The following is a 144179-nucleotide window of genomic DNA, read 5'->3' as shown; positions in this document are numbered from 1 at the left end:
ATGTGTACAATGTGATTGTTGCATTAAAAATGACTGAGTGAGTAGAGCAATTAATCTGTATCAAATTTTGAATTCAGCTTGAATATTTCTGCACGGAAATTATTCAGATGATTCACAAGGCTTTTGGGGATAATGTGATTAATGCAATGCATATAAAAATGTGGCACAAACATTTCAAAGATGGTAGAGAATCTGCTGAAAATGATCTACCCTTTCTGGAAGAAAAGATCTTCCAATAGCTACATTCTGGAAGGCCTTCGACAAACACATCTGAGAATGTTGAACATGTACAGGCTGCAATCAACAAAGATTGGTGACTGACAGTGTAAGAACCAGAAGCTGATCTGGGGATTCCAAAAACTACTCTGACTTCTGGCTTTTCCCCAAACTAAAAACATTGCCTTTGAAAGGGAAGAGGTTTCAGACCATCGATGAGATTCAGGAAAACATGATGTGACAATGATACAGGGTGCAGCCAGGGGGGCCCCAAAAAAAAGATTTGAAATGGTGTCCAGAATTCAAAGTGTATAGGAATATTGGAGAGACACATAAGATGTCCTCACACCTCCCCCAGGGGGAAGAAACGAATAGAGCAGGGCCATTGAGAGCTGTTTTGCATAGCAATAGTTTTGCAGCTAACCTCTGGAATGGTTATTTAATGTATCTATAACCTTTAACTGGTTTCATAGATATGTTAAATAGCAGTGGCTAAGTTTGGAGGGAAGGAGAAGGGAGTGGCTGGGACTGAGAATGTAACGAGGGGCTGCGCTCCTGAGTGAGGTGCCTGCAAGAGAGCTTGGAAAAGACTGGCTCCAAGACATAAAGGGCCCCTGCTTGGCCAGATGAAGAGAGAGCCAGGCGGTTTCAGCAGAGTGAGGACCCCCTCTTGGTGAGGTGAAAGAGGGAGCCACGTGGTTTTGGCAGGGTGCGGACCCCCTCTTTCCCAGGTGAAAAGGAAAAACCATGCAGCTTTGCCAGAATGGAGATCCCTGCAGCCAGGTGAAGAAGAAGGCCACATGGTTTTGGTGGAGTGCGGACTCCTGCAGCTTTGGTAGAAGAGGCCCACGCGGCTTTGGGGTGCCCCCTTTGGCTGCGGGGCCTGAAAAGCAAGAGAGACTTTGACTGGAACTGGGTACAAAGGACTCTTGCCAGTGGACCGTGAGAGGGTACCACAGTACTTTGGATTAACTCGAGATCCTGCACAGTGACACAGCTGACGGTGCCAGCAGCCTGCAATACAGACGTGTGCTCTTTTCCAGATTTACGGTACCTGGAGTTGGGACAGTGGGAGAAGGGAACGCTGTGTGGGTGTAGGTGTATACCCTAAAGGACTTTGATATTTTAGTGGCGGCATTAGGCCTGAATAGCATTAGATAAACATTTTGTTTCCTTTTCACAAATCTCTGGCATTGAGAGATGTCTTTCCAATTGGTGGCGGACAGAAGAGCCCAGTAGATATTAGTATTTTGGTTTTTTGGGGGGGAGGGGCCCCTGTTGTATAGCAGTTTTGGGCATCCCTAGGTGGGCCAAATATTGTATTGCCCCTCCCTCGGACCTCTTGTTCGGTAACAACAACTGATGGTGATTCCAAAAATGGATTTTGCAGTCTTTTGAAAGGTGAAAAGATGCTGGGAGAACTGTGTGAGGTCCCAAGGTGCCTACTTTGAAGGGAACTAAGGCATCATTATCCTATATATAATGTTTCTTGTATCTTCATCAATAAATGTCTCTGTTTTTAATACTACATGGAGATATTAATGTAATGTACATTGATGTACACTATGTACATCATAATGTAATACAAACCTCATCATATATAAATATATAATTTTCATTATTTAATTCAAAATATTTAACAACTTCTATTATGCCTTATTTTTTTGTCTTTTTAAAAGTAAACTTCTTAACTTTGCCAAACAGGGCTTTTTTAGGTTATCTTTTATTAATTTTTAGATTAATTGCATTGCTGTCAGAAAACATAGTCTATGTCATTAAAAATATATAAATTTTGCTTTATGTCCCAATATCTAATTACTTTAACAATATTTGATGTGTACTTGAAAAAATATATTCTATAGTTGTCGGATAGAGTTTTCTACATATATCTATGAGGTTAGCTTTGGTGTTTAAATATTCTACTTCTTTACAAAAAGTTTTTTTCTTGTAACATCAGTTTCTTTTAGTTGTGAATTTTTGTTGTATATATTTTGAGGCCATTTTATTAGATGCATGTAAATATAAAGTTGTTATACTTTATGGTTTAGCTTTCATCATTACAAAGTTACTTTATCTCTAGCTATGCTTTTTATCTAATAGTCTGTTGTGACTGATATTTATATACATACCTGAGCTTCCTTTTGCAGGAAGTTTTTAATCATTTTAAAAAATCTTTTTGTATTTTAAAATTTTAGAGATATATCTTTTAAACACCATACAACTCTATGCTTTTTGAAAGTCAGTCTTTTATCTAGAAATGTTTTGTCTATTTTTACATAATATAATACCTAGAGATTTTAGTTTTAAACTCAGCATTTTATTTTGTGCTTCATGTTTATTACACCTACTCTATGTTCATTTTTTACTTTTCATTCTAAATTATGGATTAATAATTTTTTAGCATTGTATTTCCTTTCATGCCATAAGCTTAAATGTTAAATACATAGTTTTCATGTTTATTTTTTTGTTTTAACTTGGAAATTTAGAATTTAAAACGTGTGCATCTAAAATTAATCAATATGTTTACTTTTCTCTAGGACAACTCAAGTAATGTAGTACATGTTTTGTGCCCTCATAGATTATATGCTTTTTGTAGTTGTTTTTGCTGCCATATGTTTAAAGCTTCCTGTTAAAAAGTAACTCCACTGGACATTATTACTACTTATCCATACACTATCCTCACTAAATACATTGCTGCTATAATTGTTATTTTGACATCTGAAACTTTTACATTGTAGTCAATGAAAAATAAGAAAAATAAACAATTTTATTCTACCTTTATTTATTCTTAACACTCTTCCTTTCTTTATGTAGGTCTGGGTTTCTGACAGATACAAATTTATTTATTTATTGAAGAATTTGTTTTTAATATTTCTTACAAGGCAGGTCTACTGGTGATACATTTGCTCAAGTTGCTTTGTACTGAAAAATTATTTCTCCTTTACTTTTGAAGGATAATTATTGTGGATACAGAATTCTAGAGTGGTTGTTTTTTTCTTTCAATACTTTGAATATTTTACTGCAATCTTGCATGCATGATTTTTGAGAAGTATGATATAACTTTTATCTTTCTGTAATTATAACTTTTATGGGTTTCTCTTCCCTTCCTTTATCCCCTGTAACTTCTTTCAAGATTTTCTCTATCCTTTATTTTCTGCAGTGTAAATATGATATGTCTAGCTATAGATTTTCGTAGCGTTTATCATGTTTGGTGATCTCTGATGCTTCCCAGATATGTAATATGGTGTCTATCATTAATTTTGAGAAATTCTCAGTTATTATTGCTTCAAATATTGCTTCTTTTCCTTTCCCCCTACTCTCCTTCTGGTATTCCCATTAGGTTTATGTTATACTTTTTGTAACAGTCCCACACTTCTTAGATATTGTTATACCGTTTAAGTTTTTTTCTCTTTGTCTTTCAGTTTGGACATTTGTATTGATATCTTTTTTTTTTTCAATCTATAGGGTCTGGTAGAAGTAACGCCTACTTGAGTGTGGTTGGTAGGGTAATAATATGGGTGTAGTAGTTTATAATTTTAATTTGAACATTTCACCTAAAATGCCATATGGTGTGCTTGAGTGTGATATTGTTATGTTACAGAATTACATGCTTATGATTTTGTAATAAAAAGGTGCATTATTTATGCCAGGCCCTGTATTTGGTTCTTTCCCCAGCTATGTGTAGTTTATTGATGACCTTATGAAAGGCATTCTTTATGACAGGCCTGGGTAGGTGTAGCAGGAATGGAAAATCACCAGGTGGGAAAACTGTGCCATGGGCAACTGTAGCCTGGGAAACTGCCTGCTGACCCTACCCAGGACAAACAGATGCCTGGCTAAGACTGGGGTCTGGGGTCCGCCTATCCAGCATAACAGGATGCAGCTTTAACTTGAGCCTGACAAGATGTATCAAGAACAATGGTCAGCAGAAATGGCGCACAGCAACCAGCTCTAGCCAATCAGACTCTGGCACCCCAAGCAGTTACCCTTCAAGGGTTTTTGTGCCTAAAAACTCTGCCCTAAGAACAACGGAGCAAGTCCTAACCTCCCTTGGTTGGTTCCACTTTTCCCTCTTATTCTCTGCTAATAAACCCTGCTCCTTAGCTCATGTCTGTCTGGTTTCTTGAGTGACTCCAACCTAAACTTTCTTTCTGTTGTAGTGTTTCTGATTTCTACCATTTGCTTTTGACTCTTTCTTAGTTCCTATCTGTCTGCTTACATTACCCATATATTCTTGCATGTTGATTATTTTTTCCGTGAGAGCATTTAACAATCATATTTATTAAAATTTCTGGTGTGATAATTCCAGCATCTTTGCCATATCTGAGTCTGATTCTGATGCTTCCTTTTTACCTTCAAACTGTGCTTTTGTCTTGTAGCATGCCTTGTAATTTTTTGTTGAAAGCTGCTCCGGCCCGCGGAGCAATCAACTGGGGCTCGACCACCTACCTAGAACAAATGAGTTGGGGGACAAGAGGCGCGAAGAATGGCAGCAAGACAAAAGATTCTGATCAAGCCGCAAACTTTATTTTTCCGAACTGGGTATATATATAGGGGGGGAGGGAGAGGAAGGAGATTAGGTTGCTTGCTATTGGCTAGCTCGAGACAAAGAAGGGCCCGCTTATTGATTACTTGGGTGCAACTGGTACTCGTGGACACCTCATGTGCCTGTAGCCGATTGGCTTGTGGAGCGCATGCACACCTCATTTACCTGTAGCCGATTGGCTTTGTGGAGCGCACAGGTTCCTGTAATCAATGCAATGTTTTTAGCTAGAAGCCAGGTGTAAGGTTCCCAACAGAAAGCCATACACGGTCTGAGGTAACTCCACCTTTAATGTGAAGTTTTGTGTTTATCTGGATGGGGGTTAGGCTGTGCTTTACCGTTTGATGTAACTGAAAATGTCAAGGCTAAAATATACTCTGGTATCTTTGTTTTTGTTCCCCTCATGGTTTTTGGTTTTCCTATATACTTCTTAAGTAAAATCTGAGAGATGCAGTTTTTAAAAGGTTTTTTTACTTTCATTTTCTTGTCATTATAAAGCAGAACTCATTGATCTGGTGGGAACGTATGGGGGGCGAGGAGAAGTGATTTATAGTTTTATGATTAAATGTTAGTCTTTGGTGAGCTTATACTCCTAGACTGTGAACTTCACTAAAGCTTCTCAGTATTTTTTGTCTTTTTTCTCCCTTTAAGTGAGATAGGAGGGTTAGACTGCATTGGAGTTGGGTTTTCCTTTCCCTCAGGTCAGAAAAGCTCTGATAAAAATCAGTCAGGCCTTGTTAAGAATAACAACACTGGTGTATTTTAAGATGGGCTATTTTTCCTTCTTCTGGTAGTGCAAGGAAATTTTTTTTCTCCAGTATTCACCATGGGAACTTGGTACAGCTCGGAAGTAAAGCTTGCAAAATTATTTGGAGTGCACCTTGAAATGCCAAGCCTCCTGGAGTTTGTAACTCTGGGATGTCCACACCCAACCTCCAGCAATTCATTCACTGTAGTTTGGGTTTTCCTAACCCTGGTACTGGTTCCTGTGCAGGTCTTTTCTTCTTTAATTTGTGATTTTAAAAAATATATGCTTATGTATCTCTCCGATCCTTGGGGGCAGAGCTGGTTTGAGCCTGCTTCTTCAGGTACCTGGTGCAGCTTTGTCATCATGTGGCATCTCAGATTCACGCAGTCCAACTTCGCCCCAGCCATTGTGAGGGCAGGTAGCTTCACACGGGTGTGACCACCTCTCCCAGTCTTGCCTCTAGGTTGTGTGTCACTGTTAAAGAGCAGGAACCAGGGGGACAATTTTTGGCCCACCAGGGACACCAAAAACTATTTACAGAATGTGCACACACAGGGCCAAGGGGCCCAATATACTATTACCGAAAGGACCCCCACTAGGTAGGTTTGCATTGTCTGCTGCCAGAGGAAAGACGTCTCTCAACGCCAGAAATTTGTGAAAAGGAAAGGAAATGTTTATTTAAAGCTATGCAAACTTAAAGTAGTGATGTAATGTCTTCATTAAAATACCAAAGTCCTTTTGGATACCCACAGATGCCCAGAGTGCGTCCTTCTCTCCCTGCCCTCATTTGGGGTACTGTAACTCAGGAAAAGGAGCAGGAGTCCATGATTCAGGTTGCTGGCACCATCAGCTGTGTCGCTGTCCAGGCAGGATCTCTAAGTAATCCAAAACCATGTGGCATCTTCTCATGCCCTACTGGCAAGAGTTTTTTTACCTTTCTTCCAGGCAAAGACTCTCCTATTTCCCAGGACATGTGGCCAAAGGGAGCACCCCAAAGCCACGTGGTCCTCTTCTACCAAAGCTGCAGGAGTCCCCACTCTGGCCAAAACCTCATGGTTCATCTCTCCACCAGGGCTATGGGGTTCCTCACTCTGCCAGGAGAGTGTGGCTCTCTCTGCACTTCCACAGCACTGTGGTCCTCTCCCTTCGGGGCTGCCTAGTTGGGGTTTAAATCCCCATGCCAATCTTCTTTTGAAGCCCCATTTCCGACTCCTCTTAAAATCAGCTACACTTGCCAGCACTCCCATACCCTTCCAGCTTTACTGGGCTGCCATAGTGAGTCTGTGGCCCTATGGCGTGGAGCCAATCATCTCCAAGCTCTCACGCAGGTGCTGTCATTTGGGGGATATGAACCAAGTTACAACTCGGGGGAAGTCCCTTTCCATCCCCCTGGCTCAGAGCTATTTAACATATCTATGAAACCAGTTAAAGGTTATACATATGTTAAATGAGCATGCCAGAGGTTAGCTGCAAAATTGTTGCTATGCAAAACAGCTCTCAATGCCCCCCCCATTTGTCCCTTCCCCTAACTCATACCTGTTGGGGGGGTGGGGAAGGGCTGAGGACATCTTATATGTCTTTCTCAAATTTTCTAGACACCTAGAGTTCTGGACCCCATTCCAAATCCCTATTGGGGGCCTCCCTCTTGGCTTCACCCTGTTACATCACCGTGGTGGGGATCCTTGAGAAGTCTACTGATATCCACATCCACAACTTAGAAGTGAGTGGGAATAATGCTCATGGAACAATCTTTGACCATGGGAAAACAGGAGCTTGTGATAAATGCTTTTCACTTTCTTCCTTGAAGTGGACATTTCACAAGTATATTTCACAACAGCTCCGCAGAGGGTCTCATGGATATTGATGTCCAATTGCCCACATGAGTCCACCAGCTTAATAACACACCCTTGTACTGGGTTTTTTTCCCTTTCCATTTTTATCCTCCCTGTACTGTTCCCTGGGATAGTTCTTAAAATACATTACCTGTGATTTCCATCTCAGGTTCTACTAAGACATGTACCAACTATATCATCTGGCAAAGCTAAAGAAAACCTTTGTCAGAATCAAAAAAAGTTTCATGAAACAAAGCTTAGTCTCTCTTTACTATACCCACCTAAGAGTCTTGGTCCATGGCTGGGAAAAACAGCCTGGAGCATCTCTAAACACAATGCCTGGCTCCTGGGTAGATACTAGCTCTGTAATACTCTTTCAACCGCAGGCCAGGTTTTTGATGACTGGCTCGTGTAAACAAGAGGCAGAAATGCCTGGGGGTGACATTATACTGGCATTATAAACAGCTCATATGGGTATCACGAAGAAACAAAGTAGAAAGCCCATGACATATCATTTAGTCAAATGAATTGATTACCGTATTTTAGGACTGTTCTTTGGAAGGAATTAAGAGGAGTCAGAAGAACAGAGGCAGAATCCTCATAAGCTTTTTTATCTAAAAATATGTAGCAAGAGCTTAGAGATGAAAAGATCTTTAAAGATGCTTGAAAGGCCAGATGCTATCGGATTGGCATGAAAACAAACAGCCCGGAAAAGAGGAGTACTAGGCTGTGAGTAAAATGTAGTTCTAAAATGCTGACTCAGCTTTTCTCCCTGAATCCTTGTTTCTAGTGACTTAATATATTCGAGCCATAATTTTCTCATTTGGGATATGAGGATAGTAATAATTTTCACCTGATGATATATCATAAGAGTCAAATGATATAATGTCTATAAATAAAAATTAACATAAAACAAATGTTTAATAGGGGCAGACTATATACCAGGGCAGCCCTGGGCATGGAAGATGATTGGGACAAAGTCCTTGCCTTTGAGAAACTCCCAAAGTGTGAAGACAGAGATAGGCACACGTGACTAGATAGCAGACAGTGCCATTGATGGAGGACAGAAAAATCTGGGGGACCCAGAAGAGAAGTAGTCAGTTTTTCTGGGTGTGAGAAATGAGGGGTTGACATCTAAGCGAGAAGGCTATTAGGTTCCTTAGTGCATAGTAAGAAAGAGAGTATGAGGGGAAAGCTAAAGGCATTCCAAAAAGATAAAAGAGCAGAACTAAGAAGTTACAAACAGAATGAAGAGAATAATAAGTTTGTTTTGGGACTTGTTAAATTTGAAATTCCAATGGAGCCTCCACAGTGTTATTCAGGAAGTGGTCTGAATTAGTAGTTAGAGACTCAAGTGAGGACATAAGGATTTTGAAGCGATTTGAATGTACATAATTGTTGCCATGAGACTGGGAAACCTGCTTAGAAAAGGCAAGTGTATTGAGCGAAGCAATAATTGGCTCAAGAAAAGAAACCTGTGGAATACCAATTATTTAATGGATGGGGAAAGGAACATGAAACAGAATGTGAAATCAGAAGTTTTCACTGAGACAACAAGAGAAAATAGATATAAAGCTTACAAAGTGAGGTACCAGATTACCAGGCGGAAATGTGAAAGTAGGTGTCTCAGAACATTTTGCTAGTTCTCATGTTAACAAGGAAAATGTAAAAGCATCTATTTGGATTGACAGGAGAATTTACGATGAAGATTTCTTTGGAAAAAATCTGTTCTAAGATTCCTGTGATTTCTCACTCAAGTCTGTTCAGAGGAGCTGCAAAGGAGATCACTTGGAGAGGTTGGTGTGCAAACCTTGTGTTTAGATTTGAAGGGACAAATAACTGCACTTAGCATGTTCCCAAGGTACACCCTGCTGTGAGGGAGAGGTCATCTCTGCTGGCCTGTGATAGCAGTACAGTGAGAGACAATGGCATCTCTTTCTAGTGGTGTGTCTAAGGTGCTTAATTCTAGAGAAGAATGTGAACCTCATGATATGATGTTAGTTTGGTGTAATTGTAAAAGTGATCTTGATCAAGAAAACCCTATTTCAGAGGAGTTCCAGTCAGGACTTTAGTAGTGAAGCCTCCAACCCCCCCCCCCCCCCCCCCCGCCAATTTGCTTCTGAGAGAAAGAGCCAACTTTATATTCTTGTCAAACATGGAGACAACAGAACCATTCTAAAGCAGTGCCAGTGAAGGTAGAACTTTCTCATTCCTCTTCCTTCCCTTTTCCATTTTGCCCCCCAATTCAACCATAGCAGGTTTAAAAACAGCAACTAGGAGGAGGTAAGAAAGAAGGAGAGAAAGGTGAACCTCACCTCCTTTCTTAAAGGTAGCTTAACAGCTTTCAATAATGCCCTCTGAGTTATGAGAAGAGAAAATGAGTTGTTATACTTTTGAATTAAGATCAAAATGCCAATTTTTATACTGAACTAAAAATTTCTAATTTCTAAATTGAGCCTTTTGACTTAAGTCATTCTTTGGTTTTATGTATTTCCCAAGTATAATTTCCCAATTTTTATTTTTATTTTATTATTATTATTTTATTGTTGAATTATCATTTTTACTGAGAGGTATGAAAAGATACCTCTCAGTAAAAAGTATAAATGGACAGTGATATACCAATATAAATTTGAAGTTTGAATATATCCCACAGGTTGTGCTTTTTCCTTTGGTTTGTATAAAGATCAGCGAAAGAAAGAACTAAAAACCAGAAAAGAAGTGAATAAATTTAGAGTTGTAGAAATTAAGGGAGAATATAAAAAATAGGGTTGGTGCAGGTGACAATTATTGTTATTATTTTTATAATTTCATTTATTTATTTTTAGAGAGAGGGGAAGGGAAAGATAGAAAGAGGGAACAAAACATCAATGTTTGGTTGCCTCTTGCACAACCTCAACCTGCAATCCAGGCATGAGCCCTGACTGGAAATAGAACCAGTGATCCTCTGGTTCACAGGCTGCACTCAATCCACTGGGCCACACTAGTCAGGGAAGGAGACAATTATTTTTATCCTAACAATGAGGACAAGCTGAATGAACCATAAAATCATAATTTTTTGACTCAACAGTTCTGAGGACTGAAAGAATCCTAAATAAACTAAACACAAAAAGAGGTGAAACCTTTCTAAGTGAGAATAGTCTCACAGCTGGTTTAATTGCTGGAGACATAAGGGAAAGGGAAGTGAACCCACTGTAAAAGAGTTTAATGAGAAGCCAACCTTACTCCGAATGAGCATTTCATGGTTGCATATGGACTGATATGACAGTTCAAAATTTTGAGGAGTGATTCTTCATACACTTAATAACTATTTTCCATGGACCTCCTCCACACCACCCACCACACCTGGGCAGAGTGCTGAAAGTGGGGGGTAGGCTAGAAGAACTGAGAGAGATTTCTCTCTGGTTCCACAGGTCTTTCTAAGAGCAGTACAGCAGTTCAGCAGGTAGAAGTGGTGACAGAAATGTCTTTAAGTCCCTCCAGACTTTTACCAAGTTCAGTTTAGTGGCCCAGTAAAGGCTAGGAACAGGCCTTCAGAAGAGTTCTTTCAAGATACAGAGAGTCAGCATCAGAACTGGGAAGCAAAGAATACTCCCTGGGATCCCCAAATCCAACAGACTAAATGAGAGCGATACACCACAATTTGGAATGATAGTGCTTAGAGAGTCCTCAAGATTATTACAAGTATACTGATTCCAAGAACTGCTGAAAGAAAATACCTGATGCCACCTTCAAAATATTTGGAACAATTGAAAAGGTAAATATAACTAATGTTGGAAAAAAGTCAAGATCCATCTCAAGTGGAGACTAGATTTACTGTGTCCACAATTTTTAGCAGCATGGCATAAGAAGAAATATGTTTTTAGAAGGCGGTTAAATATTATTTACTTCAGCCTTTACTGTTGTTTTATATATGATGCCCTTTATACAATTAAAATGATAAAACACAAGGTCAAGCAAGAAAATGTCAGCTATGAAGGAGTCATTAAGAGACCCACAGATGGTTCGTATGTTGAAATTAGCAGGTAAGGACTTTAAATTAACCATCATAAGTGCATTAAATATTTTAGCAAAAAAAAAACTACATCGAAATATTAGAAATGAAAAATATTTTAACAGATAAAGAATTTATTTAATGGCTTGAAAGCAATCTGGGTACAGCAGAAGAAATATCCATGAATTGAAATATATGGCAATATAACTATGGCAATATACTTAACTAAAATTAAAAATAATAATAGAAAAAAATAAGCAAAGTGTCTGAGACCAATGGGATAATATTAAAAGGTAAAGAACATATATAATTGGAATCTCAGAAGGAGAGGAGGGGGAGGAAGGATAGAAGAAATATTTGAATATTTAATGCTCTAGAAGTTTTCAAAATTGTTGAAGGACGTTAGCTCAAAGATCATAAAGCTCAGCAAACCCCGAGTAGGATAAATCAACAAAAATAACACTTAAATGCATCATGATCAAACTTACCAATGCTAAGTATAGAAATAAAGTATTAAATCAGTCAGATTAAAAAAAGACACATGTACTGTGGAGTAACAATAAGAAGGATGACTCACATCCAAATAATGGAGAAGATGATGGTACATCTTTAAGTGCTAAAAGAAAGAAAAACATTCTGAACCTCAAATTCTATATCCACTAAGATTATCCCTCCTTTTTTCAGATAAGAGAAGGAATAATTGTTCTTCAGCAGATCTGAACTACAAATATAATAAAAAATATTTTCTGATACGAGATGGAAGCCTGGTTTTTCAGGAAGGAATGCAGAGTGCCACAAAAGGCAAAACCATAGATAAATATAAAAGATCTTTATATTTCCTTCAAACTTTTCTCATAGACTATTGACTGTCAACACAAAACTTTGAGTAATATAGTCTGAGTGTGAAGATTTAACTAGTTGTCTGGTGTGTCCTGTGGGACAAGGGACAGAAATTCAGTTGGCCTGATATGCTCTAACAGGGTCAAGGCTAATGAGGAAATTTGTGTGGGTGACTGTGGCCAAGGAAAGGACATGAAGTTATTAAATGCAGGGAGATAAAGCAAATAAACAAAGAAGCTGAGGATGGGGGAGCCATTTTCTTATTGTTAAGATGGGCATTACAAACATGGAAAGAGGGGAGGCATAATAAATCCTGGGGTGTTGGGTTAGAAGAGGAGGCATTGATGTGAATGCATGGCATTCTATCTATCTATCTATCTACCTACCTATCGATATATATGTATATGTTTGTATATAATATATACAGAAACAGAAATAAGCAGAAATATTTGTGTATATACACATATATATATTTTCTAGCTTTGTTATTGAGAAGACCTAGAATCAATGACATGTCAGGAGAAATGAACACAACTAGATTTTGCTTTCTAAATACCATTATCTATGAAAAGAAATCAGGACTTATTAAAGAAATAACACATTCTTGAACCAGGTCAGGGAAAGTACAACATGAGACTACATCATATTCCTGTGTCAGAAAGTAAAAGTGCTCAAAGAATGTCAGAAGATTTGACAGACATATATGAGAGTCTGCTTGGGTGAACTCCTATTAGCTAAATCAGGCAATTTGAGCATTAAAATGAATACTGATAGTAACAGGTTATGATCCATTGAATAAAATAAGAATTTGTGTTTTCAAGTTAACATACATATAAATGAGTGGAAGGGAAAGCTCTGCCTTATGGTAGGATGCCAATTAATGAAACTGGAAGTAAAATAAGCTTAGAAAAAAACCACCATTTCAGTACCATCATCATATTAAATAGTTCAGGCAAGAATCATCAACAGACATTAAAACTATCAGGTAAAATTTGAATAGGAGCAAGATATTTACATACTGTCAGGGCATCTTCCCATAAATTACTTATTAATTAATAAGTACAAAATACTTAGTAATTAACTTTAGAGTGGAATCACATGGCATACTTTATTTTAATCAAAAGATGAAAGTTAACATCACCAGTAGTAGACATACCCACTTTTTATGCTTCCTGATATGTTTCATTGAGAAGAATATCGCATTAATTTTATGGCATTTCTGAAGAAACAAAACAAAACAGAACAACCATAATCTGGATACGATTATGAGATAATGTCAAACAGACCCAAACAGATGGTTATTCTACAAAGTAGCTTTACTGCGTATAACAATGATTTTATTTTTAAAGAAGCAGTCAAATGAACTGCCAGCTTCCATCCCGGTTCGGTCTACAAGTGGGAAGCTCCCACAGTGCAAGACACATCAGGGAGGACTTAGCCAGGAAGGCAAGGCTTAGGGAAGGCCCCTCTTCTCTCTACACATTTTAACATCCTTACGACCCTTATGAAGATTAAAACTAACATTGTCACTTTAGTATAAATTTCTTTAGTCAGATAATTAAATTGCTTTCTTTTGAACACATGTCTGAATCACAAACTAAGAGAGTCATTCTTTTCCTTTCTAATTATTTTTGGGGGGGATGGTGGTTATGTGGAGCACGTGGCGTTTAGGGGAAAGAAGGTACCTACTCAGAGAATGAGGATAGATGAAGGGCAGCTGAGGGGCAGCCGCAAGACACTGCCCCCTACCATGGTGAGAAGAATGGGAGAAGTTGAAGAATAGGGGGAAAGAAAGCCCAACAAAATTTCTGGCTTCTTGCAATTTTTTTAGTGGACTTAGCTATCTGCATGTCTGCCCTTGAAAATCACCCAAATGGCCATTGTCCTATGGGAAGAAAGCTACTGCCAATCCTTTGAACAGGGGTAATGCCCGGTCAAGATGGTTTCCAAGGGAATAAGTGGGGAGGCTGCAGCGGTGACTCATTTGATCACATTCTCATCCAGAGGCATTAGATAGATGTGGCTGCAAAGTCATCTGGGTCCAGTAGGATTTCACAAAAAGCCAACGATTCCACTGTACTATTGCCTCAGAAGCCTGTCTCCCTCTGCTATCTGATCACCCTGAGGCCAGACCCTAAAAGAAATACTGCCTCAAAGTGAGACCTGGGGCACTGGAACCTCAGATAAGCGACAAGCAAAGCAAAGCAAAAAACCTTGTTCTATTAGTCAGTTAATGATTCCGATAAGTGGCCAGGAAGAAAGAAGAGGTTGTCTTCCTGACACGAAGCCTAGCAGAGAGAAAAACATGTTTAGAAGGCTTCACTGAGTCCACATAGCTTTTAATCCTATTGTCTTCCTGGATTTGGGAGGGAGGAGCTGTGTTAGAATGGTGGTGGGCAGTTGTCTACAGATCCAAACTTGTTCAGTGGAACCCCAAAGGGCAGAATACAGAGCAATAGTTGTAGGTTTCACTTTTAACAATGCAGTTTACTAAATGAGGGTATCCTAAATGCCATAGCACTAAAGAGATACACATTGGGATGCTGAGGGCTGGAGAATAAACTTAAGCATCATTTGGAGATGCCTTATGGTGACCAACCTATCTCAGTTTTTCTGGGACTTTGCTGATTTTAAGCTCCATGTCTCAAATGCCTCTTCAGTCTCAGGCAAAGGTAGATGTCTGCTCACCCACCCTGTGAATCAGCCTCAGTAATATTTTCGAACCCTAAGATCCTTTTGTTCTGATGCTTGTATCTGTTAAGTCCAGGGTTGCCTCTGTGAATCCTGAGCTTGTTGTGATAGAAAGCCATTCTGGTGGCACTAGCTTGGTCCAGAGGGCAGGGTGTTGGACTGGGAATTGGTGGTTCTACCAATAAACAACTATGTGACCTTGGGGAAAATCTCTCCTCTCTGAGTCCTTCCCGCTCCTCCTAATGAAAGAACTCAGATGGATATTTTATAATATTCCTCCTAACTACTGTACCATGGCATTTTCCTATGAATTTAAAGTGTCTTATGTGAGTCTGAGAAGATGCTGTTGGGTATTAAGTCTCTGCTTCTCTGTGTGTATGTGGAAAAGGAGTGGGCGTAGAAAGGGAAGTGGATAAAACATGTAGGGAGAATGAAACATAGAATGTAGAAAAAACAACCAAAATAATTTGGAGAAATTCTGAGCTTTTAGTCCAAGGAGGTCAGAGTACATTCTATATCTATCTGCTTACCACTACAGGATTCCTTTTAGGTGCATAAGGAGGAAGATTCCTTCTTTCCCCACCTGAAGCCCAGAGATGAAAAGAAGTTCTTCCAAAGTTACACAGTAAATTAGTGGCAGATGTAAGATGCAGAGTTGACGACTCCTAGACTGTGCTGTTTTCCCATCAGGCTGTGCTGCTTATGAAGTGCCCCAGTGAGAATGACTGCTGTTTTCTCCTTTCATTTTGAACCACAGAGGAGAGCACTGTGTCTGATCAAAGAAAATACAATAGATAAGGATTCATTTTCAGGCTTCTCCTCTTCTCCCAACTCACTGTCCAACCCTTGGCATTGTTGACAATTTCAGAAAAGGGTCCAATACAGCAAAGGGAAGTCAAGGCTATATCTTAAAAATTAATTGTTCAAGTAGTAGGTCATTTCAGAGAAACAAACTGTGAAAGTATGTTGTACTCTAGAAGAATTTTCATAAAGTTTAATATGCTATGCCACATTCTTTTTCCACTGGGGCTAGTTTTCTTTTTTAAAGTAAATAAAAAAGTGTTTGGAATCCAGGGGTGCGTGTAAAGGCTACCACACACAAAGCAAAGCATGTTAGGTAGGACTTTGAGAGCAGCAGATGCTGCTGGTTCACTGCTAGAGGAGACCCCATTACTGAGGCATGTCCCATCAAAGCATAGCCTGGCTGGCATCCGTGTGAGCGAGTGCAGGAGAAGTCATTAGTCTTGGTGCTTTTTTACTGTTATTCACACTGGGATAATGAGATTATTGGAATATTTTTTTTCCTAATGAGAATGAGACGGAATACCTTGGTCTCTAAATGATTTAGTCACAGAGGAAACACATTACTCTTCCCTTGATTGCTGTCAAATGCTGGAAAATTGGAATATTATACTGATATTTATCATGATGGGCAATATTTTTCCTGCCTTCTCAGTGTCAAATGAGATAGGAAAAGTATTTGTCTGAAAAGCAGACTCTTTTACAAGGTTTGTAAGAAAGGAAGACAGATGAAGATGCAGGATAAGGAACAGGGGGTGGAGTTTCAAGAACAATAATTGGATGATGGTTTTTTGCTAGTCCCCTCCCCCCCCATCTGTAAAACTATCCCTTGTCTTAACTTCTTTTAGACTTCTCTTTCAGTCGGCTCACCAGTGCTTGGGGCTAATTAGACATTGTTTAGATTCAGAATAGAAGGTTAATTTCAAGAGAAAATGGGTGTTTGTGTTGGTTTGGAGGTTATAAATGGAAGCTAGTTAATTTGTGTTTCTTGAAAAGAAACAACATCCTAGAGAGGGAGAATTCCTTGCAGTGGGAAAGGAGATTTTTGCACTATTACTCTCCAGGACCTTTCACCTGAGACTTGTCAGTGCAAAGTTTATGCAGCCAGTAGAGAATAATTGGGTGACCTGGTACATTGAGATTTCACCCAGGTCCCAGGTGGATTTTGTAGGCAAGTTGGACAAAGGAATCAGGAGGTTTAACTCCTGGTCCTGCTACGCTCCCAAACATCCTCCAAGAAGATTTGGAACTTTTGGAAAACAAACAAATGAAATTTTAACAAGTGAAGCAATCCCTGTCATTATTATGTGCTGGCTGTCGGAGGGAGAGGTCACCATATTTCTACATTACAATCAGGAAATTCTAGTGTTTGCAGTGCAACAGGTGGAAGAAACAGCATTAGCTGACATTGGCCTTGCAATGTACAGATACAATCATTTCAGATTTATTCAGGGATCCTGTTATAAATGGGAAATCCAGGTTGTGGTCTCGGTTCCAGTAGTTGGGGTGAGGGCCTAGTCAACTGCATTTTTAGCTGGCTCTCAAGAGACTTTGTTGCAGACATGGACAGAAACTATGGCTCTTACAGGAAAAGGAGAAGAAGCTCTTAATGCTTCATGGAGTTGAGAAGGGCCCAGAAATAAATATGGAAGACAGTGCAGGAATGAATGAGATGCCTGATAGTGAATGAATCACATGGGCAAACTTTATACCTAGAAATTTCTGGAAGCAGTTTTATATTTCATCATCAACTCATCTGTCATTTTGTACTATAATTTCCTCTGAGATTAAGGATTGTATCTTCTTACCAAGAATCCCTGGAAAGAAAACATTTCTTAGTGCCAGGAAAGAGTTCATTCATTTAGTTAGATGAGGCTCAAATTACAACTCTTCTCTGAAATTCCTCACCCCAGCCACAAATCTTTTCTTCTCAAAACTAACCTATACCTCTGGGGCAAACTTAGTAATATCTGACTAGTAGTATTGGTATTTGTGTTTATAATTTAGCCCCCAACTGAACGACAGCATGCAATTTAAGACTGTAAACCATATATCTTATTTATCTCTCCATTTCATCCCTGAGGATTTCTAGAGAGCCTTGCTTGTAATTGGTGCCATATCCATTTGTACTGAATTAATTAGGTGGACAAAAAGTGCCCCGGAGGGAGAGACCTCCTACTGCAGTAAATGGTCCTTCCTCTACTGCACCCTGTCATAGTCCTTCTTTCTGTCACTTGTGACTTCTTTCTTTTTCTACTCTGATGTTCCCTCCCCACCCACATCATACCAGATTCCCAGATAATGGCTTATCTTTTTCTTTTATTTGCTCCTCCTTTTCTTTATGCCCTTTTTCTTGCTCAGGATCACCAGTAGTAACATTACTTAGCCCATTACTCGGTCAGTGTTGGTGCTGACCCCTATTACTGCTGAGGACCATAGCGAGGTATGGGGTTCTAGCATCATTTTGCATCGGAATGCAAGTGGATTTGGGGGGAAGTGAGTGATTGTGTATTCTAAGCACACTTTGTTGCAAGGCAGCTTGCATCTCACCCCTAGTAAAACCACTTATTTATGACATATCAATGTATCGACAAGGTCAGACAGCAAGGATGTCTTGAGGTAAGATGTATATTCCAAAGGAGTGAGAACTAATTGTGCCAGCGGTTGTTTATTTATTGGTTATGACATAATTACTCTCTTTGGGGTCATGCATTTGCCTATAGGTTGCTACAAGGCTGTGCTCTTGGGATCAGGTCAGGGCAGAGTGTTGTCACTGAGACTCAAACCTCCGAAGCAATCAGGCAGAACCTCCTGGAGAAGGTGGTGGTCTTGCTCCCAAAGGATGCTGACCGGTGCATGGTCTGGCCTGCTCTGGAGGCCTTTTTGGTCTTCTTGGAGTAGTGCCAACATCTTGTGGTTCTCTTCACAAAGGTAAATGGGTATAGCAGATGAGTAGGAGTGTGGTGCTGGAAAACCAGCACCGGCACGCATGGCAAGCATTCAGAGATGTGTAACAAGTATTGCCCATTGAATATCCCCTTTACTTTGTAAGAACCTGAACTCCACAGTTGTACAGCTAGTGATGAAATCCTGAAGGATAGTGCAGGGTTATTTTTAAAGCAAACTGATCTGACCTCTGTATATCCAGCCACTGAGAATAGATTCAAGGCTCTGTTCCTGACTGGGAAGCAGTCATTTCCTGGCAGCGTGGTTGAGATCATCCTGGATCCCTTCAGAGACCCATTCCTGTCTTCAGGACCAGGGAAGATGAAACACTTGGGACTCGTCTCCCACAGCCTCCCTGTGGGCTTGAACATGGAGATGTATAGGTCTGTGATTTTTCCAGCTGAAGCATACTCACAAAGGTCAGCATAAAACCAGAAACCCAGTGGGCCCCACTGGCCACAGCAACCCGCTAGCTGGAACCTGGGCTGCACCATCCTGTGCCCTGCAGCACACCCAGGCTGGGGGTTGGGGTGAGTTTAGTTCGGACTTTCCTGTTACATGGCTGGAGGTTCTCTCTGGGAGAGTGAAAGAGCTGATGTGGGAAAATGGCTGAGTGTGGGAGAAATGGGTTTCCATTAAAGTGATTTGCCCAATTTTTTTTCTTTTTATACATTTTTTAAAGCAGATTTATTGCTAATAAAAGTGCTGGCTGGACAAATCTCTCTCATGCTGTGCACTTGCTTTTTCTTTTCTTGAGTGTTTTAAAATCTCTCTAGGTGTTTTGTCTCTCTGACATTGACTGGAAGAGCAACCTAGGCAGTCTGGATTCCCAGTTTATTTCTGTGAAGGCCTTGCTGTTTGCTGGCCACCCTGCCTGGCCAGCTCCAGCCCTGCAGGCCCCACACGGCGGGTGTGCAGCACCAGATGGAGAGAGGAAAGGCAGACCCAGCAAGAATCCTCTCTAAGAGGAGCCAGCGAACAGCCTGGGAGGAAAAAGATGGTGCTGGACCATTTGGACAAGAGCCCAGCTTTGAGTTACTCCCCCCATTTGGGCAAAATGAAATCACAAATGAGAACAGTAGGGAGCCAAGAACCAGCTGGAGACAAAAGGGTGTTAGCTTTGGGGTGGGGGCTGTGAAACAAGGAAGGCTCTGATGAGATGTTCAAAAGTCTGGCCTGCCATGGATAGCTGCCACCCCAGCTCCAGGCCAGGAATGTTGTGACAAGTTCAGCGAGCCTGCCCAGCTGCCTCAGCCCAGGACCTGGGGAAAATGAGAAGATAGGAAAGACCTTGCGGAACTCCTCCTGCCTCCCCATCTTTTAACCTTCCCTGTCCACCCATGGTGGCTTAGGTGTCAATCCATGATTCCTTCCTTTAGGCACCAACAGCAGGAGGAGGAGGGGGAGGAACGAGAAGAAGGTAAGGAAGAGGAAGAGAAGATTTTTAGATCCAGTGAGTTTCGGAGTAGGAGCTGCTGCTCACCATCTTCACCTCAGGGACACTGTTTCTCCATCAGCAGCTGAAATGGTCTTTCGGGAGGGGTTGGCCTCTCCAAGTTTCAAGAATGTCAAATAGAAATAGAAATTGATGTCCCCGTCCTGCCGTGCATGCCACTCGTGCTGTCCCACTCTTGATTAGCAAATCATCCCTGCTTGCATTCTGACTGAACTTTTCATTCTGAAAGATCACTGCACACTCCAAGCCAGAGAGCTTCTTCCTGCTGCTTATACCGCACAACTCAGAAGATGAAAGACTTCTTTCTCCTCCAGCCCTGCTCAGGAACAAGAGTAACACAAATTGCCATTTAGTCATTCCTTGCATTAACTGGTGATCTGACTTTTTGATCTGACTTGAGGCTTTTGAGGCATTTTCCTACCTGGATAAAGAGAGATAAGTCTAAAAAAAAAGTCCTAGTGAGTGGAGGAGGCAGAAAATTAATTATATTAAGCATATTATATACTACACATGCATTTTCTATATAAAAAATAAATATATAAATACATATACTCACATGTATATAATGTCATATATACACATATGTATATATTATATGTATATGCATATATCTGATTTTAAATGAGATATGTATACATCGTTAAAAGTATTTGCATAATGCTTTATATTTAAAGCTCCATTCATATCTATTATTATATTTCATGTGCTGCACATGACAACCTTGTAAGCTATCTTATAATGTTAGAATGCCCATTTTATAGAGGAAATTCAAGTTCAGAGTGTAGCAGGAAACCTGCTTAGACAAGCCCAGACAAGCCAGAATGACACAGTCCCTTTGCTGAGACACTAAGATAAGGAAGGGTGAGCAACTAAGTAACTAAGAAATAAGAAAAAAAGAACATTGTATAACCCCATCGGCAGCCCTCAGCAGCCCTGTTTTCTTGCTTCTGCAAACCTGCTTCTGCCATGTAGGCTTAGTAAAATCACTTCTGTGTGCCATACTATATAAACAAGCTCCTGCCCCAGCTCGGGGCCCAGAATTTGGAGACTATCCTCTGGGTCCGTGCGTGTAAATAAAATTCCACTCTGTACACCCAAAAGCGGCTGAGTTGTTTTCTGTAACAAGAGAACTTGTGACTTGTGTAAGGTCACACAGCTATTGAGTGGCATAACTGGCATTCTAACCTAGCTTCCCTTTTTAATGTAAAATTTGATGTTCTCTTCATTCTGTGCTGCTGCCTTTCACACATGAGGTAGAATCGCGAGTGTAGAGACATGTGCTCACGAAAGTGTTTCCTTCATTTTTACCTACCAGAGACCACTTCATCTAATGCAGTCCCTAAAATAGTTACTTAAGATAGAAATTATTGTTCTTCAGCACATAAGTGGTAGGACTAGGATTTAAAGCTAGATCTTGATGACTGTATAGCCACGCTCTTTTCATTACTCCAGAGAATGGGCAGGGTAACATTTAGCAGGTCAGTGGGAAGGCATAAACGTTACCATAGGACAGCCCTGGGTCCGAACTCCAGATCTGTCATTTATTACCACTGGAAACTTGGGCAAGATCCTTGGTCGTTGTGAATCTCAGTTTTCTCAGCTATGATAATGGGATTAACACCATTTATCCTACTATGTGGCAGAAAAATTAAATGAGAAGTTAGGTCTCTAGCACAGTATCTGACACATGGTAGGTTCTCAATACATGATGCCTATAAACATTCCTTCTGTGTTGTGTCTATATTGCTGAACTGGGTGTGATTCCTAGCCCTCACTTAGACCAAATAACCCACATAGATCAAGAAGTGTTGATAGATCCAAGTGAGAACAGGACATTGAGATCTAGAAGAGGACTTTTGAGGGTAAAAACTAAGACTTTAGGGAAAGAAGAGGAATGGGAGGGCATAGAGTTTCTGACGATTGCCATTTTTCCTTCTCCCTTTTCTACTTTATCTGACTTTCTGCTCACGTGGGTGGGGACAACAGAAGAGCAAGCACACAGAAGCCTCCAGTACTGCTCTGCCTTTTAATCACCATCTGGAGGTGGTACCGGTCATGCCTTCCCTGGTACCCACCCTTCCCCCACCATGCAAGCTGGTTCTTTGGTTTTACTCTCCTAAATGAAACAAAAGAGCTGAGTGGTTTACAATGTATGCATTAGGGCGGGGAAGATTCCAATATGAAACCTTTTTCTTTCCTCATCCAGCATGATCTCAATCCTGCTTTTCTGCTCAGGGACACAGTTGTCATAACCTGTTAGCTATGACAGAGACAGGTGAAAGATAATGCTTAGTTTACAGAGTAAGGGCGGCACCCTGCTCTCTTCTTTGTACATGCTGTATCCCTGGGAAGCTTCAAATTAATGAAGATCTGTCTCATTTCTTACTTTGTATTTTAAATTAACATTTGCCCTTTTTTTGTCTTAAGATACTATATCAAATTTCTTCCTTCAGTTCTTCTCTCCTCTGACACCTACAGACACTACATTTCTAGGCCCTTAGTACTGTTTTGTTTTGTTTTCTTCCTGTGATGAATGTGACGTTTTAATAATTCTAACACCCGGGGTGGAAAAATGAAAAAGGAAACAGCATGATAAAATACTTCTGGGGCCATTTTGGAATTAGTGATATTTTTCAAGAGTGATCAATTGCATTACTTAACTGGAGAGCTCAGATTATAAAGAGAAATATAATTAGTGGCAAGTGTGGTGAGAAATATAAAGACAGATAGGCGGGCCAGGGAAAGGGAGCTCATCAATTTTTCCATGTTCCATCAGGAGGACAGTTGTTTTACTGCAAGGCTCCATCCAGGTGATTGGAAAGCAAAGACAAACACAGTCTGAAAATTGCTTGTGCTCAAAAGAAAATGTGTCAGCTGAGAGTCAGTGGGTCTGCTTCTGGTCTCTCATTGATTACCAAGCAATTCACTTATCCTACCTGAGTCTCAGTTTCCTCCTCTGTTAAAGAGGATTAATAATGCTGCTCCTTCCTGCCTCCCTTAGAGCTGTTGTGGGGCTTAAATAAACCCTATGGATGTGGACTTGCTTTGAAAATTAAAAGCCCCTATGCATGCAAAGAAGGATTAGGAATATTATCACTGTTTGAGCTGGATCTTGCAGAATAAGTAGGATTTAACTTTCTGGAAATAGATATGAGGGATATCAATTAAAAGATACAGAACAGGCAAGGCATTAAACACATACATTAGTTTGGCTGTAGCACAGACTAGTGTAACAGAAGAGGGAAAATTATATTCAAAATGTGGGCTGGAGGAAAATACATAAAGGCTTAGGAGTTCGAGATTTTTTCCCCCCAAAGCAGAGGCAACTTGCCACTGACTAGTTCTGGTGGGAAATAATATGATCCAGGCAGTTTTGCAGAAAAAGAAATCTGAGAGAATAGGGTAGAAGGCATCTTTCCAGAAGTTATGAAATGAAATTAGGGGTGCTTACTCCTAGCCTTGGGAATGAGAAAAGCCTGGTGGGAAAATTACTGGGGCAGAAATTGTAAAACTGGTTGAACTGCCCAGGGAAGAGCTGCAGATAAGGATAAAAACATGGAGAAATCAAAGATTACTTCAAGGGTTGGAGTGTGAGCTCTTGGGAGGATGGCCACACCCTTGACAGACATCTAGAATGCAGGTTGATGGGCATGTTGGAGTGTGGATGAAGAGTATAAAAAAATGTGAAAGCTACTGCCAATGCCGGTTTTAAGGTGCTAATGAAAACTTCAGCTAAAATTAAATGGTGAAAACTGTTGGGTAGCGCCAGGAGTAGGGTATTGGAAACAGGAAGAGTACTGGCATTTCAGAAGTCATCGATGTTTTGGGTTATTGTATACTAGAGGTGTGGGTCATTTCGAACAACCTGACATAAACATTATCAGTGTTTTCAAGTGAGATGTTTTAAACCAATATTTATAGCAAATTATGACCTCAAGAAAACTAAATGTAATCCATTTTTAAATCTCATTTTTACCTTTTGAATCCTTCAATCTAATTAGGCTCACATCAGTATATTATTACAGAGAGTAATCATTCCTTTCTTCTAATAACATTCATGGATAATTTTATTTCTCATTTCCAGCCTCCTACTCCTGCAGTGTAATTAGTGTCTTTGGCACCTCGTGATGCTCAGAATGAGTTGCAGCTGCTAATTGCTAATTGAAAAATTAGAAACTCAGTTAGAAAAAGGATCTAATTAAAATGAAATTAGATAAAATTCCTTCAAACCAGTCCCCCCCACCCTCCCGCTACCCCCACCCCCCATTTGTTTTTCTTTTTTTCCCCCTTTGGCCTTCTTTTTCCACCACAGAATCATTAGCACTTGCAAAATATGTGTAATTGCTAAAAGATAAATACCTTTCCATAGCAGGCTACACAATAATCTCTTGGAGCGAGTTAGGGACAGGTTTATAAAAATTGAGTTCAACTTTAGAACTTGGACCTTCTCCTTATTCCCATTCTATTTATGAGTTTCATCTTACTAATAACACTTTCAGGCTCTCTCGTTCAGGAGGGCAAGTATATGGTCAATCTCATGTGCTCTTCTTCTGTATTTGGAAGGGTCATTGCCAGCCTTATGAGTGGGTTACAGAGATTTACTCACTTCTTGCTGCAAATCCACCCCACCTTCTTCTTTACTGCATTGTTTCACTCCACAAACAATTATCTAGTAAATGCTCAGCCCTGTAGGGGACACGGTGTAATTCAGATCCTTTCTGCCTCCAAAGAACTCACAATCTGTTGAGAAGTCTAGACAGATAGGCATAACCACAGAATAAGAGAATATGTAATCAAATGCAAAATAAGTATTTCAGACTCTATGTGATATTTAGTTCAACCCTTCAAATATTTTTGAGTATCTTTTAACTACATGCCAGCCATTGTGACTGTACGTACAAAATATATACCACATAGTTTCTATCCTCAAGGAGTTCACATTTGGATATATGTGGATAAGTGATTCATAGTATCATGTGATAAAAGCAATAATAGCAAATTCACAGGTTGTTGAATTAATGAAGAAATGTGAGTGATGAATTTTTGTGGGCCAGCCAGAGAAGACAGGAGGGAACACTTAATACAGTAGAAATGACACCGCCATAGAATTTGAAGGATGAGTAGGAGTGTACCATGAGGACAAGCACTTTAGACAAAGAAACCTGTTCCCAAAGCAGACACATACAACAATACGGTCACTTGTGGCATTTCTGAAGCCTAAAATGAGGGGTGCACAGCATGAGATAAGCCTGGGGAAGTGAGTAGAAGTTGTATTACAAAGAATCTTGTGTGCTTTTGAAATTTAAAGAATATTGAATATTTGGTTGAAAGTTTCTCAGACATTATAGAATTAAAATGATAGAAGGATCAATAAAAGTCTTCAAAAGGAGATTTAGTGGAGTGAGAGAACCATTCTAGATTAGAAAACAAGACAGGAAAGACTTTGAATATTCCAGTTTGATTATAACAGAAGGAGTAGATTAAGAATATACAGATAAATATAAAGTTCATCTAGCTTATAGTTAAAAATTAGGTAAGAAAGTTTATTCTAAAAATATAAACTAAACACTTTTTTAAAGAAAAGTTGAAATTTTGTCAATGACAGATGACATACAATAATTTGTTTCAGATATACAGTATAGGGATTACATGTTTATACAACTTACTAAGTGATTGAAACATAATACAGAGCAGGGGTCTCCTGATAATAAGGGAACAGCCTACAATCCTGCCTTCAGGTAGGATGGGGAGCAGGGAACAGGGAAAAGTGCAGCGTTTGACACATTACTTAATAAACATAGATTAACAGCTATGCCTTCCTGAAAGGAAGATCTCGGAAGCTGCAGAACTGTATATGTAACTGTGAGAATGTGCAGTCACTCATGACCTGGTCAGGGCAGACGCTTATACAGCGCCTGTGTGAGAGCAGCAGGGAATGGATGCCACCTGGATGCCTGTGTGTCACTGGGAATTCTCACCCTGACTAAAGATGGCAGCCAAAATAGGGCCAAAGGCGCTGGGGAGCTGACAAAAATGGTAGACAGTAACATGCCACAGGAAGACTCAGATGTTAGATCATGCAGGAAGTTCTGAGCTGAGTATTTAAAATTAGAGTGGGAGGTCCGAAGGTCAGTGAGTCTGCCTGGAGGTCTGCCTGGAGAAGACAGTGGCAGAACTGGCAGTGCTGCGGGGACCTGGCTGGCCAAGCAGGCAGAGATGTGAGAAGTTCTTGGACCTGAACTTTGATTGGGAATGCTGAGCTACAGACTTCTGCTTTTCTGAAAGATGGTACCTCTGAGTGGCAATTCTGAAACTGTCCTGGTTTGGCAGAGGGAGGCAGGACTGTTGTTTTGGGGTGTTTTTAAAGTGAGCAGCACTTAATGGCAGAAATCTACCATTATTCTAAACCTGTATTATCTTTAAATAAACAACCCCTTTCTTTTTCCACCAAATTCTTCTCTTGGGAGTCATGTTTCTTGGTGGTGGGCAGTTGAACTCCGCAGCTGTTCCAGAACACCACTGGTTAGTTCTGTAACATGATAACTGGATAAGTCAAGTACCCATCTGACATCATACACACTATTTAAAATATTACTGACTATATTCTGTATACTGTGCATCCCTGTGACTATTATTATAGCTGGCAATTTTTACTTGTTGATCCCTTCAGCTTTTTCATCCATTGTCCCCCCAACAACTCCTATTCCATCTAGCAACCATAAATTTGTTCTCTATGTCTGTGAGTTTTTTCCTGTTTTGTTTTTTCATTTATTTATTTTTAGATTTCATGTTTAAGTGAAATCATATGGTATTTGTCTTTCTCTGTCTTATTTTTCTTAGCATAATACCCTCTAGGTCCTTCTATGTTGCCACAAATGACAAGATTTTATTCTTTTTTATGGCTGAGTAATATTCTATTGTATATATGTACCACAGACTTTTTATCCCATATATCCAAAGATGGACATTTAGGTTGCTTCTGTATCCTGGTTACTGTCAATAATGCTGTAATAAACATAGGGGTAAATATAGCTTTTTGAATTATTCTTTTGGATTTCTTCAGATAAATACCCAGAAATGGAATTTCTGGGTCATATGGTAGTTCTATTTTTAAGTTTTTGAGGAACCTCCATACTGTTTTCCATAGTGATTTCACTAATCTTCATTTCTATCAACAGGGTTCTCTTTTCACCAACACTTGTTCATTGTTTTATTGATGATAACCATTCTGACAGGGTGAGGTGATATTTCATTGTGGTCTAAATTTGCCTTTCCCTAATGATTAGTGATGACAAGCATCTTTTCATGCCTTTTGGCCATCTGTATGTCCTCTTTGCAGAAATGTCTATTCAGGTTCTCTGGCCCCCAAATAGGCACGTTCATTGCATGCTTTTTTTTGGTAGATATAAAATGATTTTTAAAAATGCAGATACTAAGACTCAGAAAACTTAAAGAATTTATCCAATGTCACAGCTAATTTATGACTTACAAAGATTTCAACCCAAGTGGGTCTAACTCCTGAACCTTTTCTAGAGCTCCACACTTCACTAAGCCTACCCCCTCAGGCTCTGAACCCAGTTGGGTATTCATTGTGCCATTGTGTGCTCTCTACACATTTTGAAAAAGGAAACAGGGAATGGTTCCTGGCAGTTTTTGGGTTGCCAGCCTTTCTTTGTTCAGTAAAAGAGGCAATCACTACCAACCGATCATCAAGTTGGCACTTCAGGGAAGCCATTCCATATTCTAAGAATTTTCTGTTAATAAAAAATCAAGGAGATAAATAAGAAGGATTGGAGGATTAATGGGCCAAGGGAATATGTTCACGCATATACTAGGGAAGGGGATAGCCAAGAATGACTTACATCAGGAATTTGTTCACCAGTAATTTAATGTGTCTAGAAAACTTTTGCATGAATAGCCTATTTTCTGCTTTAGGTATGACTGTTCAAACAATTCTTAAAACATAGATATAATATTCTGCTCCTCATAACTTCTGACCCCAAAAGATAATGGAATGTCAATTTAAGCCTCGATTTTAAGAACTCCTATGTAGCTAACTTACATTTTTATGCTGTAATCCAGTTTATTTCCTCTAGTTGACCACAACAAAAATCGATGTTTTTAATCAATCTACATCTTCTATAATAATCAGAGGGCTGTAGTTTGGCTATACTAAACATGCTGAACAGAGCTAAAGTAAATGGGTGGGACAGATATAAAGTTGTGTTGGTATATGAGTTTTGGTTCAGATTACCTGGACCCAAATCCTGACTCTTCCACCTAATTTTGTAAATTAATAAAAATCTCCATAATGATGGTGATGATGATGATGATCTTAAAATGATCATATTTATAGGGTTTGGGGACAATCATATGAGATAATACCTTAGGTATTCAGCATGTGTTTGACACATAGTGTATTTTAAAAATGCTGAAACAAGAGAGTAGGAAGAAAAAAATGTGCTTATGGCTTGATATGAAATGGATGTCTGGGTAGCACAAATTCTTTACCTGATTTGCTAATTGTCATGTTTAGTGATCTAAGCTACATTGGTCAAATGCTATCTTGGTGGAGTGAGATGTTCTGAAGCATACTGAGATAGAAGATGACAAACTGACAAATTTTTTGGAAGGTGACTGAACAAGTAAGAGAAAAAGATTGTGAACAGGTCAAGAGAATAAGCTTAACTTTAATTTTTAGAGTTGATACCAGTGGTGGCTACTCCAGCTGCATCAGTTGCAGATGCTGGTGTTCTACTATTTATTTATCCTTGTTGACTTTCTGGTTCTCCCTCGTTGTAGACTGCTCTGCCTGGTTCTAGGAATTGTATCTCGATCCTCTGTGGCTAAGGGTGAGAGATGACCTTTGGAATGCCAGTTGCAGGAGACAAAGCTTGTCTCTGGTAGCAAACACTGCCCCAGTTTCCTCTCCCTGCTCCCAAAGCTTGGTTGGAAGTCAATGACAGGTAAGACCCCTCACAGCGGGGGGCAACCTAAGCCAGACACGATTACTTGGGAGGCCATCATGGAAGGACTCGGGGGGCTGCAACAAAGAGCAATGGACTCTCGCCCCCTGGCTTTGACAAAGCCCAAGTCCCCATGTTCTCTGGGAGAAGCGCTTCCTGGCTCTAATCCCCTTAAGCCTGAATACCTGTTGGGGAGGGGTGCAGCTCCTTGCCTTGCTAGAGTGTGTCCTAGGGAAAAATCTGGCATCACAAAGACTTGCTGATAAATCTGTGAATTCTGCTCTGCTAAGAGTGCTTTCATTCATATGTTAAGGGTTCGAGCAGGAAATTCTAAAACTCTGTTCCTGACAGACTCTGACTCATACTAAGCCCTCAGATTTCTTTGAAATGTTACCTACTGTTTGATCCTTGTTGCCCTGTATTCCTGTGTATTACAACCTAATAAAAGCCCCTGGAGGAGGGAGCTCAATGCCTTTTTCCCCTGAGAAATTGGCCACTGCTCATGGCCTTTTTCCTTGGGGAAAAGTGGCCATTTCTCCTCCCTAAGCAGATTACATCAGGTCTCAGTCACGATTACTCTCATCAGTGGTGGCTCAGGGGACCTGCGAGGAAAGTCACCCCCACACTCCCTTCTAAGGGTACTCTGGGGTTCTTTTGTGAAATCTCTGGGAAGCCTTATTCATCCTCCTATAATTTACTTTGAAGGAGGAGCTTGATGACTGGATAAAAAGTAAATAAAACCTTGGGAAAGAGAAATGAAATTACTATTTCATGAAAAAAGATAAGGGAGGATTTTTATATATGCCAATTTACCATGAGAGGCATATTTTATTTTATTTTTTAAATTTAAGTTATACTTTATTCTTTATGCTATTACAGTTGTCCCAATTATTCCACCTTTGTTCCTCTTCACCCAGACTCTCCCCTCACCCCACCCCTCTTTCAGGAAATCCCCACACCTTTGTCCATGGGTCATGCACATACATTCTTTAGCTACTACATTTCCTATGCTGTATTTTACATCCCCATGACTATTCTTAACAACCAATTTGTACTTCTTTTTTAAAATTATTTTAATTGTTATTCTATTACAGTAGTCCTAACTTTCCCCCTTTGCTCTCCTCTGCTGATCCTATCCCCGGCTTTCACATAATTCCCACACTGTTGTCCATGTCCATGTATCATTCATACATGTTCTTTGACTAGTCCCTTCCCCTTCTTTCCACCATTATCCCCTTCTTCATTCTCTAGTCACCGTCAGTCTGTTCCATGTTTCCATGCCTATGGTTCTGTTTTGTTTATTTGATTCCTCTTAGGAAGAGGAATAGGTGAGATCATATGATAGTTGTCATTCACTGCCTGGCTTGTTTCATTTAGCATAATATTCTCCAGTTCCATGTATGCTGTTGTGAAGGGAAGGAGTTCCTTCTTTCTTTCTGCTGCATAGTATTCCATTGTGTAAATGTACCACAGTTTTAAAATTCATTTATTACTTAAGCTGTTTCCAACACTTGACTATTGTAAATAGCACTGCTATGCACACTAGGGTGCATAAGTTCTTTTGAATTAGTGATTTGGGATTCTTAGGGTATATTTCCAACAACAGAATTGCTGGATCAAAAAACAGCTCCACTTTTAGTTTTTTGAGGAAATTCCATACTGTTTTCCAGAGTGTCTGTACCATTCTGCATTCCCACTAACAGTGTGTTAGGGTTCTGTTTTCTCCACATCCTTACTAGCACTTGTTTGTTGATTTACTAATGATGGCAATTCTGACAGGTGTGAAGTGGTATAACATTTTGGCTTTATTTTGCATTTTTCTGATGGCTAGTGATGTTGAGCATCTTTTCATATATCTATGGGCCATCTATATATCCTCCTTGGAGAAGTGTCTATTCAGGTCCTTTGTCCATTTTTTAAATTGGAGTGTGTGTCTTCCTGGTATTGAGTAGTATGAATTCTTTATATATTTTGGATATCAAAGTCTTGTCTGTGTATCATTGACAAATGTTTTTCAATATGGTTAGCTGCCTTTGCATTTTGATGATGGTTTTTAATTTGATATAGTCCCATTTGTTTATTTTTCCATCATTTCCCTTGCTCTAGGAAATATATCAGCAAAAAATATTGCTATGTGGGATATCTGAAATTTTTCTGTCTATGTTTTCCTCTAATTCTTTCTGGTATCACAACTTATATTTAAGTCTTTCATCGATTTTGAGTTTATTTTGGTGTATGGTGTAAGTTGGTGGACTAGTTTCATTTTTTGCATGTACTAGTTCAGTTTTCCCAACACCATTATTGAGGAGGCAATTTTTACTTCATTGTATGCTTATGCCCCTCTGTCAAATATTAATTGACCATAGAGATGGGTTCATTTTTGGATTCTCTATTCTGTTCTATTGATCTATGTGTCTTTTTTTATGCTAGTACCAGATTATTTTGATTACAGTGGCTTTGTAGTATAGTTTGATATCAGGTATTGTGACATTTGTACTTCTTAATCCCTTTACCTTTTTCAGAAGTTCCCCCCAACTCCCTTCCCATCTGGCAGCCCTCAAAATGGGTCTGTATTTTTTATTCTGTTTCTGTTCTGATTATTCTTTTGTTTTAATTTTTAGATTCAACTTTGATAGATATGTATCTATTGGTATTTTATTGTTCATGTTTTTTATCTCCTTCTTTTTCCTAAAGAAAATCTTTCATCATTTTATATAATACTGGTAGGTGATGATGAACTCCTTTAGCTTTTTCTGGTGTGGGAAGCTCTTTATCTGTCCTCTTATTGTAAATGATCACTTTGTTAGGTAGGGTAATATTGGTTGTAAGTCCTTGCTTTTTATCACTTTGGGTATTTCTTGCCATTCCCTTAAAGCCTGCAAAGTTTCTGTTGAGAAATCAGCTGACATTCTAATGGGAGCTTCCTTGAAGATAACTAACTGATTTTCTCTTTCCATTTTTGTGATTCTCTCTTTATCTTTAAGCTTTGGCATTTCAATTACAGTGTGTCTTGATGTGGGCCTCTTTGGGTTTATCTTGTTTGGGATTTTCTGTGCTTCCTGGGTTTGTATGTCTATTTCCTTCACCAAATTAGGGAAATTTTCATCATGATATTTTCAAAGAGGTTTTTAATTTCTTGGTCTTTCTTTTTTCCTTCTGGCACCCCCATAATGCAAATGCTGGTATGCTTTTAGTTGTTTCAGACGCATCTTACAGTATCCTCATTTTTTTGGATTTTTTTTCTATTCTGATTGGGTGTTTTCACTTCCTTATATTCTAAATTACTGATTTGATTCTCAGCTTCATCCACTGTACTGTTGGTTCCCCATAAATTGTTCTTTTTTTCAATTAGTGTCTCCTTCATTTCTGACTGGTTCTTTCTTATGGGTCCCATGTTCTTTTTCATGCTGTTGAAGTTCTCTCTGAGTTCATCTATTCTTTCCCTTGATTCATTGAGCATCCTTATAACCAGTGTTTTGAACTCTGCATCTAGTAGCTTGCTTGTCTCCATTTTGTTTAGTTCTTGTTCTGGAATTTTGTTTTGTTCTTTCAGTTCTTTCATTTGGGACATGTGTCTTTATCTCCCCATTTTTCCAGCCTCCCTCTGTTCATTTCTATGTATCAGGTAGAGCTGCTATGTCTCCCTGGCCTGGCAGAGTGGTCTATTATAGTAGAGGAGGTGTCCTATAGGTTCCAGTGGCACAACCTCCCCAACCACCCAAGCTGGATACTTGAGGTGGGCTCACCATGTGGGCTGCATACACCCTTCTCTTGCAGTTGATCCTTGATTGCTGTTGACAGGTCAATGGGAGTGATTTACCTAGGATAATTAGCTGCAGGGACTGGCTATAACCACTGACTACCAATCTCTGACCACTGTGAAGGATCAGCTATACAGGGACCCACTCCACAGAGCAGTACTTACTTCAGTAGGGCTCTGGTGCCTGCTGAGACTGCCCCTTGATTGTGTTTCTTGTGGAGGTGGTTGGGTGGTGCTCCCACATGGTCTATAACTGTCCACTGAGTGCACAGGCTCTGAGGAGTGCTATATGTTAAAAACAAGCTCCTGAAGTTGTTCAAGGGGAGCATTTATATATTATAAATTATAACACCTTGAAATTCAGTAGTGATCAGCTCAGGTTTCTGAAACAGATTGGGTAACTTGCCTCGTTGCTCAACTATGCATGTACATCAACTCTTTCCCTTCTCCTCTTACACAAAACATCTCTGCACATCAACACAAAAATAATTCAGTGTAACACTCCAGGGGGAGAAACATTTTTCTCACTTTGACCTAAACTCTCTCGCTTCAAATAGGCATCTGGGGAATTGCCACTTTCTCAGTTTCCATGCTTAAGAGGGAAAAATGAAAAATTGCACATCCAGAAAGACAGTGTGTGAGGCACATTCATATGAAAATCATGATTTTATGGGACAGGTCAGTTCTTCTGGGTTTCAGATCACTTCCACCTCAACATATTTTGTGAACTGTAGCCAGGATGGCAAAGTTATTGCTATTCTGCATCATAGTAAAGGGATTTTCCAAGGAAGGTGCCTTTGAAGGATTCAAGGTGAAAGTCACTGTCAGTTGGCAGAGCTGGCTGTTTGCAGAGAAGGAATTCACTGGGGGATATAAGAAGTGCGGGGGCTTTAAGTCCTTGATATGGCTAAGCTTTCCATCTCAGAGAAACAGTCCTGCTAATTACCTGTCATGTCAGCTTGGCTCTCCATGGAAGCAGATGATTTCCTTCTCTAGGTTTTTCAAATTCATTTATAGTTGTAAAAAAAAAAATAAACCCTTCCCAGTCTGTCTTTTAAAAAATATTTGTATTGTATTTTTCCCATTATGCTTTAGTCCCCTTATATCTTCCCCCTATATCAACAATCATCACGCTGTTGTCCATGTCCATGAGTCCTTTTTCTTTTTTGCTCAATTCCTCCACCCCCTCCCACCCCATCTTTCAGCAATTCTAGGAGCAAGAGTAAAGGTGATAACCACTGACATAATTTTCTTCAAGGACTTCTGAGTATGTTAATATTCTTTCAGGAAGGCAAATGCTCTAACTCAGCACCACAATATCTTTAAAATAGATGTTGTTTTGAGATTTCCAGCCACCTGGACAGAAAATGATAATACTACTACTAAGGGAAAACTGACTCAAGGGGAATAATCTAGTGTATTATGAGACCTGGATAAATGTTGCACATAATATTTGGACGGTCTGGCCCAAGGGACATCAAAGTCAAATATGCTGATAATCTAGATTCTATTATGTGCAAACAACTTGAATTATTTTATGTGGAGTAGGAGTTAAGAGAGAAATCATGGTAAAAGGAAACACAGAAGCAGTTCACCAGGGGAGACCATTTATTGGCTTCCAGGAGGCCTAAAATCATCACAGTCTAGATACTAACCTTCAACTCTAGAGGTTCAGAGACTCAATTTTATCAGTTTTCTAGAGTTCCTCAATGAGGCTGATATTTACCATCTATAATAATATCAGTGTGTTGAATACAATTGTGCCTATCATTGTGCGTCCTTCACAATGTGAAGGGATGGCAGAGTCCAGTGCCAAGGAGAGAGCGAGCCCCTGAGAAGATTTCTGGACACTACTTATGCTTGTAGCTTCAGCACCCAGCCTAGTGCATGCTCCCTAAATACATTTTGTTAGATGGCTCAACGACTGAGTGATCAGCTGGCTGGTTTGGTAGATGAGGCAGAGAATAATCGGGGGTAGATGGATGGAGAGATAAACTGAGAGAAGAGAAAATGAGCAAGGGCAAGGAAGGTAGCAACGGACCTAACTAACATTTATTGGACAATACTAGGTACCCAGCACTGTGCTAAGTTCTTTTACATGCTTTGATCACTAAACCCTCACACTACTCCAGGAGGATGGAAAGGTTGTATTTTCCATTTTATACATGAGTACACTGAGCTGTAGCAGAAGGTAACCTGTACAAACACACCCAAAGAGTGAGAGAGTAAAAATAGATCCACAAGAGATTAAGTCGTAAAAGAATTTTTATTAAGGCATGAAGAAAACTAGAACTAAAGAGACACTACACTCACATCTCCAGCAAAGATAGTCTCTCTGGACAAGACACATGGAAGCCATCTGTAATTACAAATGTTCTTGTAGAGATTAGCTTCAGAATGAAGAAGCCTGTATGTAATTTAAATGGTTAATTTTGTCTAGTGCCTTAATAGTCCATTATGGGGCATAACTGCCAGGTGGGTTAAACCCTCACTTAACTCTTCAGGGTACCTTTTTCCCTGTACAGCACTCAGACACATGGCTCTGCTTCTCTATGTTCTATGCTTCCACTGTGCACCTTTTAAATTGACACTACCCTGAAATCAAAGATCTTTTAAGAACATTCTATTTTATTATTTTTTGATTTTTTATTGTTAATGCTGTTACAGACATCCTGTTTTTCCCCTTTAAGACCATTTTAGATATTTCTACTTTGATACACTTTGTGTGGAATGTATAGTTATCAATGGCTATCTTATTGTTCTGTGTTGTGGGCCGCTCTGCCTGGTTTTAGGAATTGTAACTCTACCCCCTGTGGCTATGCAAGTGGAATAGAATGTGAGGTTGCATTCTATTTCGGGACCTCTGGAATGCAAGCCACAGGAGACAAGGCTTGTCTCTGGTAGCAAACGCTGCCTCAGTTTCCTCTCCCTGCCCCCAAAGCTTGGTTGGAAGTCCTTGTCCAGTAAGACCCCTCAGAGGAGGGGCAACCTAGGCCAGACATGACCACTTGGGAGGCCATCATGGAAGGACTCGGGGGGACTGCAACAAAGAGCAATGGACTCTCGTCCCCTCCCCCCTGCTTTGACATAGCCCGAGTCCTTGTGTTCTCTGGGAGATGCGCTTCCTGGCTCTAATCTCCTTAAGCCTGAATACCTAATGGGGAAGGGTGCAGCTCCTTACCTTGCTAGAGCGTGTCCAGGGGAAAAATCTGGCATCACAAAGACTTCCTGACAAACCTGTGAAATCTGCTCTGCTTAGAGTGCTTTCATTCATATGTTAAGGTTTTGAGCAGGAAACTCTAAAACTCTCTGCCTGAGAGACTGACTCAGACTATCTGATGTTTGATCCTTGCTGCCCTGTATACCTGTGTATTACAACCCAATAAAAGCCCTTGGAGGAAGGGGCGCAATGCCTTTTCCTCCTGAGAAACTGACCACTGCTCAAGGCCTTTCCTCTGGGAAACTGGCTACCTCTCTTTCCCAAGCAGATCACATCATGTCTCAGTCATGTTTACTCTCATCTGTGGCACATGGGGGACTTGCGAGGAAAGTCGCCCCCACAGTTCTGTTTCAAGGGTGCAACTCAGTGTCTGTAAAGTTAACACTAGGTAGGTAGCTGGGCATGGGGAAAGGAAGTGACTTGCTCAGCTGCATGGGCTAAGTCTCTTAATCCCAGCAGTGCTTTCTCACTATATTATACCCTCTGGTTGAGTGAATTAATATAATTTCACAGAATTTTATATCCATCAAATTAAAGTTATTTTTAATGAGAAGTGTCATGGTTTCTTACATGCTCCATGAGTTAAATGGAATGTGGGATTTCTCAACTCTAACTGCTTTATGCCTGTTTTCTTTGATATTCCAGAGCCAGGGATCCACCTCCAGGCTGTGGGCTCTTAGGATTGGCCTGCCGAGTCTGAGTGGGTCTCGTCTTTTGACTTAAATACTTCAGAAACTTAACTGTAGATCATATAAATGACTCCTCCTGCAAAATAAGCAGATACCATGTGAACATATTTCTTAAATCCACATACCTCTCTAATATGTCTATTTTGACAACAGAATGTCAAGATTACTAGACACCTGTCAATCTCACAGTTGACTGAGAACTCTTCCTAATGTAGCGAGACTATACCACATATCCTTCCTAACCTTACAGGACTTTGAAGGTCTATTAATGTCACCAAAAGTTTCGGGAAGTCTGAGAGCTTCTCCTGAGATTTTTTTCTGCAGCGAGGAAGCTAGATGAAACTATGACTACCATAGTGGATAACTAATATGTCTCTTTCTACAAAAACAAAGAACTATTTACAAGGACATTTTTCCCTTAGGGAGGAACAGAGGCCATTTGTTCCATGATAGGTATTAACAAAAGAAGCCATTCTCCTCCTGTCCCCTTCTTCATCACCATACACATATACATGCACCCTCCAGTGGAAAGTCTGCAAACTAATTAAGGATAGGCCTTGCCATCATTTTTTCCATGTTTTTTCCTATATCTGGGTAATGTGTCTTGTAAGTTCTCCAAGCACTTCATTATCTGCTTATTTTCTGTTTGAGTTGGCCAACAATTTCACTGGCAGAGCTGAAAATTACTTTTAATAGTTTCTTCTAACTCATTTTAACCACCTCTTTTTTCTTAATCCCTTCATGGTAGATTTAGCATTCTCCTAAACTAATCTCCGTGGTAGCAAATTAAGGTCAATATATATTAAATATGTCACCAGAGTTTATTATGAGAATCTTTCTATTTATTAGTTTTATTTGAAATTAAGTGGAATAATCAATGGGATGTATTCAAAGCTTTGAAGATCCTAGTCTAAATTTTCCTAGTCAAGAACAGGGCAGGAGTCATTGCATCAAGATGCTACACCTTCAGATATTTCTCAGTTGGCATAGTCTGAGTAGTTTGCTTTATAGTGAATAAACTCTTCTCAAATTGTCTATGGGTTCTGGACAAGTCTGCTCCTAACTTTTACCAGATCCCAGAAAAAAATTACTAAATGGAGACACACATACCATATGTCTATGCATTTAAATGTTCTAAATGCAGCTAAAATCTGTGAAACAAAATATGTTCTAAATGCCTACATTGACAATTATAACCCAAAGACCAGGTTTACATTTAGAGTTTTTAGATGCCTCAGAGTTCTGATCTTGAACATAGTAGCATGGGGGCGTGGGAAGGCTTGGTCCCCGGTCTCTTCTCATCCTTGTTCTTCCACTCCTGGCTTTGACTTGCACTGCAAGGGCCCTTGTATGCATTCATTGAACATCCCAGTCTACTCATCCAAGCTCTGCCAGTCTTCACCACCAAACTTCTCCTACCCCTTACACTGAAGTGTGGGTAAACAAAAGACCTGGGGAAAAGGCTTACCTAGGTTCTAGAAGTTAACTCAAAGCTGACAAGGTAGAGAACTGGGAGGTGGGGCTAAGTACTCTAAGTGTTGTCTAGATAGATGTGGTTTGGGGTACACATGCTGAGTTGACATGTCCCCTTGGGCCCACAGAATTCTTACTCCATGGAGTGGGGAGTAGTTGAAGGAGTGGAACAAAGAGAGGACCTCTAAAGTGTGGTGTTCCAGGTAGAGGTTCCTCTTATGGGGTCATCTGGTAGCATTGTTTTTAGAAACTCAGTGGAATTTGGAGAAGTTAATGCAAGAACAGAGCTGACACAAAATTATTACTTTAAGGATATCTTCATCTTATATTTGTTAAGTAGTTTCCATTATAATAAGCAATAGCCATTTTTAGTAAATGAGCATTATGCACTTTCAAGAATTCTCCAAAATCATACACACCGTTGCTATTTAGCTGGATGAAATAATCCACCAAGTCTATAGCATCTCCTCCTTTTCTATACCCATTTGAACCAGCCCACATCACTAACAACACATGTATATGCCTTGTTAGTGCACACGAGCACATACTGAATGTCAGAGGCACACTTTAACCTAAATTAAGCTTTGCAAGTATAACTCATACAGGATGCTTTTTTGAGATAGAAATGCCCTGAGAAATGCTTATATCGCCCCCAACCCCCTTTCCATTTAGAGAGGGGTAGAGCTAAGATCAAGAGAAGGGAAGTGATATTCCAGTATTTTGTTTGCTGACCCTCATTTCTTTAGAGCTCACTGTGGTTGTGAAAACAGAAATATTAGGGACACTGATAGAGTCAATTCTGGAGAAGGAGCAGTATTCAGATGTCCCTTGACCAGTGGCTAGTTGGCCTAATTGATCCACTAAAAAGTCAACTCTTATTTTTCCCCTGTTTTAGAAAAATTTTGTTTTTGGCAGAGATTAGCTAATCATAAGGACTGGAAATGTTTTCACTTAACTCTAGAAGGATGACTTGCTATTGTGTTTCTAAAAGCTAAACCATCCTTACTCCCAAAAGAGGATAAATACATATTTTTAAAGAATTATAGAAGTAAAATTTATATACAATAAACTTCACCAATTTGACAGTACAACTTGATGAGGTTTGATGTTATTATAGTCATAACTATTGTACTATCATAATCATGACATAGATCATTTCATACACTAAATTTCTCTCTTTCCTTTTGCAGTCAGTACCTGCATTTACCCCCAGAACCAACCATCATGTGATCAAGTCTTAGCCACTATTGTTTTGAATTTTCTAGAACTTTATGTAATTGAAATCATATAGTATTTAGACTTTTGTATCTATTTTCTTGCACTTCTGAGATTCTTCTATGTTGTCAGGTACAATAGGACTCTATTTAAAAAGTTGTTGTATAGTATTTAATTATATGGATCCACCACATTTGTTTATTCATTCACCAGTTTCATAGACATTTGTATTGTTTTCATTTTTTTGAATGAGAAAGGAAAAAAAAAGAGAATTCCCTGGCATTTGAAATCTGGCCTGGGACCCACAACTTGGTTATGTTATTCTCCTATAGGATATAGAGAATCTCACAAAATAAAAATTGTGGACAAGATTACTACTCTGAGACCATGACAAAAAATGCAAAGCAGGTCCATTTCATAACTCTGTCTATGTACAGATGAAAACAAACTTAACTGCTTTTCAAAAAATACTAAACATGTGGATGAAACAAATGACTATTACTTCTTGACTCATTACAGCTATCCCTGTAGATTTAGTATTCAGCTAAATAATCCTGAAATTGCCTTCACTTCCTGACAACCACAATCTAGAATCAACCCCTACTTTCTTCAACTGCCTTCCAAATCATCCAACCAGAGTCAAAATCCTATAACAATTTCTTTCCAATGCTCTTTTACTGAGGTACCCCAAAGTTTCCCTTGATATGTGTTCTCCCTAACATCAATGAGTAAAAAGCCCTACTTGTTCAAGCCATTGTGACCCAAAAAATTCAGGAAGAAGGAAAGCTCCCAAATTTGTTTTATGAGGCCAGTATTAGCCTAATTCCAAAGCCAGGTAAAGACACAACAAAGAAAGAAAATTGCAGGCCAATATGAACATATATGTTAAAATCCTCAATAAAATATTGGCAATCAAAGTCCAACAATACATTAAAAAGATCATACACCATGATCAAGTGGGATTTATTCTGGGGATGTATTCTGGGTACAATATTTGCAAATTAATAAATATAATACACCACATAAACAAAATGAAGGACAAAAATCATGACAATATCAATAGATGATGAAAAAGCATTTGATAAAATCCAGCACCCATTTATAATAAAAACACTCAGCAAAGTGAGAATAGAGAGAGCATACCTCAACATAATAAAAGCCATGTATGAGAAACCTACTGCCAATGTCATACTCAATGGGCAAAAACTAAAACCTTTTTCCTTAAGATCAGGAATAAGACAAAGGTGTTTGCTTTTACCACTCTTAGTCAGTACAGTACTGGAAGTTCTAGCCACAGCAGTCAGACAAAAAAAAAAAAATAAAGACATCCAGATTGGGAAGGAGGAAGTAAAACTGTCATTGTTTGCAGATGACATGATAGTGTACATAGAAATCCCTATGATGCCCACCAAAAAAATTAACTTAATAAGTGAATCTGGCAAAATAGGGGGGTACTTGTCAATATTCAGAAATTGATGGCATTTCTGTACACAAACAATGAACTATCAGAAAGAGAAACTAAGAAAAAATCCTATTTACTATAGCAACAAGAAAAATAAAATACCTAGAAATAAATTTAACTGAGGAGGTAAAAGACCTGTACTCAGAAACCTATAGAACACTGAAGAAAGAAATTAACAAAGACATACATAAATGGAGGCATATACTGTGTTCATGGATAGATTTAACATTATTAAAATACCCATACTACCCAAGCATTCAAAACAATTTCTATTACAACACCAATGGCATATTTCACATATCTAGAATGAACATTTCAAAAGTTTATATGGAACCAAAAAAGACTCCGAATAGCCTCAGCAATCTTGAGAAAGAAGAACAAAGTTAGAGACATCACAATACCTGATATCAAACTACATTACAAGGCAACTGTAATGAAAACAGTCTCATGCTGGCATAAGAACAGATACATAGGTCAATGGAATAGAATAAAGAGCCAAGAAATAAATCCATGTTTCTATGGTCAATTAATATTTTTCAACATACAATGAAATAACAGTAGCCTCTTCAATAAATGGTGTTTGGAGAACTGAACTGGAAAAGATGAAACTAGACCCAATCTAGAATCAAGATATACCATACACTAGAATAAACTCAAAATGGATAAAATACTTGAACAAAAGTCATGGTACTATAAAAGTCCTAGTGGAAAACATAAGCAATAAAATCTCAGATATCCCATATAGCAATATTTTTGCCAGTGTACCTCTTAGGACAAGGGAAATAATGGAAAGAATAAACAAATGGGACTGCATCTATTAAAAAGCTTCTGTGTGGCTGAAGAAAACATCATCATAATGAAAAGGGGACCAACCATACAGGAGAACATATTTGTCAATGATACATTAGACAAGGGTTTAATCTCCAAAATATATAAAGAACTCATACTACCCCACACTAGGAAAACAAATAATCCAATTAAAAATGGGCAAAGGACCTGAAGAGACACTTCTCCAAGGAGGACATGCAGTGGGCCCATAGATATATGCAAAGATGCTCAACATCACTAGCCATCAAAAATGCAAATTAAAACCACAATGAGATATCACCTCACACCTGTCAGAATGGGCATCATTAATAAATCAGCAAACAAGTGCTGGTGAGGATGTGGAGGAAAGGTAACTCTAGTGCACTGTTGGTAGGAATGCAGAGTGGTGCAGCCACTCTGGAAAACAGTATGGAATTTCCTCAAAAAACTAAAAATGAAAATGCCGCTTGACTCATCAATTTCACTGCTAGAAATATAGCCTAAGAATCCTGAATCACCAATTCAAAAAACTTATGCATCCCTATGTTCATAACAGCACTATTTACAATAGTCAAATGTTGGAAACAGACTAAGTGCCTGTCAGTAGATGAATAGATTTAAAAATTTCCACAATGGAATACTACACAGCAGAAAGAAAGAAGGAATTCCTACTTTTTGCAACAGCATGGTTGGAGCTGGAGATTATTATTCCAAGTGACTTACTCCAGTTGGTGAAAGTCAAATGCTGTATGATTTCATTTATAAGAGGAATCTAATGAAGAAAAACTAACAAGCAAAACAGAACCAGAGACATGGAAACATGGAACAGACTGACAGCTGCCAGAAGGCAGGGAATGGGGTGAAATGGTGGAAAGAAGGGGAAGAGATGAACCAAAAATATGTATGAATGACCCATGGATATAGACAATGGTGTGGGGAATGACTGTGGGAAGGGGGAGTGGGCTGGGTGGGGGAGGGAAAAAGGAGAAAAATTGAGACAATGGTAACAGAATAGACAATAATGAATAAAAATGGAAAAAATTGTTGAAAGAATAAATATGTGCAAAAATTATAGAGCAAAAGTTTGAAGAGTAAACTAAAATTTTTGATAATACCTATTTTATTGATTTTTTTGTTTTGTACATTTTATGTCCTTAGATTTCTTTGCTTAATCTAAGGTGATAAAATATTTTCTTTTTTTTTTCTAGAAGTCTTCAAAACCTGTATATACTTTACATCTACAGTATATTATATTTCACAGTAACCACGTTTTAACTGCTCAGTAGCTCCAGGTGGCTAGTTGTAACCATACATATGGAACAGTTCAAGATGTGAGGTATATCAATCTTATTGATCTTTTCAAAGAGTCAGCTTCCAATTCTTTGATCTTATCTACTGCTGTGTTGTTTTCCACTTTACTTATTTCTGCTTTCATTGCTTTTATTTTTTTACTTTTTTCTGCTACTTTGGGTTTAATACTTTCTTTTTGCTTTCTTATTTAAGGTAGAAATTTCATATGAGAAATTTTTTCTCTTCTGTAGAGCTTTATCCACAAATTCTGATATATTTCACTTTCATTTACATACATTTCGAAGTGTATTTTGATCTTCCTTTTGATTTCTAGTTTTACCATTTGTTATTTAAAAATGTATTTTTGTTTCCAAATATTTTTGGATTTTGTAGATAGTTTTTTATTATTCATTTCCATTTTTATTCTGCTGTAGTCAGAGAACATATAATTTTAATTTTCTTAAATATGTCTATGTTTTATGGCTCAAAATATGACTTATTTGGTGAGCATTTCATGTATACATGAAATAAAAGAAGATATTCTACTGTTATATAGTAAACTATTCTACAAATGCCAATTAGGTCATGTTCATGTTCAAATGTTATATATCCTCATCTTCCCATGTCTGTAACTAGGTATTCTATCAATTACTAAATGAGGAATGTTGAAATTCCCAACAATAATTTTGAATTTGCCCATTTTTTCAATTCTATCCATTTTTGCTTTATGTGTTTTGAAGCTTTTATGTGCATACACATTTAGAAAAACTATGCCTTTATGACAAATCGATGTTATCACTATGACCTATCTTTCCTTATTTTTAGTAATACTTCTGGTTCTGAATCTACTCTGAGCTAACATAGCAATTCAAACTTTCCTTTATTAATGTTTGCACAGTATATCTTTTTTATCCCTTTACTTTAAACCTATGTTTCTCTATATAAGGTAGGTTTTTTATATACAGCACATAGTTGGATCTTGTTCTTTCATCCGTTCTTAAAATATCTACCTTTTAACTGAAATGTTTAAAACATTGTCAATATAGCTGCCTTTAAATCTACTATCTTGCTATTTCTTTTATATTTAACATCTGTTCTTTATTCTATTTCTCCCTTTTCATGTCTTCTCTTAGATTAATTGAATTTTTAAAAATAATTTTACTTTATGTACACCATGGATTCATTGTTGAAAATTCTGTGTTTTATTTTCTTTTTTAGTGGTTTCTCTGGAATTGCAATATTACCTCGAAGTAATAACAAATTAATTCATATGTTGTGTAAGAATATTACAATGCTAGAGTTCCCCTCTCTTTTTGCTGTTTTTTTTAAAATTCAATCTTCATCTAAGGACATGTTCATTGATTGGAGAGAGAGAGAGATTGATGTGAGAGAAACATATCCATCAGTTGCCTTTCGTATGTGTGCCAACCAGGAACCAAACCTGAGACCTTCTGGTGCACGGAATAATGCTGCAATCAACTGAGCCACCACGCCAAAGCTTTTATGCTGTTTTGTCATTTATTTTGTAATGTCTAATTTTTTACTCTAGTTCTTTGAATATTTTCTCTTTATCACTGTTTTCTAGTAATTCCATTTTGTTGTACCTTGAATTTATTCACTTTTCTGCTTCCATTTCTTCAAACTTTTTATATCTATGTGTTTCTATAATTCTTTAAATTTAGAAAACTTTTTAGCATTTCAAGTATTTTTTCATCCCTCCCATTATCCATTTATAATTACTATCATATGTACTGATATTATCTCACAAACATTGATGTTCTCTTTACTTCTTTTAAAGTTTTTCTTTTTCTTTTTGTGCTTTATTTTAGTGGATAGATTATATTGCTTTATGTCCAAGTTTACTAATCTTTTCTTCTGCTCTAATATGTTGTTAATTACATTGACTTTTTTAATTTTAGATATTGTATTTCTTATCTCTAGAAGTTCACTTAAAATTTAAAAACATTTTCTATTTCTTTCTTCATTATGCTCATATTGTCCTTTTTAATACATGAAACATATTCATGACAATTATTTTAACATCATTTAAAAATAATTTTATCATGTCAATTCTGGGTCTGTTATAATTAATTGAGTTTTTCCTGGCTATGATTCATATTTGCCTATTTGTTTTCCTGTTTTTAATTGAATGCAGACATTGTAAATTTTATTTTGGGAGATGTTGAATTTTGTTATATTATTTAAGGGGACATTTCCCCTTGAATATTTCAAGATGACATTTCAAGGTGGTATTTCAAGGTGAAAATCCTACAGTGTGCTTAGATGTCATGACAGATGAAGCTAGAATGTCCCCAGTTACACAATGTAACCCTGTGGCATAGATATGAACTACCAACCTGGTGGCTCATTCATAAAGAACTACTTAGAAAGGTACTGAGATTATTGAAGATGCATGGCATATTCTAAAAAGGGGACTTAAGTGTCATATCTTGTACTGTTTAAACAATATGTAGATGGTACCAAATTATTGTTGAATGAATTAAGTTATAAATCTACTCTACTTTGAATGGATAAAGAACACTTAGGTAAAGCATTTTTTTAAATGCTTCTATCTTATTTGGTCTCTGTCTTTTCCCCCTTTATAATATTGCCTCTTCTCCTTTCTCCCTTTGCACTTAAACTGGAGTTGGGCAAATTCAGGAAAAACAGACCCTTTATTGTTGAATTAAGTACAGTGTTTCATTTTTTTAGCATCCTATCTCCTGGCAAAGTTTCTCATTGCTCATTTGCTTCATATGGCTGCAAATATAGATGAAATGAGATCCTCTACCTGGGTTTATTATATTCAGTTTTTGTGCCATCATAAGTGCTTAAGATTTGATTGCATATCATTTTTCTATACTCTTCATAACTGATTCCTCGCTTAAGCATATCCCAAACTCTAAAATTACTTTAAAAACTTCCCCTCTTATTTCGAGACATAAGTAAATGTCTGTGCCATCAGTGGTGTTGGGGGACAGCTAAATGAAGAAAATAGTCATACTAAGGGGTAATTTATTTCCCCCTCTTCATAAGATTTTGTTTGTAAAGAAAGAGTTTGCTAACTAGCCCCAAAGAATTAAATTGTAAATGTCTGTGCCCTTGGCAAGTAAGGATTGGGGAAAGGCCATCTCTTTCATGAGTGTTCAGAGTTAGGAAAATGCAGTGGGAAATACTTTCTGGTGTATTTGGCTTATCGGTTTAAGGACTGAATAAATCTGTATTAGGGTCAGGCTTAATTTCTACAACTCCTAGAAGTCAAAATGACCAGGTCTAACATCACCTTTGTTGAAAACCATAAGAAGTCTAATACTTCAAAAACATTTATAACAACTAAGTTTAGAGTACTGCAGTGAGAAATGTTTTGTTTTAAAGAGGGGCCAGTGAAGTGCTGGGCTCTGAGTCAATGTAATTGATGAGACAGGATGCAAAATTGAACCCTTATTCCTAGACTTTTTTTTTTTGGTCCTAGACTTCTCCTTGTTTAGCTTATCAGCCATGCAGCGAACACTCCCTCTTGTTTGCAGCTGGATGAGGACTTGGTGCTGGTGGAGCTGAGTTGCCAAATGCAGTGAGGTCCTGAAATGTTTCTGACTTCTCAGTGAGTAGTCACCCTTTCTTCCTCATGCGAAGTGGATAACCACAGGCAGAGCTCGGCTTGGTCCTCCTTTTTCAGCTGCTTACTTTTGGGACATCTTGCTCACAAATAATTTTCGCAGTGTTTCAGCAGGCTGTGCAGCCAAGCAGAAATACCACACTCTTTGTGAAAACCTGAGGTCAGCACAATTTCTTCCCAGGGAAATTGTAACCTTTTGTGCTGAGATTGGGATGTCTGAGTTAGAGAAGGGGCAAGAAAAAAATACAGTTTCTGGTGTCCCCTAACCCCTTATAAAACTCAGAGGTGTCCAACCTGCAGCTCTTGGGCCACATGCAGCCTAGGATGACTATGAATGCAGCCCAACACAAAATCATAAATTTATTCCAAACCACATTTTTGCTCATCAGTTTTCATTAGTGTTTCTGTATTTAATGTGTAGCCCAAGACAACTCTTCTTCCCCTGTGGCCCAGAGACACCAAAAGGTTGGGCAGCCCTGCATCTCTTTTCAGAGCACCAGAGCTAAGATTCCAAATTTGTTTGTCATGGAAGGGCAACATCCCATCTCTGGGGGCTGCTGAGAGAACTCGAGATACTTTGCAAGGCAGTGTCAGGGAAATTTACATCTAAGAGACATATGCTTTTAGGTTTCCTGACATCTTATATACTCTTCCCTTTGTGACTTTGTATGAGCTCATTCTTCTGTTTCAAATGGCTTGTCTTCTCTCCATCTTTAAAGAGTGAATTCTTAAGAAAAATCATTTCTGAACTTCAGATTTTACATATACCTCTTTTCCCCCACCAGTTCTAGTTAGTTGAACATCTTTGCTCTCGCAGCCTCCAGTGTTTGCCTCCAACCTACAGAACACATAGGATTGTATCAAAGATTTCTATTTGCGTGTCTGTGTTTCCCGTTCCCCTGTGAGAGCAAGGAATACATTTTATTCATCACTGTCTGGAGGGCTGAGGGTCTGGTTTCAAAGCTTTTGTCGGAGACATCTGGAGTCAAACCTATTCTGTTCTTTCCTGCCTTGATGAACTTTATTTCCTGCTTTTCAAAATGAAGATAACGCCTTGAAGGTTAATAGAATTTTGATGTATATATATTTCTTATCTTGTTATAGCTTATTTTTTATTTAAGGAATGAATGTTCCTGAAACATCAAGACTCTCTTTGAAGAAGAGAAGATGTCCCAATAGCTACATAGGTTGAGGGGAGATGTAAGAGAGAAGAAGGCGTAGACATAGAGCAGCCAGTCTCTTGGTGCTACGAATACAGGAGCTGGTGGTGGGCTGTTAGGGACTGATTCTAAATAATTATGTGGCAGGCCTGTCATGGTGCAGGTGGGCCGGGCAGCTGCCTTTTTGTGAGCCCCAGTCTTCTCCACGGATGCTTCCACCCCTCCGCCCACTCCCCATCGCAAGGTCCAAAGTTATTGCCTGAAATTACTAAGCTTTGCGGACAGGTGTTGTTTCAGGATAAGTTTTTAGGAGAAAGAACCTTTCTGTCTTTGTTCAGATCCAAGCTTAGCCCTATTACCCAGGCTTTGCCTTTTACTTAGAGGACTTAGAATGTTTACCTTAGTTCCAATCGATTTCCACTTGTGCAGAAACACGTTAATCATATAGGCCTATTTGATGTCTTGCCTATCTGAAGAAAAAAAACTCTGAAGACTTTTAGTCCATAAGCACATCCGAGAAAGTATCAATTTATATGGCAAAAATTTTAGGTGCAAGATGAGGTAGTGTCTGTCAATATTATTTCTTTAGATACACATTGAATAAAAAGTCCTTGAAGATTTCTGACATGTTAGTAGATATTTTTTTCATATGCACTGTTTTTCTTCATTTTCACAACATTGTGAGGTAGGTATTATTATTGCCATTTTGTAGAAATGAAGTCCCAGAGGTAAAGTGACTCAGTAGAGGCACATAGGAAGTAAATAGGGGAAACAGAATTTGAACCCAAATGTGTCTGACTGTCAAGTTTGACTTCTCCGCCTTAACTTCAACTTTCTTCCCAATGTTAAAACATACTTTGCCACAAAGAATTAAAAATGCTGAACTCCAGTATAATTTAAATTTTGTAAGTTTGGGGATCCATGTACTCACTCGTGAACCAACAAAAGCCGTGCTCCTTCCTCCTGGGAAAATATGTATGTGCATATCAAATATTATATCTAATTTCTAAGATTAAGAGAGCCCTTAATCCAATCCGTGGGGCTCAATTTGAAAAATCCCTGATCTGTTCCAAATCATCACTGTAGTTATTAAAAAGCCGACACCCAGAGAAAGGGAAATAAAACATTTGGTCAGTCAGCTGGGACTAGAACCAGGGAGTTTCAAATCTTAGACCAGTTTTATTTTATTAATTGGTGGGGGTCTCTCACACTCAACTAACTGTACACCGAGAAAAAACACACTCAGGAAAAGAGGGAAAGTCAAGGTGAGGAAAGGTGACTGCTTTAACTGTATGATCCCCAATTTATGGCCCACGTTACTGCTGGCTCTGTGGGCACTGGCCCCGGTTGTGGAGGCAGAGTGTGCTGGTGATTTTCACCCCCTCGGATGTTTAGTGGTTCAAGAAGCCTCAATTCACAAGGCACTTTGTCTACTAGAGAGCAGCTTATACACAGAGAGAATCTGTGACATCAATATTTTAGCCTTGCCTCACACCCTATAGATCAATGGCTTGTTCTTATCTGACAGCATCCACTGACATATTTCCCAGGGATGGAGAAAGAAGAAAAGAAATTGCAGGAAGGATTTGCAGCTAGCTGGCATATTGTGTTTTTATTGGGAGGCTTTGTGGTCCCCACTTTGCCTGGGTCCTCCAAATCCAGGCCATCAAGAGTCTTGGCATGCAAGGGGAGGTCCGAGTAGGGTTCTGTCAGTAAGCTTCCACTGTTTCACAGTAGGTGGCTCATTACCATATTGGAATATCTTCCAGGGCTCTGACTCTTATGCTGATAATTCTGCATTTTTATGAGAGACTGAGCAGAGGAAAACCATGCCATGTGTACATGTAGGTCCATATATACAGACTTGCCTGGGGTACTCCTTAGGGTGGACTACATATACTGTTAGGTTCAGAATGCACAAAGGGAAAAAAATGCATAAAGGTACACTATAGGTTGATTAATTGCACAAAAGCATTTCTCAGGTAAAATAAACTCTTACAATATTTTATTGAGTATGTGTCTGGGACTGTGTTAGGTAATGAAGATGCAATATGAGTAAGTGTCAATGTAATCAACTGGATATTATTCAGCCTCCGTAAAGAAGGACATCCCACCATTTGTACCAATGTAGATGGGCCTTGAGTATGCTATGCTTAGGGAGGTAATACAAATAAAGACAAGGACGGTATGATATCGCATATGTGGAGTCTAAAAAAAAAGACAAATTTGTAAAAAGAGAAGGTAAATTGTGGTTACCACAGGATGAGGTAGGTGTGGGGGACAAGACAGTTGTATAAAAGTTCAAACTTGTAAGGAGTAGTAAATCCTAAAGATTTAATGAACAATACAGTGAATGTACATAAAAATATTGTATTATAGACATCAACTTACTAAGAGACTGGGAATTAATAATTCCAACCACTTAAAAAGAAAGGATAAGTAAGGAAAGTAATACAGGTACCAATTATCACTGTAATTTCAATCATGTTACAATATATAAATGCATGAAATTAACATTTTACATCTTAAATGTGCACAGCGTTATATGTCAAGTATATTTCAATTGAAAAATAAAAATCATTCACCTATTTATTCATACACTCAGGGAAAAAACTTTTATTCTAGACTTTCTACAGAATCACAAAAGAAATAAATGTAAATCAAATGAAATGATTAGATAGGGAAACCTAGAGGAATTGGCCATTTAGTTGGGTTTTGAAATGGAGTGGGGGCACTCTGGAAAACTGGAGTTCGAGGCAAGATGCCTGAAGCATTTATTTAGTTCAGAGGGTATATGATGCATGTGCCCTGGCCTGGATGCATTAACTAGCATGGTGGCTTTACTTCAATATTGTTGGAGTAAAGGGTGTGTGTGAGGGAAGAGTGGAGGTGGGGAGGGAAGAGGCTGGAGAATTATTCAAGGAGCATATCACAAAGAATTTTATGTGCTAGGCTAGAGAGTTTGAACTTTATCTTGAAAACTAAAGGGAGCTATTGAAAGATTTTAATAGGGGTGAGTGGAAGGATCAGATTTATGTTTTAGACGGATTACTTTGTCTACAGGGAGGGGAATATGTTGGAAAGGCACCAGACTTTAGGCTGAAAGATGAGTTAGGAGGCTATTGCTGTAATCCAGATGGTGTCCAGAATAAAGCAGTACCAGTTGTTAAAAAGAGAAAAGCATATATTTTTAACAAGATATTTAAGATGTAGTCTATAAAAGACTTGGACTATTAGAATGTAGCGATGAAATTAGAGAAGGAATAGTGAATCCTGCTTTGGGCAATTCTTTTTATGGTGGCGTCAGTCACCAAAATAACGAATATAATCATAACAGTACATGGCAGGATGTTAACTAAGGCAAAGTAACTAATACAGTACTTTTTGAGGTACTTTGAGTGTGCAGTTGGACGAATGTTCAAGTGGAGATACCAAAACTTTAAAAGCTACAAGATATAAGAAAAAAATCTTGAATCTAAGAATCTCATCAAAGAACAGAGTCTAAAGCAACTTTTGCTTGTTGATGAACTGGTAGATAAATATAGGGAATAAGAAGGGAAATGGAGATGATGCTGGTACTTCTCCACTGGGACTGCCCACCTGAGCATTGTATCAGGTGACATGGAAGAGTTTGTGTGTACGATAAGAGGCTGCTACAACTGATCTCTTATTTATAAAATTGATCCACTTTCTAAAAACCACTGTATGTTCTGAAATGCCATTTTGTATAACACACTCTGAGAAGGAAATAACAGGAAACAATTACAGAACAGTAAAATGTGGCATGTAACCTGGAATGAAATAGTGAGTTATGGATGATGTGAAGTACCCAGTCCACTGGAAGGGCTTGGGCAGAGTGGCTGGAAGATCAGAGTTGGAAAAAATGTCAAAACTGAAAGAGCCCTGGAAATCATGTGGTTTAAACATTTTGTCCTTTTCCAAACTCAACTCCATTTTACAAGTGAGGAGACTAAGGCTCAGGGAGGAGAAGTCACTTACTTGAGGTCATAGAGTGAATGACTGACAGAGCCGTATAAAACAATTAAAAATGGCATAAGCAGCCAAGAGGTGGTTGAGCAAAGTCAAGAATGATATAGTAATAGTAGCAATTGTTATTATATATGCATTGTTCTCTTTTAATACACGTGGCACCTCTGTGAGGTAAGTTGCATGTTGTAATGGACTTTTATTTATTTATTTTTACATTTAAAAATATTTTATTCATTTATTTCTAGGGAGAGGGGGAAAGAAAGGGGAAAGAGAGGGAGAAAAACATCAACATGGGGTTGCTTCTTGCACGCCCCCCACTGGGGACCCAGCCTGGAACCCAGGCTTGCGCCATGACTGGGAATTGAACCCGAGACCCCCATGGTTCACAGATCAGCATTCAATCCACTGAGCCACACCAGTAAGGGCTATTTTATTTATTTTTACTTTGGTTATTTAGAATTGAATCCCCTTCTTTTGTTTGAAGAATCTGTTGCTTTTAGTGGTGGACAGTGACTTTCACTGTAGAAGTTGGAAATAGCAGGTGAAGAAACAAAATAAATATTTCCAAAGATAATACAATAGACTCTGGAACCAGAAAACAAGGTTTAATTTCAGCTCTGCTTGTATGGGCGTATCTTGGAGATATCACAGGTTTGGTGCAATAAAGCAAGTGCAGCCACTTACTTGAGGATGAAAATTAGTTGTAATTTTTTTGCAGGTGAAGGGTTTTACCTTCAATTTGTAAAACATGTAATATCTGTGAAGTGCAATAAAGCAAAGTACAATAAAATGAGGTATGTCTGTATTAGCCAAGTTACTCACCTCTACAATTTACTTACCTTTACAAATTACTCACCTCTACTGTACCTCAGCTTCCTAACCAGTGAAAATGGGGATGACACACAGATTTCACAGAAGTATTGTGAAGATTAAGTGAATTAATTCACTTAATACAGAAGAGTGCCTGGCACATAGCTATCATTATTATAGTTTTTTTTCCCAGCCTCCCTTGCAGCTAGGACATAGGACCATGATCTACATTCCACCAATCAGATGCATTCACTTCACAGCTGACAAAAAAGCAGAAGTTAACCCCGAAAACCATTTTTAGGTAGTTTAAGTGGCTGTAACATCAGCAACTCTGTTTCTAGAGACATTGGAGGCAGCAGTGGATTACTTGTGCTTCCCATGAACTACCCAATATCCTTCCAACAAATTTCTTTTTTCTTTAAATTATCAGCTGGTGCCAGTTTCTTCCATCTAAGAATGCTGACTCATTAAAGGAGCCTTTTTATTTGGGGGACTTTAGCATAAAGAGATTTATTCATGGTCAAGTAGCTACTATATAATGAAGCCAGGATGCTAATCCAGGTTTTTCTCATTCTAGTCCTTGCCCTTAAGTGTGATGTTATTTACCTCAGAGACTCATTGACTCCTAGTGAGGAACTCCTAGTCAATTATGAGGAAGTCATGTAGTCCACCCTTCAGTGCAGAAGTGTCCCCTGTAATGTCTTATCTGTTGGTCATTTAGCTTCTGAACCCTACCTTGATAGGAGAATTACTACCCTTCAATTTTGTCAATTTCCAGGCATACTTTCGGTTGTAATTGTTTACACACAAAAATGCACACAGACACCAAGAATAACTGGTGAATCAAAAAACGTAGCTGTTGGCCCTGGCTGGGCTGCTCAAGGTTTGAAGCACTATCCTGTATAATAAAATGTTGTGGGTTCAATCCCCAGTCAGGGTATGTACAGGAGGCAAGTAAACAATGTTTCTCTCTCACACTGATGCTTCTCTCTCTTGCCTCTCTTTCTCACTGTCTAAATCAATAAATACATCCTTGAGTGAGGTTTTAAAAAATGTAGCTTTTGGTATGTGGTGTTCTATTCCTTTCCTATGACTACTGGGACCAGAAGTTTGAAATCAAGGTGTTGGCAGGGTTGATTCTTTCTAAGCTCTGTGGAGAATCTGTCCAGTCCTCTCTCCCAGCTCCTGGTGCCTGCTGGCAATCCTTGGCATTCTGTGTCTTGTAGCTGCATCGCTTTGATTTCTGCCTCCACTGCACATGGATTCCCTCTTCCATCTCTTTCTATTCTGTGTCTGTGTGTCCAAATCTCCTTCACTCTTTTTTTGGAAAGATGCCAGCCACCAGATTAGGGCCCAGTTAAATCTAGTATGACCTCATTTAACTTGATTAAAACAGCAAAACCTCTGTTTTCAAATAAGGTCATATTCACAGGTACGGGAAATAGAATGTGAACATATCATTTTGGGTGACATAATTCAACCCACAACTGTGGTAAATAGAATTAAAATATAAAAATATTTCCATTAAAACATGCCAGAGTTCAGCCACAAGACAGAAGACACTGCTGGCTAATGTGAGGAAGAGGCAGCTACGCCAGTGAAAGGTCAAGGGGCTTGCAGGCAGGTCTGTCTGGTCGAGATGGGCCCTGTTCCTCCCAAGGTGAATGGCAGGGGGTCTTAGAACAGGCCCAGCACTGAAGGACACCAGACACCCATAGGTTAAAACATAACATTTATCTCTCTGGCGTCTCTCTGGCGTATCCCTGAGAAAAAGAGGGGTCTTTTTCTCAGGGATAACTACCACTAAAGAATTTTCTGTAGACCTGTATAAAATTTTTGATTTTTTTTCTTTATTCATATATATATATATTATTAATATTATTAATATTAATTTTTTTTTTAAATATATATTATATATTTTATATAAAATATATATAAAAATATATAAAAATATATAAAAATATAATATATATATAAAAACATATATAAAAATATATATATATATATTTAAATATGGGCTCATGCTATATTATATATATTTATTTGTGTTGTTTTCCATCTTGTTGCTTTCTTTTCATTGGTATCTCATGTCAGCATATACAGGTCTACCTTATTCTTCATTCCGCTTTCGATCTGCAATTGGTTTCCCATTTTTCACCAATATAAGCAAACTTTGGCTAACAAATTTATACAGAAAAAGCTTGCTCACATGCACAAGTATTTCTTTAGAACAGGTCTTGGCAGAATAGGTGGTGCTACCATATCAAAAGGTATGCATTTAACATTTTTATTATATACTAATGTTTTTTAGAAATTACTTTATCAATTCATTCTTTCACTAACAACCCATTTTTGTGTGCTCTTACTTACACTAATATGTTTTATTTTTGCTAATCTGGTAGGAAAAAATGATCTTTTGGTGGGGGGACCTGTCCCTTATTGGTAATATTGAACAACTTTCATATCTTTATTAGCTGTTTAATTTCTCCTGTGAATTTTCTCATATTCTTTACATTTTAATTAGCCTATTTAGTTTTTCTTATTAATGTACAGCATGATTTATATATTTTGAATATTTTAATTCTTTGTTTTATATAATCATTGCAAATATTTCCTCTCAGTCTTTTCTGGTGTTTTATTGTTATTTATGTTTTTTTGTGCTCTGAAGTTTTAAGGTTTTATGTACTAACATCCAAGAATTTTTTTCATGTTTGATCTTAGACATCTTACACATTTATAGTTTTAATGTTTATATTTTTTACATTAAATTTTTGATTTAAATGGGGTTTTTTTTGTGCCTGGTGTGAGAGTTGAGATTTATGTTTTCCAATGAATAGCCACTGATTCAACACTATTATTTCACAGTTTATATAAAAGGTTGAATTCTGCTTAGTACTTGATTTTGAAAATAAAGTTTTATTGGAACACAGATACAGTCATTTGTTTAGTTTTGTCTATGGCTAATTTCATACTTCAGTGCCAGAGCTGAGTAGTTGCAACTGAGAACTTATGTCCCACAAAGCCTATAATATCTACAATCTTATCCTTTACAGAAAGAACAAGATTAAAAAAAATAAATTCAGTTAATTTTCAGCTTTATTGAGGTATCATAATTTACAAATACATCTGTAGTAGATTTAAAGTGTACATCTTGATGAATATATATACCTATATACAGGATTCGGCCATCTAGTTAATTAGCACATCTATCACCACACATATTTATTTATTTTTTCTTAATCCCAAAGTTTCTACTGATTTGGAATACCTTCTTTAATATGCTGAATGTCTGTGCAATGATTCTGAGTTCCCTTCTGCTCCACTGAGCTGTGTATCTACTCCTGAGTCAATGTCTTACTATATAGAATTATAGATTTATAGTTTATTTTCATACCTGCTATGGCAACTATCCCCTTACTTTTTTCAAAATTGTTATTGCTCTTTTGCATGTATTATTTTATATGTAAGCTTTAGAATCACCTTGCCAAACTCTAAAACAAGGAAACAGACAAAAACTCTCATTTTGATTACAATTTCAGTGAATTTGTAGGTTTGGAGAAAATTGATGTCTACAATAGTAATGCTATTCATTTAGAAACAGTATTCCTTACTATTTATTTTAGATTTCTTTTACTTCCTTCAGGAACATTTCATAGTTTTCTTATATAGGTCCTGCACATTTCTTGTCAGATTGGCTCACATGCATTTAATGAATTTTTATTGCTATTGCATATTGGATATTTGCTATTTTGCCATCCATACTCTTCTCTATTTTGGAAGAATCCTATCAACCCCTTACTATAGAAGAAAAAGCAGAGGAGGTATTTTATCTCCCCATCTCTGGCAGTGAGAGAATGGACATACAACTTGAGCTTGAATGAAATGCTACTACCAGGAACTTGAAAACTTAAAGGAACCATATAAGGGTCAGTTAGGGACATTTCTGGTGTAGCAACTACTTGGAGGCTAGAATTTAGTTCAGTGGCATGGTGGTGAGTACATGGAGACGGAGCAGTCCTGCAGTATGGCAGCAAGTGTCCAGTGGTAGTGGCGCCCAGTGGTAGTAGCATTAGTGGCAGCTTGCTGGGCAAATTGTTTGCTATGATCTTGATGTTGCAATACCTATCTTGGCTTTTTCTTGAACTTGTCCTCCCAATCAATTCATTGAGCTACCTGATACCTTCCCATTAAACTCTGTTTCTGCCTAAGATAGCCAGAATTAGTTTCTGTTGTTTACAACCAATAACCCTGGCAAGGGATCCTCTTACCTTTGAAGTTTATAACTAATCATTGTTGATGCATATGCATACCAGTGATTTTTGTGATGGTCTTATAAGTCAAGATAAAATCAATTATTTGACCTTCTGTCACTCACATCTAAGGACTTTGAAGCTGTCATAATTCTAAGAGCTCCTAGCCATTAAATACCTACTGTGTGACAGATACACATGCCATTTATTGCATTTAATCCTTGCAATTATCTTTCAGGGCTGGCATCTTTATTTCCACTTTTACAAACAAAGAAATGGGTTTTACAGAGATTAAGTAACAGGCTCATACTGATATATTTAATTTGAAGTGAAGCCAGACTTTGACCTTGTTTTTTTCTATTAGTAGGCCTCTGATCTCTTCAATTCATCAAGCTGACTTTCTAAATAAGTTGCATCTTTTGAATATTAACTTCTCAGATATGCATATACAATATTCATCACTTTTTTCTCTAAAGACACAGACTCAGTCCCAAGCCTTCACTTTAGATACTTAAGCTTTGTTCACATCATCCTCTTTGCCTTCTACTGTCCGTATTTTTCCTCCATTGTCTCAAATACATCACCCCCTTCACCTTTCTGCATTTTGCATATTGGACTCTCCACAATGACTTCTCTGAGTCCTCTGGTCCATAATGTTTTTTCTTTCCCTTCTCTGAACTTTGGCAATGGAGCTCAGTGTCACTCACCTGGAGCTTAAACAGCTTTTCATTCTTATTGTCTCATCACCCATACAAAACTGTTCTGATTCTAGAGGGCACACATTTGCCCTGTGCATGTTTGAGGTCCCCTATGGGGACATGCAGCCATGTTCATTGGCATGCCTGTGGTAAGTCTAAAAGCATCAAAACCCAGCAAGACTCTGGATCTTAGAAAACAATTGACTCTTAGACAAGAGAGTCCAGCCTGAAGGTTCTCTGTCTACAGAGGATATTCTTCTGTGGAGGTGGTTTTCTGATTCGGTCTTTAAATTATTTGGATTTGGGGAATGTTCTCACAAATGCCCAGGGCATGGATTGTGACCACTGACCACCTCCACCACCAGGAGACCAGTACGGGAGGGCTTTGGGCAGAGTTGCAGCTCATGGTTGTACAGGGCACTGGAAGTGGGGGCTCTGGGATTCAGCCTGCTGTCACCTCCCAAACCATTGAGGGGAAGAGGTACTTTTATCTAATTTGCACAAAGGCTCCCTACAGCCTCTCAGAGGCCCTTGGTGTGGGTTTTGCCTAAAGCAGAAAGTACTGTTAGTAGATAGCCCCAAGCACTTTCCTGCTTTGAAATCGAGATATTTACATCCTGGTGCTTTTTCATTCTATAGAAATTTTAACAAATAGAATGAGGCCGTATCCTCAAATTAGTTTAGTTTTACACTGACCTAAAGACAAGAGGGGATAGATGTGCTGAAGAACTGCAGATTTCAGTAAATTCCTCACCTTCACTATGATTTGAGATGGTTTTGAAATTCATTATTGAGAGTATGTAGTAGTTCAGGGGTTGGAGTTCACATATAAGGTCTACTTCAGACTGGACCTATAAAGGATCAATACCCTCAATGTACTTGACTCTTTTCCATTTGTACTCCTATGGTCTTCTCCATGGTACACACATAACACGCACACATGTGCACACAGGTACATGCACATGCACACTTACTTGATCTATCTAAGCTCAGTCACATTCCCTAACCCCCTGTGCTTGTCAAACTCACTGCCACACCACAAACTTTTAAAATAAACACCCAAGCCCTCTATCTATTCTGCCCATGGTGAGGAAAAATACAATCTCCTCTTTTTGAGTTTTAAAAATGGATAGCAATTAGAAAAATAAAACCAGATGCCACAAAAGAGCCCAGAGGCATTTTGCAGAACTGTATATCTGAGCATAATTTTATATACTGTTTATCCACAGAATGATGGCTCATTTTTCAGAGTGTATAAAGACCAGTTTCTTTATTTCCATTCTTATCTCTCTAGGGTGGATACCAAATCTTGATGTTCAGGTTTCTGGCCTGTGGTAGGTTTCAGTTACTACAACTTTGGGTTATAATGGAGTCCTCGGTTTCCCTCTTCAAACCTATGTCTAGGTCCAGCTGCCCTGCCAAGCCACTCAGATCATCTTCTTTGTCTTTGCAGGGTGGGGTTAGAAGTTTGGGAATTGACCACATACATATAGGGCCCTGAGTCTGCTCTTCCTTAGAGTGTCCCCTCTCCCTTGACCAGGGAGAGGGTCCCATCCTATCTAATTTTATAAATAACTCTCATGGTATACAAACCTTTTACACTGACTTAACAGTCACTACATTTTTCTTTCTAGAGGTCCCTTTGGATTTAGTTTACAAGCTTTAACTTTGTCTCCGAGAAAAGGTTTAATTTTCCAAAGCATATTCATCAGTATTATTAAGGCTGGTTTGATCTCCTAAGCTAATATACTGATCTAGTGTCTGAAAGATTTGGTGGCTACATTTTCTAAATGCAAAATTGGAATACACAGTCTGACAAGGCGATATAATATTTGAAATTGGACTGAACTAGAAAATTCAGGACATGTAGCTGTCATGCATAATGGCCGAGTGGCCTAGATAACACATATTATTTTCCCTGAAGCCTGTCTGCATCATGACAGCTTCATCTGATGGTTTGAGATAGCCTGTCTCTTCCTGTTTGGGGTTACCCCATTAGGAAATCCCTATTTCCTCTCAGAGGAATAAACCCTGCTTTTAGCTTATTTGCAGCACAGGGATGACTGACAAGCTGTGGACTCAGCTCTGCCCACGTCTACAGGTCAACTTGGCAATACATGGTAGGAAGGGGATATACGCCAGAACCTCTTGTACCAGCCTAGCCACACTGAAACTCTGACTACGGTAGGCTGGCAACTTCTCTTCCAGCCTGTTTGCATGAGCTAACATTCATGGAGTGGGGACAGAGACTCTATTTTTGGAATAAAACAAAAGAATTTTGCCTCTTGGAAAAGACAGGAGTGAGTGAGAACAAAAGGTGTGTGCAAGCTTACTTTTTAGACTGAAATGATGAGCTGAAATCGATATTCTGGACAGAATGCTACTGAACTGATTTTCTGAGGAATCCTTGTGAACTTCTAGGCATGAGTTTTGTTGCGTAGAACCAAGGTGCTAAAGGACCAGATAGAATTTAGGAGAGAGCCTCTCTTTATTTCTGGAGTTCAGGCATCTCTAGGATTTACAGATTGGGAAATGCCAGCAAAGCACACCTACTGTGGAGTGGATGTGACCCCTAAGTTCGTAAGTTGAAGCTTTAACATCCCTGTGACTGTACCGGAGGTAAGGTCTTTAAGGAAATAATTAAAGCTAACTGAGGTCATAAGGGTGCAGCTCTGGTCTGATAGAGCTGCTGTCCTCATGCAAGAGGAAGAGAAACCAGAGAGCATGCTCTTTCTCTCTCTGCTCTGTGAAGACAGTGAGAAGGTGGCCACACACAAGCCAAGAAGAGAACTCTCACCAGGAATGGTACCCTGTCAGAACCTTGATCTCAGACTTCCCAGTCTCCCGAACGTGAAGAAAATAAATGTCTCTTGTTTAAGCCACCCAGTCTGTTATTCTGTTACAGCAACCCAGGCAAACTAAGACAGCACCCTTATCACAGACAGGCAACAGAGGCATGGCAGGGGAGAGTACAGAGGTTCAGTAGGAATGCTCTGGAGCCAGACTGAGTGGATTTGTATCCTGCCCTGCCACTCACTCACTAGCTCTGCAACACTGCAAGTTATTTGACCTCTTTGTGTTGCAGACCGCTCTGCCTGGTTTTAGGAACTGTATCTCAATCCCTTGTGGCTAAGGGTCAGGGAGGACCTTTGGAGTGCCAGCCACAGGAGACAAAGCTTGTCTCTGGTAGTAAATGCTGCCTCAGTTTCCTCTCACTGCCCCCAAAGCTTGGTCGTAAGTCAATGATGGGTAAGAAGTCTCACAGTAAGACCCCTCACAGCAGGGGACAACCTAAGCCAGACTTGATCACTTGGGAGGCCTTCATGAAAGGACTCGGGGCTGCAACAAAGAGCAATGGACTCTCGCCCCCCAGCTTTGACAAAGCCTGAGTCCCCACGTCGTCTGGGAGAAGCGCTTCCTGGCTCTAATCCTCTTGAGCCTGAATCCCTGTTGGGGAGAGGTGCAGCTCCTTGCCTTGCTAGAGCGTGTCCTGGGGGAAAATCTAGCCTCACAAAGACTTCCTGATAAACCTGTGAAATCTGCTCTGCTAAGAGTGCTTTCATTCATATGTTAAGGGTTCGAGTAGGAAAACCTAAAACTCTGTTCCTGACAGACTCTGAAGCCCTCATATTTCTTTGAAATGTTATCTACTGTTTGATCCTTGCTGCCCTGTATTCCTGCAAATAAAAACCCAATAAAAGGCCCTGGAGCAGGGTGCTCCGGGCCTTTTTCCCTTGAGAAACTGGCCACTGCCCACTTCTCCTCCCCAAGCAGATCCCATCATATCTCTCTCATATTCACACTCGATCGTGGCACCCGGGGGGACTTGCGAGAAAGTTGCTCCCACATCTTTGTGCCTTGATTTTTCTCATCTGGTAAATGGGTCTAATATTTGAAAAGGAAGTGAGCAAATACATGCAAAGTGCCTAGAAGATAGTGCCTAGCATGTAGAAAGTTCTCAGAAAGTGTGTGTTACTATTGGATTGCTGTGGTTTTATTGTTGCTATGTGAAATTCAGGGTAGGATACCATCAATGAAATAATTTTTGAGCTCATTATATATCTTGCTGAAGCTCCCACAAACAATCTGCATAAGCTTTTACAGGGGCCATTGAGGATCTGTAGTCAATCAGTGGATAAAAGTTTCTGCAAATTTGGACATAAATATTAATGTAATCTCATTTATATCCACAGGCTGTTGAAGCCTGTGTGCTATCAGTATAACATATAATTAGTTTTATAATGTGCCATGCAGCGGAGCCATGCTAGCTCCTCCCTGAAGTTCATGCTTTCCTCCTCTTTCTGGACAGACAGAATGTGATGCCAGCCTCTCCTGCAGGTAGGTACATCTGGGTGACAGAGGTCTAGCCTGGAGAATGTGACATGAAAATGATGTGTGCCACACCCAAGCTTGGTCATGACAACTTCCCATGAGGTAAGAAGAATAAGAATACCTGTAAAGACTAACATCCAAATCTTTAAAATAGCAGAGCCTCCATTTGTCTGAGTCCTTAAATAATTGCAACTGTCCACCCAGCCAGCAACAAATAAGCTTGTGTTGTGTTTGTGCCACACATTTCTGAAGGGTTATTTGCTACCGCAGTTAGCCTAATATACTTCAAATATTGTAAGCTTGTCTATAAGCATAAAACACCTCTTTCACAATTTCTCAAAAGGGTTATTTTCTCATAGCATTATAGATTAAGCTGTTATAGTGAATAAGCAGGACCCGTAGGATTTTTATCAGAAAGCACTTTTATATTTATTTTCCACTATTTCTTTATGCTTGCTCAGAGGTAAAAGTTCCTCCTTTTCCATGGACACAAACTAGAAGGAAACCTCACAATTTTTTTCTGGTAGCTTCTAAGAAAGACAAAGTCCTATGTTTACTGAAAAAGGCAAACATGGATTCAAGTTCGTGATTAGATATATCTGTTCCTTTTAATAACCATGGCTTCCCACTTCATTTTGCTCCTTCATCTTCTCCCTGCCAGGGGCCTGCTGCACATGAGTCCCCTGCTCGGGGTAAAACGGTATGGGTGTTTTCTCTTCTTCTTCATCTGAGCCTCCTGGGGTGAAATGGAATATGGGGTAGTGGTGTTAGGGGTATGAAGATAAACGGAGCAGAAAAGTTATTACCTACAGTCAGTGCTAGGCCTGAGAGAGAGATTTTTTTCTGTTTCTCGAGGGTCTTTTCTTAGTTCTTCAGAGACTTCCCACCACTGGCAATGTCTCTCCTCCAGTTTTTTGGTTTGTGTATATGCTCCTCTAACTCATCCTTATTCCTCCTGATCTTTAATGGTCCACAATCCACCTCCAGATTATTTCTGTTGAGTTCTCAGTATCCTTTCATATGGGTTATTTTAAGAAACATTTAAATAACTCCAATTCTGACTCTCTTTGCTATTCTTTGATCTATCAAAGTTTATTTCTTGCTGGTTGGGTGAATAGTCAACAATCACATAAACCCTTTGCTGTTTTACTACCAAGGAAGCTAGCTATCTTAGTTTATCTTTTGTTCACTTAATTTCCAATATAGGGTTAAGATATCAGTTCACTATGGCATCCTTACCCCCAGATCTAGCCACTGGGATGCATATCAGGCCTATTGAGTGTTCTCATTTAATCTCTGAAGTTAGGTGAAGGTCAAGGTGGGGCATTCGTAGCACCACTATCCTCACGGAGATACTCACCACAGATCTCTTTTTCTATTCTTTTAATCCTTGTAGATCTTTAATGTGGGTGAGGAGGTCTAAGAGTCATGATAATGACTTTTAGAATTTCCTCTAAAAATTTGCATCTTGATCATATACCTGAACCTGGTGTCCAACATAAATTGTAACTCAGGTAAAACTTCCAATTTTACATCCTGCAACAAAGAAGTAAAGTGAGCTACATGACAAATACTAGGGCGTGAAGTTTTGAGAGCCTCAGCAGGTAGGCAGCTAGTGAGACAATGCACAGAAATTAGGTTTTGTTAATTCACTTAACAAATATTTGTTGAGTCTTCGTTATATAACAACTTCTGAAGAAGGCATTACAGGCAAAGTAAAAAAACACAGTCATTGCCTTCATGGAGCTTACATTCCAGTAAGGAAGACAAATATTAAAAAATAATCACAGAAAATAATTAAAAATAGTGATAATTGTATGAGGGAATATTATAAGATGCTATAAAAGAGAGTAAAAGATATTATCTGATTTAGATTGGAGTGTTGTAAGGAAAAGTCATCAATTAGGAGGTGGGGCTGGCCAGCTTCAAATCTGCAAGGAGAGCATTCTGGGAAAAGGGAAGACCATCCTCAAAGTCTGTGAGGCTATAAATAGCACAGCAAATGTGAAGAATTAACAAAAGACCAGAGCCAGTGTTCCCCGAGGAGATTAGTCATGCAGTGCCTTAGAAGAAAGTAGAAAGTTTTGGACTTTAATCCTTAGGGCAATGGAATCCTATTAGAAGACTTTAAAGAAGGGAGTGAAGAGATCATATTTGGGCTTAGATATGATTAAATTTATTGCTACAAAGAGAATTGTGGGGTTGAAGTGCTGACTCCTGGCCAGAAGAAATGTATATTGTTTTGGGAATGGATTCTAATTCCCTCCTTATCTCCTTTTGGGAGTGGCTTCTTGTTCTGTGACTGCCTCTTGACCTTTTCTTTCTGCACAGACACACTGAGGCAATGTAGTTTAGAGCCACGTGCAGGTCATGAGCCTCCTTTGTCTGGGACCCTTGTACAGAACCTTGGACTAGAGGAGGTGCGGCCTCTCTCCCCCGGACATGCCACTGTCAGTGCATTCCCCTGTAATGTGAGTGATAATCAGCATGTCCACATCTGCTAGTCCTCTGGGTCCTCTGGGTGTTTTTTTTTTTTTTTTTCAGAATATCAGGAAAACTTAAGTAGCTCCCCAGTTTGGAGCTCTTGTATAGATGAGACAACTTTGTGGTAATCCACAAGAAATGTGCTTTCGACCAGGTATGGTAATTGAGATACAAGTAGAGGGTTTGTTTGTGATATATTTTGGAGATATAAACAAAAGGACTTGGAATTGAACTGAGTGGGAGAAAGGAAAGTGCTAAGGGTATCTTAGGTTTCTGGCATGGGCAGAATGTAAACAGAGAATCCATTACTGATCAGGGGAACTCTGATTAGGGGCCAATTTTAGGTGGAAGGAAGATAAGGAGTTGAGTTTAAGACACACTGCACATGAGGAGTCTGTGGGATATCTAATAAAGATGCTAAATAAGCAGTTGTATTGACTAGGTCAAAAAGTTCATTTGGTTTCTAACCTAAGAGAGTTCTAGTAGTGCTTAGCTGTCTTTAACTTCATTGAAAACAATTTTGTTAGATTGTATTTGATAGGTGTCATATTAGTGTACCTTTAAAAATATCAAAATTGGTAAATTTTGTGTAATAATTTTAATATTGAAGATGGAAGAAAATACACAACATTTTTTAATATATTATGCTTCATTACTTCAAGAAAGGTAAAAATGCAACTGAAATGCAAAAAAAAAAAGATTTGTACAGTGTATGGAGAAGGTGCTGTGACAGATTGAATGTGTCAAAAGTGGTTTGTGAGGTTTCATGCTGGTGATTTCTCTTTGGGCAAAGCTCCATGGTCAGGTAGACAAGTTGATGTTAATAGTGATCAAATTGAGACAATAATTGAGAACAATCAATGTTATACCATGTGGGAGATAGTCAACATACTTGAAATATGCAAATCAATAAAGTTATTGGTGAAAATGAAAAATGTGACTTTTATTTTACCAAAAAAACTGAATGGCTTTTTTGGCCAACTCGATATATATGGATCTGGAACTCAGAAGGGAAGTATGACCTGCAGAACAAAATCTGAAAATTGGTGGCATATACTTGTCATTTAGAAGTTGTATAGAAGAGGAAGAGTAGTCAGTAAGGTGAGAGGAAAACCAGGAGCATCTGGCATTATGAAAACAAATACATAAAAAAAGAATGAGTGGACAATGGCTATATATTCTGTTGAAATATCAGGTAAGGAAAGGAATTAAAATTCATCCATTGGATTTTGCCATATGAAAACCATTATTGATCTTAGTAAGAATATTCGAGGGGATGGTAGTGTCAGAAGCCAGAGGAAAAAGAGCTGGAAAAAAGTTATTAAGTGGGTAGCAATCATTTCAAGATTAAATATTGGAATTACAGATTTCATTATAAGATTATCAGGAAGTGAGATTCAGAAAGTAGGGAAGGGACATAAGTCAATAATCAAGCATACAAAAGCAAGCCAGTGCAAAATGCTACACCAAAGTCATAAAGAACAGTTTAGAGTAAAAGGATCCTTAGTGGTTATTTAATCAAATCCTAACTCTCTAGATGAGTAAGCTGAGCCCTAGAAATGATGCTGTTGAGGTCACACAGTGAAAGAGTAATGAGCCAGGATAAGAACCCTGTCCAGAACCTGACTCCATGGATCTTTCTGTTACCTATGTTGTCTCCCACGTTCTGCTTATTCCAGGCAGGAGACTTAGGAAGAGGGCTAGGGCTCAGTTGTCAGGCAGCACCTGGCACTTCAATGTAGAAGGAACTCATTGGAGCGGACTTAAGTGACCTATAACTCACAACCAGTAAGCCAGGGTCAGGAATAATCACGTCTCAGTCACGTAACTTATCAACACCTGGAAGTATGCTTCTGAGCCTGTCTGTCTCCTTGAGTGGCTCAGGCACAGGCCACACAGCTCTCCTGCAGTCCTCCAGTGGCAGGAGGACTTCATAAATGACATTTGATTATGCTGAACACAGCAGCCAGGGGCTGTACACCAACTTCAATAAAGACGGCAAATACTAGCGATCTCCATAAAACATGGGAGCCCCGGGGGGAATGGAATCGAAATCTTAATGTAGAGATCCACAGCCACTAAGGCAAATGACAGCAAAATGTGAACAAATTGAAAAACCAATAATAATAAAATTCCTTGTGCTGCCTGCAAGGCACCAGCTTTCCAACATCACCCCAGGGAGCAAAGGCAACTCTCTGTGGGGTCAGTGGCAGCTCTCAGAAGCCTGCTTGCTGGGCTTCTCAGCTGGAACCCACAGCTGCTGAAATAGCTTTGTGTTCAATCAAGTTTGAACCCTCTAATTCTGCCCTTCTGCCTGAGGGGAATCATAGGTAAATTTAGCCTTATTCCCAAGCCAGGAATATTCTTTGAGACATGGAATATGGATTTAAAAAAAACCAAACTTCTCAATTATGACCAAGTTTGGAATGAAATTTTTGAATTTTAATGCTAGAAGTCTTGGAGAGATCATGTATTCCTTCTCCCCCTTTCTATTCACAGAAACTAAGAGGCAGGGAAATAGGCGACTCGGCCCCAAATAAACAGCGCGTGACAGCACTTGAATTGGAACCTGGGCCTCGGAATACGCACTCTCTGCTCCCAGGCAGACTCAGTGAAGGAGAACTTACTATTAAATAAGGAACTAAATATAGATGTACTTTCTCTTTTTTATTCCAGGGGAGTCACAGAATTTACCTCAGGGGAAAATTTATTACTTTGTTTAGGAACACACTTTAATGGCATTTTTTTGTCATAAACGGCATAGTTTCGAGAAGTTAAGTCGACTGTATAAAACTACACAGTAAAGTGCAATCTCCTTAGGGCTACAGAGGTGGTTCTGACATGTTCTGATAGGAGAAACTGCGGTGGGGGTGGGTTGCCTCTGAGTCTTTTCCTTGTGGGTAGAAGGGAGAATTAACTAGATGAAAGGAGAATTGGCTGTGGCTTCAATAGATGGACATAAAAAGGGGACCAATGGCCTCTCTTGCAGTAGAGGTGATTCTAGAGTTTTACTAGGTAGAATGTCTGATATTTCCCCGACATTATCCCCCTTGGTTTTCAATAAGGGCCATGTTTTATAGCAGAGCACAGCATTAATGGTGTTGGTTGGAATGAAAGCTGTTACACGGGCCTCTGTGCAGTGGAGAAGGGAGTAGCCTTCCCACGTCACCTCCCTGGAGACCTGGAGGCCTGCAAGTGAGAGCAGCATCATAGAGAGAGAGAACTGCATCCCAGGATTCTGGCAGCTGACAAGCAAGTGAAGGCCTCGGGGAGAGAGGGCAGGGATGACCAAGAGCCAGGTGGCAACAGAGCAGTGGGCAGTTGTGGAACCCAGGAGGGACAGACTTGACACAAAACCAAACCTACCTGGGGAAGGTGATGTGTGAAGGGATAGTGGACATGTGGTGAAAAGCGAAAAAAGCTAGATTTGCTTTAGGGAACTAGAAATTGTGTGATAAGTATCAGAGGTGACCTTTGCTTCGCGTACCTGTTTAATCATTTAACTGATGAACTTCAGTGTCTTCAGGTAAAAATATGTTCAGTTATATTTATGAAGGTTATTGTTCTGATTTAATGTGATAATACACTATGTTAAAATGCTATAGAAAAACATATTATTTAGCTCTCTTCATAGGCAGTCTCAAGCCTCACGCTCATCTGTACCAGCATCAGTGTAGAACTCGGCCACCTCTCTGCTCTGGACCCCATACTCTTCTCAGCGGCAAAATCATTTCAAAGAGCAGAGGGGCAAAGGGGTTAAGGTTAATCCTCCCTCTTAGGGGATGCCAGGCCCGCTCCTCCTCAAGGAGCTCATGTGGTCTCCTTTAATCTCCCATTTTATTTGTAGTTTCAGAATAAAAAATGAGGAGATGAAATCTTCCCTCCTCTGCATTTTGAGGTTAAGATTTCAGAGATATCCACAGTGGGAAATAATCGCACACAAAAGTAAAGCTGTCCTAATCATCAGACATTTGCTTATGGCCAAATGCAATAAGAAGAGTGAGAAAGGAGAGGAAAAACCAAGATTCAGAGAAGGTCCACATCTATTTTACTGGGAGTTCTCTGGAGCTTGTGGAAAAACACAATTGTATTCTGAGCTGTGTACATCTCATTTCGTTGTTTAAAGAAAAAGAGCAGGCCCAGGCCACAAGAGGTTCAAACAGAAAGAGGGGGCCTTGGGATATAGACACACTCGATACTGTGACCTTCTCAAAGATAAACACTCCAGAGATGAATAGTTTATGACTTCTGCTGGTGCCTGAGATAGCTTCATAAATGAATGAATTAGATTTGGCCACAGTAAAAACCAAATCTGCAAGGCCAGCAGAGCAAAAGCAAGGGGATAGAAACTTCTAATTGTCCTAAAAGAAATGTAATTATTTCTCACTTGAAGCCTATGTAATATATAAGGTCTATCCAGAAAAAGTCCAGCCATTGTTAACATAGTGAGAATGGTTTGTGTGACATTGATGTAGCCTGGAAGCCAAGGAGAGTGGACTGGAATGTGCATTTGTAAACAATGACGACTTCATTGTACTAGTCCGTAGGGGCAGTAGATGCCATTGAGTGAGCATGTGTACTGTGTGCTATCACATTCAAAATGACTGAGTGAGTAGAGCAATAAAGCTGCATCAACTTTTGTGTTAAGCTTTAACATTCCTCCATGGAAACTATTTGGATGATACAGAAGGCTTTCAGGATGATGCAATGAGTGCAGTGCAAATAAAAGTATGGTACAAATACTTTAAAGGTGGTTGAGAATCTGTTGAAGATGATCCACATTCTGGAAGGCCTGCAACAAGCAGAGCACCTGAGAATGTTGAACGTGTACATGCTGCAATCAACATAAACTGGTGACTGACAGTGCAAGAACTAGAAGGTGATCTGGGGATTCCCAAAACTACTGTATCCAAGGTTTTGGTGTGGGACCTTGGCATGAAAAGTGTAATGGCAAAATTTGTTCCACAGCTTCTGCTATCAGAGCAGAAGGAATATCATGCTGCAGCTGCTAGTGACTTGATTCAAACTGCTGCCAATAAACCAGATTTCCTCAAGAAGGTCATAACCAGAGATGCATTCCGATGTGCTACTTTGAAGGGGACTAAGGCATTATTGTCCTATATACAATGCTTCTGGTATCTTCTTCAATAAATGTTTCTTTTTCATAGCGCACGGCTGGATACTTTCTGGACAGACCACATATGTTAATTTTCATGCTGTAGTTTGGGTCTAAAGAAAGAAAAAGACCCTTGCTCTTTGTGGCTGATGTTTCAGATTGTGTCCCCAGTGCCCCTTCTCTCCTCTTCCTTAATAATTCAACTCTGACTTTGTTTAGGGCGGCAGTGAGCCTAGTCATTTCCCAGCCCCTCCTTGCACATGAGGGTGCTGAATTTACAGCTCCTGCCAGGGAGATGTAAATGGAAGCCACTGGATGGAACATCTCAGAAAGTCTTGGGAGGGTATAGATTCATCCAGCTCTTGTTTCCCCATACACTTGCTCTTTGCTTTTCTAGTCTCCTCTAAAAATTGAAGCTGGGAGGCTTGTAACCAGGAGCGTGACAGTTGATCACTGGAATGGTTGAGCAGAAACACAAGACACCTGGTCTCTGCGGGCATGTCTCAGCCCCTGCACTATCCCTCAGCAGTCTACCTCAGGACTTCTATTCACATCAGAAAAATTCACCCCTTACCGTCTTGTGAATTTGCCCACTGAAGCCAGTTCTAACGAATGGAACAGTAATTTTTAATTTCAAGATGCATGTGGAGAATAATTAGACATATCCACCCCAGCAAGTTCACCATGATTTCCTCTGAGGGATGCACAGGTGGAATGATACTGGTGGCTAGGATTCTCTCTGAATCTGAGCACCCTCAGCCCAAGGCAGCAGTACCAAGGAGAAAAGGCTGACTCCTTTTAGACCTTTACTTTGTCTTTACTGGAATTAGAGAGGCAAGCCAACAGCTAACCTGCAAATGTTTAAAAGATTTCCCAATTAACCTGCAGGGTGAGATGGTCTATACAACAATAGAATTCAAGTTCATACACATGGTTAAAACCCCAAATCTGAGCCCTTTTCCATCATCTTTGGGAAAACTCCAGAAAGACAGTCATAACTCTCTGATGGCAGCTTCAGACGCATTATTAGGTATTTTTATGTTAAGCATGCAGTAGACACACCACAACATTTTGTGAGGTGTAGTGGAATTGAAAAGTATCTTTAGAATATTCAGGACATACTACTCTCTCTCTCCTTCTCTCTCTCTCCATATATATATATGGTGTGGTGTGGTGTGCATATATATATATATGCTTTGAAGACTTGAGGGTATTTGATTATTGAAAAAGTGAACCAGCACTCTGTTCTAACAGAGTAAAATACTGCACCTATGTTGCCATTAACTGTTCTTACAGGGTAAACTTGCCATTAGGTTGGTGGAGTCTGTTTGATATCTCTGATTTTACATGGTGGAAGGCAACTTGTGTTTAATTTTGAAAGTGAAGTCAAATTTGAAAGGCACAAAGGAAGCATGCCAGATACATAAAAATATTTTTAAAGTGAATCAAAGCCTCTCCTTCATTTTATTTAATTTATACTTTTCCTTTATTAAGTTACGTATCTGCTTTGTAAATATTTATAGCTTACATTTCCTTAAAAGGGACACATTATTGGCAATTATTTGTAGACTTTGAGAATAGACAAGGCGGCCCCATAGAACATCAAGGAAAACACCAGCATTTGAGTAGTTAATGGAGGCATTTATTGGTAAAGGGAACAAAAGTAATTGTGCAAAACTTTTACGAGCTTTTCCAAACAGTCTGGAAAGTGATAATCTTTCTGACTGCTAAGCTCAGCCTGAATGACACCGAGAAGGTAACTACACTAACAAATTGTTCTCCAAATGTGGCTGTGAGGTGACTTTTTCAAAAGAAGAATACTGGAGATAAAATGAGATGACCTTTTAATGTTGTGCTCCCAGCCAAGTTATTATGAATTGCTTTATAGCAAACAACAGCATGAATAGTGTCCCCAGGCAACTGTCCTGATGTTGCCCCCAGAAATTTAATTTGTGGATCTGATGAAGACCCATAGATAGGGCAGCTATCAACTGAACCATCCCCATCCTCAAAGACCTTCACGCACACACACACACACACACACACACACACACACACACATGCGCACACACAGAATTAAAATTGCTCTTCAATGTTTTGGCAGCCATTGAAGACTTCAGTCCCTGCAGCAGCATTTCCCGTAGAAGACATTCTTTTCCAGAGCTGATCGGCATCATAATCTAGCAAATAAATAATTTATATGGGGAACTAATAAAGTAATGGAGTACTTCAGGGGCTGGAAATAAGTAGGCAGAACCAGGGCCTCCTGGGGACACTCTAGAGAAAAGGCATGCATATGTAACTGGGGGATCGTCCCCCTCTCTGGAAATGGAAAGAAGTTGGGAAGTGCCTGAGGACTATTCATGAGCAGCAGCCTAGTGTGCTTGCCCAAACCAGCGTGCGTTGCCCCAGCAATCAGGGCTATGCCAGAAGACTCAGCAGAAACAAGTGTGCAGGGATGCATCAGGCTATAGAGATGATTAGATGAAGGGACACATCCTCCTACCTACCTCTACTATGCAGGGAACTCCAGGAGCAGTCTAAAAAGCGGAGAGCGCAGAAACATTGTGCTCTTTGCTTTTTACTCCCGGTGGTCTGGTCAGCTTCCTGGAGCTTGAGTTCCTGGACCGGTGGACTTGAGGACTCTGTGGGCCTGGAATGTTCCCAGATCCCCTCTTTGAGCACTCTGGGTCCTGCCTGGGCAGGAGCACAGCAGGCACTGAACCAATAGGGCAGAAGAGGAGGAAGCCTGGGACGGTGAGCTCTGGAGGCTGTGTGGCTGGGCACAAGCCCCTGCCCTTCTCCTGCATGGAAAGCCACACAGCACTGGAGATAGCCAGTACTCGGGCTCACTGTGTGGGCCTGCCTGACCAGGAGCACAGCTTCACCAGCAAGAGATGGGGAGCAAGTGTGCCATGAGAGAGATTTGGGCCAGAGTACAAAGACTCCAAAGTACACATGGCGCAGACCATGACCAGGAGCATGCTGAAGCTGCCTGCGTTTTCCCAAGGACAGTTCTTTTAAATGGGAAAAGGAATTCTGGATGTAGCCTACAACTGGTCTGGTCTGGCAGAGGATGGCAGGGTTAGTTTTCTTTGAATATTTTAGAAGGTATGAGCTTTGAGGCACAAATCTGCTTTTATTTCAAATTGTATGGTGGTTAAATAAGATTCATTTCCCTTTCCACCGAACTCTGTCTCTAGAGTTTTGCCTGTTTGGTAGCAAGTGGTAGGACCCTCACTGGCTGGTTCTGTAACATATCTCCTGCTTTTCTACTTTGATTCTCCCCCCTTTACTCTGTCCCTTCGCCCATGGAATGTCATCTTCTGACTGTACTTTCTTCAACTTTTAACTTGTTTAAATCCTCCCCATACTCCAGTGACCTGCTCATCTCTCTTCTTTTTGATGTAGCCTTTCTTGCCCCTCTAAACTCCATTGCTCTGCGCTTCAGATGTTCATAGTATTTATGTGTATGTAACTATTCCATAGTACAGTTGACCCTGGAACAACATGGGGTAAGGAGCACAGATACTTCCCTCCTTCATAGTCAAAAATACACACATAATTTTGACCACCCCAAAAACTTAACTATGAATAGCCTACTAGTGACAGGAAGCTTTACTGATAACATAAACAGTTGATTGACATTTATTTTGTATGTATATGTGTTATATAATATATTAGAATACAGTAAGATAAAAAATAAAAATCATAATGAAGAGAAGATGCATTTACAGAATTTACTGAAAAAATCTGCATATAAGCTGGTTTGTGCAGTTGAAACTCATATTGTTCAAGGGTGAACTGCTCCATGTTTATGTTGCTGTGAGCATAGTACTTACATATATGTGACTTGTCTAATAGCCCTTTGATAAAGCCAGGTGTTACCAATTGTATTATAATTGCATTTATTTTTACTGTAATTAGACTATAAGCTCTTTGGTAGCAGGGTCATGTGGAATAGTCCTTGAATTTCCAACAGTGTGTAGACGTTATTGCTTCATATCTACCAGTTTTATACATTTGCTGTCTCATCTCCAGGACAAGAATCCTTTCAAGAATCATTTCTTCAGTTTCTAAGAGACAGTTTCTTCTATTGTACATACCTAACAGGTGAGAGTCTAAATGTACTGGATTTTGACTGCAATTTGAAAGGCAAGGATTCTTTTGTTTTTGAGGAATTCTGCACACTATGCCCCACAAACAAAAATGTCAGATTATTCTGGATAAAATTGGTAAGGAACATAAAAAACACTGATCATCCATTGATTTTTAAAACTTGTTTAGTTTGGAAAGAAAGGTAATTTTGCTCTAGCTTGTCTTTGGGACAATGGAATGGCATCAATGAGAAAGGGCCTTGAAGGCAGGAATGAGATAATGGGGCCCACGTGGAGCCTATTCTGGCCCGTGAGGAGGGCTGGCTACTTTGCTTGGTGCTGGTAATGACTGGTTCTGTATCCTTTCCTCTTACCTAAGGGTCTTTTTGTGTACCAGGAATCTTTCACAGAATCCTCAGTTCTAAGTAGCAGTTACAAACCTTTTTCTCTTACAGCCCTGAGCTGTCCTGTGTTTCCCCATCTTCTTTGTTCAGAAAAATCTCAAGGTTTAGGGTAAAAGCAGGTTTTCTGATACCTCAGGTCCTTTCAGTTCTCTCGTAATACTCTGGAGTCACACTGAAAAGCCACTCTATTTCCCCACCCGCAGGGATTATTGTTCTTTTGGACACTAACATTTCATAGAACTTCATATGTATACTTATTGGTGCCTACCAGCAGAAAAAAACCCCAACATCCTGAAATACTTGTGGAATTGGAAAGAAATGTGATTCCTAGGTAGTGTCTTGAATTGTATTAGGGTATTTTATAATTTCTCTCCATAGGCATAAAGAAAAGTAGGATTATTTCTATTTAAGGAAATTATATTTTTGGTTTATTTCTTTGATCTACTAACCATAACACAGCAGCCCAAATTTCTCATCATTTTTCCAATATAGAGCATAGAATGTGCTAAGAGAGTACTGTGTGGTTGTCTTTCACAAGCTAAGTTCAAGGAAGATAAATTTCTTATTAAGTTTTGCTGGGCAAGGGGGTTGTCTTCAAATACTTGGGTCATTCCTTATGATTTACACAATAAATTAAAGCTGGCATCACAGGATAAATAATAGGAGCATGTTGGGAATGATCATTTAAAACCAGTGAGTTGCTCTGTCCACAGTTGGCATCTTCTAGACAGACCCCTAATCCTTTCTAACTGTCTAAGGAAAGTACATCCTCAGTGACAAGTAGGCTAGAGCAAGAATATGGCCAAGTGGCCCCAACTATGATCCTGACTTAGGTTTAGAATACCATTTCCACATTAATAGAATGGCTCAGATACACTTCAGTTTGGATTTTGTTCCTGAAAGCCAAGAGCTAAACCACAAATATTCTTTGACTTTCTCCCATAATTGCCAGAAGAGCCTCTCAACATTCACAATATTTTAGGATTGTACTTATTAAGCCAGAAATACTGTGTCCTTCATACACCAGACACTAAACCTCGCAGGGAGGACATGTACAGTGAGGAACCAGACAAATATGGTCTCTTCCTTCACTGGAATTCTTTAAAACTAATAAAAGAAACAATTGTATCTTATATCAAGTACTGTTAAAGCAGTACGGCTTTGTGAGAGTGAACAACGGGGCAGGGGCTTCTTTGAGTATGATGGCCATGGATGGATTATTTTAGAAGCTGTCACTCAAGCTAAAGCCCAAAGGGTAAGAATAGCTAGTTAGGCAAAGAGCAGCAGACTCCCTGAGGACCCATGTGGCACTTTTCACCCTTCCACACCCCTCCCCACTGCTTAGCACAGGTGTGCGTGTGTGGGTGAGGGAGCATCGTTTTCCAGGAGGGACTTCCAGATTCAGAGCCCAGGAGAACCTTAGCTGGAGTATTATGATCAGTAATAAATGGTGATTTGAGAGGGCTTGGGGGTTCAGGGGATGCTTGAGGAGAAAGAAGGTCTTCAATAGCCCAGAAACAATGTCTGCAAAAGAGACCAGGTGAAATTTGGGAATGCACAAACCAGGGACAACAGCTTAGCCAAGGATTTCCAGACGTTTAGACACAAGACTCACTCAGTCCTCATTTTGTGTATTGGACACAGGTATTTTCCCATTCTGTATTTGTGTCTATAATGGTGACAAATTTAAGGTCACAAGAAGGGACTGTAGATAATATAGGAACTTTGGTGTGGGGACTGGAGCTTGTGTGAACAATCTGAGGGGGGCATCACTGAGTTTCAGGACACTCAGAAATACTGCCTAGCATTGTCATTTATAATCATTTTTCAATGATTATAAGCTAAATTTCTGAAATTGCATGTGAAATTTACTCATTTCCAAATGTTAATGGCAAAATTTAAAAAAATACACTTGGTGAACTGAAAAACACCCCTTTGCAGACCACGTGTATCACTGAGTCACTCGTTGCTGTCTAGCTTAGGACCGAAAGCAATGTGAAGGTGAGAACAGGGCCTTTTTCATACACCATTATCTCTTCAGCCTCACCCAGTGCTGGTACTTAGTTGTCTGTAATGTGCATAGTTGAACAGATACCTGTGTACTCCATCCTCTAACCACCATCACGCTTCGTTCATCCAAACATGCTTAGTCATCTGTTGTCTAAAGTTTTATACAAAACCAACTTAACAGAAGACAGACAGTGTAATCAACTTTTATTTCCTTTTTTGGAGGAAGAAATTCCAGTGCCTGATTTATCTCAAACTTAATCACATACCCAATCACTTCCAGGATTTTCTAACTCAGACTGAACTTCTAATGCATTCCAGACTTTTATCTCCAGCCGCCATCACAAAGTAATTTTTTCCCATAGACTGGCATCTCAAAGAGTATTTTTACCCAAACATGTAATTAATTAACCCTAATTAATTAGAATTTTAAATTGCTTTCTAAATTTACTGTAATGGGAAGCCGTTTTTTTTCTCACTTGTAGGAAGATTCAGTAGAAAGTCCTGCATTACCATTAAAAATGTAACATTCTCAAAGCCTGCCTCTCATGAAGACTATGAAATTGTTCAAAGAGAAAATCAGAAAAAATTGTCTCTATCAAGTGGCACAGAGCTATTTAGATAAAATTATTTTGTCAAGCCAGCTTTGAGCTAAGTTATTCTTTTGTGAGATTCCTTTTTTTTTTTTTTTGCTTTGAGCAATTTTTTACCCCTTCCTCTCTCCCTGAATCATAAAAAAATCAATATTTTCTAGAAGAACAGAGATGAGAGCCTTTGGAGAACTCCACCCCCTGTTTGCTGCAAAAGCATTAATAAATGTCACCAGCAAAGTTGGGTACCAGGGGAAGTGGGATGACCTCATGAATATATTTTATACAGAGCTTAAAATGTCCATCTTGTATATTATTTGTCCCTTAAAGGGCCTAAGAAATATTGATCCCTTCGACTGGTGCAAAAAGCAGTTTAAAGTTCTGCAAAAAAGAGTCAAAAGCTCTAAGTATGAATGTGTATATACAAAAAGCAGTGCTTGTTCAAAATGGCTGCTACATGGCTCCTTTCTCAATGTGGGGAAATGCTCTGTAGTAAAGGATTCCTTTTGGTAGGGTAGCTGGTATCCTTGGGTCTATTATAGCAAAATAAAGGAAACTCATACTGCTTTCACTTAAAATGGTATTATCACACAGCCCTGTTAAAACTCATTTGTGGATAAAAACTATTTTTATATTTATTGGCCATCATTGCAGTGTTACCATCTAATTTTGTACAGTGGCGTTATCTGAACCCCTAGCCATTGTCCCCCATCTACGCACAATCAGTGACAGGCACGGTGTTCAGGAAGAGCGCACAGTGTAAGTGACATAGATAAGAAGTTGTGGACAGAGATTTAGGTGATATGAGTTGTTAGGTGATACATTCTTATTTCTGCTAGAGATCTTCTAGGTGATTCTGTTTGTTGTGGTTTTCCCACTGATAAAATGTCCTTTCCCTGTCTCACAGGGATAGTAGCATGGTGATTAGTGAATGTGCTTTGAGATTAGTAGTGTACTCGTCCAAGGTGAGGGGACTGTTGGTTTCAACCTATAATTTTCAAGACAAAGAAGTAAAAGACTTTTCTTCTTCAGGAAGTTCAAGGTGCTTTGAAGCTACTGGTTCTGCCTTTGTTGCAGCCACCTGAGAACCTTCAAAAGTTCTCTATCAGTTCTGAGCCAAAGAAACAGAGGGCTCTTCTATTACGATTCTCTTAGTCATAGTGAGACATCGGAACAGGGATACACAATGAGGCCTGTCTTGATGAATGCCCAGGAACGTGAGGAATCACAGCTATCTCACTGTATGTGGGCTAGTGCACAGGAAAGAATACAAAGGTGGGACTGGTAGGTTCCAGCTCTTCTGGTGGCCAGCTCTTGTAAACTTGGCTGAGCCTTGACTTCATGGAGTTTCAGGTTTATCTGTCTGTGAAATGGGGATTATAACAAAAACTCATAAGGATGAAATAAACTGTGCGAATGCATTCTGTAGGCTATAAACAGAAAAATTGCATTTACAAGAAAGATTAGTGACAAACAAGTATTTTATCTTTGGGAAGAGTTTCCATCTGGTTCCATCTGGCTCTCACTCATGTGTTTTATGATCCATCATTGGCCTTGGCTCTGGCTCCCATTTTAAATTTTCCTCATGAACTCCTTCTTCCTTCTACTACCGCTCCTCCAAACTCAACCCAAGGATAAAAAATCTATTAAATGTGACTTTCCTCTTCAGCAGATGAAAATCCATTGGTTCTCTCTAGCTTCCATTTTTCTCAAGTAGAAGTGCACCCATTCCTGCAAATGTTAGTGAAAACACACTTAGGATCCATTATAGTCCATCCTAAATACATGAGCTGTTCCACATTTTCATTAAAAAGGACTTGAATTAGTAGCCAGTTGGTTTTACCCTGTACCTTTGTGGCAGCCTCATTGTCATCCAGTAGATTCTTTTTCAGGGGCTCTTACCTTGCTGCCCTCGTATTCCCTCCACTTTGACAGGTTTGAGCAGGAGCTGCATATCCATGTAAAATTGCACAGGTGATAATGTCAGCTGGGTGATGGCCCCTCAGCTTCACAAATGTTCAGTGCCTAAAAGGGCAATGCTTTCTTTTGTAAGAGGCTGTCTAGTTTTCTGCTACACTCACGGATACACCAGCCCAATGAGCTCCGTTTATTGTGATTAAGGTGGAGAAAAGTACACACTCAGTACCGCTCAGGCCCTGGATTCTGCTTGACAAAGGTAAGTCAGGAAGTTAGCTATTCTGTCCTAGCATTCTGGTAGTGTCAGCCTCAAAAGATTTGTGACATGCTAAGAATTCTTCTAACTTTCTATTACTTATTAATTCATCAAAACTTTTTGAAATTACATATTTCTTTTCAAGGCTGCTTTGAAATAAATGCTGAGCTATGTTTCTAAACTGTGAGTTCATGTCATTTCCCATACAAACTCCAATGGCTGTGTCACTGAGAATCCCCTTAGTATTACTTTCAAAGGCTGCTCCCACCTGGGCAGTCTCTCATACTTCCTGTAACAGGTAACCTATTTTCATATCCCTGTATGTTTACTTATGCTCTTTTTTTTATAGCTGAAATGTTCTTTTCCACCTTGCCCAATGACATCATCTTACTCATTCTTCAAAGTAAAGATCAAATGTCACCTCAACTATAAAATCCAGTGACCCTTTTCTCTTATTACCATATACTTATAATAATGTAATCATGTCTATTTTTCTATAGTTCTCTCTCTATCTCCTATTAAATTTCCCATCAAGCATAAGGGCCCATCCTATTTATCTGGGTATTCTAAAGGTCTGGTTGAGTGCTTGGCACATAGTAGGTGCTCAATAAATCTTTAGGAAAAGAAACAAGAAGAGTCAAATATTGACAAATACTATATCTTTCACTGGTTTCAATTTTATTTTTTAAGATTCAGACGTTATAGTCTACATTATGTGTGTATATGTATATATATATACACACATATAAATATATATATATAAATGTACAGTCAATGGACAGTTTATGTGACAATTGTTTCACTCTGTAGTCTTTAAAGGATTCAAAACACATTCTTCTCAGCTTTTTCTTTCCAGACAGTTTTAACATTTCTGATTCATTTTCACATACTGTATCCTGTTGATAATTTTACTTGTTCTTTTTTTCTGGAGGTTTGCAGTGTTTTTTCATCTTTTATAAAATGAGGACAGGTTAGGCAGCCTGAGCTGAATCCAGGATTACAGAAATGGAAGATTTATGGTTTGTGCAAAGGTGCAGCAATTTTTTTGTCTTATTACAATATCTTATTGCCCCTAAAGGCCAAAGGCTCTCTTCAAGAAATGGTTACAATGTCTCCTGAATCCCCTTATCAAATTCTAATGATCACTCAGGGCCCAGTGTCCTTTGAGTATAGATGAATTTTTTTCCTCTAAAGTCATTGCCTTATTCTTGTCCATGTGGAAATGTACCTCCACCTCTTGACCTCTACTTGGTTTCTCCTGATGTTTTGCAGAAGTACCTCACAGGACTTTTCTTTTTCCCATAAGAAAAAGTTCGATGTTATCTGCAAGCTTGGAGATTTCACTAGATGTTCCCCCTTCTGCTTCACAAGCTAAACTTTTAAATAGGAGTGATCAAGAAACTAACATCTTGATGATCCTATCATTAACACTGCATCACAGAATAGTCATTTATTTTGATCCTTTTATTCCTGCATCTGTGCCATTTCCTTAGCTACTAAGTAAAAAGATCTCTTTAATTCCATGATGTTTTTAGAAAAAAAAATCACTTAGTGTATAATTTAGTCAAAGGATTTTTGAAATAGAAATAACTGCATCTCTTAATTCTACTTTACTAAGTTCGGTTTATTGTTTCAGAAAGACCACAAGAATGAAGTAGCTGGGCCAAGCTGCATGAAGAGTAGATCTGGCTGCCAGTGATAGGCAGAATTACATTGATCAGTAGACAGACCAGGAAAAGGAAGAGTGAAAAGTAGAAAATAAATATAGGTGGTGGAGAGGATGTTTCTTAACAGTATACCCAGGTAGCAGAGGGGCAGATTCCTTAAGAGTGGTTATTTTAAAAAGCTAGGACCTCATTTTTAAGGGTTTGCATCTTCCTTAAGTGCATGAATCTCTAAGGTTGACTTTTGAAAGTAGAGCTTATCTAATTATGTTTTCTTCCCTGTTGATACTGTGCTACTATATTTTAAATTTGCTCTATTTACTGGTCAGTGATTCCAGCTTTTATTATCCAGCCAATACATACTTACTAGATACCTATAATTTTTAAGTACTTGCAAATAATGACCAGAGGGAGAGAACAGAGTTCCCCGCCCTTAAATATATCACAATTTAGCAGAAAGGATAAGACTAATAACCATGAAAGTACTTAGAAAGTACTTCCTGCCATGATAATTCGTCCTAGATTTCTTCTGGACAGTTTCAATTTCATGTAATTGTATTTCTTTTTTTTAATAGAATAAATTTAATATTTAGACCTTGTCACTTATCAGACCACATGTCCTGACCATGCCATTTGGTTTGGACAGTATGGCCACTGTGACCAGAGGCAGACTCCAAATGCATGTTTACCTGAAATGACTGGTATACCAGCTGTTTACAACCAGCATTTGTGCTGATTGATTGAGAAAAGTTTCTCCCGACTGGGCAGAGCCTATGCCATATCAGTCGATACCTGTTTTGAATATCACTCTAGGTATAGAGCGTTTGTGGAAATGTAGATTGGGTTCAGGAAAGTAGGAACTTAACCACTAGGTTGGGGAACAGGAGCTATAAAGGCCCTGTAGTGCCGTTGGCGGTTTTACATGCTTGTTGAGGTAAATGATTCATTGGTGCGCACACTCAAAAATCCTTGTATGAGTCCAGTCGTTCTTTGGCAATGATGTTTATTTAGCTATTCAGTTGTTCAACAAATACTTATAGAGTACCTACCTGTGTGTCAGGGATCGCTACATATGTACTAAAATCTATTTCTTATTCTTAGGCATAGTTATACCTTTCTCTACCTCCTGTGTAATTAGATGGAATCATGTGACTAGCCTCTAACATGACATGACAGGAATGGGGAAGGTCCCTTAGTGACCTTGAAACTAAGTGTGTGATAATGCAAAGTGTCCATCATATTTGGTTGTGAATAACTGCTGGCTAGTGTGCTCTCTACTCCCATCTCACCAATTTGTCAGTTAGTGAGCAAAAATTCAACTTCTATTCTATTAAGCTATTAAGTATTTGGAGCTATTTATGATAGTGGTATACCTATAATCAACTAAGCTGAGTTAGGTTATAATGTGGGTTAAAAAAAACACCTCAGTGGTTTAAACCACAAATGTTCATTTCTTATTCTGTTGACTGTTGGGGGGTTGTCAGAAGGATCTTCTCCCACATTATTCTTACTTTGTCACCCCTTCTTTGGGTCAATCCTAGTGGAGCAATATGGTTGGGATCATTACTGGTCACCCTGAAAGAGAAAAAAAAGTTCTGGAGAGTTTTTTTATTAGCCATTAAACAAGTAGCAAAGAATCATACACATCACTCCCACTCACCACTCATTGGTTCTCTATGGTCATGTGGCCTCAATCAAAGCCTGGAAGTGCAACCCTCCCAAGTGCCTGGAAGCTAGATGGCCAAAAGAATTCAGAAAGTTTCACTGCAGTACACCATACCAGCCTAACTGATCTAAAACCACCTACCATGTGCTAGGCACTATTCGAGATGTTGGCATTTAAAGATTATGCCATGGTTCTAATTTTATAATTTTACAGTGCTTTTTATTCCAAACTTGTGGGTAGATACCATCTGCATCTGATGAGTTTCTATAGCATTTTTGAAACAGATAGTACATATATTATTAATTAACTCATTCATTCATTTATTCCGCTAACAGTATTTATTAAGTATCTATTTACTACATACCTGTACTGGGAGATATGGGGAATACAACAATGGAATTGACACCAATCCTGCCCACAAAGAACTCAGAATGCAGGAAATTGTTTGTTCTCATACCTCCATACTATTTTCAGTAAATATCTCCCTGGTCATTTTCTCATAAAGCCAAGGCAGCAATTTCATTTTGGTGCTTCACCATCATCACGTGGGAGTCCAGTGTTAAGTTGGGAGAATGAGTACTTCACTGATCGAGGCTCAGGGAAAGAGCCCCTGGTGATCCTCTACCATTTGTTTTTTGAGTCCATGGCTCATTTGGAGGTCCTAGGAACCATAGTCTACACATTACTGAGCTGCCATCAATATACCAAAGAAACTAAAGGCAGGAACACGGGCTGAAAACAATGTACTCTGCTCTAACTCATTCCTCTTCAGGTGTTGAGGCTCTATTTATTTTTGGAGCCTTTGTTCAACTCGCAAGTCTCTTTGAGAGGTAATAGAGTAGTGGTTTTCAAATTGTGTTCTCCAGTTTCCAAGGACTAAGAGGAAGGTGCTCCAGAAAAGGGAGGCATAGCCCAGGCCTTCTGTCTCAACCAGAGCACCTTCACTTTTGACTTCTTGTTGTGTTGGAATTCTATCTATGATTCTATTATTAGAAAAGTTTCATTTCTTTCAAAAAGATTCAATGATCAAATGAGTTGCTATTTCAAAACATTGCAGAAGTCCAAGAGTTACTCGCCTCCCAAACAAATGGCAGACCATGAAATCTGCAAGCAACCAGAATCAGTCTGCTTCTCTGGAGAAAGCAGCTTTGGTCTATGGCTCACAATTTGAAAACACACAAAGTCTCATTGAGTAGACCATATCTCTTGTGGGCCGTGAGTTCCCAAAGGAAGCATTTAGCCCTGTGCCTTGCAAATAGTAGATGTTAAAAGAGTATCTGTTGAATGAACAATGAAATGAGTCAGGATTAGCTGTCTATGTAATGGGCAGGAAGAACAAAGCTCAGAATGGTGGAAAGGGTTGGCCCAAGGTCACACAGTAAAAACGAAGACAAGGCTATAAGAACGATTACGGATTGGACTGGATTATGTCATATGTTGACTCCTAAATAGCAATAGAAATGTCCAAACTCAATCTCTCACTTTGTTCATCTCCATAGCCATCCTAATGACTTAACACACAGTTCAAGTTTCAATTCAAATGATCAATGGCCTTGTCTGCCTGCTATTTCTGTTAACATGTGATGTGAATGAAACCTGTCTCTTTTGTCCTTTATAGAAGAGAATGTATTTCTCTCTTCCCCCGCCCCCCTATGAGGCCAGGGCATGTTCAGAGGGAGACTTCCATCCTGGGCGGTGCTGAGCAGAGGAAGAGGGAGACGGTTTATGAAGGACAAGCTGTGCTAGGGTTAGAGTGTTCCAGCTTCTGCTTCCTTTGTGCCTTTCCTACTTTTGCATCATCGATGATGTTATTTATGGAATGCCGGTGTGTTTCTTTTTTAATTAAAGGGAGGAAAAAATCCAGTCTTGTATAATAAGAGTGATGACTCAACAGGCCTGCTCAGTGCCAAATGACTTCCTGTAATTGCCTCTGCAATAGCATTTCTTACAGAAGTAGGGTGTTGGGCCCAGGGTGAGACTGCCCCTCAGAATGCCATCTGCCCTCGTGGCTCACTTCTAATAGGTTTTCTGACATGCCCACAATCATGATATCTTTGGCCTGCTGACCCCCAGCTGACCAAAACTTGCTGGTCCATGCACATACAGGAGGGAATAATATAGCAGAGATAAGGGAATTTTTGGTCGAACCTTCTTTCATGTAATCTGAATACTAAGTTTTTCCAGCATTGTAGCACAACAGAGGATCATTAGTTTTAATAATGTCAATTAATTACCTTGAAACTTATCTGTTTTAACTCCTTCCTATTGTATGGAATGAAACTGAAACTGAAATACATTTTGCAAATATTTATTGACCATCTACGCTTAAAGGACTGCTCAGCCCTTCTGGATCAAATGATTTTTTTAAGGTCCTATGACTTTTGGTAACCTCATTCCCTTGCAATTCTTCATTCCACTATTCAAATCTAAAGTCAGTTTTTATTATCATTTTGGCTGATCTAGGAATTCTGGTCTGGGATGTGAGTGTGTATGTGTGTTTTTTAATTATGGCCGGAAGAGTATGTAGCAACCCAGGCTGTCAACAGGAAACACTGAAGACAGCGTATCAGAGTTAGAAAAATGCTCCCTTTGGATTAAGACAAACCGAGTTACGAGTCCTAATTCTTCCACTTACTTACTGATCACAGCTTAGTGTCATAATCATTTTGAAATGATTATACAAGTGTATAGTGAAATATATTTAATCTTTATCTTGAAAGAATATATGCAGAATTAATATCTTAACCATGGCTTTTCTTTTCTTTTAGATTTTACTTATTTTTAGAGAGGGTAGGAAAGAGAGAAAGAGAGGAAGAGGAATATCAATGTGTGGTTGCCTCTCACGTGGCCCCAACTAGGGACCTGGCCTGCAACCCAGGCATGTGCCCTGACTGGGAATTGAACTGGCAACCCTTTGGTTTGCAGCCTGTGCTTGATGCACCGAGCTACCCAGGGCACCTTTTAGTTTCTGATGCATTGATACCTTGCTTCCTCCAGGACCCTGGAGGGATTGGGCCTCCCAGGGGAAGCCCATTCCTAACACCTTTCATTTGCAAAGGGACCAATCCAGAGCCCACATCTGATTGCCTCCTTGACTGGGCTCACAGTTTCTGAGCTTCTAATCCTCTGTCTTAATCGCTCCAGGGCCAGGTATCAGACAAAAAGGCACAGCCCCTCCCTAGGCCCCAGAACCTCACACAAGTATTTCAACTAGTCAGCCTTCAACCTGCCTGTCCAGTTCTTTCCTATGGAAACCACACTAAAGGCACTTCCCCATATTTTCCCTCCCTCCCTCTGCCTTCTTCTGTGGCCTCTAGGGCAGGGCATACCCCTAACCCAGCCCCTTGGGATCTGTGTGTAACAAACTATCTTTTTATTTTTAAAAAGATTTCATTTATTTATTTTTAGAGAGAAGGGAAGGGAAGAAAGAGAGGGAGAGAAACACTGATCAGCTGCCTCTTGCGTGTGCCCCAACCAGGACCAGCTCACAATCTAGGCATGTGCCATGGCTGGGAGTTGAACCAGTGACCTTCCACTTTGTGAGACAATACTCAACCAACATAGCCTTGGTGGAAGGGGCAACAAGCTTTCTTTTTCATCTCTTGATCTGTTGGCTTCATTATGCCTTAATAATAATAAGTCCCATATTTTAAAACAGTGTGCTTGACAAAGCACCTCACATAAATTCCTTCATATACCATTGTGTATTAATGGCTTGTTATGTGTGAAGCCCCTGGATGCACAGATATGAATATTACTTAGTTCCTTTGCTTAAGCAGGAAGTAGCAACCAATCAGAAGTGGGGGTGGGTCATGGAAATTTTTCTATAGCAGATGGAGATATGGAAAGATGGCAGCGGCATTTTTAATGATCTGCTTCAGGACACACGACACTGTGGAGCAAAGAAGGACTCCGATTAAGGTTCTGCTGATGACCAGCCCAGGACCTGGCTTTCCGTGGGACCCCTGGCTTCTTCCAGTGGGTGAGACCTGGGAGCTGGAGGACACAGAGCTCTCCTGGTTGCCCCAGAAACAGTCCCTTTCCTCCTCTTTCTGCTACTCTAGATGTTTGTTATGTGGTACTTAACACAAAATATTCATTTTTTCTTTGGCTTCTATTGTATAATCCATATTCATTTATTTTCAATAAACAATTTCAGATTCCTTATTTTTCCCCTAAAGCTTACAAATACATTTTTCTGTCTTGCCTTTCTTGCTACATTTACATAAAAACCACACTGAAAAATTTATAGCAGTAATGGAAGTCTTGGGGAAAACAAATGCTCTGAGAAAAAATGTTGCCTTAACCCTTTACTGAGGGTCAATTCCATGTGTGCAGGCCCACGGAGGGGCCATGACAAGGAGAAAAACCCACTGAAGACACTTATTCTACCTGAGTAATGCTAACAATGAAATCATTTCGAGCATCCTCATGGCTTTATCAAATTGTGTAGACCACAGAAGAGGACATGGAAATAAAAGTAAATTGCTAAATTTTGAAGCAGTCATATAAATTCTATAAAAGTTTGCCGTTTGGAAATATTAAAAGGTTAAAGTGCAGGTTAGCGCAAATACAACTTCATGAAAAGTTTGAATAACAATATTTTATAAGGATTACAGTTTGGCCACTTTGAAATATAGTACATGAAGCATAAGACAAAACCATTTCTCTTTTTAGCCAATGGACTTTTAATTAGCATCTATTATGCACAGGTCCCTCAAGATAGAGAGAACTCAATGCGTTCCTTGTTCCCAAGGATTACACAGCTTAGTATCCATTAATGGAAAATTGGTACTAATAAACCAAAGAGATAAGTTAGTAAAAATAGGTTTTTATTTTATACTGTAGCATAAACATGAAAATACTTGAGCACATGAGAATTAATTTCTGAATGCCTGGAAGTAGAAGAAACCTTTAATTTATGGTGTGTTCAGTTAATAACATTTTCCCATTTTAAATTGAATCCTCTTTGTAAGACCCAGAACAGAGAGAGACATGATTCAAGACTTTGTAGTCACTCTGATCACACACACGTTGCCCACCAGGATGGGCTTGCCAACAAATCTGCATTATGAAAACTGGGCTCAGTTAGACTTTGCTGACAGCCCTGACATTGGCACTTTCCAGGCCTTGAAGAGATAGAAAAAATCTCTGTTGTCTGATTGCGTCAAGCATTTCTTTCTTTGGGCAAGTGGGATGGAGAGATGTGAAAAATTTAAAAGTCCTGCATAAAATGTGAAATAAATGCTTTTAATTCCTAGACCAAAAATGATCACAGCTGGTGTTTAAATAATTCCAATGTTTAGGGATTTCCAGCCCCATTGTTCTAGTGCTACATTTAGCTCCCTCCCATCCAAACATTTGACTCTGTTCTGTGTAAACTAATGAATTACCTGACCTCATTAGAGATGAAGAACGTTACTCCCCCCAGTCGTGTTGTGTGTGTATTGGATGCTGTCTTCCACTGTTTAGATGCATTATGATTCTACCTGGAGGCCTAGAGAGGGGCGGAGTAGCTTCGGTGACTTCGTGTTGTGCTAGGTTGAGGCCAGCTGGATAGTGGCCAAGGCAGCAATTATATAAAGGGCACTAGAACCCTCCTGGAAATGTGACTAGATGGATAAATGGGATTTAACAGAACACCTTTCTGAGGCAGCATCGTATGTGCTTAGAGGGAAGATGACTATGACACTTGAGATGAGCATGGGCAAGCACTACAGACAGCTGACATACGACCTTCAAGAAGAATGGACTCATTGGATGACAGGACTTTTCCTTCACTTGCTGGTTTGTACAAGTGTGGAACCAGAGCCGAGTTGCCCTGGAGAACAGAAGACAGCTGCGTGATGTTATCTTTGGTGCTACTTCTCCATACTCCCCAGGGTAGCATTCAGATTCTCTTCTATGCAAACGTTGTCAAATATTTTAAAGTATTCAATCTATCCTTGACCACAAATTGAGTATGTGGCACCAGTTAGTATTTCAGTGTCCTCAGATCATGGGGTTAACCTTAATAAAATAATAAATAATAATAATAATAATAGCAACTATTATTTATTGACCTCCTCTTTGGTCTCATAAGAGGAGATTCTGGATTTAAAATGCATGAGTTTAAAATTAAGCTCTGATATTTATTGGCTATATAAACTTGGTCAAATCACTTAACCTCTATGTACCTCAGTTTCCTCATCTTCATTTATTTTTAATTTCATTATTATTATTTTTAATTCTAACCCAAGGATGTATTTTTTGATTTAAGAGAGAGAGAAACGTCAATGTGAGAGAAACACGTTGATCGGCTGCCTCCTCTACGGTACCCCCATGAGGAAGGAGTAGGTTGGGACCTATGACCTAGATATGTGCCCTGAACAGGAGTCAAGCACACAACCTGGTGTGCTGTACAGGATGACACTCCGAGGAATTAGGCCACCTGGCCAGGGCCTCGGTTTCCTCTTAAAGTGGGGATTTTTAAAGTGGGGGTAGTAATAGTGCAGTACTTTATAAGGCTGATGTAAAGATTAATTGAAAGAGCACATGTAGAGAGTTTAAAATATTTCTGGCATGTAATATGACTACATTACTTTATTTGTTGTTATTATTTTGTTTTTGTTTTTAGAGTTTATTTATTTATCTTTAGAGGGGAAGGGAAGGAGAGAGGGAGAGAAATATCAATGTACAGTTGCCTCTCATGGGTCCCCCACTAGGAACTGGCCTGCAACCCAGGCATGTGCCCTGACTGGGAATCAAACTGCGATCCCTTGGTTCACAGGCCTGCGCTCAATCCACTGATCTACATCAGCCAGGGCTCATTGTTATTATTTTGTATATTCCTCAAAATAGTCCTGAAAGGGAGGCATTATTCCCATACATGGTTAAGAAACCAAGGGTCATGGAAGTTAAACAGCTGGTTCAAGATCAAGTTGCTAATTACTGCCAGAGGCAGGATCTGAATGCAGGTCTGGCTGATACTAAAACTTCTCTGACAGGATGTTTTTTTTCATAGTTGTGAGTTCCTACATGTAGGAGCTCTGGATTTGGGTTCTCTGAGCTCAACTGACAGCTCCACCTCCTTAAGCTGTGTGACTTTGTGTGAGTTAATTTCCCTCTCTGTGCTTTAGTTATGTCATCTATAAAATGAGAATAGCAGTCTTTCCTATCTCAGAGGGTTAAACAGTAGAATAGACATAAGGTAACTTGCCCGGTGCCTCTCATTACATGCTTGTAATTTTCCTCATCAACACCAAATCTATTTTTGAACTGTGAGCTTTTCTGCCAAGGGTACTAACACCTGTGCCTTAGGTTTACACTGTGTCCTTTAAGTAAACACATTCATATTCCTTCTGCCCCATTTGACAATCCACATTGAGCTTTATTTCTTGGTACTATGGGCTGGATTCTCCCCCTACCCCAAATTCATACATTGAAACTCTAACCCCTTGTTCCTCAGAATTTGACTGTATTGGGACACAGGACCTTTTAATTCAGTTAAAATGAGGCCATTATAGTGGGCCCTTATATCAATACGACTGATGACTTTATGAGAAGCATTGTCCCTCTCTGACCCCGCCCCCACAGACAGCGTCACAAACCAGTGACCTGGACCTGGGTGGCCCCGCCCTGGTGAACAACAACTAAGGCTCCGCTCCTCATATGTAAGAGGCACAAACAGATCAAAACATGGCTCAAGAACAACTCAGAGCCCCAGAGCCGATAAATCTAAGCAATGAAGAAATAGCTAAACTTTCAGATGCACAGTTCAAAACACTGGTGATCAGGATCCTCATAGAACTGGTTGATTTTAGTCACAAATTAGAGGAACATATGAAGGCTAAACTAATTGAAATGAATGGAAATGCACAGGAAACCAATAGTAATGAAAAGGAAACTGGGACTCAAATCAAAGGAGTGGACCAGAAAGAGGAAAAAAATGACCAAACAGAAAAGGATGAAGAAACAAGAATTCAAAAAAAATGAGGAGAGGCTTAGGAACCTTCAGGACATCTTTAAATGTTCCCACATCCAAATTATAGGGGTACCAGAAGGGGGAAAGGAACAGCCACTAGTGGAACACTTATTTGAATAAATAATAAAGGAGAATTTCCTCAATCTGGCAAAGGAAATAGACTTCCAGGAAATCCAGGAAGCTCAGAGAGTCCCAAAGAAGTTGGACTCAAGAAGGAACACACCAAGGCACATCATCATTACATTAGCCAAGATTAAAATGAAGGAGAGAATCCTAGAAGCAGCAAGAGATAAGGGGACAGTCCCCTAACAAAGGAGTTCCCATCAGACTGTCAGCTGATTTCTCAAAAGAGACCTTACAGGCAAGAAGGGGCTGGAAAGAAGTATTCCAAGTCATGAAATCCAAAGACCTACAACCAAGATTGCTCTATCCAGCAAAGCTTTCATTTAGAATGGAAGGACAGATAAAGTGCTTCTCAGATAAGATCAAATTTAAGGAGTTCATCATCACCAAGCCCTTATTATATGAAATGTTAAAGGGACTTACCTAAGAAAAGGAAGATAAAAAAGATGAACAGTGAAAGGACAGCAAACTCACAGTTATTAAGAACCACACCTAAAACAAAAGCAAGCTAAAAGGACAGCTAGATCAGGAGCAGAACCACAGAAATGAAGATCACATGGAGGGTTAGCAACAGGGGAGTGGGAGAAGGAGAAGGGGGAGAAGGTACAGAAAATAAGTAGCATAGATGGTAGGTAGAAAATAGATAGGGGGAGGGCAAGATTAGTATGGGAAATATAGAATCCAAAGAACTTGAGACACGTGGTCATAAACTAAATGGGGGGAATGGTGGGGGAGGGTGTGTGCAGGGTGGAGGGGAATGAGGGGGGGAATAGAACAACCGTAATGGCATAATCAATAAAATATATTTTTAAAAAAAGAAGCATGAGACATAGCAGGGAAACTCATGCACAGAGGGGTGACCAGGTGAGGACATAGAAGTGAGAGGGCTGTTGCCTACCAGCGGAGAAGAGAGACCTTATAGGAAACCCTCCCTGCTAGCATCTTGATCTTGAGCTTCCAGCCTCCAGGACTGTGAGAAAGTAAGTGTCTGTGAAGCCACCCAGTCTGTGGTGTTTTATTGTGATAGCCCTAACAAATGAATATACTTGGCTTTACATGTATGCTCCAGCATCCTTGTGGCTCCATGTACCCCATTTAAGCCATTCTCTGGCTCAGTCTCAGCCTCATTCAGACCATGTTTAGAAGTACAATGCAAGTGTGCCCAGAGATTCCTCCCCCACCTCCCTGCATCAAACCCTTCCTGTGCATGATCCCAGGACACACAACAAATGGGCCTTCTTCCTTCCTCACAGCTTCCCTGGGTTTGAGGACATGGGTGTTGGGCACCACTTTCTGATTCTTCCTTTCATAGTTGTAATAACCCAGGAATGGATTAATACTGAAAAAGAATTATGGCCTGTCCCCCAGTTACATTTGATTTTAAAATAAATACAATAAGACTTTGATAGAAATAGCCAACAAATTTTTATTTTTCCCATGGCGATTGTTTTGGTGCTTTTTAAAATGAAATAAAATAAAGCAACAAATAGCAAATTCTTTTCTATCCCCCTGTCACCTCCAATTTATTTTATTATTTCCTGACACCAGTGTCCTGAGAATGTTTATTCTGTGCTGTAGAGATAAAGATGTGTAAAGAAGGACTCCCAGCAGTTTCATAGTCTCCCAGCTCTGGCACACTTGACCTACTTCCTTGACCTATTTCCCACCTCGGCCCCATAGTCTGGGTTGACCTCCAGCCCCTGCACCTCCAGATCCTGCCTCCTGCCTCCAACTTCAGTTCTCCACTCTAATTTGCTGCCAAGTTGCAGCTCCCTTTAGCCCCATGTCTGGGGGTGATTGGTATCAGCTCTTCCAGTCATTCACCATGAGATTCTGCTTCTCCATCCACTTGTCTCTGTTGAAACTTTGAGCCAGTTTAGTGCACTTGTAGGACGGTATGATATGGGAGATGGCAAATGTTTTGGAATTTGAGAGAATTAGGTACGAATGCTGGCTCCACCTTCAGCACTGGGACCTTGAGAAATGTATCAGCTTCCCGGGGCTGCTGTAACAAATTACTACAAACGTAGTGGCTTGGAACAAAAGAAATGTAGTGTCTCACAGTTCTGGGGGTCCAAATCTGAAATCAATTTGTTGGCAGAGCCTCACTCCACACGGAGGCTCCAGCTGCCTAGCATTTCTTCGCTTGTGGCTGCAACATTCCAAGTTCTGGCTCTGATCCCATTGCCTCTTCTCTCTGTGTCTTCTCCTCTGTGTATCGTATAAGGTTACATGTGATTGCATTGAAGGTTTACTAGGATAATCCAGGATACGTTTCTCCTCTCAAGATGCTTAGCTTAGTCTCATTTTAACCGCATATAATAACTTGCACTCTTTTTCCTTGTAAAGTAATGTTCACAGATCCTAAGGTTTAGGACATGAGCACATCTTTCAATTCACTTCAAGCAAGTGCCCTACGTTCCTTGTTCAGAACAGGACTAATAAGGAGTATTTCACAGACTCAGAGTAAGGATTGATAAAAGGGGTCAGTGAATGGTAACTGTTACTCTTAATGCATGAGGAATAATCTTATTTCCTAGAGCCCACAGATGCTGCTGCGATATAAACGGTGTCAATCAGAACTGTCCCAGTCATCAGGGAAATATGTGCCAGTTATGTTTCAAGAAGCCTGCACTCCATGCGAGACCATACATTCAGAGGCTGTGCCCAAGACAGTAGCCTTCAGGAGCAACTGGCACCTCTAAGCTCATTTCCCAGTGTCCTGGGATGGATTTAGGTTCCCGGTTAGTCTAGTAATAATTGCAATACCTGTTTGCTTTAAATGAGCTTTGGCCTTGGTCCGTGTCTCTACCTCTAGTGTCTGCTGTGGATTTTAACCAGTCCTGGTTGCTGTCAGTTTCTTTCCCTGAGACGTGTGTCTGCTTCTCTCTGGCCTCCACCCTACTTTGCACTCAGCTTTTCTCCTTACCTCATTTGCCTACTCTCTTTGCGTGTAAGCCATCTAACTTACTTGTCCATTCCCTCTGCACTTGTTTTCCTCTGCTCCACCCGCCTTCCTCTCTCTGCACCTGAGCCATTCCCTGCTTCACCTGCCACATTCCACTTGCACAGAAGCCATGGCATATATTCCCCTGGCAGCATGTTTTATTTCCCCATCACTATCCCTTTGCATGTGCGATCTCATTTCTCTAGAATACACTCCCTACCCTATTTATCTGGTTACTACTATTTGTCTTTAAAAATTATCATTATGGTTTATTTTCCATAGAAAGTCTTTTCCTATTGGGTAGATGTTCCTCTCCTAAGCCTCCACCGTAGCTTTGTTATGGTCATGCGTGTTTTCCGGCAAGCCTATCTCCTCTAGGCAGTGCTGACCTTTTTGAAGCTGAGATGGTGTCTTTTTTTGTACCACTGGCCTTTAGCATAGTGCCTCAAGATATTAAGTACTACGGGAAGGACTATTGAGGGGCCCTGAAGCCAAGAACTATCATGTCCCTGAAGTCTTTTTGCTGAATTCTTTGAATTAGACCCTCTAAGAGACAATGGGCCACAAAATGGATTTCAGAGTGCTACTTGAAGTTGAGATCTCTGGGTTCCTCTTAAAGACCATTGTAGTCAATTGTTCTTAGACCCATCTGAGGCCAACCCAAACAGGCTCCTAAATCTATCCTCCTTGGTGGATGCTCTCAGGATGTGCTGAAGTGAGTCTGGGATGCATTTGACAAATCAGGACCTTTAGGAAGTGAAAGTCACCTATCCCCACTTGCCTAGCAATGAGTGTCTTCAGTGTGCTCTTCTGGACCTAGAAATGGATCTTACTTTTATTGCTATTACTAATAATAACACCATACTTCACAGTTTTAAAAAGTGCTTTCTTACATAGTATGTCAGTTTAGCCTTACATTTACCATGGTAAGTAGGTATTGGTATTATTACTTTCTTTTTTTTTCCTTCTCTCTCTCTCTTCCACTCCTTTACCGGAAAGTACCATAGTGAAAGACCCTGGTATCAGAGTTAAATGGACTTAGGCTCCAACCTCACCTCTGTCAATTACTAGCTGTATCTTTGGGAAAATCAGTTAACCTTTCTGAGCCTCAAGATCTCAGGATTCTTAAGTAGCAGGATATTGTGACCACATCAGATTGAAACTGCCTTTTGACTCCATCATTTAAACTTTAGAGATATTTCATCTTACTATAAAATTAAAATGGAAAAGAAATAATGCTAATGAAAATGGGAAAAATACGAATAATTAAATTGTGCAATATGGAACATTGATCAAGGAATTAAATTGGCTTAATGGACTTCACTGGAAAATACTTTCTCCACAAAAATTTATTGATGTTAGCATAATTCTGATTAACATATTTGTATTTTAAATGTAGTCAGGGGCCAAAATGAGGTTGAAATGATGAGGCCAAATAGCCCAGTTCCTCTGATGATCATAATAATAACTGTAATAACTCTTATTGAGCACTATGTCAAGTGCTTTGCATGCAATATCATTTAATCATCATAAAAGCACAGAGGGTAGGGATGTTGTATAGCCCCATTTTTACAAAAATGGAGTCAGGTCTGGTACATATTAAATATTACATACATATATCACTATGATACCCCCATCACCATCATCTTAACATCTCCATGCTGACATCTTACAGTTTTCCAACAGAATAAGAATAAAATTCAAATTTTTTGTGAAAGTACATAAAGCCCTGTCTCATCTATCCCTTAGATTCTTTGCCATTATTTAACTCAGATTTCCACATGCACAACCACACTTATGTCTTGCAGATCCTACACAATAAGCACACTTCTGCTTTATGTCCTCTCTAATCCTACTTATGGCATGTTTTTTGTTAAATAGGTACATTGTTCCCTTCATCTTCTATTCATTACTCAAGTGCCACTACTCAGGGAGGGTTTCCTGCACCCCTGTCTCAAGTGACCACTCCCACCTTTTTTTATTTTTTCTACTTATTTATCTATTGTCTGTCCCCTTGACTAGGGGTTATTTCTATTTTACTCATTGTTTTATCTCTAGTGTCTAGAACAGTGCGTGCCACATGGTTGGCTTTCAGTAAATTATATTTGACTGAATGAAGAGATAAATGAATGTAAAATCTCTGCACATAAACATTTTTCCAAGTGCTTGATCTTGGCTTCCTATTTTGGTGACTTGTGCAAGAGCACAAAGCAAGAGGTTTCTGGGGAGCACATACCAGAAAGGAATTCTGCCTGACCCCCGGCTTTATGCTTCTAATGGCACTGATCTGGATTTCTGCTCTCCATGAAGAAGGTCTTTACTCAAATCTTGTCCACACACTAGTCAGTCTCCTTCTCCTTTTCTCTTTAGCTCCAACCTGCCACTCTGGGAATGACACAGTTTAGTGTGTATTGACAAAACACAAAGTCATTCCTGTGGAAGTTCTATTTTGAGTGGGGCCATTGTGTTTTAGTTACTGAATGGATTATGAGAATAACTTTATGTTTGGATTACAGGAATAATTTCTGTGGTCTGCTGAACATGTAAATAGACTGAAGCTCTGAAAGGAAGCCTGGGGAGACAGCATCTGAGGGCTGGCTTCCCAATGGTCCTGTCTGTGGTATCAGTCCATGCTGTCTGCCGCTTTACAGATTGCCAACCTCATTTTTATTTGACAGATGTTGCATGCCCCAGAGACATAGTATGCTCAGTCTCCTAGGTGAAAATTGATCTCAATCGAATGACCAGGAAGTTGGATTTACATTGCTTTAAAAAACACCCACCTTTTCTCTTCAGTTTTTTGAAAAGGAGATAATGAGTTGGATATGCCAATGTTCAGAGAGGGGAAAAAAGCAAGTGAGAAGGAAAAAAACAAATACTGATTAAAATCAAAGAAAAATATTGAAAATAGAAAAAGACTGTTTATTCTTCTGAGCATGGTAAGATATCAGAATTCTTTTTAAAAATGGGTGGTAGCCTTGAGTTGGAAGGAAAGGGGTATGGTGGAATTGGAAACTAGCTTAGAGAGCTTTACCTTGAATTTTTGAAATATTTATTTGTGCAAGTAAAATCCTAAAGGAGAGAATGGAGAAGAGGAACGTAACAAAGTTCCCCTATAATCAACACTAAATGAAGCTCAGGCCCTGGATAAAATTTTGGCTGTTAGTTTCAATCAGTATCTTTAAAGAGGTCCCCTCTGACCTGGCCCACAAGTTGTACTTTAAATGTGAACTGGTGTCAGTTTGATTATCTCCACCTCTATTGGAACAACTTCCAGTGTCTCATGTACCCAGTGATATTTTTGTATTCCAAACCAGCCACTGGGTGAGATAAAGTACAGAAAAACTGAAATCAAAGGGAAACAAGGAAAAGTCTAAGGCAATCCAGGAGGCAGGGAGTGGCACCAGAGTTCACTAATAGGTATTGGGAAAAGAGGCACTTAGAGACATGGATGAAAAGCAAGGGAAGGAACCTTCAGGTAAGAAGGCGGCAGGAAACAGACTTGAGGAGGATAGGTATCAGAGTTCCAGCTGAATTGACTAGGTACAACCCTGAAGATCAAGATTTCTTGTAGATTAAAAAAATAAACAATGGGGAGGACTTCTGGCCAAGATGGAGGTATAGGTAAATATACTTTGCTTCCTTGAACAACCAAAAGAAGGACAACAACCAATTTAAAAATAAAAAAAAACAACCAGAAATGCCAGAAAAAGTCAAACTGAAGGGAAGTCTGACAACCAAGGAGGTAAAGAGGAAACATTCATCTTGACTGGTAAGAGGGGCAGAAATGGGTAGTCAGGGTGGAGAGGACCTGTGGCATGGTGGTGGCTGGCAGACTGGGTGGCCCCACATTTGCTTCTGTATAAACCAGCAGAATAAAACTGGGGAGTGACAGAAACCACGCAAAACAGCATTCCAGTTTGGGGAAATAAAGCCTCAAAAGCTCTGGCTGTAAAAACCTGGGGGGGGGTGTTGTGGCATTGGGAAAAACTCTCAGTCTCATAGGAAAGTCCATTGGAGTGACCCATGGGGCCCTACAACACAAACCCACCTACCCAGGAATCAGCACCAGAAAGGCCCAATCCACTTTTGGGTAGTAGGGGCACTGACTGAAAGTGGAAGAAGAACCAAGCAAGTGAAATTATTCCCCCTGGACCTCTCCCCCACATACAGCACCATGATGCAGCCCCTCCCTACTAAATACCTAAGGCTCAGTCTCTTACAATGTAACAGGTGTGCTGAGACAGAGAAATATGGCCCAAATGAAAGGATAGCTAAAAACTCCAGAAAAAGAACTGAGCAATGAGTAGATAGCCAACCTATCAGATGCAGAGTTCAAAATACTAGTAATCAGGATGCTCACAGAAATGATTCTGTAAGGATAAAAATAAGGGAAGAAGTGAAGGCTATAAAAAGTGAAATAAGAAAAAATATACAGGGAACCAGCAGTTAAGGGAAGGAAACTTGGGCTCAAATGAATGATTTGGAACAGAAAAAATAAATAAACATTCAGCTGGAACAGAATTAAGAAACAAGAATTCAAAAAAATGAGGAGAAGCTTAGGAACCTCCAGGACAACTTTAAACATTCCAACATCTAAATCATAGGGATGCCAGAAGGGAAAAAGAAAGAGCAACAAATTGAAAACTTATTTGAAAAAAACAAACAAACAAAGAAAAACTTCCCAATCTGCTGAAGGAAATAGATATGCAAGTCCAGGAAGCTCAGAGAGTCCCAAAAAGACTGGATCCAAGGAGAAACACACCAAGGCACATCATAATCACATTACCCAATATTAAAGATAAGGAGAGAATCTCAAAAGCATCAAGAGAAAAGCAGAGAGTTACCTACAAAAAGTTCCCATAAGACTATCAGCTGATTTCTCAAAAGAAACCATACGGGCAAGAAGGAGCTGGAAAGAAATATTCAAAGTCATGAAGGACAAGGACCTATATCCAAACTTACTCTATCCAGTAAAGCTATCATTTAGAATAAAAAAGCAGATAAAGTGATTCCCAGATAAAATAAAGTTAAAGGAGTTCATCATCACCACGCCCTTATTATATGAAATGTTAAAGGGACTTATGAAAGAAAAAGAAGATCAAAACTAGAACTGTGAAATGATAGCAAACTCACAGCTATCAACAACAGAACCTAGCAAACTCACAGCTATCAACAACAGAACCTTAAAAAACAAAAGGAAAAACAACTCATCAAAACACTAGAACAGGAATGAAATCGCAGAAAAGGAAATCACATGAAGGGTTATCAGTGGAGAGGGGGAAAGGGAAATGGAGGAAAAAGAAGCATAATTGGTGGGTACAAAATAGACAGGGGCAGATTAAGAATAGTATAGGAAATGGAGAAGCCAAAGAACTTATATGATCCATGGACATGAACTAAGGTGGGGGAATGCTGGAGGGAGGGGGTTAAAGGGGAGTAAAAAAATGGGGCAATTATAGTAGCATAATCAATTAAAAATATGTTAAAAAACAATGGAATAAATTTAATCACTTTTTAATAGTTTCTTCTAAGAAATTTTAAGTGTATTATGTGTGTTTTCTATTCATGATGCAACTAGTTTTTAAAAGCTGATCCAACATGGAATTCTTATCTCAACATAGAAATATATTATTTATATAATACAAGGTCTGTCCAGAAGGTATCCAACCATATTATATGAAAAATAGAGGCATTTATTAAAGAAAATACAACATACAAGAAATATTATACACAGGACAATGATGCCTCAGTTCCTTTCAAAGTAGGGACACTGGGACTTTGCTCACTTCTCCCAATGGCCATCAGCTATCCCATTGTATTTTTCTGAATCTCATTGACAACCACACATTACACATGCTCACTCAGTAGCATTACTGTCCCTGCTGACTAGTACAGCCATCACTGTTCATGCATGTACATTCCAATCCACTCTCCTTGGCTGCCAGATTATACTGATGTTCCACAAATCATTCTCATTATATTAACAATGGTATAGGACTTTCTCCAATTTCCAACAAACAGCTCACTTTTTATTATCTCAAGTTTAGACTATATTCTATACTCCAGAAACAATTATTCGTCTGAGGGAGAAAGTTGAAGTCACTGAATAAAATGAGATTTTTAGATTTCCTTGGTCTTCCCTTATGCTCAACATCCCTCATCTATCCCAGGAGTGGCTGAAAGCTTGCACAAACCACCCCACAAACATTAGAGAATATATGCAAAGCCCAGGCAAACTAGAGTCCATGTAGTTCTCCCCAGGAGGCATGCCTGGAATTCAGCACAAGAGCAACAATTAAAATATCACAAGATGAGCCGCAGACCCCAGTAGGAAGAGTTCCTTGTCTAACGACCTTTTTCTTAGTGCGATAGAAATACAATAGGCTGGCCTCATAAATCATACCTCCAGAAAATATCCTCAGGGCACACCTGACACTGTTTGCATATTCAAATGTCACCCTGTTCATAAGAGGAAAGACAAAACACTTTTTTTTCCTCTCAAAAATGTCAGCATGGCCGGATTAGAAAAGATAATAAGGAAGTACTTCTAGACAATAATTACCTCTGGCATCTTTCTACAGTGTACTTAGTAATTTTTTAATTTTTAAAAATTATGATTATTACAGTAATTAATCAGCACTCCGTGACAACTTCCTCAAGGAGGGGAAAGTGCCTTAAAGGCCATCTTCTTTCCCTAGGGCACCTTGTTGATTTCACATCACATATGCAAAACATATTATTAGCAACAAAAAATGCTTGTGGAAGTAGAATTAGCCTCAATTTCTTAAATACTCAGAAAATGCTCACATTTTACAAGTGAGAGAAAATAAAATCCTAATCCCAAATGCTAGTTGGAAAAAAAAAATGTTTCCGACTTGCTCAGCTGTGGTTGTTAAACCAATCTCTTACTCTTAATTACATGCAAAAAGTTCCCAGTTCTAATTACGGACCTTTGGGAAATAGTCCATCTCCCCAAACCAATAACGCTTCATGTTAACTTCAGCTCTTTTGTGTTTAATATCCTACTGCTGGATTTTGGCTTCCCTAGATGATCTGTAAATGTGGCTCTTTCCACTTCATTTTTCACAGTGCTGCTCAGAGCAGGGGCTAGGAGACCTCACTATCCCCAGTGATTCTTTTATAACATTTCTTGCTACCTGAGTACAAAAATCTCTAACCTAAGATATCTACAACAGAGGCAAATTCTTTTCTGAAATGCTTTCCTTTGCTGTGCTCCTACCCCTCCTTCCACTGCTTCCAGCCCTCCAGTTACTAGGTCAAAGGCTTGAGGAGTGATGTGAATGTAACATTCTTGTGGGCACTCTCTGTCACAGATGTGAGGGTGAAGGGGGATTCTACAGGTCAACTAGCCCTGGCACCTTCCCATCATTGGGACCACTGAACATTCTGATGGTCAAGCAGAGCAGAAGGCAGCATGATCTGGCTGGGTGCTTACAAACAGAGACTGTTAACACTTAGGGGGCATTAAGAGCATGTCCAGTCAAAACCCCTTACTTTTTAGATGGAGAAGCTGAGACCTAGAGAGGAAAGGAAAGGACGTGTTTGTATCACAGAGGCAGTTAAGGACCAAGTCAAGACTGTGCTAAGCTGAGTCTATAGACACCACAGCTAGTGCTTGGAGATTGTTGTCTAAACTCATCGCAGTTTCACAATCAACTCCTCAAGTAGAGAAAAGGTGAACTAACATGAGCTTGGAGTTTATAAGTCTGGCCCTGGACACTTCTCTTATCTCCCTGGTTTAAAAAAATTAGGCTTCATATATCTCAATTCCTTCACTAGGGAAGTGAGGATTATAATACTATCTTATGATGTTATTAAGAAGGAGAAAAGGGAAGGGGAAGGGACAAATGCAAAGAGTCTTTTGAAGAGTGAAAAAACGAAAGGAATTATTTTTCATAGGTTTTGGAAATATAGCAAATCAGACCACCTCTAATATTTTATAGAATATGATTGGATAAATTTCATCTTAAAATTTTTAGGAAAAAGTACTTTGAAATATTCAAATAATGAAGAAATCTTGGACTTCCGCCAAGATGGAGGCATAAGTGGAGATGCCGTGCTTTCTCACACAACCAAGTTTAGAGACAACAAAATATTAGCAACAGAAAACATAGTCAGAACACAGAAAATTGAACTTTTCGGAAGTCTGATAACAACGAATGCTTCAGCCTGACTGGTAAGAGGGGCAAAACCAGCAGCTGGTGGAGCGGGGTTGCACAGGAAAACTCAGTCAGACGGACTCAGGCTTGCGGATCCTAGGTGTGGGGTTGCAAAGGGCAGACCCAGTGAACGACCGGGGGATCTGGCAAGGGCGCAGGGCGGCAGGTTGACTGTGGTGGCACATTCCTGCGCAGATAGACCAGTGAGGGAGTGGGCAGTGAGACGGGACCAAACAGGTCCCAGTGATGGAAAGCAGCAGAGGGGGGCCGCCATTTCCTGGATCTGACATTGCCCCCACATACAGCATCACAACCCAGTGAACTCAGTAACCCTGCCCTGGTGAACATCTAAAGATTTGTTCCTCACCCAGTGGCCACCCAGTGGTGGGAAGCAGGAGAGGGGGAAGCCATTTCCCCACTCTGACCCCGCCCCCACATGCAGTGTCACAAACCAGCCACCCTGCTCTGGAGGCCCCGCCCTGCCCCTAAGGCTCCACTCCTCATACTTAAAGGGCACAAACGGACCAAAAACGGCTCAAGAAGATCTCAAAACCCCAGCGCCCATAAATCTAAGTGACAAAGAAATAGCAAAACTTTCAGATGCACAGTTCAAAACACTGGTGATCAGGGTGCTCACAGAACTGGTTGATTTTAGTCACAAATTAGAGGAACATATGAAGGCTAAACTAATTGAAATGAATGGAAATGCACAGGAAACCAATAGTAATGAAAAGGAAACTGGAACTCAAATTAAAGGAGTGGACCTGAAGGAGGAAAAAATGACCAACCAGAAAAAAATGAAGAAACAAGAATTCAAAAAAATGAGGAGAGACTTAGGAACCTCCAGGACATCTTTAAATGCTTCAACATCCGAATTATAGTGGTACCAGAAGGGGGAAAGGAACAGCCACTAGTGGAACACTTATTTGAACAAATAATAAAGGAGAATTTCCCCAATCTGGCAAAGAAAATAGACTTCCAGGAAATCCAGGAAGCTCAGAGAGTCCCAAAGAAGTTGGACCCAAGAAGAAACACACCAAAGCACATCATGATTACATTACCCAAGATTAAAATGAAAGAGAGAATCCTAGAAGCAGCAAGAGATAAGGGGACAGTCACCTACAAAGGAGTTCCCATCAGACTGTCAGTTGATTTCTCAAAAGAGACCTTACAGACAAGAAGGGGCTGGAAAGAAATATTCCAAGTCATGAAACCCAAAGGCCTACAACCAAGATTGCTCTATCCAGCAAAACTTTCATTTAGAATGGAAGGACAGACAAAGTGCTTCTCAGATAAGATCAAATTCAAGGAGTTCATCATCACCAAGCCCTTATTATATGAAATGTTAAAGGGACTTACCTAAGAAAAAGAAGATAAAAAAGATGAACAGTGAAAGGACAGCAAACTCACAGTTATTAACAACCACATCTAAAACAAAAGCAAGCTGAAAGGACAGCTAGACCAGGAGCGTAACCATAGAAATGAAGATCACATGGAGGGTTAGCAACAGGGGAGTGGGAGGAGAAGGGGGGAGAAGGTACAGAAAATAAGTAGCATAGATGGTAGGTAGAAAATAGATAGGGAGAGGGCAAGAATAGTATGAGAAATGTAGACTCCAAAGAACTTGAGACACATGGTCATAAACTAAAGGGGAGGAATGGTAAGGGTGGGGGGTGCAGGGTGGAGGGGAATGAAGGGGGGAATAGAACAACTGTAATGGCATAATCAATAAAATAAAAATAAAAAAGAAATCTTGTAGTGTGTGTACTTTCTAAGAAAGAAGTCAAGTTGTGACATTTTTGCATTTTTATCTTTTGCACATAGCAGGTACTCAGCTCAATACAATTTAATGCAATGAGTAAATAATGCTCTTCCAACCTGCTTCCTCTTTTCATTACCTATCCGAACCCTACCCATTCCTCCAGCTTAAGATTCAGTGCATAACTTCAGCTCTCAGTGATTTCTCCCTTTGAATTAATGTCTACTGTGCCTAGTGTCCAACCTCTTCAGTCTAGAGGCAGGCTCTTCTTTATAGACAATGTTCTGTTGGATCTACTGCTTTTATGTGGGCTCACTTTTGCTTTTTGACGAGACTGAGTTCTATAAGGGCAGGGGCTACATGTTACAATTCTCTTATAGGATCTATAGCACCTGCACAGAGCTTATTATTAAGCAGGAAAATCAGTCATGCTGAGATTCACTGATTGCTACTGACACTATTACCTTCTGTAAAATATGTGCATATATACACATCATAGAATCTACTGGCTATAATCTGTGTTGGACATTTATTTTGCCAACTCTTAGATAGATGGGTGGCAGTTGACTGCTAAAGTATTTCTGTTCTTCCAGGAGATAAAATGTCTCTGAACACAGGTGAAGTCACATATTAAACAGAGCCAGAAAATTTATCTGAGCAGAAATCTAAGCTTAGTTAGCAAGTGAGAAATGGTTGGAGAGAAGCTAGCAAAATGATAAATCTCCTGTTTAGAGACAAGGATAATTCTAGTTTATTTTTTACAGAAGGTGGGAAAAGGATTTCAAGAACTAAATATAGACTATTTATTCCTTGGATGGTTAAGAGTTTTTAGTGTGAAAAATGAACTTGGATTGGGTGGTAGAGGTTGGATTAAGCCAATAACTATGTAACAAGTGACTGAAATTCCAGAGGTAACAAAGGGGAAAATCGGTAAATTTTATAACTAAATTAAAAAATAGTTTGCATCACAAATAATACCATAAACAAACTTATAGCTTGGACATAAGTTCACAGCATGTAACATCCTCAAAGAGCTAATATCACTGATAAATAAAGAACTTTTATGGTGGAAGAGAAAAGGACCAAAATCTTGATACAGAAGTATAAAAAAGACAGGAAAAAGCAATTCACAAAAAGGGTCCTCAGATAACAAAAAATGTTCAAGTTTACTCATTATAAGTGATATACACATTAAAGCAACTCTGATATGCTCTTTCTCACCTGTCAGACTGGCAAGAACTTTAAAAAAAAATGACAACACATTCTGCTATTACATCTGTAGGAAAATAGGCACTCTCATTTCTTCCTGAGGAAAATTTGTCAATATAGTCATGTGCTACTTTACAACTGAGATGCATTCTGAGAAATGCTTTGTTGGGTGATTTTGTCATTGTGCAAACATCAAGGGATGTACTTACACAAGACTAGATGGTATGGCCTACTGCACACCTAGGTAATATACATATGATATATTACAGCATATTACTGTACCGAGTACTATAGGCAAGTTTAACCCAATGGTAAGTACTTGTGTGTCTAAACATATCTAAGCATAGAAAATGCACAGTAAAATATGATATAAAAGATAAAGATAGTACACCTATATAGAACACTTACCACAAATGCAGCTTGCAGGACTGGAAGTTGCTCTGGGTGAGTCAGTGAGTGAGTGGTGAGTGATTGTGAAGGCCCAGGTTGTAATAGCATGGAATGTAAAACACAAATACATTGTACAGATGTACAGAGATATTTTGCTCTAGTTTTATTTTTTACTTTTTAAACTTATTTGCTCAAAAGTGAGGCCACACACACATGTTATTCTAGGCCTATCCAGGGTCAGGAGGATCCATATCACTGTCTTCCAGCTGCATGTATATCTTGTTCCACTGGAAGGTCTTCGGGGACAGTAACAGGCACAGAGTTGTCATCTTCTGTGATAGCAATATGTTCTTCTCTAAGTCCACCCGGGGGACCTGCCAGAGGCTCTGCTTGAGGAGGTGTCACTTTTCAGAAATATGTCCATGATGATTTCTTTCTTTTTTTTTTTTATCATAGCTTTGTTGTAAGCAGATAATGCACCATGAAATTCCTATTAATGAAAACCTTTAGGTGTTGGGGTCCATGTTCTCAAGCTTTTTAAGGAGCTAATTGAGATCAGCAAAAGCTTCTGCTAAGCCCTTTTCAGTATGCAGTCTGGTGTTGACAATATTGTTACTCTGCACATGAGTGTATCAAACAAATCTACGTATGCACTTGCCCACTACCCCTATGAATTTACCTGCAATAAACGGAAAATGCATACACACAAGGTTGTCATTGTAGCATGGTTTGCATTTACAAAATAATGAAAATGACCCAGTGGCCATCCATAGGAAAGTGATTATATAAACTATGCTGCAAAAGGATGAGGAATATCTCTATGAAGAGATATGGAAAGATTTACAGGACAGGCTGGTAAGTGAAGACTGAAGTGCAAGAGTATCTGTAGTTTGCTACTTTCCTGCACCAAAGAAGAGGATGTAAGAAAGTGTGCATGTATCTACTCTTTTGTACAAAGAAATAAAAGAAAGATAATTAACAAATTAAAGGAAGTGGTGGTTACCTACTGGAGGGGAGGGGAATGAGAAAGAGGTGAAAAAAGGGGAAATTAAAAAACAAATGGAAATGGGGTCATAAGAGTGATGGAGGAAGTTGTTTCTGTGAGTATTTAACTTCTGCCTCTTAAAATCGTAGCAATGTTTCACATGCTTTTCAAACTCCACCAGAATAAACAAGCCAATCAGGATGGGGATTAGGGACATAAAATGAAATACAAACAGTAACAAATAATTTTAACTCTATAGCAAATGAATATCATAACCCCAGTAAAGAGGGTACAGAAAAAGAAGTAACTTTGACTTGGATACTATAAGACTGCAGGCAAAAAGAACTGTGTGCAAAGGGTGACTTTCCTCAGTTAATTTGTTTATGACAGGGGGATGGACAATCCTAGAACACCCTTATGTGTATAGCAGAATCAATTAATAAGTAAATATTGTATCAATGAAAGCCAGTGTCCTTGACACTGGAAAAATAAGTTAGAAATAAAGAAATAAATTCTTAGACATGAATCAGAATTATCAGAATAAACTCATGGGTTGTGTGTGTATACACATAATACACATATATAAGCAAATATATATATGTTAACCCACATACACATATGCACATAAATACACATATACCTGTGTGTGTATATCTATAGGCAGACTGAGAAATAGAGATGTGTATAGGTGGATCAGTATACATTCATACATTTCCTGCATCTGTTCGCTGAGATCTATAAGCAATGACACTCCAATCCTAATGAATGCACTTAGTGTGCATATGTTGGTTTCTAAATATCATTCTCTGAGAAATAGTTGATATTTGGGGTCTGGAATAGGAAAAACCAAACAGAACAAAAAAGGCAGGATGAACTTGGAGTATTTTGTGGTACTGCAAAGTAAGGAGGTAGTCATAAAAGCATCGGGACATTTTAAAAGGACGGAGGGAACAACTAAAAATATTTCTTATTTACTAAAGTTGGAAATATTTGAGCATTAAAAACAAATAATGACAGTATTGGGTTTTACCAATATAATAAAATAAATATCCATGAGACACATTGATACAGTTATTTGAATAAATAAATCAACAGATGGAAAAAATATAATGAATAAATGTAGAAGGAAATAGGAAAACAGGAAAGAACCATAAGGCAACACCAAAGTAATAATTGTTACAAGCAAAATCCTTTGATGGATGTGAAAAACTGGGATAATGTTTGAGAAACAAGATATTTTCGTAGTCTCAAGTATTTTCTAAAGATATTTGTTAAAGTATAAAAAAGTAACTTTTAAAAGGACAACTCTAGCAGGCACCACTTTAACCAAGTGACCAAAGTTAGCATCACCAGTGACAAGGCTTGTAGACCTTGAGGAGAGTACAACACCCTTTTGAAGGTATTTTTTGGTAATACCACAGGTGAAATTTACATAAGGTGTGTAGTTTAGCAAATAGTATTGTACCAGGGTTAACTTTATGAACTCGACCATTATACTTCCATTGTAAAAGTACAAGTAGTCAACGTTAGGGGAAGCTAGGTGAGAGGTATAAAGGGGCTGGCTGCATTTTTACATAAGTCTAAATTTAATTAAAATAAAAAAAGTTGAAAAATATGTAACCAGTGTCTCCTTTTACACATTGAACCTATTGCAGTTTGGCCTCCAGTCTCATGACCACCAAATTAGCTGGTACTCAGCTCTTGCTCTTTCAAAGCCCCATTTACTAGCCTTTCAGGATACAACATTCCTTGTTTTTTTTTCTCCCAGCTGGTCTTTTCTCTCTGTCTCCTTTCCAGGGCATTTTCCTTTATCCAGATACTAAATGGCTATCTCAAGGTTAGAATCCTTATTCTTTGATTATTTTTTCTTATCCCAGTTGACAGTCCTTTCTTAAGCGATCTCCTTTGTACACAAAGATATAAATCTAGGAGACTCGCAATGTTATATTTTCATTTTTAGTTTCTTATTTGAGCTCAAATTTACTTACACTTGAGATTTGACTTTTTAATCATCCCTCAAACTTAGTATGTAAAAAAAAATAAGCCACCCACTTCTCATGATGTCTTAAAATTTGTCCACAATTTATCTGACCCACCCTTCAGATGTGGGCCCTGAGTGTGGGTTGGACTTAGTGACTCATCATGAATAGAACAGAAGCAGAAATGACAGTGTGTGACTTCAGAGAGTAGGTCATAAAAAGCACTTCAGCTTCCTGCTTCCTCTGTCTTTTTTAATAATATATTTTATTGATTATGCTATTACAGTTGTCCCATTTCCCCCCTTTATTCCCCTCTGCCCTGCACACCCCCTCCCACCCACATCCCCCTCCTTTTAGTTCATGTCCATGGGTCATACATATAAGTTTTTTGGCTTCTACATTTCCTATATTTTTGTAACCTCCCCTTGTCTATTTTCTACCTACCATCTATGCTACTTATTCTCTGTACCTTTTACCATTCTCTCCCCCCTCTCACTCTCTTGCTGATAACCCTCCATGTGATCTCCATTTCTGTGATTCTATTCCTGTTCTAGTTGTTTCCTTAGTTTGTTTTTGTTTTAGGTGTGGTTGTTAATAACTGTGAGTTTGCTGTCATTTTACTGTTCATATTTTTTATCTTCTTTTTCTTAGGTAAGTCCCTTTAACATTTCATATAATAAGGGCTTGCTGATGAGGAACTTCTTTAGCTTGACCTTATCTGGGAAGCACTTTATCTGCTCTTCCATTCTAAATGAAAGCTTTGCTGGACAGAGTAATCTTGGATGTAGGTCCTTGCCTTTCATGACCTGGAATACTTCTTTCCAGCCCCTTCTCACCTGGAAGGTCTCTTTTGAGAAATCAGCTGACAGTCTGATGGAAACTCCTTTGTAGGTAACTGTCCCCTTATCTCTTGCTGCTTCTAGAATTCTCTCCTTCTCTTTAATCTTGGGTAATGTAATGATGATGTGCCTTGGTGTGTTCCTCCTTGGGTCCAACTTCTTTGGGACTCTGAGCTTCCTGGACTTCCTGGAAGTCTCTTTCCTTTTCCAGATTGGGGAAGTTCTCCTTTATTATTTGTTCAAATAAGTTTTTGATTTCTTGCTCTTTTTCTTCTCCTTCTGGTACCTCTATGGTTTGGATGTTGGAACATTTAAAGATGTCCTGGAGGTTCCTAAGCCTCTCCTCATTTTTTTAAAAATTCTTGTTTCTTCATTCTTTTATGGTTGAATGTTTCTTCCTCCTGGTCCACACCATTGATCTGAGTCCCAGTTTCCTTCCCATCACTGTTGGATCTCTAAACATTTTCCTTTATTTCACTTAGTGTAGCCTTCATTTTTTCATCTAATTTGTGACCGAATTCAACTAATTCTGTGAACATCCTGATTACCAGTGTTTAGAACAGAACTGTGCATCTGATAGGCTGGCTATCTCTTTGTCACTTACTTGTATTTTTTTCTGGAGCTTTGATCTGTTCTTCCATTTGGGCCATTTTTTTTTGGTCTTGGCACACCTGAGCCACGAAAGGTTAAGTGCCTAAGGCAGGTTCTGCTGAAAGGACTGATGTGCCAGACTGACTCAGAAAGTGCAGGTAAAAATGCTAGAATAACTCATCCCAGTGTAAAAAGTCTACCTTAGACTGTGGTTCCTTAGAACCACACACAACTGTGGTTCCTTAGAAGAAATTACATTCTAGGTGGAAGGGATCACAGCTCTTTCCTTTCCAAATTTTCCACCTGCTGCATTCCTTTCCCCCTCTCTCTTGAATCACTCATGCTTGGGAAGCCAATGCAATGTTCCTCCTGGAGAAGTCCATGTGGTAAGGAAGTGAAGACCAGCCAAGAGCCATGTGAGAAACTTTGGAAGATTCCCCAGCCCTGGATGAACCTTCAGATGAATGCAATTCTGACCATCATCTTGCTTGCAGCACCCTAAGCCAAAGACATATAGGTACTCCTAATTTCTGATGATCAGAAACTTTGATATTATAAATTTTTATTATTTTAAGGTACTACATTTAGGATAATCTGTTTTGAAATAATAGTTAATAGAATCCCCTCCCACCATAAATAACCAGGTCATATTCTTGTGCATCTTGTTTTGGTGAATTACTCACTGTCCTTCTGTTTCAAGACCTATTGATTTAAGCTCTTAAATTTCTCTCGGATGTGCCTGCTGCTCTCTTATCTTCATTGTCTCCACACTTGTCCAAGCTACCATTTTTTCTTGCCTGTAATCACCAGACTCTGGCATTCCTCTGATACACTATTTATATTGCTGTCAGGATGATCTTTTCAGAAACATTCTCTAATCACCAGTTCTAAGCGAGGAGCTTGGGCAGGGAGCCCCAGAGGGCCAGAACTCCCCCAAAGGCAGGAGCAACAAAGAAAATGCGTGGAGGGGCGAGTGTGTTTCTCCAAGCTGCTCATGGTCTTTGCCCTGAACCGTTCCAAAGGCCACCATTTGGGGGGGGAGAGTGGCCTTTGATCAACTTGATTGTTATTGCTGATTTGAAGTTACTTTTTTAAACTTTCATACTTCACATCGCCTTTAAATGTAATACATGCTCATGTTTTAAAAACTGGAAAAATGCATAAAATTTTTAAAGAGCAGGAAAAGATTATTTTTGATCTACCATCCCGAAATTTGGGCTTATTTCATTCAAACTCCCCCACTTTCCCCCCATGCTTTTAAACCTTATTAAGATCATTCTGTATATTAATGTAATTTTCTATTCCATTTTTGTGCTTCAGGTTATAAGATTCTTTCCATATCATTAAAAACTCTATGTAAATATCATTTTAATAGCTGCTTAACATTCTATGATATTAGAAATATCATTTTGAATATTTTTCTTCTTGCCTCATATTAAGCAAATTGTTTTACTTTGAGGGGTAAGGAGTGGGGGGGGTGGTAGGGATCTGTCTGCATGAGTTGATGACACTGGGAGGTTGCTGTTTAAGTATTTAAGAAATTATACTTCTCTCTTTGGCCATGGCCTTGATCCAAAAAGTAGCAGCCAATCTGCTTGGTGATTCCAGCACTTCCCAACAGTATCTGCTCCTTGAGGCTTCTAAAGTTAATGCACTCTTGGTTTTCTAGTGGATAAGCCAATAATGAATGCCTCTAGGATGCCACTTAGGTTAGACACCCAAAGAGAAAGAAAGAGGGGACAGGCTGCATGACGGTAGGCACACACATGTGGCCCTTGCCCCAAACTTAGCTGCGTATCTTTTCTTTACATTGCACAAGGATTAGTAATCCATAATTTATGGCTCTAATTAATTCTTCCCTCTATCATGGAGAGAGACTCACCCAGGCGCGCCGCTCTGACAAAGCTCAGATACACTGCTCCGCTCAGCCCCTGGATTTCCTTGACGGGAACTCATTTTGCAAAACCCATTAAGCTGGCAAAAGATCCAGAGTGCTAGAGAGGAAGGTATTCCTCCCCGGCCGCCCAGCTTTATTTCATGAAGAAATAGACTTACAGAAAACAAATCTGACTGTGCCATTTAACTGAGGCCGCATCTCCTTCAGGAGGACCCAGTTTGGACCAGAAAGTAAATAAGGTGTAACTGCGCCAGGCAGGTCCGCCGGCAGCAGATATTCTAGACTTCCAAGCATTTGAGGAAGGTCCCAAAAGGAAGAGGAAAGGATATCAGAAAGTCCCATGACTCTCCATAGCACATCTCCGTGTATTATACATCATCCCAGACCATGACTCGGTTGGCTACATGAAACCCTGAGCACCACTCTGTTAGAGCCTTCTGACGTCATTCCAAAACTCCAACAGAGGTCTTTTTGTGATCCAGCTATAGCATTGTTAATGTGCATGGCTCAGCGATTCGAGCCCGGGCTGAGAAACTGCTACTTTGTAGTCTGCCTTTTTGTGTGAGTTTAAATACTACATTTAAATGTAGTTCACATTTATTGAGAACTTACTACATACCAGGGGCAAATATTAATGCTCATGGCAACTCGCTGAGGTAGGTACCACTATTGTTAACTAGGCTGGATGGTCCCACGGCAGAGCTGTTGTTTTGTTCTTTACTGTATCTCTGTACCCTCAAACTTGCCTGGCACATAGTCAATACTTGTTGAATGGGTGAATACCCATTTTACACATGGGAAACTAAGGCACAGAGCAGGTAAGTGGCAAAGTAAAATTCAATCCTTTGAATTCTGGTTCCAGAGCTCCTGCTGTTCAGCATCACTCAGAGATATTCCCTTGACCTCTGCAGAAGCTGATTTTATTTCCTTCTTTGCAGGAGGATAAGTGTGTCAAATATCTTGAAAATATTTTTTATTTCAATGTGCAATGTAGAGACTCAGTGTTCATTACTACTGGCAAAGAACAGGAGTATGAGCCGGTGTAGCTGGTGATTGATGGCGGCGTTGCCACCACTGTTACTGAGGTGACCGTGGCCTGCCTGCAGATGCGACATTGGTTTCTCCCCACCCTTAGCCACCCCAAGTGTTCTAGGTCTCTTTCTTGTGACAGGCTGTGTTGACCTTCAGACACTTTCACCCACAGACCAAAGAAAATGACCTATCTCTATAATGATAAGGACAGATGACCTTCCTTACCACCTCACCTTTGTTCCTTTGCCCTCTTGGGCTAGATTTAATTTTATTTCTTTCTGATTCACAGATTGATGAAAATCTCTCATCTTCTCTGAGCCTGCCTGAGCCCCAGACTGCGTGGCCCGGGCAGGCCACGTGAGAGCAGCGCCTGCAGCCACGGCTGAGAGAGGTGTTATTTACATATTTATTAGAAATTCTGTCCTGCTGGCAGGAGATGCTCACTTCTGACTTTAATTCCGATAAGTAAACAACCCCATTGGCAAGGAAAAGGGGGGAAAACAAACCGGTGTAGTTTGCACAAGATAATACAGCAAAGCAGAAAAATATCCATAATGCAAAACCATTTGCAGTGCAAAGCAAGAGAGAGAGAAAACTCCATTTCCAAAGCCTAGCTTAGGTTAATACTCCAGAAGAAATAATTACAAAGTAATTCAATTATATTTGGTATCAGTTGCCTCACAGGCCAGTGGAATGACAATTAATCCCAGGGTGTCTTTTTTTCCTTTTTTAATACTATGTGGTTTGTAGAGAATTGCCCTCAGCAGTAAACCACACTCCTGCACTCCTCAACCCTCTGGCTGATTGTGTATTTTTCCTTCCTTATCCATTCTGGCCTGATATCGCCCCACACCAGGGAGCCATTCTGCTAAATTCAACCTTCTCTGACCCCACTCTCAGACTGTCCAGCATTCTAACATTTTGCTCAGGTTGCCCTCCTGCTTCCCCTTAATTATATTGCATTGTGAGAATTGCAACAGTGGGAGAGTTTAGTATCCTATGGCTTTATCCTCACGTCCAAAATTGAGCCAGCATCATCATCCCTGTGACAATGCAATGAATTAAATCCTTCTCAATGTCGCACATCTAGCTATCTCCAGAAAAAAATGACTTTTTAGGAACATTAAAATGGAGTGACTTTAATCCACAATAACAAAGGAAGCGAGAGATATGGCTTAAACCCCACCTGATGTCGTGACCTCCACTTACTCTGCAGATAAAATCACACAGAAGTCTTTGCACTTCTATAGCTGCTTTCAGTCAGGGATGGCAAGGTGCTTTACACACAGGAATAAGCTCCATAGCCTTTCCCTGATGTTGGTCCCCAGTTCCAGGAAGGGTTCACATACCAGATGGATGGAAAGGGACTGGCCCAGGCAACCTCCCTAGCTGGCAGCTGGCAGATTTCAACACTGATGATCAGGAAAGTCATTGACTTCTAAGCTGCAAATGTACTTTATAAAATAAAAATGCAGTGAGACCAGGATTCCAATTTGTCCTCTAGGGGAGGAAAACTTTTCCTCTGCCCTCCTAGGTTCTCTGACTGGGGCCCTGCAAATCTGACTGACAAACGACAGATCGACAAGAAAAAAACAAGCAGAAGTTATAACATGAGTGGGGCACGTTCATGCAGCAGGAATCAAGTGATGAGTAACTCAAAGGGATGGTAAGAACTTGTGGCTTGTATAGCATCTTGGAAAGAACAATAAATTTGTGAAGGACAAGACAAAGGAAAGGGGTTGAGGCATTCAGGGGGGGCGAATTGTGGAAAGGTAAACATATGGGGGAAACCAGAGAAAATAAGGGCTGTTTTAGTAAGAAGTGCTCTACAGAAGTGTTTGGTGCCTTCTCTGGACTGGTAAGAAAGAGTTTCCAGTTGTCTCCAGTGATTAAGAATTATCCTTTCCTTTGTGGTAGAGTTTGTCCTGTCTCAATGGTTTTCATCTCAAAATAATCCTTATGTCTAAGTTGCATATTTTGGAATGGGAAACTCTAAAGTCCTTCAAGTCTTCAGTGATCCAGCTGATGAAAGGGTATGTGAACCCAAAAATTAGAGTGAAAATTAGTTCTTGTAATGAACATGCAGATATTTCTTCACAGTAATGCTTATGTTTATAAAATAACATGCCCCAACAATGTGATATTACCAAAATCTTGTTCCATAAATCAGACAAATGGGTCTATAGGGTGAAAAAAAATGTCACTGAATGCTAACTAAATCTCTGTCTGACAGAAAGGGCTGCAGCTAATTCAGTGCCTATTCTATGGCAGGTGCTACACTAAAACATTTATTTGCAATAATGAATTTAATATTCCCAACACCACCACGGAAATATCGATCCCATTTTCTAGACAGGTAACTGATGCTCAAAGAGCTTTAGGTAACTTTCACAAGTTAACAGAGCCCGTAAGTGGTGGAGCTGGGATTCTAATCTTGGTAGCTCAGCCCTAGCATTCAGGTTGTGTCTTTAATATGACGGTGAACATAAACTATACATTTGGCAGCATGTGGACGCAGGAGAGAGGAGTGGGTTCTGATGGCAATGGGGCTCAGAAAAGGGGACGGGAAATCTTTCTTATTCTTAGACAGAGTGGGTCTAGTTCTTAAAAGAAATCCTTGCTAGACCATCAAGCTCCTTCTCCTCTAAGAGAAGACAGCCTGTGCCTTGCAATACTTAGAAGTATGGATGCTAAGCAGCACTGCTGGACTCTAGATTCCTGGCCTGCCACTTTCTGACCTTGACTTCTATGTGTCTCCATCATCTGTAAAATGCAGGTAAGAGGCATTGTTCTCAAAAGTTTGTGGTAATGATACAGGGTGCAGCCAGAGGGGCCCCCCAAAAAAGGGATTTGGAAGGGTGTCCAGAATTCAAAGTGTATAGAAATATTGGAGAGACATATAAGATGTCCTCACTGCCCCCCCCCCCAGGGGGAAGGGATGAATGGAGCCAGGCCATTGAGAGCTATTTTGCATAGCAACAGTTTTGGAGCTAACCTCTAGAGGAATGGTTATTTAACATATCTATAACCTTTAACTGGTTTCATAGATATGTTAAATAGCAGTGGCCAAGTTTGGGGCCAGAGAGAAGGAACTAGCAGGGACTCAGGATGGAACTGGGAGGACTCAAGATGGAACTAGGGGCTGTGCTCCTGAGGGAGAAGGTTGTGGCGGGGACTCAAGATGGAACTAGCAGGTACTGAGGATGGAACTAGGGGGACTCAAGATGGGAACTAGGGGCTTCGCTCCGGAGTGAGGAGTGCCTGTGTGGGAGCTTGGAAAAGACTGGCTCAGAGACATGAAGGGCCCCCGCTTGGCCAGATGAGAGAGAGCCACGCGGTTTCAGCAGAGTGAGGACCCCCTCTTGGTGAGGTGAAAGAGGGAGCCACGTGGTTTTGGCAGGGTGCGGACCCCCTCTTTCCCAGGTGAAAGGGAAGAACCACGCAGCTTTGCCAGAATGGAGATCCCTGCAGCCAGGTGAAGAAGACAGCCACATGCTTTTGGTGGAGTGCGGACTCCTGCAGCTTTGGTAGGAGAGGCCCACGCGGCTTTGGGGTGCCCCCTTTGGCTGCGGGGCCTGAAAAAGCAAGAGAGACTTTGACTGGAACTGGGTACATAGGACTCTTGCCAGTGGACCATGAGAGGGTACCACGGTACTTTGGATTAACTCGAGATCCTGCACAGTGACACAGCTGACGGTGCCAGCGGCCTGCAACACAGACGTGTGCTCTTTTCCTGATTTACGGTACCCGGAGTTGGGACAGTGGGAGAAGGGAACGTTGTGTGGGTGTAGGTGTATACCCTAAAGGACTTTGATATTTTAGTGGAGGCATTAGGCCTGAATAGCATTAGATAAACATTTTGTTTCCTTTTCACAAATCTCTGGCATTAAGAGATGTCTTTCCAATTGGCGGCGGACAGAAGGGCCCAGTAGATTTTAATATTTTGGTTTTTTTTCGGGAGGGGCCCCTGTTGTATAGCAGTTTTGGGCATCCCTAGGTGGGCCAAATATTGTATTGCCCCTCCCTTGGACCTCCTCTTGTTCGGTAACAGTAAGGATTGAGACAATGCACACAAACATAACAGTGCACTGCTATACCAGTGTTCAACGCTTAGTACAATATATTTTAGCTAATATAAAAATGTTAGGAATGGTATTTTCCTCATCTTCTGTAATTTCATTTTGTAATATTCATCACAGTTGTACTTTTGCCCTTATTTGGGTGATTATTTGTTACTCTGTGTGCCCTTAGAAATTGCCACGAGAGAAGAGGGTGGCCTGTTTTTGCTCACCAGTACACATTAATGAATGTTTGTCTTTCAGTTACAGAAGTTTGCCTTTTAAATATATCCTTATGTGAGGAAAACTTCAGTTCTTCATTTTAGGAGTTAGGGTATAGGAAAGCTGGCAGAAAGGGTATTTTAAGACCAAAGGGTATGCTCTAAAGTTAAATTTGATTAAACCCATTTAGAATTACCAGGAAGGAATGAAGTCCTAAACTCTATACCTGTCATGTCTCACATTACCCCCCAAATATTACTTCTTTAATTCTGGGAAACTCAAAATGTGTTGACTGGTTGATGAACCTATGCTAGAGGTCTTTGTAAAATAATTATGAATCATATTAGCTAAAATACTGAATACTAAGCACTATTATAAGTGGGTTATATGTATCGTCTCAATCCTTACCACGAACTTTTGAGTCAGTATCTCTTAACTTGCATTTTACAATTGATGGGGGTATGTAGAAGTCAAGATCACACGGCTAGTAAGAGGCAGACCAGGAATCTGGACTTGAGCAGTACAGTTTAGTGTCCATACTTTTAAATTCTGCAAGACCCTGGCTGTCTTCTCTTAGAGTAGAAAAACGCTTGATGGTCCAGTAAGGATTTACTCCAAGAACTAGATCCACTCCATGGCCAAGATTAAGAAAGACTTCCCATCCATATGCTCATCTGCACCTCATCTAGTAGCAATTCCTTCCTTCCTTCCTTCCTTCCTTCCTTCCTTCCTTCCTTCCTTCCTTCCTTCCTTCCTTCCTTCCTTCCTTCCTTCCTTCCTTCCTTCCTTCCTCTCTTTCTCTCTCTCTTTCTTTCTCTCTCTCTCTCTGTCTCTCTCTCTTACCATAGAGATACAAGATTGGTTTATCTTATATTTTCACCTTTCTGAACTTGAATCAACCAGTTCTTCATGGAGCCCCAATTTCTTTTATTGGAGAATGGTAATCAGAAGCTGAGATCTGTGATCTAGCTGTTCTCATTGCTATTGGGAATCACTGCTTCTAGTCTAGTGGATAGAGCGAGGAAATAGATGTATGGATACTAATTAATGCATAGATACATCTGTTTTAGCTATCTCTCCATCTATATTATCTAATCTGCTTTTATCTATATCTAATCTGTTTTAATGCATCCACTATCTATTTACTTATCTATCTCCTATCTAATTTTAAAATAGATGAATTTATATTTATAACTTTGACTCCAATCCAGAAACACAGGATTTATTTTTGCCTTTTTTCTTTTCTTATTTGTAACTTTTTTTGACAGTGAGAATCTACCTCTAACTAGTCAAATTATATTTGCTTATTTGTTCAAACCTATATATTAATAAAGTATTTTCAGAACTATTAACCCATACCTCTCTAAGGAACAAATTTACAAACTAGAGTATGATGTGTGCATGGTTCTTTTGTCTTTAATTTTTAAGTACCCAGTGAAAACACTTTTCCTGAGTTACTTAGGTCACCTTTTTTCTCCCTTCCTTTCAATGAGGTTATATGATTTCTTTGTAATAACTTAAATTCATCTTCCTTTCTCAACAATTTGATGGATTAACCCCCCCCCCCCCAAAAAAAAAGCTAATATGGTAAAACTCATTCGTTTTGGTGAACTGGTCTATAGGTATGACAAATGCATAGATCCATGTATCCACTATAGTAGGTACAAGTAGTTTCATCACCCCCTAAATTTCCTTGTGTCTCCTTATAAAAAACAGCCCCTCCCACCACGTGACTCCTTGAAACCACTGTCTTAATTTTGCTTCCTTAGAGTAATTCTATTCCCAGAGTATCATATAAATGGAATCATTATAACATGTAGGATTTTGAGTTTTGCTTTTGCACTTAGCAAAGTGCATTTAAGATTCATCCTTTCATTGTTTGTAAGTCAATAGTTTGTTCTGACTTACTGCCGTAGAGTATTTTATTGTGTGAATGTGCCATAGCTTGTTTTTCTATTTGTTGGTTGGACATCTGGGTGTTTTCCAAATTTGATGAATCTATATAAAATTGCTGTGAATTTTCATTTTCATAGGCATATTTTTGCCTGTACCTAAATGATCATTTACATTGGGTTAATACCTAGGAGTAAAATTGATGGATTATATGGTAGGTATATATTTACCTGTAAGAATTGTCAAACTGTTTTTCAAAGAGGCTGTTGTACTTTTCATTCCCACCAACTGTTTAATCAAGTTGCAGGTGCTGCCATTAAAATATTTTAAACCATTTTAAGTAGTTATGTAGTCGTGTCTCATGGCAGTTTTGATTTGCATTTTCTTATAATAATGACATTGAACATATTTTGGTAAATGTCTGTTCATATATTTCACCAGAGGTATCCAGATAGCTCACCATATAGGTGTCCATATTTAAAATGGTTTGTTTGATTTATTAGTGTTTAGTTTTGAGAGTTCTTTATGTATACTGGTTAGAAGTTCTTCACCAGATATAGCTGTCTTTTGCAAAGTAAATGTTTTTAACTTTGTTGAAGTACAGTTTACCAAGTTTTTCTTTATTTTTGGATCATGATTTTGGCAACAAAATTAAAATATTTTGTTCACATGGATTTTACTCTATTTTCTTCTAAATTTTTACACTTTATATTTGTATTTATAATCTGTTTAGAGTTAATTTTTGAAGTATAGGCTCAGATTCCTTTTTCTGGGGGTGGGGCATATAGACATCCAACTGTTTCAGCACTATTTATTGAAAAAAAAAACTATGCTTTCTCCATTGAATTGCATTTGCCTTTAGAAAAAAATTAGTTGTCAATTGTGGGGGCAACTTTCCTTGCAAGTCCCCCCATGTGCCACGGATGAGAGTAAACATGACTGAGACATGATGTGATCTGCTTGGGGAGGAGGGGTGGCCAACTTCCCAGAGGAAAAAGGCCTTGAGCAATGGCCAGTTTCTCAGGGAAAAAAGGTGTTGAGCCCCCTCTTCCAGGGCCTTTTATTTGGTTGTAATACATAGGAATATAGGGCAGCAAGGCTCAAACAGTAGATAGTCTGAGTCAGAGTCTGTCAGGAATAGAGTTTTAGGGTTTTCTGCTCAAATCTTAACATATGAATGAAAGCACTCTTAGCAGAGCAGATTTCACAGGTTAATCAGCAAGTCTTTGTGATGCCAGATTTTCCCCCAGGATCCACTCTAGCAAGGCAAGGAGCTGCACCTCTCCCCATCAGGTAGTCAGGCTTAAGGGGATTAGAACAAGGAAGCGCTTCTCCCAGAGAACATAGGGACTCTGGCTATGTCAAAGCCGGGGTGTGAGAGTCCATTGCTCTTTGTTGCAGCCCCTCAAGTCCTTCCATGATGGCCTCCCAAGTGACCATGTCTGGCCTAGGTTGCCCCTCTCTGAGGGGTCATACCCACCAAGGTCTTCCGATCATGCTTTGGGGGCAAGGAGGAAACTGAGGCAGCATTTGCTACCAGACACAAGCTTTGTCTCCTGTGGCTCGCATTCCAGAGAGATCACTCCTTCATTCTTAGCCACAGAGAGTAGAGTCACAATTTCTAGAACAAGGCAGAGCGGTCCATAACAGACAATTTTTAGTCATGAGGGTCTAGTTCCAGTCTCTGTCTGTTCTATTGACTTACCAATATGACACCATCTGATTACTGTAACTTTATAGTACATCTTGAAATAGGAAAAAGTGAGTCAAAATGTTTTGGCTATTCTAATTCCTTTGCCTTCCCCTATACATTTTAGAATCACTTTGTCAATATTTACAAAGGAGCCTTTTGGGATTTTGTTTGGAATTTTGTTGAATCTATAGAGTGAATTGGAGATAACTGACATTTTAGCAGTAGTCAGTCTTAAACCTATTAACATGGTGTGACACTAAATTTATTCTGGATTTCAAAGCACTCTAAGTCAGTGTTTTATAGTTTTAGTAAACAGCTCCTACACATAATTGTTTAGATTCATATCTAAGGTTTTTTGGTGTATGTTAACTTGTATTATTTTTTAACCTAAAATTTCAGTGATGAAGGTTGCATCCTGTGACCCGGCGAACCTCTTTTACTGCTTCTAGAACCATGTTTGTTGCCTTTTCTTGGGAATTTGTAAATGTACACTTATTTCTTTTATTTATTTTTTTATGTGTAAGCTTTTTATATCTTTTTCTTGTTTTATTGCCCTGGTTAAACTTCCAGTATGATGTCAAAAAAGAGAGGGGAAGGACATACTTATTTTTTTTATAATAGGGGGAAACAGTTTATTCTTTCATCAAGTATAATATAGCTGCAGCTTGCTAAATGTCCCAGGTACGCTTTTTCAGGTTAAGGAAGTTCTCTTTTATTTTTAGCTTGTTGGAAGTTTTAAACCATAAATGAATATTGAATATTATCAAAAGATTCTTTTTTTGCATCTGTCAATGATCATGATTTTTCTTCTTTTCAGTTTCACTGATTTCTGGCCTTATTTTTATTATTTATACAGGTTGAGAGAAAAATAGGTTTCTAGTTTTTTGTATGGAAATAATACATAATTAATAAATAATAATACAAAACAAACTCTGTGTTTTGTGTACTTAAAACTGTAAACCTGTTTTTACCCCATCTTGTATTTGTCTGCTTCTTTCTTTATATATTTCCTTAAAGTAAAAGTTTAGAATACTGACCTGAGATCTTTATTCTTTTTGTTTAATCATTTTATGATTATATTATATTCATTTTATTCTTAGATATTTTTGCCATAAATTTTCATGTAATCACTGTTTTAGTCACATCTCACATTTTGTGCTATTTCATGTTCACATTTATTCAGCTCAAAATATTTTTTTACCTCTCTTTGAGACTCCCTCAATGACCCATGGTTATTTAAAATTGTGTTGTTTAATTTCCAAATATTTTGAGAGTTTCTAAATAGCTTCCTGTTATTTATCTCTAGTTTTACTCTGTTATAGTCTGAGCATATGGTACGAATGATCTCTATTCATTTTCATTTGTTGAGGCCTATTTTGTGAACTGAATATGGGCTGTCTTGGTGAAATGTTTCAAGTGCACTTAAAAAAAGTGTGCTGTGTTGCTGTTGGATGGATTGTTTCATAAATGTCAATGAGGTATAATAGATTGATAATGTTGTTTAGGACTCTTACTGAGTTTTTCTCTACATATTCATTTACACAATGGAATACTACTTGTCCATAAAAAAAAAGAAAACAATTACTCTTTGTAACAGTATGGACAGATCTGGAGAACATTATGCTAAGTGAAATAAGACAGTCAGAGAAAGAAAAATATCATGATTTCAGTCATATGTATAATCTAATGAACAACGTGAAATAACAGGAAAATGAGGACAGACTCATAAATGGAGAACAGGATGTCAGCTAGGGAGGGGATGTTAGGAAGTTGAAGGATTGTGCAAAATAGAAAAAGGACTCGGAAAACAGTGTGGTGATTGCTGGGGGTATAAGGAGATTAATAATAATGAAAAAATACAATAAAGATTAAATTAAAAAAATAAACAAAAGAGAAGGAATGACATTTTAAACTACAATTTTGTATCTGTCTATAATTCTTTCAGTTTTATTTGGTTTTGTTTCATGTATTTTGAAGCTCTCGTGTTATGGGCATACATGTTTAAGATTTTATAACTTATTGGAAAATTGATTCCTTTATTATTATGTTATATCTCTTTATCACTAGTAATATTTCTTTCATTGAAGTCTGTTTTGTTTGATATCCAAATAGCTTTCTTTAGGTTAATGTTTACATAGTATATTTTTTTCTTTTACTTTTAATTTATATTATATTTATATTTTTACCTTTATATTTAAGGTTATATTTATACATTTACAATTATGGTTGATTTCTCAGGGAAAGCATAGAGTTTGGACTAGTTTTTTAAAAAATCTAATTTTAATCTTAAAACTGGTTTATTCAGCCATTTAATATAATTATTTTTTTAAAATTTTATTTATTTATTTTTAGAAGGGAAGGGAAGGAGAGAAGGAGAGAAATATCAATGTGTGGTTGCTTCTGGTGCATCTCCTGCAGAGAACTGGCCCCTGCTGGGAACTGGCCTGCAACCCAGGCATGTGCCCTGATGGGGCATCAAACTGCATCTTTTGGTTTGCAGGCCCGTGCTCAATCCACTGAGCTACACCAGCTAGGGCAATATCATTATTTTTTAAAGACTTTATTTATTTTTTAGAGAGGGGAAGGGAAGGAGAAAAAGAGGGAGAGAAACATCAGTGAGTGGTTGCTTATCATGTGGCCCCCACTGGGGACCTGGCCTGCAACCCAGGCTTGTACCCTGACTAAGAATCAAACTGGTGACCCTTTAGTTTGCAGCCTGTGCTCAGTCCACTGAGCTATGCAAGGTGGGGCTAATGTCATTATTGATATGATTGATTTAAAATCTATTATCTTGCTAGATATTTTCTACTTTTTCCGTGTGGTCCTTATTTTTTTGCCTTCTCTGGAGTTAAACAATTCTAAGATTCTATTTTATTTCCTTAGTTGATGTTACTTATACTATTTTGAAAGTATTTTAATGGTTACATTAAAATACTACAAAATATACATTTAATATAATATACATTTACATATAATATATAATATTATATACATTACCATAATATACATTTAATAGAATGTATATTTAATGGATTTAAAATATACAACTTTAATTGCCTAAAATTTTTGTAGAAAATGTCTACACCTAAAAAGAAAAGATGGAATCCACTGACCCTTATTATAAGCTGATATAACCTATAATGAATGCCTATTATATTCAATATACCAGATAATATTCTAAATACTTTACATGTATTAACTAATTTATTGCTCTTAGCAACACTAAAAAATATATCCAATTGTTATCCCAATTTTAGCAGTAAACAGATTGAAGCACAAAGGTTAACTCATTTTCCCATGGTCACAAGTATAGTTGGTTTCTTAAAACACATGCTTAAAAGCAATATTATACTTCTATGGGCCAGACTAGGAGAATGCAACTTAGAATTTTGAGTCCCAAACCCTCAACCTATAAAACTTCTTTTAAGATTAGTTTTCTTAAATATATTAAAAGAAGTTGACACTGCAGAGAGGGTAGGGGTTGAGGAGAAGAAATTACGGTTTAGTTTATGTTTCTATGGGCTGAAATTTGTAAATCAAATATTTTTAAGTCATTGGAATCATAAAATGATTATATTCTTAATCACTTAATTTTAAAACTGAGTGCTTACTTGAATATTATCCAATGTTTTCATTTTGCTGATAAAGGCAACGAGGACCCAAGGAATTACATTATTTTCCTGAAGTTACAGAACTAATAATTAGTGTCAGAGGCAGAATTGGAGCTCCCTGCTTGGAGCTCTGCTATGTCCCTCCTCTGTGCTCCTATCCTACTTATGCTTATTACTCCTTTTTAAAAAATAGAATTATTTACATGACATTAGTTAATAAAACCATACAGGTTTCAAGTGTATGACTCAATAACACATCATTTTTGTACTGTGTCATGCACTCACTCCCCAAAGTAAAGTCTCTTTCCATCTCCATTTATCTCCCCTTTGCCCTTTTCTACCTCCCACCACCCCCTTTCCCTCTGGCAAAAACCATACTGTTGTCTGGGTATGTGCTGGTTTATTTTGCATTATATTATTTTATTTTTTTGCCGAGTAGCTTCACCTTATTTACCAAGTCCCCCAGCCCTCCTCCCCACTGACAGCTGTCAATCTGTTCTAGGTATCTATGCTTCTGTTTCTATTTTGTTTATTCTTTTATTTTGTTCATCAAATTCCACATAGAATAATATGATATTTGTCTTTCTCTGACTTGCTTATTTCATTTAGCACAATATTCTGCAAATACATCCATTCAAAAGGTAAGATTTCCTTCTTTATTAAAGCTGAGCAATATTCCATTGTGTATATGTGCCACAACTTTTTTATCCACTCATTTACTGACAGGTACTTGGGCTGCTTCCAGATTTTGGCTATTGTAAAGAACACTGCAATGAATATAGGGGTGCACACACTCTTTTTAATTAATGTTTTGTTTTTTTTAATATATTCTCAGAAGTAGAATTATTGGACAAAGGACCGAATAGACACTTCTCTGAAAAGGCCTTAAAGATGTCCAATAGATATATGAAGAGATACTTACTGTCACTAATCATCAGACAGCTGCAAATTAAAACCACAGTGAGATAAAACCTCATGACTGTCAGAATGGCTACCATCAATAGATCAGCAAACAACAAGTGTTGGCGAGAATGGGGAGAAAACAGAACTCTCATGTACAATTGGTGAAAATGCAGGCTGGGGCAGCCACTGTAGAACACAGTATGGAATTAACCTCAAAAAATTAAAAATGGAACTGCCTTATGCTTGCTTCTTATCATCAAACTTATTTATTACCACAGAACACTGTGTCTATTGTTCTTTTATGTATTTGCATCCTCTATTAGTCCTTAAACTTTCTGAATGGTAGCTTTCATTCTTATTTGACATGGTATCCTGAGTAACTCTCTCTTTTTTTTTTTTTATTAAATAAATTTATTTATTTATTTTGAATTGTTTATGCTGTTACAGTTGTTCTATTCCCCCCCTTCATTCCCCTCCACCCTGCCCCCCCAACCCCCCCATTACCCCCCCTTTAGCTTATGTCCATGTGTCTCAAGTCCTTTAGGTTCTGTATTTCCCATACTATTCTTGCCCCCCCCATCTATTTTCTATCTACTGTCTATGCTACTTATTTTATGTACCTTCTCCCCCCTTCTCCTCCTCCTACACCCCTGTTGCTAACCCTCCTTGAGATCTTCATTTCTATGTTTCCACTCCTGATCTAGCTGTCCTTTTAGTTTGCTTTCGTTTTAGGTGTGGTTGTTAATAACTGTGAGCTTGTTGTCCTTTCACTGTTCATGTTTCTTTAACTTCTTTTTCTTCGATAAGTCCCTTTAACATTTCATATAATGGTGATGATGAACTCCTTGAATTTGGTCTTATCTGAGAAGCACCTTATCTGTCCTTCCATTCTAAATGAAAGTTTTGCTGGGTAGAGCAATCTTGGTTGTAGGTCTTTAGTTTTCATGACTTGGAATATTTCTTTCCAGCCCCTTCTTGCCTGTAAGGTCTCTTTTGAGAAATCTGCTGACAGCCTGATGGGGACTCCTTTGTAGGTGATTGTCCCCTTAGCTCTTGCTGCTTCCAGGATTCTCTCCTTCGTTTTAATTTTGGCTAATGTAATTATTATATGCCTTGGTGTGTTTCTTCTTGAGTCCAACTTTTTTGGTACTCTCTGGGCTTCTTGGATTTCTTGGAAGTCTGTTTCCTTTGCCAGATTGGGGAAATTTTCTTTTATTATTTGTTCAAATAGTTTTTCCACTGGTGGTTGTGTCTTTCCCCCTTCTGGTACCCCCTATAATTCGGATATTGGAGCGTTTATAGATGTCCTGGAAGTTCCTAAGCTTCTCCTCATTTTTCTGAATTCTTATTTCTTCATTCCTTTCTGATTGATCATTTTTTTCTTCCTTCTGGTTCACTCCATTGAGTTGAGTCCCAGTTTTTTTTTCATCTCTATGGGTTTCCTGTGGAATTCCATTCATTTCCCTTAATTTAGCCTTCATATGTTTCTCTAATTTGTGGCTATAGTCCACCAAATCTGTGAGGAAGCTGACGACCAGTGTTTTAAACTGTGCGTCTGAGAGATTTGCTATTTCTTCGTCACTTAGATTTATCTCCGGGACTTTGAGGTCCCCCTGCGACATTTTTGGTCTGTTCTGGCCCTTTAAGTGAGAGAAGCGGCGCCTTGGAGTCCCAGGTCGCTGGGTTGTGACGCTGTATGTGGGGGCGTGGTCAGAGCGGGGAAAATGGCGCCGCCGCTGCCGCCGCTGCCGCCGCAGCCGCCGCCGGTCCCACCGCTCACTCCCTCACCCGCGCGTATCCGGGCACCCACAGTTAAGTCGCTACCACCGCCTCCCCGCTGACTCCTCCGTAGTCGCTCACCCGGTGGGCTGCTCACTAGGTCCAATCCTGGGTTTGGAACCCGTGCGTCTGGATTCGCGCTTCTGGATTCCGCGTCCGTGCCCGGGTCGATCGAGTTCTCCTTTGTAACTCCTCACCCGCCGCCGGTTTCGCCCCTTACCGGTCGGGCCGAAGTATTTGTTGTTTGCGGACTTCCGAAAAGTTTAGTTTTCCGTGTTCTGGTTGTGTTTTCTGATGCTAATATTTAGTTGTCCTTAAACTTGGTTGTGAGAGGAGGTAAGGCACATCCACCTTAAACCTCCATCTTGGCGGAAGTCCCCTGAGTAACTCTCATTAAGCATCACACATTGTAACCACATTTTTAAAAACTTGGTTGAATAAAAAGTCCAGTCTAGAACTTTGCTCTTACTGTCATTTTTACATCCTGTTGAAGGCAAGGAGCCACCAATGTTTTCCAGCCTCTAGGAAGGTGATACAGAATCTCAGGATAAGACTTGGAATTTCTGTGCCACAAAAATGAGAGCTATTTTTGGAATAGTAGAACCATATCCTAATTTAATTGTATGCACTCTTGAATCATCTATAGCTATTTCTCTTAACAGGATATGAATTGGGATGACTTTAATACCCAGATTATATTCAAAGGCTCCCAGGGGACCAGCAAGCCAGGTGAGGACCTTCATTGTGTTGCTTTTATTTATTCTTCCAACCAAATCTCCTGTCACACAACACTGAATTCCTTGTTATTTTACTATTGGTTTATTTTTCTAACTTTTTTGAGAAATAACTTGCAAATATAATTGCATATTGTATTTACATTGTACAATATGATGATTTAATATGTGCACTGTAGAATGATTACAATGAACTCTCTATATGTGTAGTGGAAATGCTTCAGTTCTACTCTCAGCAACTTTCAAGCACACAATAGCATCTATTAAATAGAGTCACCATGCCATATATTAGATCCTCAAAAGTTACTCTTCATATAACTAAAATGGATATCTTTTGACTTATATCTCTCATTCCCCCTATTCTCAGACTTTGGAAACCACCATTCTATTCTGTTCCTGTAAAATCAACTTTTTAAAAAAGATTGCACATATAAACGATATTATACAGAATTTATCTTTCTCTTTTTTATTTCCCTTAGCATACTGTAGTCCAGTTTTATCCATGTTTTCTCAAATGGTAAGATTTCCTTCTTCATGACTAAATTATATATGTAATGCTTATATAAATATTGTGAATTATACAATTATATTTGTATAATTTATGAATTTATATAAAAGTCATATAACAACATTTCTTTATTTGTGCTTTGAATGACAGTTAGTTGTTTCTTATCTTTGCTATTGTTAATAATGCCAGAACATGGAAGTGCAGATATCTCTATGCTGTTTTTATTTCTTTTGGCTATATATTCAAGAGAAGGGTTGATAAATCAATCAATGGTAGTTCAATTTTTAATGTTCTGAAGAACTGCCATATTTTTTCTGCACTCTTTAGAACTGCATTATGTATGTTTTCTACTCAATTTATTGATTGTTTTCTTTGGTCTGCAGAAGCGGTTTAGTTTGATAGAGTCCCATTTGTTTATTTTTGCTTTTATTGCCTGCGCTTTGGTATCTCATCCTAGAAATCATTGCTAAGATCAATGTCGAAGAGCTTTTTCTGTGTTTACTTTTAAGAGTTTTATGGTTTCAGGCCTTATATTTAGTCTTTAATACAATTTGAGCTAATGTTTTGTGAATGGTGGAAGATAAGGTTCTGAGTTTATTCTTTTGCATGTGGATATAGCATTTTCCCAAAAGCATTTATTGAAGAAACTATCTTTTCCTACTTTTTTAAAGAAAGATTTTATTTATTTATCTTTAGATAGAGGGGAGGCGAGGGAGGAAAAGAGGGAGAGAAACATCAGTGTTTAGTTGTCTCTCATGTGCCCTCCATCAGGGACCTGACCTGCAACCCAGGCATGTGCCTCTACTGGGAATCAAACCTGTGACCCTTTGTTAGGCAGGCCAGAACTCAATCCACTAAGCTATAGAAGCTGGATCCTTTCCTCCTCGTATGTTTTGTGCACTCTTCTCAAATTAGTTGACCAATTTGAATTTGTCTCCAGGATCTCCATTTTGTGCCACTGGTCTACGTGTCTGTTTTTATGCTGTATAATACTATTTTGTTTACTATAGATTCATTAGTAAGTGTGATGCCTTTAGTTATGTTTTTGTTTCTCAAGAGTGCTTTGACTATTTGGGTCCCTTGTGAGTTTATACAAAATTTAGGATAGATTTTTTTTTTCTGTGACCAATGCCGTTGGAATTTGAATAGGAATTGCACCGAATCTGTAGATCACTTTGAACACTATGGGCATTTTCACAATATTCTTCCAATTCAAGAAAGCAGGCTTCTTTTCATTTAAATAAATGTCTTCTTCAATTTCTTTCATCAATGTTTTGATGATTTTAGTGTACAGATATTTCATCTGCTTGATTAATTGATTCCTAAGTATTTCATTGCTTCTGATGCTCTTGGAAATGAGATTGCTTTCTTAAATTCTTTCAGATTGTTTATTAGTAATGCACAGAAATACAACTAATTTTTCTACATTGATTTTGTATCCTACAACTTTACTAAATTTGTTTATTAGTTTTAACATATTTGGGGCAGCATTTTGGGTTTTCTATAAATAATATCATGTTATCTGCAAACCAACAATTTTATTATTTTCTTCAAATTTTGATGACATCCCCTTTTCTTGCCTAATTGCTGTGGCTAATATTTTTAGTACTATGATGAATAGAAGTGTTTAAAGTGGGCATCATTGTCTTGTTTCTATTTTTAGAGAAAAGGCTTTTCTTTTCACAATTGAGTACACAAGTGTTGGCTGTGCACTTTTCATAGCTGGTCTTTATTATGTTAAGATACATTCCTTCTATACATAATTTTTGGAGAGTTTTTTTTAATATAAAAGGACTTTGAATTTTTTCAAATGTTTTTTCTGCATCTGTTGAAATAATCAGATTGAAGTGATTATATGATTGGTATTCTTTATTCTGTTGATGTAGTGTATCACACTTATTGATTTGCAGAAGTTGAATCATCCTTGTGTCCCAGGGATAAAGTCCATTTGATTGTGTTGTATGATCCTTTTAATGTGCTCTTGAATTCAATTTATTATTTTTTTCTTGAGAATCTTGTATCTATGTTCAGCAGGGATATTGGCTTATAATTTTCTTTTCATGTCATGTCCTTGTCTGGCCTTGTATCAGGATAATGTTGGCTTCAAAAAATGAGTTTGGAAGTATTCTTTCCTCTTCAGTTTTTGGGGAAGAGTTTGATAAGGATTTGTATTAGTATTATGTTTTTAAAATATTTGGTAGAATTCGCCAATGAAACAGAGCAGTTCAGCCCTGGTGTAATGCAGGAGCTACAAACTGGGGAGCTGTACTTGTGTTCATAATATTCTGAAGGAAACCACCCAGAGGGCCAGTTGATGTGCACATGCTGTGAACATGCCGTTTGTTACTCACATTACAGGGGAGTGCACCAATGGCGGTGGACCAGTGCGGGGAAAACTGTGCCGTGCCTCCAGCCTTGGTGCTACTCAGAGAGTGTTAGGGAGAGAGTGGCGTGTGAAAATTCTACACTTTTGTGATAAACACAGGAGCCTTGAGACCTGGGGGGGCCCGAGAGACCTGGGATCTCCAAATACAGACAGTTTTCCTTATTCCCTATGGCTGCTGGCCAGGCAGCCACCTGTTTTCTGAAGTTGTGGAGGGGGCCATGTCCTGAGTTATCCCACACCTGGTAATGGTGAGTCAAAGCTGTGACTTGGGACATGAGGGCAGGGTGCAGAGTAGTAGTGGTTCTGGTCTCATAGATTTAATATTGGTGAAGACAGGCAGCGGGGTCCTCAGTAACAAAAGTTAATGAGGCTTTCTGGGGTTCTCTTGCTTTCCTTTTCTTCATGCAGTGAAATTCCTCCAAGTGGATTCTTCTTGGCACTAAGATGCTTTGGACTAGGAGCTCAGTGACACCGATAAATTGCTTCCTATAATTTCTTAGGTGGCCATCCTCTGTTTTTTGAGCTTTATAGGATTTCTACTGCTACTTCTATGGCTTCTTTATTGTAGACCAGAGCTTTCTTAGAGCTATTTTGATTGGATCATAGTTGCTTATTTATTGTTTTTTTGTGAGAGGGATGAACATTGGAGCCTCCTAGTATAACACCTTGCTGACACCATGCCCCTATTGATTCATAATCTTTGCCTTTGCTCATTCAGCCTCTCCCACAGGAATACTTTGTCAAACTTTGCCTGATTAACTTCTCCTAAGTCTCTGGTCAGTTTTTGGGTAAACTCTTTGCTGTCAGTTAAGTTGTTTTCCTAACTGTGCTGTCTCTGGTACTGAGCTTGGCCTAAAGAAATGTTTTCTGGATATTCAGAAGGTAACGAACATGGTGGTTACAAATACTAGTTATGAGGTTCAAGTTTGAGTGTCACCATCTACCTGTCTGACTTGTGGTGAGATAATTTACCTCACTAAACCTCTTCGAACAGGTAAAATTAGTAACAATTACTTTTCCATCTTTTAAACAGGTGAAATTAGTAGTAATTACTTCATAAAGTTGTGAGGTAGAATGTAGACAATTCATGTGAAAAATTTGCAAGTCTAGGTACACATAGAGTTAATATTTAGCTATTGTTATCCCATTGTTATTACATCATTATCATCATAATTATTTATCACAATATCAAACAAATTAGTGTAGAAGGAGCGTTACAATGGCATTTTATTTAATATCCTTAAATGTATAGTCTTATTCCAGACATCATGGCACAAGGAAATAATTTACTTGGTAAACCTAAAGTTCTTTTGCACACTTGGTTGGGGGCAGTAAAAATATTTAGAAGAACACTTATTTTTCATCCAAAGACCAGAAAAAAAGTAAGATGACTTTTTATGCCTATCTCAGGTGTTGGAAAGGAACAGTTTAGTCACAAACCTTTGTTTTATGAAAAGGAAGAAAATATTTTTGTGGAGTAAGTGGGGAAGTGTTTGTAGCTCAAGACCCATGAGGCCCCAATTATTGGGTCTCTGTGAAGGACAGAGTGTCAGAGGCTGATAGAAAACAAGCTCTCAGAGGCTGTATCCAATTCCTGCTCCGAGCAGAACATTAACAAGAAGTGGGTGGTATTCACCACCTGGGACCTGTCAGGGAGCTCCAGAGAGCCGGTGGGTCAGCTCCAGGAGTCTGATGAAGGTCAAGTGTTTCTGGAGAAAGGTGTTGAGAGGGGAAAACATAGACTGACAGACTGGCTCTCCTTGTTGTTGTTTTTGTTTTTAATTGCTTTACTGTGCCTCCCAGGCAGGCTTAGCATATTACTCAAGACACATTGATTTCCTGCATATTTTTACTCATTGGTCAAAGGCCTCGGGGAGGGAGAGACAGATACTGTGAACAATGAGAAATATAAAATGAAAGTAAAACAACACCTGAGCTGACTTCATACCTGATCAGGCACAGATCCTTTAGGGCTAAGTGGGGCCACAACAAGGCTGTAGAGGGATGAGCCTTTTCAAAGCCAGTGTTTGACTGTTGGACTTCATGTGGACATCCAGAGCCCTGAGCGCCACCACTGCCACTTCCTAACCATTTATGGGTTCCCCAGAGCTTTGAGAGAGAGAGAGAAAGAGAGAGAGAGAGAGAGAGAGAGAGAGAAGGAGAAGAGAAGAGAGAACTCTGCTGAAATTCTTGGTGCATTAGAGGATAGGGGAGAGGTGGGGTGGATAAAAGTGAGGTGGAGTCTCTTGGCTGAAATAAAGTTTCAATTTCTTGGTGAATCTCAATTAAACAGGCTTTTCCTGAGTCCTGTTACTTCAGAGATTCAAAACTCTGCTGTTTCCGTGGCTCATTTGGTAAGAGCATCATCCTGTAACTGTAGGGCGTGGGTTCAATTCCTGTTCAGAGCACATACTTAGGTTATAGGTCCGATACCAGCCTGGGTTCAGGCAATCCCATGTTACGTGCATGCATCCCTGGTTTGGGTGTGTGGTAGGCAACCAATTGTTTCTTTCTTTCTCTCTTCCTTCCTCTCTCTAAAAGCGATGAAAAAAATGTTCTCAGGTGAGGATTAAAAGAAAAAAACACTTTGCTGTCATTTCTAACAGAGTGAAAATTCTTAGTTATTTGGTCTACCTCCTTTCAGAAGACCATTTGTTTCCAGGAATGTTTAACAAAAAGAGATAATTACGAAAGCCCCCTGGGAAAAGCATGACCCCTTCACCATCTGAATCACTCAGACCGAAGCAAGTTCTCCTAACTCCCCGTTTTAGCGTTAGGCCTCAGTAGGTGCTCAATAAAATAACTGTTGAATTAATGAGTGGCCTTGATGAGCTTCTACACATGGAATAGCTTTTATGGGTTGAAAAGCAGTAAAGATTAATAAAATGAAACTTCCAGTCGATATGGTAGACTAAGCAGAAATGGGAAACCTCTTATCCTGCTCCAAACATATACAGAAGCTGAGTCACATAGAATAGCTGAAATCGAAGAAGGGGGAAAAATGACAAAGTCCTGGAAGTGAAATGGAAGTTCAAAGCTGGAGTGGTAGACTTCAGATGCAGGTGGGGATAATGAAGCAGCTATATACCTAAGGGTGGTGAGGTGGTAGCGTGATGGTATCAAACCAAAGTAGAACCAAACTGTGCTACAACAACCATGGATGATATGAGGGGAAAATTCATAGTTAAAGCAGTACATAGTCCTCATTTTGTTTGGTAGCATGACAGTAGTATGGATTTTAGTCTTATATTTGGTTAATTTTGCACATTAAAACTATAAATGTAAATATGAAGAGAAATGGAATGTTTAATCTCAAAAACAGCTAATGGTAAAAAATAATGGAAGTGCAGCTAATCCAATAAGAAAAAGTGTAGTAAGTAGAAAATGTCAAAGATGATATGTATTACCAGTATATATATCTCAGAAACTACTATAAATATGAGTGAATTATATTCACCTATTGAGAGGCATATTGAAAACTGGAAATAAAAAATTCCTGCTATATGCAGAAATGCTTAACACAGAATTACATAAAAGTTAAAAAAAATTTTAAAATTCAGAAAAAGACATACCAGGCAAATGCTGCTCAAAAGAAATAATAATGTTAGCTACATTACTTGGAATGTTTGGAATTTGGAAAAGGATGAGGAAAATCTTAACTCTAAGGTGTGAATTTGGTGGTCATTTCTATGTTTCACTGACTGCTCCCCAAAACATAACAAGAAGCTGAGAGTGATTAATTAGCAAGTAAAAAGCCCAAAGTGAAAGCAAAGGGGCATCCTTAGTGGTAGACAAAGAGGCTGTCATCTCCTACAGGAGGATGGCTACAAAATTTCAGGACCAAGCTGAAGACTTAATTGTAAGGGTAGTTAAGCTCTGAAAAAGGTTAACCTAAGAAGTTCCACTCTCTTACAGTCAAGGCTCTAGTTGGGACCTATGACACAGGGACATCCAGACGGCTGATGGTGAAAATCTTGAATCCTCAAACACAACTAAACACAATGAGCCTTCAGAAGTGGCCTTTCCCTGTAAAGAGCAAGCATTCCCTCTTGCATGAAGATGATGCAGAGACCACATATGTCACCTCTACCCTGCCCCCAGGTTCTGTCCCATCTTCCTTTTGTTAGTAGGGCAATAGCCAGGATTAAGTCAAAACATAAACTGGCCATAGGAAGTTACAGTACTAGGTCTGTCCAGAAAGTATCCATCCAGGAACTATAAAAAATGGAGACATTTATTGAAGAAAATACAAGATACCAAAAAACATTGTACATAGGACAGTGATACCTAAGTCTCCTTCAAAGCAGGCACCTTGGGACCTCACCCAGTTCTCCCAATTGCCATCAGCTGCCCCGTCGTATTTTCCTGAATCTCATAGACAGTCTGAAATCTTTTCCCTTTCAAAGGTGATTTTAACTTTGGGAAAAGCCAGAAGTTGCAGGCTGCTAAATGTGGCCTATTGTGGGGGCTGAGTCATCTGTGTGATTTGATGTTTTGCCACAAAACTCTGCGTGAGATGTGATGCATGAGCAGGTGCTTTCTCATAATGAAGCTGCCAATCACCGCTTGCCCATAGCTGCAGCCTTCTGAATAATCCAAATAATTTCTGTGGAAGCCTGTTCAAGCTTAATGAAAAATCTGATGCAGATTCATTGCTGTGCTGAGTCATTTTAAGTGTGATGGCCATGCAGTACACATGCTCACCCAACGACATCCACTGACCCCACTGACTAGCACAGTGAAATCATCATTGTTCACGCATGTGCATTCCAGTCTACTCTCATTGGTCACCAGGGTACACTGATGTTGTACAAACCATTCTCATTATGTTAATAATGTTTGGACTTTTTCTGGACAGACCTCTTTTATGTGAGTCTACTAGGGATGGGAAAGGGACTAACTAAGGAACTTTAGTACCTGTTAGCATGTACCAGCAGAAGCTAGAAAGGTGCACTAGGGACTGCATTCTGAAACTGTTAGACCAAGAAAAAGGAACATAAATTTGGATGAAAGAGACTGTCAGTATGGGAGTGCATTACAGGAAAGCAGGAATTAAATGTCCTGTCCAGGACCTCAGGAGAAGCTGTGAACGAGCAGGTATAACGGCATCTAGAAACAGGGGGAAAGTGATACTCTACATTAAGTGAAGAGTAAAAGCCAGAATGGTCATGACAGGAGGTGGAAAAAATAAATTAAAAGGCTCAGAGAATTGGACCAGTTAGAGTGGATATGCAGTAAAAGATCAGAAAACCCATTAGATAACTATATCTCATAAGAGGGCCAAGAGGATACATTATTTACCAGAACAATAAGGAATGCACTGGTGGGAAAAGTGCCAGCTTCAGTAGGATGTTTGGTAGTGCTTCTCTTCTGTAAGTCAGGGCTGATGGTAGGAGAAGCCATTACAGAAGTAGGCTCCATTAACACATAGTAAGAGATACTAGTTCATTTTGACTGCAAACATTTGAAGCCAGGTGGCAGTATTTTATACTCAGAAGCCAGGTGAGCAGAATTATTAGGCTAAGTGGCATGGATCTTTCAACAATTGAAAGTCAGCCAGGGGCCTGATTTTGAGAAAGTTATGGGGATGATCAAAACTAGGTGGCATCTCTAGGGGCAAAACATATGGGCACCAATGTGAATACTAGTCTACCCGTAAAATTACAAAAAATTGAGAACGATGATCAGAAGGCTAAAGGAGATCATTTTGATAAAAATTATAATCCTCTGTTCGATGTCCAGTTTTCAGACCCAGACCCCACAGACTAATGAGACTGTTTTAGAGGAAGGCCCCTACAACATCATGGCAAACACACATGGTAATTGCTTCTTCACACCTTCCCCAAAGGGGCTTACTGCCTTTTGTTAGGGAAAGAGGACTTTCAAGCATTGTGAGGATTGTTGGATACAGAGTCCAAATTGATAATGATGCCAGACTATTATCATAGTCCCTCTGTTAGAATGGGGACACGTGATTGCCAAGCTAAGCTTGCAGTGGATACCCAGTATTTGTAAACCCACCTAGTGGTCATTTTCCCAGACCCCAGTTTAAAATTGTAACATGTATTTGGGAGTTGGTACAACCCTTACATTGGCTCTTGGTCTGAAGAATAAGCTTTCTAGTGGGAAAGGCCAAGTGGAAATTTATTGAACTACCTCATCTCCCATCCCTGTTTCAAGACAGTAAATAAAAAGAAATGATAGTCCAATATGAATGGGTGAAATTAGTACCACCTTTACAATCCATTCAAAGATGGAGAAATGATTCCCATGTCTCCATTTAATTCAGCAATCTGGACACTGAAAATATAAAACATATTCTGAAGTATTCAGAGTGGATTACTACAGACAGAGCCAGTCATTAGATCTAATAGCAGATGTGATGTTTTTTGCTAGAGTAGGTTAAGAGCACATTAGATATAGGGTCTGTAGTCATTCACCTAGCATCCCTGGGAAAAGAAGAAAAAAAGTTTCATTTACTTAAAAATGATACTGGTCTGTTTTTTAGTAATTTGATCCTCAGTCAAAATATAGCCTGAAGAGATATAGACTATCTGAACACACACACAAAATGTAACACATGTTCATTATACTGATAACAGGATAAGGCTAATGGAACCATATGAGCAAAACGAGATGCTAGTCGAAGGCTTTGTTGAGAAGTATGTACTTCAGAGATGAAGCCTATGAAGATTCAGGGCCTTCTACCTGAGTAAAATTTTAGGTGTTTAATATTTACTGCGTGATGAGAATTGCCTTTCTACCCCAAGAAAGAACAAGTACCTGTAATTGAAACTTCTAGTTCTGAGCTTTAACAAAGAAGCACAATGTTGGGTATGCCTCTTTGGCCTGTAGACTATATTCCATACCTGGGAAACATATCTGGGAATACTATTCTGAAACAAACACCAGGAGGTGTGAAAGGCTGTCAGCTTTAAATGGGTTCTATGTTTGGCTGGTGCTTGGGCACTTAGAATAGCTCATGACAATACACCAGCAGGTGATATGAATCACCATGTTGGCAGGAGTAGATGAGGATGGTGTTACATAATGAAAAAAGGATGAATATACTTAGTGACCAGATGATACATTTGGATAGCTTTTAGTACTCCTCTACCAAATTTTGAGAGTAAATGGACAAGTGTAATAACCCTGATCTGAGAATGTCATGGTAACCAGGGAAGAAATTCAACCTCAAGGAACGAAGATCTGATTCGCCTCACCAGGTACATTTCTAAAGCCATGAGAAGTGCTAGGTGAGGATAAGAGGAATTAATTTATAGTAGAGAAAGGAGATAATGAGGCTAAGTTATTGGCCCTGGACAAGCTCCAAGGGTGGGGACTATAGTTTATCTCATGCTTCTCCCCAGGATTAGAAGCCCACTGGAGTGCTAGAAGAGTTTCCCAGAATCTGAATGAAAAAGTGAATCTGAGCAGCATAAGGGGTGGACTGTGGTAAGTACTGTAATGTTTTGCCCAGATATCTCTTCAGTAAGGAAGGACTTACTTCTCAAACTCCTAGGAGTGCTGAGGAAGACAGCTCTCAAGTATAAGCCTCTACTGGAGAATTAATTGCTGCTACTGAAATTCTGTCTCACTCAAAGGCACACTTCTTTCCAGGGAAGCCTGAACCCAATCAGATCAGACCAAGGGAATTAAGTCCTGGCACCCTTGCCTTAACTGGGATAACTCTGAAGGACTACCCACATCTAGAGCTCCCCATGGAGTCCTCTTAGGTCTTTGCTGAGACTGTATCACAGTTTAACATCTCCTTCTGCACAATCCCATTTCCTTCCCTGCCCTTCTACAGGCTTCGATTCCAGGACTCCTTCCTAATAAACATCTTGCACGTAATTGTGATCTGGGTGTCTGTTTCCCAGAGAACTCAAGCTGTACCAATGTAATATACTGATAATATAACTGAAACTGTAACTGTCATGAATATATATATATATATTTATATATGCTGATAAAAATTACATGAAGAAATCTAGAAATATATACTTGTGTAAAGATTTTAACACATTTTAGAAACTGATATAGATCAGGAGATCAATATTGTAACAATGCAAAAGATTTGAAAACAGTTGTTCTCTCTCAAATGACATAACTGATGTAACGTAATGTCATATACATAACGTAAAATAGCTATATTTTTAGGTCCAAGAAGTAGAGAGCACATACATTTTTAAAGCATGCGTGCATTATTTTAGAAAGTTAATTATACATGAGTTCACAAAAGGTCACAAAAACTTCTAAATAATTGATATCATACATAACATTTATCTCAGTACAGTACAATAACATCAATAAAATTGGACTCTACCAAACATTTGTTGGAAAAATGATCATCAATGGTAAAAATAATTGAATCAGTGATGAAAAATTCTTCCTACAAAGGACATTAAGCCTACATATTTTATGGAGATATTTTACCAAAAATTGTAACTCATCATTTCTATCTTATACAATTTGTTGCAGTGAATGGAGAGCACAAACTGCCTATGAAGTGATGTCAAAATTAGGTACAGAGAGCACAAGATATGATATTTATTGTCCAAGCTTACTATGGCATAAATGAGCAAATCATGATAACATTATAACAAATCCAGAATTAGACTTAGAGTGCATCATGATAAAAAAGAGTTTATCCCAAGAATATAAAGATATGCTAACATTAGAAATTAAATAGATAACAATAAAATCTATATAATTCAGTACATTAATAGAAAATAGGAAAAAATGTAAACATCTCAATGGATGTAAAAAATATCCTATAAAAGTCAATAGCTCTTTGTAAATTAAGGGGAAAGACCCAGGGCATCAACAACAGAAAGAGATGTGCTTAATCTGATTAAGAGCACCTAACCCATGGCAATGCTATCCTTAAGGGTCGATTTGAGAAGCATTTACATTAAACTCAAGACAAGAAACTAGTTACTCAAACCACATTTTTATAGCCATTATAGGAAGCTCTGGATTGTTCAAAAATGCAAGAAAAAGAATTAAATGATATAATTATTGTAAAAAAAAGAAGCACAACTGTTATTTGCAGATGATATCATTGTTTGCATACAAAATACAAAAGAATCCTCAGACAAACCATTTAAAATAAAAATGTTGGGAACATTTGCTGGAAATAAGATCAACAGACAAAAATGATTATAATGTGAGATTTTATTCACCAGTAATTAGTACCTAGAAAATGCTATTTTAAAAAGATTCCATTGACAATTGCTTTCAAATTTACATGGTCACTAAGGGAAAAAAAATCTAACAAATGGTATTTAATGCTTTTATGGAAGAAAATTTAAAACCATACAGAGTCAAAAACATTTTATTTATGCATATACGAAGGTCACCATAATGAACATATATTGTAAATTATTCTCCAAATTGACCTACAAATTTAGTGTAACTGCAATAAAGGTCCCAATAAATCCTTTGTAAGAAATTCGATTAGCTTATTTTAAAATTACAGTGTACAACATTTACTGAAAAGTAAATGTTCAGGAATATGTAGGACAATTATGAGAAGAACTAGGAGAATTTACTCTCTTGAATATCAAGAATTATTTTAATTATTTAATTGCATTTAAATTATTAAAACAATATGGTATTTTACAGGGTTATAAATGGATTTATTAGACAGACTTGAGAGCTTAGAAATAGACCTTGTCTTATATGGAAATTTGATTTACAATAGAGGTGCCCTCAAAAATCAGAACTTATTGGAATAATTGGTTCTATGTATTAAAAGAAAAGAGAATTAGAACATTACCTCTATTATATAAGTACAAATTCCAGTTAATTAAAGGCCTAACTTTGTTAAAATTATCTTAAAATAAGATATAAAAGTACAACTTTATGAATCTGTGAAGAAAATACATTTCTATACTTGGGGGAAATCATAAATTATAAAGAAAATTGATAAATTTACATTAAAAATGTAAAAGTCTGCATAACAAAAGTTAACAAAGTCAAAAGACAAATATTTTTACAACATGCATTATAGACAAAAAATTTATCCAGAATATAGAAGGAGTATTTTCCCACCTGTAAGATAACTATACGCCAAGGTCTGCTGTCACTCATTACTGCACATTAAATTAATCACAATAAACCTATCTCTGTTTTACAGATGAAGAAACAGAGTCAACAGCGAGGTTAAGTAACGCCCCCAAGGACACACAATGATCAGTGACAGGTGGAATTAAAACTCAAGCTGATCAGCTCTAACCTGCTTGTTGCTGACCACATGTAGAATTGTGTCTCCCCTGAAAAGAGAAAAATAATCCAGTTGAATAACAAGCTAAAGATGCAAACGAGTTATTCGTGGAAAAAGGAACTGAGTTGACAATGAGATTGAAAATATGCTCAACTTTATTCATCAGAGAAATGTAACTTAAAACCTGAATGATACCTCTCGACATATCAGATTGGCCACATTTTAAGAGTCTGAGAATACCAAATGGAGACTGTATTAGACAAAACAGAAATCCGGACCCTGCGGGATGTAATGGCAGCTGGCACACAAGGTGGAGAGCACGTCGGCCATGTCTGGTGCAATTGACCCTGCAGGCGTCTGATAATCCAGCGGTTCCACAGAGTCTGAGGTACAGTCACACAAACAAAATTTACATAACAAACTTCGGTGCATTTAAAGGTAAACAATTGGAAAGAGTTTAAAATAATGGGGAAATAAATTGTATATTAATAGGATGTAATGTCATTTAGCAATTAAAATGAATGAATTAAAATGTATGTGTACCAACTTAGATGAATCCCTAAGATTGTACTGTTGAGTGAAAGTACTTTGTAGCACACATAGCTATGTAGAGTATAATACATTTATGTAAGCTTTTAGGACATAAAATGACTATGTAGTGTTAACATTTGTGGTACATACACACAGTTTAGTCAAAGTGTAAATACACAAAGGCTAGAGTTCGAACTAACTTCACCATAATGGCTGCTTCTAGAGATGAATGGGACCACAGAGTCATAATGAGAAGATTTAGTCACTTCTTTAATGTTTTATTATAAAAAAGATATATGTGCCCATAGAAAATCTATTAATTCTCTTTAGGGTACTTGGATTTTAGATCGATTACTCTCTGTATTTTGAAATATACTTTAAATATTAAGATAGGAATAAAAAGACAAGAAATTTGGTTATGACATAGTCCTTGTGTCAAAAAGCTCATCTCTGTTCATCTGGGTACAGAGTTCTGTAAGTGAGCAGTACCCTTTTAAGTAATAAAGACAAATGAGAAGAGGCTTCCTGTCTACCAAGCTTGTACTCTGTCTTCCTGGGTTCTGCCTTTGCCTGCAGTGGGGAAATAAACTGTACCTCAAGCAAGGCTCAGTCTAAGTCCCTCCTAGAACAAATGCGGAAACTGAGACCTACAGTGGCAGAACTGGCCTGCAGTCAGTGTGCATAGGTGATACGTAGATTGAGAAGACTTAGACCCCAATCTGTCAGGACTTACAAAACATGCCCTGGCTGGTGTAGCTCAGTGGATTGAGCGCGGGCCTGTGAACCAGATAATCACGGTTCAATTCCCGGTCGGGGCACATGCCCGGGTTGCAGGCAGGTTCCCTGCAGGCCAGTTCCCAGCAGGGGATGCACAAACGCAACCATACATTGATGTTTCTCTCCCTCTCTCCTTCCCTTCTCCTCTAAAGATAAATAGAATCTTAAAAAAACAAAACAAAACAAAACAAAACAGACTGAAGGCACAGATTGAAGTCCAGCAGGACAAGTTAGGTCCACAGGCAGGTTTTGTTGGATTCATATGCTGTTTAATTTTTAAAGATAAGTGTGAACATTATTATAAACTGGGTTCATAGCCAGGCCCTCTCTGACTCCCTGCTTTCTTATGTAGGCACTTAAGTCACTGATGTTACCTTCCTGGACCCTTACTATGCTTGCATTTGTGATTGTCATCATGAAATCTTAGACTCGAAGGTCACTGATGTGCAATCAGCTGGAATGTACTAATGTCCTCACCAGCACTCCTGGTGAGGGGTGATGCTGGTGTTGGAACACTGCGGGAAGCTTACCGACTCTGAGCATAGCCTGGCCTTCTGAACAGCTTGAATTGTTAGAAAGTTCTGCCTTTTAAGAAATCAAAATATGCTTGTTTGTGACATTCCACTCACTATTCCCAGCCCAGTCCTCTAAACGTTCATGAAAAAAAAAATCTAACTGCTGTTCTGAAAACATTCAAAGGCAGCTATGACTGTTAAGTTGCATTGTTTTTTTCTTCTTGATAAACACTGTCAGTTCTTCCAGCTCTTCTAGAATTGCTTGGTTTTCTACTCCTCGCTTACTCTGTGGGCCTCTGCAGCTGTCCCCTGGAATGTGTTCCAGGTCCTCACTACTAGAAGGCAAGGGAGAGTGAGTGCTCCTGGTGATCACTGTCAACATGCCATCTGCTGCTTAAACCATCCAGCTGTTTACAGCTAGAAGACAGCGTGGCTTCACTCCTGTGCACCTCTTCAGCCTTTTCCCACTTTCCGTAATCCCTTATCTTTCTTTTGCCTTCACCCTTTGCCACAGTCACACTTTGTTTTCCCTTGAACAACAATAAAATATGTGGAGTTTCCTAAACAAACTGTGCTATTTTATATCACTATGGCATTTCATGCCCTGTTCGCTAAACATAACATGGAATGTTTCATTAATGATTTCTCATGGGAATTGCTATTTATTCTTTGAAACCCAGCTTTAATGTCACTGTCTTTGTGAAGCTTTGCTGTGCCTCTAACCCTTTCCTTTTCCTCTTTCAGACTCCAACCTAAGTGACTTGCTCCCTTCCAAATGCTGCTGGCCCACTTTATACACACTTGTAGTTTTGCACATCTCTCACTGGATTGTCATTATTTGTTTGTAGTTTTATAATATTTCATATTATAATCTCTTCAGGGGGTGGTGCCTTTATTTATTTATTTTTTTGTAATTGCAACACTAAGCTCAGAAACTTGCATAAGATAGGTGCTCAATATTTACTTGAATTGAATGTAACTCTGAGACCGCTGGATTTATTGTACAGACACAGTTTGTCTTAAGGATGGCTTGAGTTTTATCCAATTAAAATTGAGTTTCTTGAGAATAGGGACCATGTTTTATTTTATTTTAGCCCTCCCAGCACCAAGCACAACTCCTACCAGTCAGTCAGGTGATTGTTCAAATTAATAAAGATGATTCAGAGGTATGTGTACTATGAACACTCACAAAAATATAAACTTTCTTTTTGGCTATTCAGTGTAGACAAGGAAAAATATACATAAAGATTAAATTCGTATTCATACATATATGCCCACAGATATCTGTATACAGCTACCACTGTATGTATAGAAATAAAACAGTATTGCCTTTAAAATCCTTTGTATATCTTTGAAATTGCACAATGTACTCCAAATTATTTGAAGTCCTGTACAGTGTCTTGCCTCCCAGGCAAAGTTTCTTGTTAATTTCCTTTGCCTCCATGAATATATGATTTATTTAACAAAACTTCCATGCAGCAAATTAGAGAACATTTGTTCTACCTAGAGGGATAGTTCTTCAACATCACAGAATTGACAGACCCAGTTACCAAGATTGACGTAGGAACAGTGGCCCGACTCAGAATCCCAAGTACAACAGTGTCTTCTGGCCTATTCCCACTAGATACACTTTGGTTTCTAATTAGCCCAGAAGGGAATAAGGAAAAAATAAAAACAAAAACTGTAGTCCTAACATGCTTGTGGTTGTTGATTTGTTTTTACATTTTTTCTCCTTTGTTGTATCTCCCATCACTCTACAAGGATGTACTCAGATACTAATATAATTAACTGCATCATTTCTTTTTCTCTTTCCTCTTCCCTTCTTTTCTCTATTTGTTATAAAAAGAAAACTTATATTTTTTTGTTGTTTAGTCAGAGAATAACAAACACTTAGTCATCTGTTCCAAAATTTTTTATTTAGGAAAAGACCTTGAGCCATTCCAGTCTGAACATCTGGGAGTGTATCCAAGAGGGATGATCTTCTCTCTGCTCCTTTGCATTCCTAGCCCAAATTAAAGAAACCATAAAGTAAACTGCAAAGGAAGGAGTCTATAAATTATTAAATATCCACAGTTAACTGTTTCATCTAGCTTGCAAATTCGTATCATCCTAAAGCAAGGCTCATTTCTAACCAGCACTAGGTAGATTTGATTCATTTTGATAATATTTTATCCTTTATTTCCATTCTATTTGGGGGCTCAGCATCTTAGAAGATGTTCTTTTCAGGGGAGGTTCACTCATCCCACAAATCACAACTAGGTTCATGATCGGATATACTTTTAAGAAACTATGTGCCTCATTCCTACAATCAACATATATTAAACTTATTTTGAAACAATAAACATGAATGGTATAGCTCCTATCTTTAGTAGTATCCCAGTTAACTTTTACTTCATAATGAGCCCCCTCCCACCCCACCTCTCCAACGTGTTGTGCTTTTT

Source organism: Artibeus jamaicensis, unplaced genomic scaffold, assembly GCF_021234435.1.
Source record: "Artibeus jamaicensis isolate MK-2021 breed Jamaican fruit bat unplaced genomic scaffold, CSHL_Jam_final contig_3142, whole genome shotgun sequence".
Taxonomy (NCBI): Eukaryota; Metazoa; Chordata; class Mammalia; order Chiroptera; family Phyllostomidae; genus Artibeus; species Artibeus jamaicensis.
Note: the sequence above shows the minus strand (reverse complement) of the source record.